Genomic DNA, 144,179 nt, shown 5'->3' with positions numbered 1-144,179 from the left:
AAGTTACAAAGCCTCGATCATAATATCATCGCCGACGAGTTACATGTCTATCGGTGTTCTATCGGATATATCCTAGGGAGTGCGCAAAAGAATGTGTTATTCCCACTAGTTACCACCAAGTTCTTACCAGTGGTAACTACTGGGCATTTTTTCCCACCTTTTACCACTGGTAAAAAAAATCCCACTAGTTACCACCAACTCGGCTTGGTGGTAACTACTGGGAATTTTTATTCCCAGTAGTTACCACCAAAATATTGTTAGAATTCAATACTAATAAAAACAGTATAAATAGTTTAGTATAAATGTAGCGTGCTGAAATAAATAATTATGTGTCGCTTAGTGATTCAGTAAACTGCTTTAAATGTGATCAAAAATATTAAAACAGTTTTACCGGTATAAGTTTAAAAACTAAAATAGAAGAGTCTCATTCTAGTTAACTAGAAATTAACTTATTATCCGAATAAAATGTATCTTATTAACTGTAAATTGAATTACATATTTATACAAACGAACAAACCAATCAGTCAAAAACGGACAGAACTGATTTCGTTTTATTATTTAGAGCTACTTCATTTCGTTCTATTATAAGTATTATAACACGACGCAGAGCTGGAATATGTAGGTATTCATAATTTGTAGTCAGGCTAAATAAAAGGGCATGGTTGTTATTAAAACCGCTTAGGGCGCGCTTCGGATGGGCTGACGGCTGACTGCTCGGACTAACCAGCGTAGGTTCGCATTCCAATTACGCTCGGGTACATCGCTCGGTCATGTTACGCTGGTTGGCTCGATTGCTTTTAAACACCCACGCTAGCGGGACGGTAATAACACTCTACCAGTGGGGCATCAGTAGTCAGAGGGTACACTTCTTTTTTTTTATTTAACTTTTATTCTTTTGGAAAATATGTTTATCGGAAGACCGTGTAAGTAATTAAAATCGCATAAAACAACCTTAAATTGAGTTTTGAGAATTGTACGTTTGTATAAATATGTAATTCAATTTACAGCTAATAAGATAAATTTAATCCGGATAATAAGTTAATTTCTTCTTAACTAGAATGAGACTCTTCTACTTGAGTGTTTACGCTTATACCGGTAAAACTGGTTTAATATGTTTGATCACTTTTAAAGCAGTTTACTGAATCACTAACTGATGTATAATTATTTATTACAGCACGCTACATTTATCCTTTAGTATTTATACTGTTTTTATTAGTATTGCATTCTAGCAATATTTTGGTGGTAACTACTGGGAAAAAAATTCCCACCTTTTACCAGTGGTAACTAGTGGGAATAAAAATTCCCAGTAGTTACCAGTGGTTTACCACAGGTGGGGAAAAAAATCCCAGTAGTTACCACCCGTAAGAACTTGGTGTTAACTAGTGGGAATAACCCAAAAGAATTGCACGACCTGATCCCACCTTTCCCTTTTCATCATCGGACGTCATAGAGGTACAATAATACACCGTGTTTTTTTTTATTTCCGTTAATTTCAAGGGTGCATTCCTGAGCTTAAATCAAATTACTTTCTCAAAGACACCAATATTCTAATTAACTCAATTTCGGAGATAATCAATAATTTATTTTTTTCCTATAAGGCCTCTACAAGCGTGTACACTTGCCTTAGTGCCGGTTTACATATTGATAAGTGTTTAAGAATGAGTTCATACATCTGCTATTAAACTTAAGTACAATCTCGGTCGATTTATGTTCAAAATAACATTGACATGTCACAGATTTCAATTGTTTGGTTGAGTTAAATGTAATGCCCGTGTTACTACAACGCTATGTGCTACATTTAATTACTTTTTAAAACTTAATATTTCTACAAAAAAAGGAAAAAAAGATTTTTTTTTAATTATCTACGCCATTTAGTTCTCTTAAGGTGGCCACTGACGAGCCTTCCAACAGTCCAAATAGCGTGGCTGCAATCCAAAATCGGTCCGTGAATGTCAAACACGTACAATGTTTAATATTAGGATGCCTTCCATTTGGATGAATCCATTGTAACGGCATCCATTTGGAAGGCTCGTCAGTGGCCTGCTTTAAACGTACTTATCCATACCCCGAAGGTAACGGAATTCAATAAAAACACGGTGTATAGAGATGACACGGGGGTGGGGCTAAACGACCGAACCAGATGCACTTATGGCAATTTCAGTAGGAGTAGCAGAGAAAGCGGTATTATTGCTTGTCCTTGTCACAGTCTCACTTTTTGTTTGTTCCCCACCAAAATTTATTTATATGGTTTATGGTGGGCAACAAATAACCCGACCGAATTACGTAGATTGTTTTTGGTATGTTGTCAGGAATGTTAAAACGTGTTTTTAATATTGTCGCTTTGCGAATGTTTTATCCCTCACGGAGGCACGCGTATAGCTCATCTATGTACCTACTAGGTCTATGTGAATGTCGGACGTCCAGGCGGGAGGAGCAAAGCGACTGCACCCGTTCGTTGTTAATATTCTATAGTTGGTCAAGCAGATCTTGTCAGTAGAAAAAGGCGGCAAATTTGAAAAATGTAGGCACGAAGGGATATCGTCTCATAGAAAATTTGAATTTCGCGCCTTTTTCTACTGACAAGATTTGCTTGACCATCTATATTTGTCCGCACAAAACGATTTGCCTCATCTTTTTTGTAAGGACGATTAAGGAATGGAATGCGCTCCCGTCATCTGTGTTTCCTGGGAAATTTGACCTCGGTGCAGTGGCGTAACTAGTGGGGGGTTGGAGGGGGCACGTGCCCCGGGCGCCGTCCAAAGGGGGGCGCAAAAATGGGCAAAAGACTACCTCTCCGCCTTGCCAAAAGCACAGCAGCAGGGATACTTTCGTCAGTCGTATTTACCACCACTGTGAAGTGTGAAATGTGGATGGTAATCTGGCCCACAGCTCAAAAGAGAAAGCCGATCTTTTAGGTACTCCTATCAAGCAGAGGGATATTCGGCGGGAGTTACTATGCTTTCATTTTATAAGGCGAGCGGGCTGAGTGCTTCAGAGCTGTGTCCCATGTTAGCGCGTCTTTTCCGTCAGGGGTCTCCTGTCGGGAAGTTACCATCTTATGGACTGTCCAAGAGACTACCTATGCAAATGGATCGCTAGCCCTTTGTCCGGCAAGCACATATATGCCGTAGTAGACGGAACCTGCTCCAATAGCAGCTGCTGCTGCGTATCTGTCGGACGACAGTAGGTACTGGGGATTCCTATACAGGGTGGCTAAAAATAACTACACTCCCGTTGCTAGGGAGGTTTTGGGATTTTACTGAGCAACTTTTACTACGGGACCAACCCCGATCTCGCGAAAAAAAAGTTTGCCTTATAAAGAAAAAAAAAGGTAAAGTACAATGAGCTGTTGTCTGAAAAATTGTTTAACATGCTGTCTAACTAGGCAACTGCCATCGGTTACAGCTTGCCATCACTGCACCGCTCGCCGTAGGCAGAGTGTTTATCCTCACACCCTAGAATCTAAATGGTCGCGCTCTGTGCGGTTTAAGAGGAATTCCCTTCACAGCGGGCGGGAGGAAATTCGTCGAGAAAAGGGAGCTCATTCACAATAAGTTAAATAAGATTCCCTTTTCTCGAGAGGCTACAGGCTATGGTGACCTCCAAAAAAGAAGTGTATACGTTTTAAAATGGTCGGCAACGCGCATGTAATATAACACCCCTGGAGTGTAGGCGTCCATATGATGCGGTGACCGCTTACCATCAGGTGGGTCGTAAGCTTGTTAGCCACCGATGTACCAAAAAAACACATACAGGGCGTCCCAAGACTATGGGATGGGACATCAAGGGAAAGTACCTTAAATATCGTAGATAGGATATTTTGCTGAAAGAAGACATTATTTTAATTTCAAAAACAATTTAAACTGCATTCATAGATTTTTAAATAATTACATGGTTGAACCGGGAATCGAACTCGCTGCACGAGAAAAAAATCACCTGTAGTTTTATCATACCGATCGAAAGGATTCATGATAAGGATTATTATTGGATGATTTTTTTTCTCGTGTAGCGGGTTCGATTCCCGGTTCAACCATGTAATTATTTAAAAATCTATGAATGCAGTTTAAATTGTTTTTTAAATTAAAATAATGTCTTCTTTCAGCAAAATATCCTATCTACGATATTTAAGGTACTTTCCCTTGATGTCCCATCCCATAGTCTTGGGACGCCCTGTATACACTGTATTTGTCTAAGTTATATGTAAGTAAACTTTAATAATAATAAGTAACAAAGTGACCCTTTCGTTAGTTCATTTAGTTTGGGGGGGGGGGGCGCAAATTTGGTGCCCCGGGCGCCATATCCTCTAGCTACGCCACTGCCTCGGTGTCTTTAAAGCAAGAGTGAATAGGCTATTATTACTTACTGAGCCGGTAAGCTCCATCATCTTAGGCTCTGTTTTCACTTTCCATCAGGTGTGACTAGAGCCAATCCCCGTTTAGTTTATTATAAAAAATATATATATACAAAGAGTACTATTGTATTATTTCAGTAGTTAGTGCCTATACCCAAAGTGCGACATAAAATAGTAGAAATTAAATAAACTGGAACTAAAAATCTTCGATACTAAATTGATGCCATTTTTTTAAGCATTTTACGTCAAAAAAGAGAGACAGTAACGTAGAAAGTGGCGCCCTTATTTATATTCTACTGGTTTTTGTCACACTGTAATTTGAGGCAGGAAATAGGCAATATTACGCAAAACCCTGCGTTAATAGCACATCCCAGGGCCTACCGCGAAACACGTAAATCGAAATATCGTTTTCTGCCTCTATCACTCATGGCCATTCGATCGACAGAGAGGCAGATAACGAAATTTCGATTATCACGTTTTGCGGTAGCCTATCTGTAAACATAGGCACTGTAAGCAAATCACCTTGATGCATCAATGTCATAGTGAAAATTGTCAAGAAACTCGGGGGGATCAGGGCTTTGCACATAGCAAGACCGAGCCGGGCCCGCACCGTGCCATTCCCGAGCCCTGGTGATGACATAAAGGTGGCCACTGACGAACCTTCCAACAGTCCAAATAGCGTGGCTACATTCCAAAATCGGTCCGTGAATGTCAAAAACGTACAATGTTTAGTATTAGGATGCCGTCCATTTGGATGAATCCATTGTAACGGCATCCATTTGGAAGGCTGGTCAGTAGCCTGCTTAACGCTTTGCATAGAAAAGGAAGCTCCGGTAGCTCCGGCGGCCCGGCCACAGCCCGGTCTAACGTGAGTCATCCTAAACTGGAAAAAAACCGGAAAAAACGAAATTTTGTGTTGTTTTTTGTGTGTGCGATAAGCATTTGTTTTTTTCCGGGATTTTCATCCCTAATTCCACCCAGTAATAAAAACTGACTTTTCTAAATATGGTTTAATTACAACTTGCGTGAATAGGCATTTTTGAGCGTTCATAGGTGAATGTGTGGAGCGAGCATTATTTGACGTGTAGGTGTGGGTTCAACAAAAAGAGCGCTTGTCAATAAGGCGTTCGTGTTGTTAAAATTCAATTAATAATAGCCTTTATCGACCATCAACAGTGTAGTCCCCTTTTGATTGATGGAAATTGTCACATATAGTTCCACTACTCGCCGCCGCACCATGAATAGCGCTTTAGTTCATCTATCGCTCACAAGATGTCATTAATTCCTGTAAACGTATATATTGAAAAAAAAAAGCTTTACTCTATGCTATAAAATACCCTTTCGCACGTCAAAAACTCCAAGATGGTGCCCAAGCCCATGGACAAAAAAGTCTAGCGATAGTATCCATGCCTGTCAAAATTTGACATTAGCAATCCACAGTTAGGTGACAACCGAACCAAACCGACTTAACCGACCTACCCCGAGTTCAAAGTCATTATAAACCGTATAGTAGTAATAAAACAAAGTTGATTTTTTCTTACTTATTTTTCGATCACAAGTTTGCGATAGAACGCGATTCCATTGAACAATGCGATACAATCATCTGTTGATGTGATGTTGATTTGAAATGTCAGTTTTGCACAAGTGGAATAAGGCCCCTGTTTGTGTTCAAAAAGTCATTAAGCCAGAGTTAATTAACTCCTAAGACTTACTCAAACCAATGACCCGGCACATTGTTACTTGTTAGTAGGATTGGTGGCGGCAGGGCACAGACTACATAATAATGGTATTATTGTACCCATACCATTCGCCTCTCGCAACAAATGTAATATCTCCGGCCAAAAAATAATTTAGGTAAAATTACCTTTTTATTTAAGTGTCTTTTATTGCTATATTACCTAAATGGTAGTGAAGTAGTTGCGGTGCGGGCAACCATGCCAGTTTTCCGTGAAATTTAAAGATCTCGAGGCCCCACGCGCCAGTATTTCAGGTTATAAGATTGGTGTATAATTAAAGGGTTCTTTCAGGCAGTGGTGCTGGCGGCGACTGTAGCGAATTGCGTGCAGACGGCGTCGAACATACGGGTCACGAGGTCCCGCGTGCGGGCCAGCTATTCTAGTAACATGATTAGCGTTTAGTGAACGGGTTGTTGCGGGCGGTAGTGCGGGCAGCGGCCGCGGCGGTTTGTGTGCAGTTGCAGAGGGCGTCGAACATACGAAGGACGAGGCCCCGCGCGCGTCCCAACCGCCGTTTCAGGTTACCTGCAACAAAAACACAAAACGCTTAGGAAAGTTACTTAACAATGAACTGTAGATAGCCACAATGAGTTTTTTCTTGGGAAATCTTCGTAGCAGTGTTGCCAACTTGGCATAAATGATCCCAGATCTGGCATATTTTCACTCGCTTTGGCACCAAAATATTCCATTTAGCATCTGGCATATTTTTTAGCATAATTTAGTCTAAGCCAAGTTTGCACCAACTTGGCAGCAACAATATGCGCCATCGCCTTATGTGGTTCATATTTATCATGTGGTTCATATATCATATTTTCATATGAATTTTGACTTTAGTGGACGGATGGACGTCGACGGACTATATAAAATTGGTCAAGCAGATCTTGTCAGTAGAAGAAGTAAGCAAATTTTAAAAATGTATGTGTTTTATATAAGTGTCTAATTTCAAATGATATTTAAGTATTTTTTTAGCATAGGTATTTCAAAAAACTTTGGCATAATCTAGACATTTGTCTAGCATTTTTTCAAAATCCGAGTAGGCAACACTGCTTAGTAGTCCTACATAATATCAGCCTGACTATAAAAACGTCGACTTACACATACATTTTATTACAAGTAAGTACAGTTGACGTAAAAAGGAACGATTTGATGTTATAGAGCTCAGCCTCAGCGTATAGTTAACTATACATAGGCAATTATTGTTGCATAAATGATTACGTGTAGTAATTAAGTATCGAAAGTTACGAATTAACCGTCAAATCGTTTCCATGTTTTTATGGTTTCTTTTTCGTTATTTTTCTATGGGAGCAGGCACAACTGGTTGATTGAAATAAATTATTTTCTTCCGCTTTCAATTAGGTTACGTTAATGGTAGGGTTTGGTCTATCAATTCGCCTGATGAATACCGTTGTATGTAACATGTATTGTATATTAGGTATTGACAAGGGAGCTGAGAGAGCTACATTTTGTTAAGTGATGAGGCCTAGCCACAGGCTTTAACATAGTTTTTTTTTAAGATTACAATTTTTCTATTACTTATAAGTCCTGGTAATAAATTTTTTCATCTAAAATGATAGGGTTCCTATGATATATATAATATTGCGGCACAAAAATATGTAAACGACACTAGGTATAATTCAGTAAATTATATTATGTCAATAGAAAGACCAATTAAAATTTTTAAGAAACCGGCCAAAGAGAGTCGGACTGGCGCACAAAGGGATCCGAACCATTAGGTACGCAAAAAATGGCAAAACAAATAACGTTTGTTGTATGGGAGCCCCACTTAAATATTTATTTTATTTTGTTTTTAGTATAATGTTGTAGGTATCGCGGCAACAAAAATACATCATCTGTGAAAATTTCAACTGTCTAGCTATCACGGTTCGTGAGCTACAGCCTGGTGACAGACAGACGGATAGACTGACGGACAGTGGAGTCTTAGTAATAGGGTCCCGTTTTTACCCTTTGGGTACGGAACAAAGCATTCGTGTGGACATGTAAGTAAGTAATAACTCCACGGTCGACTTCGGCCACGGCGACAGCCAGAGTAAAATAAGAACCTATATAAAAATGTACCTAAGTGTACCTGTTAATTATAAGATGTAATAATGTTTTGAAAAGATGTGTCCCGCCGAGTTTGTTGCCGATCCCATATTGGGATACCCTCCTCCAATGGAGGGGGGATTTAAGTCTTCTCGGGGCAGAGGTGTACGGTTGTAGCCGGTAAAGGTTTATTTGACGTTCATAAGCGCATTGTAATATGCCTACTTGAATAAACTATTTTTTATCTTTATCTTTGTAGCGACTGCTGTCAACTCTGTTGCTGTCGCTGGTGTGCTCGGAAGTGGCTGATGTAATAGCCGATCTCGTTATACTGCAAAACGTAATTCAAGACCAAAAAAAGTAAGAAAATGTTGCCACTGCAATAATTTGTTTGTAAAATAGTAAATTCATTTGATAAATAATCACGCTAAGATAATTTATTCATTAGTAATTTTACTCCTACTATTTATAAAAGTACTTTTATTTACTTATTTGTACATAAATACAAGACGCGCTAGTATAAAAGTGGCAACATTTCTTACTTTTTTAACCGACGAAAAAAACGGAGGAGGTTCTTTTGGTCTTGAATTACGTTTTGCAGTTTAGTAAAAGTTCGCGAACTTTGCGGGCATGTGAGCACACAGTAGTTTACATAGTTATAGGGTATTACCGCACGTGGTCTGCCTTTTATTCTATCACTCTTGGCATCAAGCATCATGTAAGTGATGTAGTAGACGAAGTCGCTTACGAGCAAGTTTCGTGTGTGCCTGCAGTAGCTTTGTCCTCATTTCATCACCCATTACACGTTTTCGTGTTCCATTTCGGTTAGAGTTAGGGCTCAGACAATAGGTTAGGGTTAGGGTTACCAGAATATCCAGAAATGAAAAATAAATATTGGTTTTGTACAAGGATTTCTAATATATTATATAGAAATACTAATACATTTTCTGTTTACCAAATTTCATATACATAATTATGTAGAATGGCGTCAGATCGCACAGGGCAGGAGCGCATGGCGAAATCTATAATAGTGTCGGAGGCCAAGATCCACTTTGGGTGGCTGAGCCAGCAAAATTTGTAAGTACATACGTACTTATGTAGAAAGAATTGAAAGCAGGTTTATATTTTGTTATAATTTATTATATTGTACGAAATTCCCACATATTTATAACCAGAAGAAATGAATAAAAAAACTTGAATAATGTGTACCTACACAGTTTTCGAGTTGCAAATGTTTTAATTGAATCTAATTATTTTTTATCGAATTTAAACAGTCGTCACGTTCCCAAACATTTACAAGTGACATTAAATTATCTCGCTATGTTTCCGGTCATAGAGGCTCAATAGGTCAAAAGCGCAATGAAAAATAGACACTAAGGTTGGTATTCCATCTGTCCAATTTCTTGCTCCAATGTGCATTGCGTCTCACTCTCTCACTGAGCAAAATATGAGACGCAAATACACATTGGACAAAGAAATTGCACACGTCGAATACCACCCTTACCTAATTATTTACTGCCTTAGCATGTAGAACCAGCCATTTCTGTTGTTAAAATTGTATGCACATTAGTAAGCTTCACAGTTGGCAACCCTAGCTTTTCAGTGTCTGTAGGTAAGTTATAGGTATAGCAACCCCCACAACCCTCAACTTACCTTCTTTTGACGCGGGGCGTTTAGAAGTCAGCCCGACAAGTATTGATCAGTAGCAGTGATATTACGGTTTTAAGTAGGTACCTATATAATATTTGATATTCAGGGAAGAATAACTGGAATCTTTTCGATTCGTCTAAATATATCTAAGTAAGTGTTCCACGCCAGTTTTTTAGCTGTTGGTATAGTTGGTATTAATTTCACTACACATGCATATTACTAGCTTTATCAGCCCATCTAGCATTTGTTGTTATGGAGTCTAGAGAAGAGTCGTGAAATGTAGGGGAGCCCATACATTCTACGACTCTTCTCTGAATCACAGACCCTAAAAGTCTCCCCCAAAAGGTATTAATTGTTGTAATTTATCGTGTAAGTGAATATTACAGAAATTCCGCCAATATTGATCTGTAGAAGTGCTGTTAAAATATTATGTCAAAATCAAACGACGGTTTTAAGTACATTGTACGGTTCAGCCTTCGAGCAACACGGAAGGGAGGCGGCATTCGCACTATTTCCCCTCTGCCGAGGTACAAGATTAGCGCGTCTATCTAATCTAGCGCGGGTAATAAAACTAGTTGCACTTGGATTTTTCACTAGACCGAGTCCAGACGCGCGCGTGAACACTGCTGCACAAAAATGCCTTTTTGCTCGGTTTTTTGTTATAAAAAGAGGTCGGGGACATCAAATTTACAAAAAGAAAGTGTTACTTTTCACATGTAATTTTTTTTTTACATATCATACGTTAAATTACATTTAAATACAATTATTATATTTTAGTCTCAAGTAATTGTTGGATTTATCGATTTTGCTCGCTCAGTACAAATTGCGGATCGGTCGAGCGACAAATCCGACTTCTCATCTCTCAGAATACAATGACATACTTCAACGAAAATGTGTTAGTGTGCGTGTTGTGACACTAGTCACTCGTCCGTACACAAAAAGAGATCGAGGTTTGCAAGATTTGTCTTTGACGTGTGTCATTTTCTATGTATTTGTGTCGTCATTACAGATTGGATTTTGTATGTAAGTGTGTGAGAAATGCGACTGTGTGCACCTTTCCCCCCGCGAAAAATGGCAGAAAGATTTGTACGGCGAGATATCGCTTGGGCCCCTCCCTTCCGACGTGTCGGAAGCCGGTGTTGCTCGAAGGGTTCAGCGGACATAACTGACAGACTGAAGTAATCAAAACTTTGTCAGGATTCAAGATTAGAAATACGTTTACGTAGTACCCATTGACGTAGATATCCGTATTGACTGACCTTACGGGCAATAAGAATGGTGCATGACTGGGGCCAGTACAGCGGTGTGACACCGCTGCAACGCGATTGGTTGATGAGTTCGCATCACGCGCGCGATTGGTCGCAACTAGTTGCGTTAGACTGCACGATTGGCTCGAATTCGTGAGTGACACCGCTGAATTAGTACCATTTTTAGTGCCCGTAAGGACAGTCCTTAGATATATATCACTGCCTATATGTTTTGGTCGCCGGCGACTAGTCGACAGTGCGTTACATTCTTAGTGTACCTAAGTAAATAGCACCTACGTCGTGCTAAAGCTACATCTAAAATGAGGTTTCTTTTTTATATGAAGTATATAAGTTATAGATAGGTTTATGTACCGCAATGTGCAATATCTTTACTTATAAAGCAATTAGTTCCAATACCCGCCGCCGTTCCATTCCTTTTGTATCGGACACGTAGTCGCACGTGACCACGTGCGATATAGTGAGCACAGTGTAAGTATCCTTATACTTACAGGGCAGAGACGAGTAAATAATAAAGATTAACACCCTAAAGAATTCCATCCAACATCATTGTTGTAGGATATTATTAGGACGCTTCTATTCATTATTTTTTCGAATTTATATTCGAACGATTTATATTCATTATTTTGGAAACTCCTAATTTTTGTATATAGGTATGGGGAATGAAATTCTCCGTTGGCAAAGTAGAGATTTTTTTGAATTTTTCTTAAAAAAATATCCTGAATTTTTCTTGTTTTTCAGGTACCTTTTTATAGTTTCCGCACTGGCACATCTGTCGCTAATAGTATAAGTATGTCATCTACGCCTTTGTCCCGTAATCAGTGTCAAGTCAAGCCAGCCTCTGATAAGCGTAGATCGTTATCGCCGTCTCGGCAGCTATTAGTAGGTATGCAAATTAGCTCTATATAAGGATGTTTTGTTACATTTCTAAAGATAGTTCGTCATAAACATTTTTCAAAGAGAGTCATCAGTCATCACTACACCTTATAAAAGAAAGTCCCCCACCGCGTCTGTCTGTTTGTGTGTTTGTTTGTATGTTTGCGATAAACTCAAAAATTACTGAACGGATTTTCATGCGGTTTTCACCTATCAATAGAGTGATTCTTGAGGAAGGTTTAGGTGTAAAATTTGTTAAACCGTGCGAAGCCGGGGCGGGTCGCTAGAATATTATATGTGCAGCGTCGTTAACTATCATTTTATTGTCCACAGAAGTGATTTTTTTCTCATTGATTCACACGATCTCCTTTTATCATGCACTTACAGTAAACTAAAATCTCATCAGATTTTACATTTATTTCACGTCAAAATATGCCTGTGAAAAACAAAAAGCCAGCGTGAATCAATAAGCTCTCAAACAAAACCAATAAAATGTTTTCAGCGAAAAACCTATTTTAAGCCTCTCTGAAAAGCTGTTAGGGATTGCCGGAATTGTCGGAAACAGTTCGACGCATTCCCGGGAGCGGAATTGTAAATTGATTTTGATATTGGTTTGTAATTTTTTAACCCCCGACGCAAACAGAGGGTTTGACGCCAATGTCTGCCTGTCTGTGGCATCGTAGCTCTCCAACGGATCGGCCGATTTCGATGCGGTTTTTTTACGTGAAAGTGAGTTTTCTTGTGGTGGTTTTCTTAGCTTTATTTCATCGAAATCGATTCAACAATTTGAGGAGTACCAGCTCTTTCCAAAAATGATGAGCCATTTTTGGCAGTGAACTTTGTTGGCATATAGCGTCGAGGGTCTTTTTTTAATTTATTAGTTATATGCAGTGAGATATTTACAAATCTATTGTTATGTTGACAATCATTTATTTTGTTCTTATCTGTCATTTTGATATTTCTTAGAAGCGCCAAAATTTAACACCCCTTTGCTAAGTTTTATGGAAAAGGGGTTTAGTATGTGATGCTTATTGATTGGATCACCTAGGTAAAGGTACTTAGCATTAGAACAGGTAACAAGGTCTGAAAATGAGATTTTCCACTGGGTAACGTAAACTTTTATTATCGTATGCTAAGCTTCATCGTAGACGCTTAGGTATCCACTCAAGGTACTCTATTATCACAATACAATAGCTCAGCTATTCTTAAGTAACTGTCTATTCTTTCGTTACAAAACAAAAGAGAAGATCAGATGACAACTCCGCTAGTATAGCTAAATGCTTACGTGAATAAGATACCCCCCGTTCACCTTGTTGTTTTAATAAAAGCGGGTATATTAGGTATGCACCTATGCATAGGGATACAAATTAGCATTGACTGGTTTTCCTAAAGAAAAATTGTCAGAAGTCGTCGAAAGATCCTTCACTACTTACTTAAATACATGAGGAGGCTTTAGGTACTAAAATTTTACTTATACTTAGATTGGTTTTCTTTTAAATGATATTTTTATTTGGCATCATGTAGTCTTTCTTATGTCGATAGTTATGCTAAGATACATTATTTTATGCTCCTCTGTTATCTCTTGGTTATTTCTGTACGGCTATCATGAGTTGACATTTGACGTTTACGCTAGCAAGTGCACTCGATCGCAGTCCATTTGGACTGGTGTATTCGCTAGCGTAAATGTCAAATGCCAACTCATGGTAGCCGTACTTGTATCAAAAGCCATTTTCGAGACAGAGACTACATTAAATCACCTTCTAAATTACAGCACTGTACGCTAAACGCGCATTTGCATGAACGCGACACTAAGTGAAATGAGGCGCGTGGCGGACAAACGACCTGTCATTTACAGGGATATTAGGATTTACAGTTAAAAGGGACATTAAATAATAAAGACAGATAATCTGTATACAAGTCGCATTTGCTGTATCTGTAGCGAGTGGAAAAATACATTATTTTATTGTGCTACACGCTACGAACCTCGCACCACTGACGGAGTGATGAAATCATGATAAAAATTTATATCTGAGGAACCGAAAAGGTAACCTTAATAATGAATTCGTAGGTAGTTAAAGTTGTAAAAAATGGCAGCCATTTTGAATTTCTTTATTTCTGGTATCACTTCACGTTAAAGTCCGAAAACATCTTTTCACGTGTCTGAGGGCCTACCGCGAACCACGTTCGACGTCTTGCCTCTCTGTCGCACTTGTAAATACGTACGTAAGTGTGACAGGGAGGCCACACGTCGAACGTGGTTCGCGGTAGACCCTCAGATCCACCAAACCTTGCGAGTGCTGCGCGATTAAAATTGATAGTGAGTTCCTTCTACATCGAGTGGTTTCGCAATCCAAGGAAATATATCTCCCAAGGCACCCAAAATGTATGAATGTAAGAATGTCCTTATTAAAATTTCAAGTATGTAATTTAAAAGCCTTTATTTTGATTTATAACTCTTTTTAATTAATTCAGACTGTTTTCCCATAAATATTGAAACACCTGAACGGGCTTGGGTGTAATCTCAGAATCCAATGAATACCCAATGAGACGCCGAGGTTAAAATCGATACATCGGGAAAAACTCAAGAGACTTTTCATTAATCCGGGCGGTGTGCCGAGGACATATTAAAAATGAAAATTAAAAGTATCATCGGTTTTTTCACTTCAATTGGGTAGGTAAAGTTTTTTGAAGATAGGCAAATTATATTTTTTCCCGATAGTATTCATTATAGCGATCACGGAAATGCAGCTCTTTTATTTTTATATCATTTTATTGATTAAATATAATTTTTTAAATGATCGATATGACGTTTGTGAGGTGAAATGGCAGATTCCAGTAATTAATTCCTTGGCGCGTAGTAAATGGGACGGGATAGAAAAAAAAACCATGTCAACTGTCAGTGTCACTTAGCTCTCATTCCCGAAAAATAACGGACAAGCCTCATGTTACCTTGCGAATTGCTATTAATGTTATCATTGAGATTTTCGGCGACCTCAGCACGACCCACGGACTTCTGATTCCCCACGACATCTGCGCGTATTTGGACAAAGATTGAATTTACTTTCGATAACTTGGCACTGCATAAATTATTGGACAACGTTTTCTTCCCCACCCCTACACGACGGCCCCTACGCTGACCCTTGGACAGAGTTTTGCAAGAAAAATAAGCGAGTTCATACGAGATTGCGAGCAGATTCTACAAATTTGAAATTATTATCATAACAGTGATAGGCACAATGCCGTTGAATTAGAGGAGCAATGGCCGTACAGGAGTACGTATCCGTGAAATACATAGGTACATAAAACTTTCTTCACTTGTGTTTTGATTTTTATTATAAATTGCCATGAGCTGTTAAGTTCGTAAACAAGAAATCGGTCTAATTTTTTCTAACAATTTCAACCATCTGTTAGTTTTGTGTGGTTATCCTCATTTTATGAATGTTGTTCTTATTTTCAGGTGGATGTAAACATTCATTGGCGGTATTATACTGATGGCTAATTAGAACCATTGAGCCATGACATACTTCCTTGCAGTGTTATTCGGCTAAGCCTCTCCGAGCATCCTGTGAATCTGAAGGATATAATTATTTCCATAAAAAAGAGCAATCGAATTAGGACCAAGATATCCCGAGAATCTAAAGACATTTTATAAAAAATGCAATAAAATGAAAATGGGAGACTCTCTTATTTTAACAATGTTACAAGATCATGACAATGTTATGGTCTATACTTATTAAAATTTTAAAACCAACATGTCTTTATCTTTGACTTGAAAATGTACAAATGATTTGGGTTTTATGAAATGCAACTTATGCTAAAAATCTATTATTATTATATGTCAAATTATCGTGAACTCGATGTTGCTTAAGGCGTATCCAGATTAGTCAATTTTTCGCCAATCTGATTAAATTGCCCGATCGAATCGGGACGTATGGACGCAAACGCCAATTTGGCTCGCCAAATTCAACCGCCGATAATGACCAATAAAATGAGGTGCGGACACAAGAACACCAATTTGTGAGGCTAGTATTTTCGTTATGGGGCATTTTTTCAACTTAAATGGGTCTAATATCACCATAAATCTAAAATTGGAGATTGACGCCAATTTCATTTCTGATCAGATCGACCGATTTGATCAGTCCCGTCTGGATACCGCTTTAGCACCGCGAAAGGGCGCTGCGCGGTGCGCGCGGATTGACGCATGCGCGTACCGTATGCTTTGTATCTATGGTAATATAATTTTAAAAAATATGCAAATAAAAGGCGGCAAAGTTTATTCGTTGTGCAATACTGAATAAGTTACCGCTTGTTATTTTAATACTCGTAATAAACAAAATGAGTTCAAGTGACGAAAACGACCTGGAATAGACGGCATGCACCGCCTCATTTGAAAGCAGAAGCAAACTTAATAATGAATAACTAGCTTCCTGCTAAGTCCTGGGACAAATACAACAGGACTTACGACATGCTCATGCTGTGGAAGGACACAAGAAGGACAGCCAAAACGCAAGAAACACCTACTCTGAATGTGGTTTTTAGCGTATTTCTGTGACCAAGTGAAAACTAAAAAGCCATCTACATTTAATATAAACTAAGAATATGCGTTGTTTTTTTAATTGTATTCGCGTCACTTTACCCCTATTAAATACGCTTTACTAAATTGAATTTGTTTTATTTCCTCACATAATTTGAGAATAGTGCTTACTATGTATACCTCAATGGAAGCAAAAATGTAGTATTTTTGCGAGTTGATACACTTGCTACTTGTGTATAGTGGCAAATGTATTAAACCCGCAATCAACACTAATCAATATGTAAACAGGCCCCAACGTGAAGCACATTTACCCTACAGACATACTTATCCATATTGACCATATTTGAACCGCTCAACTCTCTTCAAGGGCACGCCACACAGCGTGATTCTATATACTGTTGTAATGTTAATGCTTAAGGATAATAATTTGTGGATTTTAAAATAAAACGAAACGAAATTTACTGGATTTATATTATATTATTTTGGATTTATTTTATTTTATTTTATTTTGTAAGGAGTACCAACAGCTGCAAAAACATTATATAGATTTAGGTAACAATACAAAGCCAATTACAGGTACTCACAGATAGAAGAATTTATATTATAAGTTTTCTAAAGTACAGTCGCCATCAGATATATTGGTGCAGCTAGGGTGCTCATAAATATCTGAACACGCCTCTATTATCAGGGCGTGCGTGTTCAGATATTGTGAACACCTTGCCGAGCCCATATATAATAGCCAATAACGACCTAGTTATAAGACTATTACAATCTTAATCATAATGTATGTATAATACAACAATCACGTTTATATAGTCCTCACAAACGTATAAGTTACCATTTTGGCCAATATATCTTCAAAGCTTGGCACCGAATCGCTGTTAAAGACTTTGGTGTGCTCAAATACGCTGAATTTGGAAAGTAACGTATCTGTACTTCCTACAAGACGGTACGACGCACTTTGAGTTCATCTCTGTAATATTCTATTTCCATTCGAACGTTTCCGGGATCGTCTCCATCTATTGTGTTGATACTGAGATCCAAAATGACTCGTGTAGCAGTCCAAGAGTCGTGGTGAAGGCGTTAATGAAAATGTTCTCCAAGAAGCAGTGCCAAGTAGTCGAAAGCAATCGTTATCATTATCAAAATATCCGTGTTAATCGTGCTAGGGACGTTAAAAATACTTATTCTAGAAATCACACCGACATCCAATTACAAGAAAACACAAATGTTTCGTCCGACCATTATTTTCCAATTATTTGCAAGTTATTTTCCAAGAATGACACTGACAGTTGACATCGATTTTTTTTCTATCTCGTCCCATTTACTACGCGCCAAGGAATTAATTAGTGGAATCTGCCATTTCACCTCACAAACGTCATATCGATCATTTAAAAAATTATATTTAATCAATAAAATGATATAAAAATAAAAGAGCTGCATTTCCGTGATCGCTATAATGAATACTATCGGGAAAAAATATAATTTGCCTATCTTCAAAAAACTTTACCTACCCAATTATGAAAGAGTGATAGAGGTGGAGACAGCGGATATTAGGTACTCGAATTTCGATGTTTGTGGTAAGCCCCTTTGAAGTGCAAGTTGTGAAAAGTTTATAATAAAAAAATTTAAATGTACCTACTTAGAAATATCAAAAATATTTCATAGGAGACTAAGAAAACTTTCATTCCGGAAACTAAATATTTCGATATTCATACAAAACGGCGGCACATCCAGTACATATAAATTCTGATCGTTCTAAAATATATGTAGTATTTTTCATTAGAACGAGTTTTTTCGATCCTTGTGTGTGTAACGATTCTCACTGCACTTTTGTTTAGAACGTCCTTGTTCTAGACGTTACCTAAAAACTTGTAGCCTATGCCTATCAATATCGCCAACGGGCCATAAAGATAAATTGATGGGCAGTTCTTTCATAAAATCGGAAACGTGCCTAAGATTATGTTAGGGATAAATGTTGATGGACGGGGAGCGGATGGTATCTAGACCCAAAAAACGATGGATGGATTGTGTGAAAGAGGATATTAGAAAGAAAGGAGTGAGTGCTGAGGTGACGGCAGATAGAGGAGAATGGAAAAGGAATAGTATCAGTGAAACCTGGTTAATTGGCACCTGGATAAATGGAAAACCTCAATAATTGCAACCAAAAGTCCGGTCCCGGTCCCTTGAGACCAAAAGGCCTCTATAATTGAAATTTTGGAGCCTCTATAATTGCAATCTAGATTTTAGTGCTTTTCGTAATATTGCCTCTGTAATTGACCACATCACAACTTAAGACCTCTATAATTGACACTGTTCTAAAAAAATCCGTTATTTTTGCTCTTGTTTTTACCTCTATTATTGAAACGAGTCTTACTTATTACCTCTGTAATTAATAATGTAGTTATAGACAGCAGAAACAATATTTTAATAGCAATGATCATTTTATTTATATCTCCATCCAGAATTCAATTTATTTATTGGGTATCTATCACAGCCTGCAGTAGGTGAAATAGTTTTGATCAATAAAAAACAAAGTATGCTTTTTACATTTTGATAAAACTTTCTTCTTCAATTCAAGGGAATTTATAAACCCAAATGATAAGAAAATAAAGTGGTAATTAATGTAGTGTAAAAGTGCAAGTATAGACAGAAGCAATATATAGACCAGAAACCCAGAACGTAAGCGTGTAAATCTACTTTAAATGGTTATTTGCACCTCCATAAAAGAAATTTGTCAGAACGTAACCTCTATTAATGAAAACCTCTATAATTGACACAACGATTTTTTGAACCTCGTTAATTGACACGACCTGCTTAAATGAAAAACCTGGTTAATTGACAAAAACTGGCCGGTCCCTTGAGATTGCAATTATCCAGGTTCCACTGTTTTGTTTTACAAGGGGGCAAAGTTGTTGTTTGACCGCTCGTGCTAATATTGATACCCGAGCAAGCGAAAGATTCCAAAATTGAACCACGAGCGTAGCGAGTGGTTCGAAAAATGGAATCTTGAGCGTTGCGAGGGTTTCAAAGCACGAGGGTTAAACAAAATTTGCCCCCGAGTGAAACACAACATTTTTCACCACACCAACCCGAAGCAAATATTAAATGTAAAATATCAAACAAAATCACACCAAATCAAATCCAAATGAATGTTATTAAATATTTATCATCCAAAATCATCATTTAAAAGTCAATTCTACCGGCAAACATAAGAAAACAACTCAAAATTTGCATTTGATTACTTTGCCTCACATGTGGATAAAATGCAACTTTGCTATTCGTTTTTGAAGTGCAAAGTCATTCTTTCCGAGCTGGTGTGGTGAAAAATATGTTGTGCCGTGGACATTCTCGTAAGGTGGGATAAGGGCAAGAAGAAGAAGAAGACTGCTAACTACATATAATACAAAAATCATACCCTTTCCTTTGTGTCTTTCCCACTTATCTTACATGCCATGCTACAGAGAACACGGCAAATAATCACTAAAGCCAAGTAAAAACCCTTTGTTCAGTAAAACAACACAAGCTTGCAAAAAAAACTATGCTTTATTTTACCTGAAATGCCCGTACAGATAACAAACAATGCATAAAAACATTCGAGAGCGAACTCTCATATGGAAATGGAAACAAAATCACATTTGTGGAAAATATTGTTGTACGGGACTGACATGACCCGTACTACGGGTCATGCTCTCTTTATGGAATGAAAGCGGAAATGTGTTTGATTTATTTTATTTTGTCGTTTATTTAACAACGTTTTCGTACATTAAAAGTAAAGCTTGTTCGGAAAGAAATTAATTTTTTTTCGTCCTTATATAAGGCAACTTCAACTTGTATAAGGGCCCACTTGCACCATCCCACTAAACCGGGGTTAAGCGGTTAAACCGTTAACCTAGTGTCAATTTTTACTGGTAACTATAGTAACTCCAGGTTTAACCGGTTAACCCCGGGTTAGTGGGTAGGTGCAAGTGGCACTAAGTCAGCTTGTGTTGTTGTCGTGTTGTGTTTTTGTTTTTGTGCATGTATGAAATTGTACTTATGCCATGTTTCTTGGTAGATATGAGAATTGAGACCATATTTTGAGTTAAAAACTCGAAAACATGGCTATGTTTATAAGCAATTGCGAAATGGTATAAACAGTACGGTATGCAATAAAAGGAAATAATACGATTTAAACTATATTTAAATTTTAAGTTATATTTTAAGATTTGTCACGCCCTAGCAGGGTCCATGCTGTACCTTATTATAATAATGATATAAAATATGTAAACACCTTGTAATACCATCTTCGAGCAACACGGAAGGGAGGCGGCATTCGCACTATTTCCCCTCTGCCGAGGTACAAGATTAGCGCGTCAATCTAATCTAGCGCTATTACCCGCGCATTATTATTATTAAACTAGTTGCACTTGGATTTTTCACTAGACCGAGTCCAGACGCGCGCGTGAACACTGCTGCACAAAAATGCCTGTTTGCTCGGCTTTTTGTCATAAAAAGAGGTCGGGGACATCAAATTTACAAAAAGAAAGTGTTATATTTCACATGTAATATTTTTTTTACATAACATACGTTAAATTACAATTATTATATTTTAGTCTCAAGTAATTGTTGGATTTATCGATTTTGCTCGCTCAGTACAAATTGCGGATCGGTCGAGCGACAAATCCGACTTCTCATCTCTCAGAATACAATGACATACTTCAACGAAAATGTGTTAGTGTGCGTGTTGTCACACTAGTCACTCGTCCGTACACAAAAAGAGATCGAGGTTTGCAAGATTTGTCTTTGACGTGTGTCATTTTCTATGTATTTGTGTCGTCATTACAGATTGGATTTTGTATGTAAGTGTGTGAGAAATGCGACTGTGTGCACCTTTCCCCCCGCGAAAAATGGCAGAAAGATTTGTACGGCGAGATATCGCTTGGGCCCCTCTCCCTTCCGACGTGTCGGATGCCGGTGTTGCTCGAAGAATACCATGGTTGGCATTGGCATTCAATAAATGATATGATATGATATGAACCCTATTCACACAACGCCAAAATCTAGTACACATTAATAGAACAGCCGTCCCGTTCTTACACATTTAATAGAGCGTGTGTTAGACTAAGAGCTTTTACCAATCTAATTCAAATTCGATTGTAGCTTTAGAATATAGTCCTTTCAGGGGAGATGGACTGTTTCCGCCAGTACGACGTATAATCTCCTGCGTGAGTTATTAATACCAGAGACATGTTAAAATAAAGACGTACGTAGCAGGTACAAAGTTGCACGTTATTGTTGACGTGGTGGTAATCGATGAACACCGGTAGCATGCACGAGAAAGTGTCACGTTGTGGACAAATCTCCATGATAACGTTACGTAATGTACTTTGGTAATATAGTAATGTTTTCTTATGACGTTATCACGCAAAATTATCGTCCATAAACGATATTGACAAGGACTTTTCATTAAAAAAAAAATGAAAATGTCATATAGGTATAAAAAAAAAGTGATCGAGCCTGGAGAGCTGGAGGCTTCTTCAACTTATGCGTTATCGTAAATAAATTTACTTATCAATTTTATTAAAATAGTGTTGTATACTGAAAACAAAGGTTATTAGATCGCGTTGCGATGGTCACATAACAATGCGATTGTTGTATGAGTAAACTACAACTGTTGCGAACGCAAGCTTTTATTTGTATAAACTCTTAATACATGCAGTAGCTAAACGCACTGCGTTTAACGCAGCCGTCAGGCTCGGCTAGTATTTGGAAGGTTTTTTTAAAGCACCAATAGGAGCGCTCCACGTACTCTGTATCGCGGCCAATTAGAGGCACCCAAGTTTAAATCACCTTTTGTACTGATCAAATATTGCAAATCACTTTCTCATCAGCCTCCATACAATAACCACAACTTCTGCATTGAACCGTTTAGTTAAGAACCCTTGTAAACGAGTACTTTGAGAAATTATATCAGTTCACTAAGAACTGAAGCTTTTATTTGAGTCGTGGACATCCTGACCTGTACGGCGGTTACAACAACCAACTATGAACATGCATTTGTATGGTAATAGACAGTCTTTTATATTTATGTATCTCTGCCTGATTTTTCTGTGTAGACAATAGAGGTTTACCCCCTAGGGGTTTTAAATAAAAGGGGGAGTAAGTTGTCTCTTGTCTACGATTCTTTAGCGAGTTTTTACCCTGTCTAGACGATCTAATACGAGTACATAAGTATAAAGACAAATAGAAAGAAGAAAATAATATAAAGACAAATGATAATGTTTTATTTATTGATTTGTTTTATTCTAAACAAAGTACCTAAAGACAAATATTGCATTCCGAGGTAAGTCTGCAACGATTTTGATAGCACACGCAGTGCAAGTGTTATTTTAAACGTCATAATTCTATGAAATTATGACGTATAAAAAACAAAGTGTGCTGTCAAAATCATTGCAGACTTACCTCGGTCTGACTCTCTGGTAGATACGGTCAGCCAAGAAAGTGGTCTACTTTTCGACTCTACCAATCAGATGATAGACTTTCACATTCTTCGTATATTCTACAGTCCCATGAAAAGATTTCCACGTAAAAACCTTTACAATGGGCATTAAAGGCTTCCGTACCGAAGCATTTTTCAATCAGCATAATACCTTGAAAGGATCGAGCTTTGAAAAGGGTTAAGTGGGGCTACAAGTCGCATACTGACGCTAGGATTATCTGCTTCAAAGGAACCCGTACCCTTACCATCAGTGCATCTCACACTGATATACCTATTGGGGTGAACTGCGAGTGAGTTTGCGTAAACTCATCGCTGGCGAATATGACCGTGTTAGAGCGTTTTCACTCTGATATATTTTATTTATTTAAAATTTAAATCAGGCAACAAGGCCTATATTACAAATACCTTATAGACTAACATGGGTCTCTATTGTTTCCCAAATAGTTTTAAGTCATAATGTATTGTTTGTCCGAATTTTCTTTAGTCATAATTGGTTTTTCTCAGAAACGCGTAACTTTTCAGGATAAACAAACCTAACCTAACCTAACCTATCTATAGAATCACTTTACCAAAATCCTGAAAACTTAACCGTTTTAGTTTTATGGCTAACGATAACATGACAAACAATACATTATGACTTAAAACTTTATGGGAAACAAAGGGACACTAGACTAACATAAGTACATAAATATGTAGGTATTTTATCAACTTAAAAAGAAAAACTATTTATGCGATAAAACGGCGTGGCTCCGTTGAATCGGCTGCTCTTGCCTACTTATTTTTAGGTACCTTTTGTGCAAAATTTATTATATTTTTTTAAAGTGCGTTTTAGACCTACGATCGTGATTTTTATCTATCGAGCGAAAGTCGAAAACTCAAAGGGGCCACTGATTAACAGTCCGCCGGACGGTATCGGCCTGTCAGTTAGAACAAAATTTTGACAGTTCCGAACAACTGACAGGCCGATACCGTCCGGCGGACTGTTAATCAGTAGGCCCCTTCAGGATTCGAATCGTCGAAGTCCCTAGAGAAAGGCCTCAAGATTGCTAATTAAATGGCAGCCGTATTGTGATCCAAAAAAGCTCTATGACTTTTAAAAATTCCGTTTTAATATGCACCTTAAAGTACAATATTAAAATTATAACTTGTACAGCTTGTACTCACAGACTTCAAAATATTCAAACCAGTTTAAGATTTAAATGAATCAGGAAGTTAATTCAGCAGTCTCTAAGAAATAAGGAAATATTATTAGAGACATCTAAGTGAAAGTTGAACGAAACTCGAGCGGAAAATATCAAAGGAAATTGTTTGAGGAAAATGATATTTAGGTCATGGTTTTATACAAGTACCTTCTGAAAGGTAAAATTAACGAGAATATCGACCCGATTCGAACTTTAAGATACCTACATAAAAAAGTATAAAAGTAGAAAGTGACCTAGATACGTCACTTTCTACTTTTATAATATGATGTCCTGATGTCACATAATCTGACTATTTAGAAATAAGTAGAATATATGAGTGCCGTAAGAAAACCTTTAACTTTGAGTCATTTTTAACTTTTTTATTCCAGTCCATAAAATACATAATTATGATCCTTACAAAAATACGGCCAACATATATGTGACCGTACAAAAAATGTGACACAGATTAAAGAAACCTTTGTAAAGTTACCTATTATACAAAACACCCTCTATAATACAATAAAATTATACTAGGTACCCCCTCTTGTGTCAAGCGGACTTTAAGATGGATGACTTCCTTCACATCTAAGAATTTCCAAAATGTTTAACTTTAAGTCCCAAACGCTCGACCCGAGACTCTCGGGCCGAGAGTTCTCAACTACTCAGCAGCAAACTGTTGCTTCTTGCACTGAACAGGGATGTTGCGAATATTCGCATCCGCATCCGCAACCGGGGAACTTCCGCATTATTTTCAACATCCGCATCTGCATTCGCATCCGGATATAATCGATGCGGAGCTTGATGCGGATGCGGAACAGGTCGGTACAGGAACGTCTTAGTAGTGGCGTACGTGCTAGGTAATTTCGTCATTACCTATAACGAAATCGTTTAGATTCAGAAAAGTCAGCCAAGTCACTGTTTATTAAATTTAACGCAGCTAAGTAGATTCTTACCCAAATACTAAACGATTTTTTTTTATAAAAATTACTAAAATTTAATATTTAAGTAAGTACCTAATCTTGACATCCGCATCAGCGGATGTGAGCTTTTAAATATCCGCATCCGCAACATCCCTGGCACTGAACTACACACAGATTAAATAATACATAGCAGATATGCCACGCTTAACACTGGCCGATTTAAATATAACCTTTAGTAGAGCTAACCGAAATACACTCTCTGAATGTTAAGAGTAGCGCCTTACCAGGACTGCTTTACCAGTGTCAAACTGACACATTTGATAACGTCTGCGTAATTTATTTTGTATACCTACATCTCGCTCGCTCTAATATGCGGGTACAAGCGAGATGCATAAAACGTAGCGCTAGTGTAAATGTCAGTGTTAAATTGGTGGTAGCGGTAGAGGACTTAATAACGAGGATCTTCATTTCTAAGGATTTATAAAAAATTACTTTGAGACCCAAACGCTCGGCCCCGAGAGCCACTTCAGCAAACTGTTAGAAACTGGTAGAGCACGACAAAAATGCTACAAACTTTGGAGAAACAAATTTCCACGATTTTAATTTAAGCTAAAGAAGTTTATCGTCGGTAGATTTGCCGGTTTATCAGCCCTTTTATGGCTCCGAATGAGGTGTGTGACGAACACGCGAAATCACAACCTATGTTTTCTTAAGTGGGGTATCTGCTTCTGTATTTAGTCTGTGGCTTAGGGAAAACTCTTAAAGTTGGACAACTTAGGCAACTCTTCAACAACTAATTTAAACCTCAAAGAGAGTAAATTGTTAGGCTAGTAAAGGCTTTATAGCCATTTCGGTAGTGCCCCTGCCTGAGGCTCCACCGAAGTTGTCGAATTGAGAGCATCTTTCTCTGTCACTCTAATTACGGCTTAATTGGAGGAAAAGAGACTTCTCTTTGGACTGAGTTCCGAACCAACGTCTCAATTCTTGAGGAGCTTTGGCATTGAAGAGCGTTTACTTACGCGGCCCGGAAGACTTAATTATGTAAGTACTAGCTGTTGCCCGCGACTTCGTCCGCGTGGACTCTTGAACATTTTACATCTTGAGTACCTATAATTTTCATCCATGCAAACTTTATAATACAAACTTTTGATATAATGTTAATGCCCTTTTACCAAGTTTGAAGTTCCTAGGTTGAAAGCTTCAAAAAATGTTTGATATTCATACAAACTTTCAACCCCTTTTTCACCACCTTAGGGGATGAATTTTCAATAACGCTGAAATTAGTTTTCTTGTATTTTAATTTAATACCTTTATGCAAACTTTCAAGTTCCTAGCTTAAAATAAAATTTGCACCCCAACGCGAACTTTCATTCCCTTTTTAACCTCCTTAGGGGTTGAATTTCCAAAAACGTTGCAATGACTTTTTTTGTAATCAGCCATTACGCCTTTCTAAGAAGTTTCAAAGCATTTGTAATGGATTCAAACTTTCAACCCCTTTTTAGCCCTGTTAGGGGATGAATTTTACAAAACGCTGAAATTACTTTTCCTGTCTTTTAATAATATCCTCAAATACAAAGATTCAAGTCCCGCAATCGACATTTTTTTTGATATCCATATAAACTTTCAACCCCTGTTTCACCACCTTAGGGGATGAATTTTCAATAACGCTGAAATTAGTTTTCTTGTATTTTAATTCAATACCTTTATGCAAACTTTCAAGTTCCTAGCTTAAAATAAAATTTGCACCCCAAGACGAACTTTGATCCCCTTTTTAACTCCCTTAGGGGTTGAATTTCCAAAAACGTTGCGATTACTTTTTTTTGTAATCAGCTATTGCGCCTTTCTAAGAAGTTTCAAAACATCTGTAATGGATTCAAACTTTCAACCCCTTTTTAACCCTGTTAGGGGATGAATTTTACAAAACGCTGAAATTACTTTTCCTGTCTTCTAATAATATCCCCAAATACAAAGATTCAAGTCCCGCGCTCGAAAAAAAGTTTGATATCCATACAAACTTTCAACCCCTTTTTCACCACCTTAGGGGATGAATTTTCAAAAACGCTGAAATTAATTTTCTTGTATTTTAATTTATTAACTGTTTGCAAAGTTACAAGTTCCTAGCTTAAAATAATATTTGCACCCAATGTCGAAATTTCATCCCCCTTTTAACCCCCTTAGGGGTTGAATTTCGAAAAACCTTGCAATTACGTTTATTTGTAATCGGCTATTATGCCTTTCTAAGAAGTTTCAAAGCATTTGTAATGGATTCAAACTTTCAACCCCTTTTTAACCCTGTTAGGGGATGAATTCTACAAAACGCTGCAATTACTTTTCCTGTCTTCTAACAATATCCCCAAATACAAAGATTGAAGTCCCGCGCTCGAAAAACTCTCTTGTACACTTTATAAATGTAATCTGGTGTGCAAATTTCAACTTTATAGCTTTTGTAGTTTCGGCTCTGCGTTGATGAATCAGTCAGTCAGTCAGTCAGGACACTTGCATTTATATATATAGAATATCTATATATCGGCGGCCGATCGTAAGATCAGGCAGATCGTAATGTTCCTGTGTAATTCAATTCAATACATTTATTTCAGACTGCATAGGTCCATAAAATGGTTAGTATTACAAGTGCCTACATGCTAAACATACATTAAAATAATTAATAAATATATAATAATTCCCACGGCACAAAACTAATTAACATGTAATAAAAAATATTAATATTACTATTTGTTTGTCCTTTCCACATCTCGGGACCATGGGATCCCGGACTTTTGGGAGGCGTGCGTGGGGCCGAAGCCAACAGCGCAGAGGCCCTTTAAGACAATTTAATCTAAAGGCAAGGGATACACGTGGCGGATACTATCCCCGAACGCACAATGTGATACATCCGGAGATGGTCTCCGCCAGGTGCAAAGACTATTGGAGTGCAGCACTTTTGTGCTGCGATGGGAACTAAGGTCATGGGCTATAGATTTGAAAGTTGGATGGACTGGATAATGGGCTATGGGAGAGACTAGCGGACACCTGCCGTGACAATCAGTCTCAAAATTGTGTAAGACAGGTGGTGACTCGCCTACTCATTTAGTGGGCCCTACAACGGCCGCACGCACAGTGCGACAATAGGGCAACACTTCGGAGCGGCTGTAAGGTTGTCGAGAGGTGAGTCTGCGGTAGCCAGATCCCGGTGATCCGTTCAGCAGGCCGCCGGCGTTATGACATTTTACACTTCCAACCTGGAGCATAGGTCCCGCTCTTGCGACTCCACTCTGGCCGGCCAATCAAGGCAAGCACAGAGGCGAGGGCCAGATGACAGGGCCCTCTGGAATAGGGGTCCGCGGTGTCGCCACTCACCGTCAGCTCGCCACAAGCTGCCCCCGCGGGGATATTAATCCAATATACAGTATGTGTCTGACCATGGGGCTTTAATTCCAGAGCTTGATTTTACTCGCTAAACTGAGCTACTTTTACTATGGGACCAACCCTAAAATCGGAGAAAAATTTTTGACTTTTCCAAAGAAAACGTCGACATCTAACCAGCCAAAATGTATGAAAAAGTAAAAAAAAAATCGGGATTTCGGGGTTGGTGCCATAATAAAAGTAGCTCAGTTTAGCGAGTAGAATCGAGCCCTGGATTTAAAGCCCCATGGTCAGTAACACCTTGTATAGGTAGGATAGGTTCGTAAGGTGGCTTCAGATGCCCGAAGGGCAAACTGCCCAGAAAAAGTAGCGGGGCTCTCGACTCAGGAAACGAGTCAAAAATGTTCACGTTTCACGATATGCCGAATTTCACGATATGCCGGATTTTACGATCGGCCGCCGACATATATAAGGATAGATTTTATCAACATCATTGCTCGCAAAAGCTAGAAAATTAAATAATTATTTATTTTAACATTTTTAACGATAAAATAAGAAATACTTACCAGATTCCGTGTCTTGTGATTCCTGAAACAAAAGGAGAAACATTTAAGTGTGATATTTAAAGTTGAATTACTACATTTAAATTTGAATGCGTAAGCTGGCAATTTATAATTGTAATAAAAATAGTGAAATGATTGTAAAATGCCAATTGATTTGGTGCGATACAAAGTTATAAAAAAATACGGAATAATAAATTATTAGCACGGGAAAAAAATTATTTTGAAGCAATTTTATTTTAAGTTATAAGCATAAAATTCCCCGTATGCGTTAAAATAAAAAATCAAACAAAGTGACATTAATGGTAACATTCCATTTCTGACCGCAGCTGCACTACCGGTACTGAAAGCGTCGCTGTCATTGTCAATTTCCATAGTAAAATGAACAATATTGCAGCTGCAGTTGGAAATGGACTGTCACCTTAAGTAACTAACTTTGAAATACCAATACTCGTACCATGAGTCACTGACAGTGTCAAAACTGACATAATATATATAGGCCAAGCAATAAGAAGTTATAGAGGGAAATGCTAGGAACACAATTTTTTACTACGTAACTTTGTTTGGACTAGTTAGGAGGTGAACATATCAAAAGTCCCCGGCCGTAGCCCCGGTGCTGGGGGGTAGAGGGGGGAAAGAAGGTCTCATTTTTCGGTTTTTCACTTATATCTTAGAAATTTTGCGTCTTAGCGACATGACTACTAAGACAAACCAAAAGCTGATAAAATTTGTTACAAGTTTTATTCATTCAAGTTTTTCGATATCTTGAATAGTTTTTGAGATATCCGCTCTTGAAAGTTTATTTAGGGCTTTCAATTTTATCTTAATATCTACATTAGTGACGCTGCTAGACCGTGTTTGGTATCATTTTCGTATAAATCGGGGGTGCTGAATTCAGTTTTGGTATCACATTGACACCATTCCTAAGAAAAAACATATAAACTTTAAACAAATACCTTTTTTTTTAAATTCCTCTTCACGCCTAAACCGCTCAACCGATTTAATTGAAATTTGGTATACAGATATTTCGAGTCCCAAGACAGGACATAAGATACTTTTTATCTCAATATTCATCCTTTAAAGTTGTGAAATGGAGTATGGGGGGAATTCAACTTCGTCGACGAAACTGAATTCCTGAGGTTAATACTGCTCAAGGTAAGGTTTGAAGTGATGTTTGGTATCACTTTCATCTAAATCACAGATGTATTCCGTCCTAAATTTCATCTAAACCGGTTCAGCGGTTATTGACTCCCCATACAAACTTCCACCCCACTTTTCACACCCTCAAAAGATGCTTTTGGTTATAAAAACTATCCTATGTCGTGTGTCGAGATTTAAACTATATCTATACCAAATTTCAACGAAATTGGTTCTGCGGTTTAAGCGTGAAGAGGGATTTAAAAAATATTTATTTTTAAATTTTGGTTTTACTTCGGAATGGTGTCAATGTGATACCATAAATGAATTCAGCACCCCCGATTTATACGAAAATGATACCAAACATGGCCTAACAGCTTCACTGACGTAGATATCAAGATAAAATTAAAATCCCTAAATAAACTTTCAAGAGCGGGTATCTCAAAAACTATTCATGATATCGAAAAACTTGACAGGATAAAACTTGTGACTAATTTTATCAGCTTTCGGTTTGTCTTAGTAGTCATGTCGCTAAGACGCAAAGTTTCCAAGATATCAATGAAAAACCGAAAAATTCGACCTTCTTACCCCCCTCTACCCCCCAGCAGCGGGGCTACAGCCGGGGACTTTTGATATGTTCACCTCCTAACTAGTCCAAACAAAGTTACGGAGTGAAAAATTGTGTTCCTAGCATTTCCCTCTACGACGTTTTTTGAGCATTCATTTCTTGACCTAATACCTACGCTAACGTCTACGTAATTTACTTTTTAGACATCTCGCTCACACTAATACGCGAGTGCGAGCGAGATGCATAGAAAGTAAGTTACGTTCTCAATAACGTTTATGTCAGTGCCAAACTGGTGGTAGTCACACTGTAGGACTGCAGAGTTAGACCAAAAATAGTCTGCAGCGATTTTGATAGCCCACGCAGTGCAAGTGTTACTTATACGTCATAGTTTCATAGACGTTTGACGTTTAAAATAACACTTGCACTGCGTGGGTTATCAAAATCGCTGCAGACTTGTCTTGGTCTAACTCTAGGTATCTTTGTAAAAATATGAAAAACTATTCAAAAGATAAGTGTTCCAAGAAACGTTTCAAAACTGAATCCTGTGTAAACTAGTTAAATGCAAATGTGGTTGTTTCAATTATAAGTATATAATGAGAACAATCGTGAAGAGTAATTGCTGCTATTTCTGTGCTTCGAGCATAGATTATATCCCATAGATTACGCATTAACGACGACTTAAGGCCGAGCCACACCGGCTTGCGTGTGCGTGACGTGCGCGTGTGCGTGCGCTAAAATGTTGGAGCCGCACACGCACACGTCACGCAAGCGGTGTGCCGTATCTCAAGGATCTGTATACTACAACGCCGCACGCGCACGTGCACGTCACGCATACGCAGCCGGTGTGCACAGGCCTTTAAACCAAAGAAATTGTTGTAATACAGGTATCGAATTGTAGCTGGCCTCGAACGTCTAATCCTTTGTCTATTGTTAAGTAAAACCGCACTACCTGCAAAAAAGTATCGTATAATTCTAATTGGCACCTGAGCGCGGGCCAGTCCAACGCTCCAAAAACCAGTGTATATTTACAGCCTGGCAAAAAATAGTAGAACACTGTACAACACTGTAGTGTCGTCCCGTTCTCTTATATAAATTGATTTTGAAAGGGAGGACACTACAGTGTTGTCACTTTTTAATTTCTACTCTTTCTTGCCAGGCTGTACACTGCGCTCTCCTATAAGTCCTATAACGGGCCTTTGTTACGCATCTCGTTGACACATTTTAGACTGGTTCTGTAGCGATCGACTCGCCCGCACTCAGTAACCGTAGAGGGACGACATAAGAAATAGCAAATTATTTTTCCATTTGTTCATTTTGAATCTTATTGCAATTTCCATAGGAGTTGTAATTTAATGACCGGTTAAAATTACCGAACCATTTTTATGCAGTTAGTAGGACGTGCCGTTTTACTTAACAATAGACAAAGGATTAGCCGTTCGGGGCTAGCTACAAATCGAACGACTATAAATAAGATAAGATAAGATAAGATAAAATATGATAATTTATTGACCATGTAATATACATTACATTTAGCACGTCATACATTACATTAGATTTAAATATTATATTAAAATTATATGTATTAATAATATGTCAGACACTTCTTTTTCAAAATGAATTCACTAAACTCTTTTATAGAGTACACAGGGTTTATATAACAATAAATGGGTATAAACTCTACCTATATTCCATCTGGTGGGTGAGATCTGGGAATGCTAGGCAACAACAGGTAATTGCGATGTAGTAGGTACTAGGTAGTTAACAGCACGTCATGTCAACTGCTATTATATGTGAACTAGGCACCATTTTAAACCTATTTACAATACCTCTGCACTGACGTATGTAATATCCTTGATACAGCCGAATTTAATCATTTTAATGGATATTAAACGGTATAATCGGCACATTTTCTTTGTTTTTGAAAATACCGGGATTCCGGTATTGCATTAAAAAATATCGGTATTTAAAATGCCTTTAAATAGACGGGATCCCGGGATCCCGGTATTGGAAGCCCTACTCTGCACGCATATCATGGTCGCATTTATATCACTTGTTATATCATGCGTTACTTTCGCACTTGTTAGAACGTGATAGGCTTGGTGACAAATGATAAAAAGGCGACCATATTAGCCTAGCTGATGGTGCTGTATTACGACACTTTGTGCTATAATAAGCATATTACGTAACTAAATTTAAGGCACTGGTCCCACCGCGAGCTAGTAAGCTATGAGCTATCGGCTATAAACACGAACAAAAGATAAGCACTCCCGTGTAAATAAAAGAGACACGGCGATATTTATAGCTCACCGCTGGGCGAGTAACTATAAATATCGCCGTGTCTCTTTTATTTACACGGTAGTGCTTATCTTTTGTTCGTGTTTATAGCCGATAGCTCATAGCTTACTAGCTCGCGGTGGGACCAGTGCCTAAAGGGCCATAATACAGTATGTGTGACCAGGGGCTTTAATTCCAGGGCTTGATTTTACTCGCTAAACTGAGCTAAACTGTACCATTACCATGAGTTGCTATCGAGAACTTACATTACGTTACTACAATCGCTAGCGCCTAAACGCGGTTCGTGTAGATTTCGAAACAACTGGTACCATGAGTCAATTACTCGTTTACTATACTCGCTAACGTAAGCTCGATTCATCGTGTAGTTAACGTTACGATAGCGAATTACCTTGGAGTGACGTGCCTAACTTCACAGCAAAGAAAGCTATCTCTTTTTGACTATACTGAAACGACAGAGTAGGACGATATTGGGCAAAAAGCTAAGTATCCAAGCATTCGTTTAAAAAATATAAACATAACCGTGCTAATTTAAAGCGTCATGGCACAGTATTATTATGTAAAGTGTTAGTGGGGGTCTTGTATTTGTGTTGGTTACTTTGTCAATGTGACAGTTCTCTACTTAAGTTTGAGTCGACTGGCATGACGTAAATTGTGTTACTGTGTATAAAAAAGTGACTAGCGCCGCTAAAGAAGTTTTCTCTTCAAAATTAACTGATTTGCAAGACCGAAGTGATCCCATAAGTGTTCCGTAAACAAAGTTTTGTACGGAACACTAAAAAATGCGTACTAGTACGTCGCAATTTCAACTTCTAGTTGACTACATGCAAAAGTAAGTATCTATGTACTTTAACTTTAATTTGAGTTATACAGTCTCCCTAGTTTATAATAATATGATGAAATATTTTAGTTTCAAGTGGTTAGCAAAGTATTTTAAGGTCCCTCTCATCTCATGTGTTAACAGGCATGGTGACCTTAGCAAACCCAGCGATGGGTCACATGGGAAGGAGCTCAATACCCGACGGTGGGCCGAGCTGACACAACTTTTGAACGCGGATGCGACAGGCGTCACCAAAAATACAGATAAGTGGAGAAAGGTATGTGTATAACATATTAAATATATTAAAAACGGGTCACTAATATCGGGTTTGGAGTAATGTCAGGTTTTTAATATATTTAATATGTCTGTCTCTCACGGAAGTTTTGTGTGTATAACCCATTAGCTTTATATTTATAATGTTTTCATTTACCTATTCATTCATCACATTTTTTTCTTTGCATGTACATTTGGTTCGCTCTTCACTGATTTTGTGTGTGTGTGTGTGTGTGCGTGTTGGGTGTGAAGGTGTGGAGTGACCTGAAGAACAATACGAAGAAAAAGGCTGCTCGGATATTCAGAGCTGGAGCAGGAACTGGTGGTGGTCCTGCTTGTACATTAAAATTAAGTGACCTAGAGCAGAGGGTGCTGGCTATAACAGGGACACGGGCAGCTACAGGCATTGTAGAAATTCCGGAGGTTGGCCTGGAGGTAGGGTAATGGGTACTTCATGCTTAATAACAATTTCGGCGGGGTGTGCAGCGTGGCGTCGGGCTCACAAGTAATTTGAGCAGCGTGTACTAAGGCTGCTCCTATACGCTTCCATTTGTTTACTTAACATGGAATCCGCACACCCCGCCCCGCTGCACGCCCCACTCGAGCGTCCACTCAGGCCTTACACTTAAGGTGACAGTCCATTTCCAACCGCAGCTGCACTACTGTTCATTTTACTATGGAAATTGACAGTAACAGCGACGCATTAAGTACCAGTAGTGCAGCTGCGGTCAGAAATGGAATGTTACCCTAAGGATAAAATAAAAAGTAAGAACTCCCATACTTAATCCCCTACACAGAGAATGCTGTCCTATGGGAGTTTGTTATGCTTTATTTAGGGCCAGTTGCACCAACCACATTTGACAGACTGATCAAAGTCAGCCGGCGCGCCCAGGCGCTTTACTATGAAACTTTCCATACATAAAAATTTAGCAAACTCTTTAACGATACGAACAGTTTGGTGGAACCGACCCTTAATCTTACTCTATGGTCATACCTAAATTAAAATATTTTACAGGAAGAAGTAACTGAACTGGCTGTACTACCGACACTTGATAATGATGACAGCCCATCTATTTTTATACTACATGATGAGTTTGCTCAACAAACTTGTTCCAGTGAGTTTCCGTATCATTGTTGCTATAAAAATAAGATCAATGGAATTAATTTAATGCATGTCCTGAGAAAAATTCTAACAACATACATAGTTAAGAGTCACCATAGCCTAGCTGGTATTGATTCTGCCTAGAAAGCTGGTTGTCCCGACTCGGTATCCTGGAAAGGGTAGCGGCACAAATATATTTTCATCATTTATGATGACAATGATTTTATGTGTAACAATTATTGGATTTATATTTTTGTATGAATATTATTGCCCAGTATCAATGTACAGTCAGCAATACTATTAGCTTAGCAGTTTTCACCTTTTCATACAAATTTCTATGCAGGGGTGGTACCTTTTCTCTGCAGCTGACTGTACAGACCAATCTCTCTTTGGTTGTAATTTTGTTACCAAGTATTTATTTTATTGTTTTTATTTTTTATTGCAGATGTTGAAGATTGGAATCGGCCAGGGACATCGGCTCAACCCCCAGTTTTTCCACCCTTACCTGTGGACAGGAATAACCAAGACTTGGCAGGCAGAGAGGAGCCTGAAATAGTTAACAGCCCAGGTAGAGTTTTATTTACTAAACCTCATTTAGAAGCAGATAATAAATTTTGCATTTATTGACACATTTTATAGGTGTAAGTACTGCTCAGTAATATTATAGCCCATTGCCCACAACACACTTAAACTCTAATCTTGCAGAGGTGTTCTTTTAACCTGCAATTTATAATAGGTATGAATGTATGTATGTGCAATAAATACTGATTTATCATTACTTTGTATCCTCTAGACAGGAGTGAGGCCGGCATGACACAGACGCAGGAGCCTGCGGCTCGGGCCGCGCGGATGCTAGACAGGAGTGAGGCCGGCATGACACAGGCGCAGGAGTCTGCGACTCGGGCCGCGCGGATGCTAGACAGGAGTGAGGCCGGCATGACACAGGCGCAGGAGCCTGCGACTCGGGCCGCGCGGATGGCTGCTGGAGGCAGGCAGCACGCGCCGCAGAGTCCTACGCCCTTACCACTTACGCCACGGCGGCGGCGAACACGTCCGACGCCAACATTCTCCTCTCGTACTCGTACCCAGACACAGTCCGATTTGGCAACTGTCGCCAGTTCCTTTTTCGTTGAACTTGGCTGGACACGCTACCGCATGTCTAGACTAATATATGTTTGTCTTACTTACCCCACATGACTGACATGACCTTACTGATGTACCAAATTGTACCTAAAGCTTATCAAATTGCAATTGATTAAGCTGACCCCACTGGCATGCGGCTAATTGGCACAAAGACCACTCCACTGCTCTTTGATGCTATTTGCAATCTAGTTATTGGGTTAATACGACAACTATTAATAAAAACCGGACAAGTACGAGTCCGACTCGCCCACCGAGGGTTCCGTACTTTTTAGTGTTTGTTGTTTTAGCGGCAACAGAAATACATCATCTGTGAAAATTTCAACTGTCTAGTCTTTCAACTATCACGGTTCGTGAGATACAGCCTGGTGACAGACGGACGGCCGGACGGACAGCGGAGTCTTAGTAATAGGGTCCCGTTTTACCCTTTGGGTACGGACCCCTGAAAAACAAGAGCCAAAGTGAAGTTAAAATCGGTTCGGGGATTTTAAAGAGCCTCGCAGTTTGTTTTAAAGATGACTCACGCTAGACCGGACCGGGGTCGGGATGGAGCTTCCGTTTTCTATGGAAAGTACCACGTGATCACCGATCAGCCGTCATAGAAAATGACATGTCGGACGCCTCGGCTCGGGCCCGGCCCGGTCTAGCGTGTGTCATCCTTTAGTCTGTACGGATGGAGTACCTACATAAAAATAAGTTATTTTACTGATTCATATATAATATTGTATACCCGATATGGGTTGCGGTTGTGACTGTATGTGTATAACATTGTATTCCACCTTATTGTACACGGTAAACAATAAATGACTTCTATTCTATTCTATTCTATTCATACCATAAGATTTTTATCATTTTAATCTGTTATTTACGAGTATATAATATGTCGGCGGCCGATCGTAAGATCAGGCAGATCGTAATGTTCCTGTGTAATGTTTTAACGATTGTCAGATTAATCCAATATAGGTAGGATAGGTTCGAAAAAAAAAATTTTTTAATAAATAAGTGTAATAACAAAGAAAGTGTAAAAATAACAAAAACGCATTAAATAAAGGCTATTACTATTACTAGGTTCGTTAAGTTGCTTCAGATGCTCGAAGGGCAAACTGTCCAGAAATAGGAGCCCCGCGTAGCGGGGCTCCGTCGACTCAGGGAACGAGTCAAAGATTTTCAATTTTGAATTTCACGATATGCCTGATTTTACGATCGGCCGCCGACATATATACATATTACCTATTGTAACAGCAGTGAGATTTGTTGATACTCTGTCACACGTGCTAGAGCAGCATTCTTTGGTCATTTATGAGTTTTACAAGGCAAATCCCGACCTAAATAGCCAATATGGCACTAAATCTCACATTAACGCAAACAAACAGTGAAATACTTACGTGAAATTGCTTCATAAAACTGTTTTTAGTCTACTCTTTGGGCGCCAAGTACGAAATGTTCATTAATGTAAGGTCAGGGCCCCCATCTTCAGGGGGCCCCGAAGGACAGACAGTAACAATATATTTGATTACCCATAATAAATAGAACATCATAGTAGAAAAATGTTAGTTAAGTTAGCTTTCTTTACTTTCCAAAAGGGCCCCAAATTCTTATTTTCCCAAGGGCCCCAGCATAGTTCAACAGTCACAGATGATGTATTTCTGTTGCCGCTATAACAACAAATACTAAAAACAGAATAAAATAAAGATTTAAATGGGGCTCCCATACAACAAACGTGATTTTTGACCAAAGTTAAGCAACGTCGGGAGGGGCCAGTACTTGGATGGGTGACCGTTTTTTGTTTTGCTTTTTTTTTTGTTTTTTTTTTGCATTATGGTACGGAACCCTTCGTGCGCGAGTCCGACTCGCACTTGCCCGGTTTTTTTGCTTTTTTTTTGCATTATAGTACGGAACCCTTCGTGCGCGAGTCCGACTTTTATTTGATTGATTACCAATAATAAATAGAAGATCATAGTAGAAAAATGTTAGTTTAGTTAGCTTTCTTTACTTTCCAAAAGGGCCCCAAATTCTTATGTGCCCAGGGGCCCCAGCATAGTTCAAGACGGCCCTGCTTGTAACATATAAGTACCTACTAGTGGCCACAGTCATAGGTAATAACTTAGAGGATATAACCAATGGAGACGCCATGTCTAAAATTTTCGGTACAAAATAGTCTGCCGTTTTTTGCGGGGTAGGGGCACATCAAATGTATAGGTACGTCATGTCAGATAAACGTCAGTCCATACATATGGATGACATGTGGTTGACCATTGGCCACCTCTTTTCGACAGAGGGGAACGCCTGTTAATGTCGGCTCCATTGTTAATTACTCCGAGGGTAATAACGATAACACACCTACGTTCATTAAAAAGTATGTGAACTAAATAAGAGTCATCCGGTTTATTCTGTGCATCACATATCTTCCTAAATATTTAAACAGTATCCTATAGAAAGCGTGTTCGCATTTAAAAAATATGATACTAACATATAATTTCATAGAAGTTTGACATTTAAAATAGGTAACGCTAGCACTGCGTGGGCTATTAAAATCGCTGCAGGCTTTTCTTGGTATAACTCTATCAATTTCTGTTCGTTCCTCTGGCTCATATATCGGAGATATAATCAGAGATCAGAGAGATATCTATAAGATTACAAAGGACCACAGCATTAAACATGGCTCAATATTCTCTGTACTAAATCATGTACAGAGAATATAATATCTGCTTAAAACACTTATTTAACCCAACGAAAAACTTGTTAGTTTATTTTCATACAACAAATTTAAAATCCAAACGGCTACGCCACAGATGCTATCAGCTTTCGTAGGTATGAAATGAACTAAATTAATATGCGTAATTTAATTTCGAAATATAACTCTTTAGCTACGTAGTTACGTTCTTTCGTAGCACGTAGCTCGTAGCATGTTAAGTCAAGGTAAGAATATATAATAAAAAAACATTCGCCGTAGCAGTTTTTCGTGATGCCATGTCAGCCATGTCATATCATGTTACTGTGAAAAAGCTGTTGAGGTTGTAGGTACCATATGCCTATACTAAAATATGGCGATAGTTTGTTTTGGTCCATATGGGTAAAAATAAAAAATCTGACTAACAGCCGTATTCGAACAATGAGATACGTCAAATACTAGATATGGAATAGATATGTCAGTGTCAAACAAGTGTCAAAAGTGACGTTTTTGTTTGAAGAAATGTAAATTTTGACATTTGAATACTTTACTTTAACGTAAATTGATATAAGTAAGTACATATGTACCTACATTATTCGTATATTTCCCTGTGTACCTACTATAAAACAGCCAGCCAGTGCGTGCGTGACTGACCTGAAAACTCCCATGCAGCCATTAGGCATACTGCAATTACTATTACTATAGGCAAACAAGTTTTAAATTGTTTACAGGCAATCAATGATGTAATGATTTCCACAGTGCCTCTACCATCAGTGCCTCTACTATCAGTTGGCAGAGTATTTTTCACTTACTTTCAGTGAATAAACGTGCCGTGAGTCACATTTTACGTTTCTTTACGGTCTTATGTACCTAACTTCACTCCACTCCAAACGATGCTGTCCCTTTCTAAGTATACTAAAAAACAGAGCAAGAGTTATATCGGAGTTTTATACAGCGCCTCTAGGATTCACTTAAAGAACTAAATAACAAAATTGACACATTTTCTCACGTCTATACTGCAAAACGTAATTCAAGACCAAAAAAAGTAAGGCAATGTTGCCATTGCAATAATTTGTTTGTAAAATTATAAATTCCTTTTGATAAATAATCACGCTAAGATAATTTAATCATTATTAATTTTACTCCTACTATTTAAAAAAGTACTTTTATTTATTTATTTGTACATAAATACAAGACACGATAGTAAAAAAGTGGCAACATTTCTTACTTTTTTTAGTCTTGAATTACGTTTTGCAGTATACGTAATTTACTATCAATGCATCTCGCTCTCGCATATTAGTGCAAGTGAGATGCACAGAAAGTAATGTTACATATACTGATGGTAGCCGTGCAGGTGACGTTTAAGTTTGATTCACTTTCAACGGTTATATTATTATATGAACTCGTGAAAAAACTCGTATAAATGATGCTGGGAAACTGATCAACCAATAAAATAGTAGATACTTACGCCAGTTTTTTTATTAGCAATACGTACACTCTGCTGCAAAAGTGGATAACCCGCTTTATGAATGAATTCCTTTCTAAATGGGTAATGTAGCTACTTTTACCGCTCACTTTACAAATACTTAGTATTAACACGTAACGTCCAGTAGGGTGTTTCACATTTGTATGGGAAAAAAATATTGTGATATTTTTTCTGACTTCGCTCGGTTTCCGGGTCCAGCTTATCTTAACAGCATATATACCAAATTTTAAGTGAATCGGACATTGTTTAGAGGTTGCGCTAGATGACCAGATACAAAAAAAGTCACAAAAAAGTAATGTAACTCAATATTATTACGAAATAGAACAATACAGTAGTTGAAACTTATTTGAAAGTAAAACTAAACTTAAAATACAACAGTGTTTACATGCATCCATAACAAAATAAGTAATCATTTAGCTACATAAGCTGAAACCTCTTCTATTGTTCGCTTAATAACGCATTTTCTGTGATGCTCGACGACTCTCAGCAAGAACTGTTTTTGCCCTTCATCTTTGACAGAGTCATTAAACTTTTTTATTAAAGCTATACCCCTCTCTGCAGTATCGTTGACTACTTTCAGACTATCGACCAAGTCTCTGGTGTTAGGGCTACAATAATGGCTTACATCTTGAACACCAAATAATTCGAAGAACGACCTTGTTTTGGTAGTAACAAAATCGCCAAAAGATTTTTCTTCCAATTTCAGACACTTACCATCCAACCTTTTCATTTCTTTTTTATTTAAATTCTTGAACATCTTCTGTTTTTCATCTTCTGTGATACGTTCATCTAAAAAAGCTAGTCCTATGTTTATTTCTGACAAATACCAAAGATGTCTCTTGGCCGCCGCAAAAGCACTTTTTTTTACATGTTTATCGGGATAACTGTTTAAAAGCTGTAGCATATCCCAATCATTCTTAAGAGCCCATCGACCTACCACTGCTTCATGCCAAAATCGGACATATATGAGACTGACAAAAAATCGTACTTGTTTCATACCATTCAGCTCTTTTTTTTGAAATTGAAATTTACAGTCTTTGTATGCCGGCTCGAATATTTACCTCCGTCTTAACAGGTAAATTGGCCCTCTTCCACACTTCTTGCAGTTTAATAATAATAATAAAGTGTATCTTTATTTTCTATGTGATGGTACAAAAAAACCAACAAAACTTGTTCCTTAGAAGGAAGTCGAGCGCCCAAAAAATTATCACAAGGAACTTTGTCAAGTAACCAAATTCCACGTCTATTACTCATTTTTAAATTAAAAACTTGCTTCAATATAAAAACTACTTATTCAAATCACTTTTACACCACCTACTACAAAAAGTTACATAGGTTTGTTTCTACCCTCTACTGCACCTATATTAACTTCTATAGACAAAAGTTGCCACAGAGCGCAACCTCTAAATATTGTCCGATTTCCCTGATTTTTGGTATATGGGCTCTGTATAGGTGTAGAACCAAGAAGAAAAGCGAAGTCAAAGAAAAATAAAAAAATTGGAAAAATGAAACACCCTAACGTCCAGGGCCAAAAACCCGACTGTCGGGTACACTGTTCATACGGCGAAACTGTAGCTACGCGCTACGAGCGTAGTCCGAAGCAACTAACAGAGATGCAATTTTCGTTCCAGTCGCGCAAACTCGTTCACCAAAACAAACGAGTGGCTTATCAGATAACCCGGAGGTTGTTGAATGGACATCGATCACCAAAACACGCTGATACGGCCTAATAACGATCAACTTGTCCAATATATCTATCATATCTCTTGATAAGAACTCATCTCATGTTTGTAATTTTGCAGTGCGCGTAAAGACAATATGTTAATCAGAATATGCTTGCATAGTAAATAGAATAAATAAGATAACGTATGAAATCCTCGTATCATTAGACGAAAGAGTTGATATGAGGTTTTCAGGCTTCTAAAACAGGGAAAAGTTTTTGTAAACCAACAGAACTCCTCAAATACAGCAGACAGGGCGATTTTATACATATAGAGGTAGGTAGAGTTTCAATAATTAATATTTATCATGCATATACTTTTCATCAATCATTTTAGAGTTAAACTAAGAAAATTCTGCAACGATTTTGATAGCCCACGCAGTGACAGTGTTATTTTATTTTAAACGTGAAACTTCTATGAAATTTTGACGTATAAATAACACTTACACTGCGTGGGCTATCAAAATCGCTCCAGACTTTTCTTGGTCTAACTGTACCACATATTTTGAAAGAATACCTACTTACTTTATGCTGCAGACTGTATCTTTACACTTTTCTCTTAAATTACTTACCATCAGAAATGAGAGATAGATTAACAATTATTTAATTGAAATTGTGAATGTGACTGTGTATTACTCGTACTATGTGACTGAAATACTATTGTGATCGAAATGTGTAAGTATAGAGATGATGCATGCGTAGTCAGAGATCCTACCGCAAAACGAAAATCAAAATTTGTTTATCTGCCTCTATCGCTCTTGCATATTCGAGCGATAGTGACACAGATAAAGAAATGTCGATATCCTTTTTTCGCAATAGAGCCTTAGAAGTCTAGATTCAGTGTAGTGACAAAATAAGCCGCTATTTGACGAAGCCGAGCATTCTCCGGCCGCTACTCACACTTACCCCCTCTCCTTACGTGGTTAAATATACATTGATACTTACGAATTTACTTCGCTCTTTCTGTTTTTGTTTAAGCTCTGCCTCTTTTTTAGCTTGCTGTATTAGTTGGTCTACAAACTCATTGGCCTGTCGTAGTTTTTCAGGATCGGCCTTGAACTGGGCTATCCTTTCAGGGAGATCGTCGTTTTGTCTCATCTTCACAAGTTTTAACAATCGAATCAAGTCTTTATTATTCTCACACACTATAAATATATATTTTTAGTTATAAAAATATCCATAGCGGGGTTTAGACCCTTGGTTTAGGGGCGTCGCGGCGTTGCATGGGTGCGCGGTGCGGCGTGCGTGTCGACTGCAAGCGACGCTTGGACTGGCCGGGCTGATCATGCGCTGTGACTATCTGCGTCCTCAACGTACATTTCAATAACCACCTATAACCAGTATATATTGACCGTCTGTAATATGTAGTTCTTGAGATAATGGAGGTCAGAATATCACTGGATATTCTGTGTCGACTCGAGTGTGGAATAAAGTCCCTCCGCCTGACTTATTGCCCATAATCGTGCTCAGCTGCCTACTGCACTGTGGGATTAAACTTTATGACAACGCGTTACTTTGACGGGGAGGATATGTTTTATTAAATGCTTATACATATATTTACACGTAGAGAGTGATATAACGATTAATTGAAAAAAGTTGTTCGAAAATTGTGGTACAGGTGTGGAAAGTGGTATCGTCTTGGGTCGTCCCATTCGTTTTTCGTCAAGTTCTTAAATTAGTCCTATTCTGCTTTCATCACCCATTCTACATTCGTCACAATCGTCGAAGGCTTTCAATGTAGAATGCGTGACGAAAGCAAAATAGGACTAATTTAAGAACTTGACGAAAAACGAATGGGACGACGACCCAAGACGATACCTGGAAAATAACCAATTCGAAAGGAGTGTCGAGTTTTTTTTTTACAATGATGAGTTATACAGTTTTTTTTACCCGACTACGGCAACGCAAAAGGAGGGTTATGATTTTGACCGGTATGTATGTGGGTATGTATGTATGTATGTTCATTTGTTCCCTCAGAACTCCTAAAGTACGCATTATAATTTGACAAACGATATGTCATTCGAATCGTCTTAAGCGTCCGCTGGTTATAGGCTATATGACGTCACAAAAAAAGGAACACGGCGCCCTCTAGAGGCCATAAAGGCACGAACCAAAAAAATAAAAATAAGTAATGATGGCGTGTTGTATATCATTTGAAAGAGCTCAATTAGCACATTTCAAATATATACATATTGTTAGCTTTTGCACCCGGCTTTGCTTACATGAACTCTATAAAACATTAATTTATCGGGTAGGTAATTCGAACTACGAATCTATTAAGCGCTTTGAATTCTATCCGCGTATTACCCGATTAAGGCGATACAAGAAGGTTTTTGCAAAAGAAATTTGTTTGGCCACTTATATACATGGTGTTTTTTTAATGATCTGCAATATTTTATAAAGTGAATAGGTATAGAAGCCCAGATCAGCCAAAATGTAGGAAACAGCCCTACATTCCCTACAAGAGACGTACGAGGCACGCTGTACGTACGAGGCTCGCTGTACGCGGCAAAGCGGCGCCCTCATACTAAAAGAGTCGGGCGTAGCCCGACGAACGCGTTCCAAAGCCGGGCGCCGAAGGCGGCCTCATACTAAAAGAGTCGGGCGCAGCCCGACGTACGAGGTTCGCTGTACGCGTTCCAAAGCCGCGCGCCCCGTGCGCCCTCATACTAAAAGAGTCGGGCGTAGCCCGACGAACGCGTTCCAAAGCCGGGCGCCAAAGGCGCCCTCATACTAAAAGAGTCGGGCGCAGCCCGATGTACGAGGCTCGCTGTACGCGTCCCAATGCCGGGCGCCTTCGGCGCCCTCATACTAAAAGGGTCGGGCGTAGCCCGACGTACGCGTTCCAAAGCCGGGCGCCGAAGGCGCCCTCATACTAAGAGTCGGGCTACGCCCGACGAACGGGTTCCAAAGCCGGGCGCCGAAGGCGCCCTCATACTAAAAGAGTCGGGTGCAGCCCGACGTACGATGCTTGCTGTACGCGTTGCAAAGCAGGGCGCTGAAGGCGCCCTCATACTAAAAGAGTCGTGCGCAGCCCGACGTACGAGGCTCGCTGTACGCGTTCCAAAGCCGGGCGCCATCGGCGCCCTCATACTAAAAGAGTCGGGCGTAGCCCGACGCACGCGTTCCAAAGCCGGGCGCCGAAGGCGCCCTCACACTAAGAGTCGGGCTACGCCCGACGAACGGGTTCCAAAGCCGGGCGCCGAAGGCGCCCTCATACTAAAAGAGTTGGGCGCAGCCCGACGTACGAGGCTCGCTGTACGCGTTCCAAAGCCGGGCGCCCTCGGCGCCCTCATACTAAAAGAGTCGGGCGCAGCCCGACGTACGAGGGTCGCTGTACGCGTTCCAAAGCCGGGCGCCTTCGGCGCCCTCACACTAAAAGAGTCGGGTGCAGCCCGACGTACGAGGCTCGCTGTACGCGTTCTAAAGCCGGGCGCCTTCGGTGCCCTCATACTAAAAGAGTCGGGCGTAGCCCGACGTACGCGTTCCAAAGCCGGGCGCCGAAGGCGCCCTCAAACTAAAAGAGTCGGGCGCAGCCCGACGTACGAGGCTCGCTGTACGCGTTCCAAAGCTGGGCGCCTTCGGCGCCCTCACACTAAAAGAGTCGGGCGTAGCCCGACGTACGCGTTCCAAAACCGGGCGCCGAAGGCGCCCTCATACTAAAAGAGTCGGGCGCAGCCCGACGTACGAGGCTCGCTGTACGCGTTCCAAAGCCGGGCGCCTTCGGTGCCCTCATACTAAAAGAGTCGGGCGTAGCCCGACGTACGCCTTCCAAAGCCGGGCGCCCTCATACTAAAAATGTCGGGCGCAGCTCGACATACTAGGCTCGCTGTACTCGTTCTAAAGCATATATATAAAAAAATAGTAAATTATATTACGTTGTATTTTTTTATTGAAAAAATGGTAACATTTATAATATTCCCTGTTCGATAATTTTTAGATAAAAATTCTATCTTGTTTCATACTTTTTAGAGCGCGATTTGCAGTAGTCGGGTTTTAGTTTTTGAACTTATTTTTTATTATATAAAGATTTTTTACTGTACTTAACTAGTAGGTATTTATTGCATTTATAATAAACTAGCGACCTGCCCCGGCATCGCACGGGTAACAAATTATACACCTAAACCTCCAGGGGCCCGGGCCCGTGGCATTTTATCTGCTTTGCCATCCTATTGTTTTTCTTTGAAGTCATCATCACCTGAGGCATTACAGCCGCGGGTGGGCCTTAGCCTGGTCAAGCAAGTCTCTCCAGTCCGATCTGTTTGTGGCCTTTCTTCTCCAACTTTTCACTCCTAAGATCCTGATGTCCTGGTATACGCCATCCAACCATCTGAACTTGGGCCTGCCTTACCTTTGAAGTAGGTACCTCTATATATCTTTCAAGAGGACGTGAATTATTTGGTGTCAATATGCTCCAAAACATATAAGCGCCCTTGAAAATGAGGATAAAAACAAAAGAAAAATCAGTCGGGAATACAAATGAAAAGAATATTGCGAAATTATGCCGTCGGTGGAGGCTGGAGGTCGCGATTACCATTGCAAAGAGTCGCCTCGGGCCACAGATTACATATTAACGGGCACTCTAGGCAGATATAGCACTTTTCTACGAGAACTGGATTTTTTTATTGTTCTTAAGAGCAAAAAATATACATAAATATGTAGGATTAAAAAAATATCAGAACAACAATAAATGATTATAGGTACTTTTCCAAATAGAAAAATATTTCTACAGTTTGCGTTCAAAAGTATCTGTCACAATATTAGTATTTTATAGTTAATTGATTTAATTGATTTATGTTTCAATGCCGGAATTTCATTTGTCCAATTTGCGAACTATAAAAATTTAGCTAATGATTAATTAACTTTTAATGAAACATCTTAACGGTACAGGAGCATACTTTTTTTCGAAAGTCTGCCATGGTTAGTATTATCAAAGACATATGTAACTTCGTATAAGATGAATAAAGTCTAAGGAAAAAACGGTGCCTCAGAAATCAAGAAAAAGTCATTCTTGGATAGATGCCGCACACACCTTTAGCCTATTCTCGGCTAGATGGCGTGACGACACCTTTTCATATTTAACAATTTTAACACATAGATATCAGTGAATGAACATGGATCAAAATGATATAAAAATAACAAAATAATTTATCCATATATAATACATTTTCTTGATAATTTAATACGTTTTGTTTTTGAGATTTAGTCGTGTGTCGATAGATGGCAGTAAATTTACTGTGACTACAAAATTTACTATGACAGGACCCCTCTATACTATCTATCCTTTTTGGTATTATGTAGTCTGTGCTCCGGCCGTATGCTGATCACGGTTAACACGATGTCGCCAGTCTATTTGCGAACCTTTTCATAACCTGTAAACCAGTTCCAGTATAACGTGACCTGTGATTTGTAGACATATGTGTAATATTGGAGGTCAACTGATACTGGTCTAATGGTCTGGCCATCCGTGAACACATCCCTTGTCAAAAGTGAACCCCATCCGGGGTGTTTTCTATTTTTGGTTATGTTTAATGGAAATAAATATGTAGGCCAAACAAAAAAACCGGGCAAGTGCGAGTCGGACTCGCGCACGAAGGGTTACGTACCATAAAGCAAAAAAAAAACCGGGCAAGTGCGAGTCGGACTCGCGCACGAAGGGTTCCGTACCATAAAGCAAAAAAAAAAAACGGAAAAAATGCAAAAAGAAAACGGTCACCCATCCAAGTACTGACCACGCCCGACGTTGCTTAACTTTGGTCAAAAATCACGTTTGCTGTATGGGAGCCCCACTTAAATCTTTATTTTATTCTGTTTTTAGTATTTGTTGTTATAGCGGCAACAGAAATACATCATCTGTGAAAATTTCAACTGTCTAGCTATCACGGTTCGTGAGATACAGCCTGGTGACAGACGGACGGACGGACGGACGGACGGACAGCGAAGTCTTAGTAATAGGGTCCCGTTTTACCCTTTGGGTACGGAACCCTAAAAATACAGGATGAGGAGGAGGATGAGGAGGAGTAAATCGACCTATTATTTCCTAAGTCGTTGCGTTGTGGTGGATGGGAAGGCGGGGTAGAATGTTCGCGATGCCAGCAGGATGCCTACCAAAACGCCATATTGTGGGAAAAGCCGGTGTGGGTTTAGTGGGTAGGCTCCTCCCCCTCTTTTCCAATGGCAGGCGTGGCTCACTCTGCGATTTCGTCGCTTTGCTACAGGTAGCTAAAAGTACATCCGTTCGACCCCAATTTTGGGGTTTGCCATAAGCCGCGCGTGGCGCTGTCGCCAGCTAGTGGCCATATCTGTGCTGATCGTGACAGACGCGTTTTGTTAGAGAGTGAGTCTTCTGTACCTAGTACTATTATTTATTCTGTGCCAAAGAGCCGAGAGGTGACAGACGGACGGACAGACAGACGCATGACTCATGAGTGATCCTATAAGGGTGCCGTTTTTCCTTTTGAAGTACGGAACCCTAAAAATGCTGAGTATGGCTGTGTTAATCCTTGTTAAGTGCCCTAAATAGCTGATGATAAGTAGCTGACCTTCATAAACGTGACTAAAAGTGACACAAATAATTACTACACATTTATTAACCTTGTTAGCGACACTCCCAAAATGAGCGCACAATAATGTCTCATAGGATTTGACGTGACCAATTCATTACTTTCAGCCAGTATTTACAGAAGGTTTTAAACATATTTACTGGCAGCGACTCGCTATAGTTCGTTTTTTTTAGGATTAGAAATAAGGTAAACAAGTTTAACTGAAAAACACATTTTAAAAATAAGTTACGGCAAATATGTAACAATTATGAATCTGATACGATCATTTATATTCTTCTGCTTTCATAAGAACTAGTTTTTGATTTTTAAAAAGCGTTTTTCAGTTAAAAGACCTGTCAAGAGTGTCAAAATCGCTTACCTTCTTGCAAATTCTTTCTAATGCTAAAAAAAACGAACTATAGTTGGATTCCCTGTTTGTAATCGCTTTTCGCTACATACGGTTTTTCCCGTGTCATCGGCTACACTCGTAACGCGTAGCTCGCGCTGACAGTGGACGAGCTAATACGTAATGGCTCCTCTACTCGATGGGCCAGCGCCGGCGGACGCTTTTTAGGGTTCCGTACCCAAAGGGTAAAACGGGACCCTATTACTAAGACTTCGCTGTCCGTCCGTCCGTCCGTCTGTCACCAGGCTGTATCTCACGAACCGTGATAGCTAGACAGTTGAAATTTTCACAGATGATGTATTTCTGTTGCCGCTATAACAACAAATACTAAAAACAGAATAAAATAAAGATTTAAATGGGGCTCCCATACAACAAACGTGATTTTTGACCAAAGTTAAGCAACGTCGGGCGGGGTCAGTACTTGGATGGGTGACCGTTTTTTTTTTTTGCTTTTTTTTGCATTATGGTACGGAACCCTTCGTGCGCGAGTCCGACTCGCACTTGCCCGATTTTTATGCATTAGAGGAAGCAAGTGATATTGCTATCTGATTCTACCGCATGGCTGCGTCCCTTGGAGTGGCCGGTGCTGGCCCATCGTGTAGAGGAGAGCCATAAATTCAGCATCAAATAGCGTCGGATATGCCAATTGCAATGCCAACATGTTGCAATGTCATCATAAACGTATTTTTTTTAATGAAAATATGAAGTATTAATGACATTCCTCATTTTATTCCATTAAATAGTTGCAAAGTTAATTAAGACGGACTGGAGCGAAGGCCAAAGTAGGTAGGTATCGTTCTTCACCAATTCTCATCTAAAGGTTAACTGGAAGAAATCCCTGAAAGGGATAAGTTCGCCTTTGTACTATCTATCCTGCGCCATAAATGTGTGTTTTGTACAATAAAGAGTTTATACACTTTGATCGTCACTTCTAGGTACTAAACATAAGACGCGAGAGGTCTAATATGATATCAACAAATTATAAATTTATTAGTAAGTATAGGCACTTGATATACTACAATACATCGTACCTAAACGTTAACACTTTGGAGTCTTAGGACACTGGTCGGGAGGTGGATCACATTTGACAGCTTTCTTGGGTGGCTTCTCCGGTGTAGACTCGTAGTAGCAGTGCCCGTCCCACCACCATGGCGTGCCGGGGGTCGGGGGGCAGGCGAAATTCACCTGACACAAGGAAGACATTAGGCAACCTAGGAAAAGGCCTTAAGTCTGAGAAACCAGCTTGGAAATACAAGTTTTTGACTTGAGGCTGAAGTCGTATGTAATGAGGTCAAATGACTATGGTTGTAACGGCTTGGCTTAAAGGAAAAGGGTACAATAACAACATAGTACCTAACCATAGTAGGTACGTATAAATATACCTCTGTTGGTTTTACGGTGGTAATTCGAGGAGTCTTCGTACAATCCAACGGATACGAGGGACCCTCACCTAAGGGTCCCACAATTGGCGGCTTGACTCCATCTTTAGCGCTCCTGTCCATGTACCACTGATCATAGTATTTATTAATGTAGTCCGGCCCACGAGGAATGCTGGGAGTTGGGATGGACCTTGGGGATATCCGGGGTGGGAAACGAACGTGGAGATTGGGAATGTCATGCCTTCTTCCTAATAGAAACTGACGGAATTTTCGTAGTATCCAAGAAACATCTCTGAAGTCCCATTTTGACATGCCTTAAGTTTTATATTTGATGATTTATTTTGATTATAACATGTATTTTTGTCGATGAATAAAGTAGACACTCGTATTTAATGTAAATAAATATTTTGAAATTTTGACAATAGTTTGACAGCCGAGAGTTAAAAGCTTTGATCCAAAGAGTCTTTAAATAACACTAAATTAAGATTATAATATTTATAATCCAAGTAATCCAATGATCCAAATATTTCATAGAGAATCTATAACAATTTGATTTGTTCCCAAAGTTGTACAGTAGGTAAGATTTTTATTTTCACGGTAAGACATCTGGTCTGAGAAAGAGGTTCAATGGATTTCAAACCTCGAGCGCTGCACTTCTAAGCCAAAGAGTACAAAAGGAATACACAGTAAGTAAAGGAGATTACCTACATATTCGCAAGCCAAACTACATTTTGAACTCAAACATTGCCTGCAAAAATACGAATGAGTTTGCTTGCGTAATACGGCTAGGCGTTATTATTCTAGTTTAGGCGTTTGACACATTTGCTCACCACCCTCACCACAGTATTATTATATTCTTTGCTCACCACTCGCAAATAGTGCGGAACGTACAGTAGGATAGTCCTACAGACGGATACGCTGGTTAGTGAATAGATAAATTCGTTCTAAAACCAAAGCATTTTCTTAAATCCCATTCGGTTACAAAGTGTCTAAAAATATTTTTAAGTACATTTTATAAGTTATAATTAACAAAATGTTAAACAATTTTTTTTTAGAGTCTGTGCGGAAAGAGAAGAGTCGTGGGATTTGAGGGCGCGCCAGTGCTATTTTATGGTTTTTGCTATGCTGACAACACTGGTCACGGGATTATAGTACGACACTAAAGGTCATGATACTTGAATCCCTTTTGTTCCGGTTTTTTACCACGGCTTACTAAACGGAGCCTGGTGGTGGTGTCGGCTCGTCAACTCAATCCTCTGATTTAGCGCAGGCACTAGTTTTCTTTTTAAAACACACTTGTTTTTATATCTCAGATACTAAAAAGTGACTGCGATTGACAAAACTGCTAAAACTATTTAAGAATCTGCCCAATACAACTGTAATTTTAGTACCAAACAAGATACGAGTCTCATTTATGTACTGTCTAATCTGTGCAGTCCAACAGTTATTAAAACCGGGTAGATCGGGTAGAAATTGGGCAATAGAACTGTAATTTTGTCTGGGATATATTTCACCCATTGTAAACTTGACTTGTAATGTATGTGTACATTATTAATAATAAATATGAATATGAATAAAAATAGTGCATAAGTAGGTAGGCCTTATTGGGATATGTCCGGTTTTCTCATCTCACGATATTTTACTTCGCCGAAAAGTCACTGCTAAATATGAAATATAATTTCGTAACTAACAGAACCTACAAATAAAGAAATATTTTATTAGAAAAAGTTTTATTCTTTGTAATCGAAGTCTGAATTAAAATATTCAATGTCACTTATGTTTGAACTAGCTTCAAAACAACCAGGGACACTCATAGAACTATCTTCATCTGAACTGGATGTGCTTGAATCCGGCACGTAGATTACGAATTCTTGCATATCACCTACTTATCGGTCTCTTATTCGAGATACCGTAGGTACTTTTACACAATCCTGAAAAAGAAATTACATATAAATATGCATAAAATGGCAAGTATCAAGACTATTTGTCAGTTATTTTAAAGATCATGAATGACCTGCAGATTTATGAAAATTAATATATTTTGAATGAATATACTTACCGATTATGTACCGGAGACAAGTTACTTAGGGGGCTTATTAAATAGGTAATTATTTAATATTAAATACAACATCAATACCCGCGAATAGCGGAAACACGTTCCGCGACTTTTTGTAAGTCGATAGTCGGCTTTTAGCCGTTTTCTTCCCGCTGACAAAACCGAACAATGTTAAATATAATTTTCCTTGTGGTTTTATGTACGGTTTTATCGTGTTTTGAAAATATTTTATACATAAAACTTGCGGTTTTTGTTAATAAAAATATACATTGACAGAAGTTTGTTTACTTTTTACAAGACAGGTGTCAAAGGTTTGATTGCCATATAAAATTTAAAATGTTAGTTCCCGTTTCTGCCACGACTCTTCTCTTTCCGCACAGACTCTACATATTTTTAACATAAAATTGTCTTATCAATTATTATGGTGTGTCATGAATACGCAATTACTAATGTGATATCAGAACGTTTCCTGAACTCCCGCGTTTTCCGACTATCTGTCAAACAGTTTTCATTCATCGTGTGTTGAAATGATCACAACTTGAAAGTATTGTTTGTTACCTATTGAATTACTGTTATTTCTGATAATATCTGCGCAGTGTGTGTCGTACTGTGCAGGAGACATCAGTTGCTATACCGCGCTATGAAAACGAACAAAGCGGTTGAGAATGTGGAGATCACGCCATCTAAAAAGAAACTGACACAGGCTCGCTTGCCTTTCAAGCTTATTAGCGAAGATGCTTCAACCCCGGTGGCTCCTCCGACGAGGAAGAGGAAGCTATCAGTCGACGGAACCGAACCAGCCCCTAAGGGTAAGATTTGCAAGGAAAATAACGAAATTGACGAGATGGTAGTTATTAGTGATGACGAGTGTAAAGACAAGCAGAAAATGGAAAAGGAGGCGAAGGTGATGAATCCGTTCGTTAAGCTCGTCGATACCGCTTGGAAAAAGAAGTTACAGAAAGCAAAGTCGCCTAAAAAACGTAAGAGTAGGAAAAGTACTTCAAAACTGATTGAATCTACTGAAAACAAAAGCGAAACGGAACAAGGTGATGCTGAGGATGTTGAAATGGACGTAGATATTGAGGAGCAAAGTGGAAACAAACAGAAATCTCCTAAGGCAAGTCCTAAATCTAAAAAAACGGTAAACAAAGCTTCTAATGATGGTCCGAATGATGTTGTGGAACTTGAGGACTCAAATGACTGTTCTGACGTTCGAAAACCAAATGAAACAGAAAAAGAATCTGATACCAACACTGAAGTCAAAGAAACATCTCCGGTAACTCCTAGATCTTCAAGAAAATCAAAGTCCAACACAGACACAGAAAGATCAAATGAATCTGAAGCTCCAAAGACTCCCGTCCGTAAAGCTAAGGACAGTCAAGACAAGGCCAACACATCATTACCGGCAAAGTTGAATGAGTCTGTCTCCAGTCCGTCGACCCCGAAACGCAACAGTAGGAGTTCTTCTGTCACAAACAGCCTCAATGATTCAGTAAGCGAGTCCACCAGCACACCAGCGGCCAACTTAACTCCAAAACAGGTAATTAATTTATTTCATGTGTTAAATGTGTCTATTATATTTAATGTGTATGTTGAGTTTATACCTAGTTGCCCAACTTCTTGATTTAAACTAATTTCATTTCATACTAAGTGACCTGATTTTCTCATTGAGCTGCTCTGATTATAGAACTTTAAAACACAAAACAGATTATTAAAAAACTGGGCTTTGTTTAATGATTTTATTTCAAACTCTTTCATGACGCGACCCCCTTAGTATGAACAAAATGTTTTGCTTATGTATTGTTTTAAGGTGGCAAAGACGACCCACAGTTTGAAAAACACTGATCTAGACAAAATACTACATCCTAATTATTCTATGCACACCTCTCTACATCTAGGGTGGCATGACTGGCATGCATACTTGTTAAGAATATTTATAAGTATGTTATTAAAACAATATTATTATGATAAATAATAATATAGCCTTTATTTCCATGACTTTACATTGTTTTACATAAAAATAAAGTTAAAAACCGGGCAAGTGCGAGTCGGACTCGCGCACGAAGGGTTCCGTACCACAGTGCAAAAAAAAAAACAAAAAAATGCAAAAAGAACGGTCACCCATCCAAGTACTGACCACTGCCGACGTTGCTTAACTTTGGTCAAAAATCACGTTTGTTGTATGGGAGCCCCATTTAAATCTTAATTTTATTCTGTTTTTAGTATTTGTTGTTATAGCGGCAACAGAAATACATCATTCTGTGAAAATTTCAACTGTCTAGCCATCACGGTTCGTGAGATACAGCCTGGTGACAGACAGACGAACGGACGGACGGATGGACGGACGGACAGCGAAGTCTTAGTAATAGGGTCCCGTTTTACCCTTTGGGTACGGAACCCTAAAAACAAACAGTTTTAATTAAGACATGGCCCCTTTTTGGGTATAGGCCTCCTCCAACTGTCTCCAATCGTCCTGGTATTTTGCCTTCTCCATCCAGTCTGTACGCGCTATGCTTTGGATGTCATTAACCCAACGGTCTTTTGGTTTTCCGGATCTCTTTTTGCCACTTGGCCCCATCCATTTAGTGACGCGTGTTGTCCATCTATTATCTGTGGACCTGGCAAGATGTCCTGCCCATTTCCATTTTAGCCTTTGTGTGTGTTGTACTGTGTCTATTATTTTAGTTTTCATACGTATGCTTTCACTTTTTTGTTTGTCTCTAAGTTTTATTCCTAGGATGCTCCGTTCCATAGCACGCTGACAGGAGCGTATTTTGTTTTTTGTTTTATATGAAAAAGACCCAGTCTATTATTATGAATATGAATCAAATTAAATATATAAATAAACAATAGCAATATGTCCATAGTGCCCATTCCACTTCTGTCTTGCCATATATCCAGTGAATATAATTTTTAGACTATACAGCACAAAACATCTGTAGCAAAGGCTAATCATAATAATTAAAACCATTTCTTATTGCTCATGGAGTAAATTATTCATTTTGTGTAAAATAATTTTTCATTCCATGTATTTCAGAAGCAAAAGAAATTAGAATCAGCTAAGAAACGGGAAGAGCGGGAAAAAGAAAAGCAGGAACGTGAAAAGAAGCGACAGGAGGAAAAGGAAGAAAAGGCCAGACAGAGACAGGAGAAGGAAGATGCCAAGAAGAGGGAGAGAGAGGAAAAGGAGGAGCAGAAGCGAAAGGAAAAAGAAGAGAAAGAGAAACAGAAGGAGCTGGAAAAAAGTAAGTCAGAAAAAAAAAAGATAAATACAAATAAAACTGTCAGACTTAAAGCATTCAAAATATAGTTGACCTAATAACAGGTGAACTTTCTTTTCCACTAGCCCAAAAGATCTGACGTTAGCTCTACTATAGGCACCATTAGAATATACAAGTACATGCCTTCCTCCTGTAGGCTGAGTTTCCAGGTTGAAAGCATGACCAGCGCTCAAATTGTTATGCTATTTAATAAAATCATATTATATTGATTTCAGAACTGAGAGAAGAAAAGGAAGAACAAAAGAAAAAAGAACGGGAAGAAAAAGAAGAACAAAGACGCAAAGAGAAGGAGGAGAAAGAAGAACAGAAACGCAAAGAAAAGGAGGCCAGAGAGGAAGAAAAACGCAAGAAACAGGAAGCGCTAGAACTTGAGAAACAGGAACAGGAGCTTAAGAAGAAAAAAGCAGCAGAGGCGTTTGTTAACTTCTTTGTACCAAAACAGAAGGAAAAAGAACCTAAAGCTGTAGTTAGCCAGAACAGTATTCTATCTAGTTTCACTATAAAAGCCGATATGCGATTAGCTCCATTGATTCGAGTGGAACTCTCTGATATGCAGAAAAAAGATATGGATGAGTTAATGAGTGATCAAAAGTCGGGTGAAAAGGATCTTTACTTGAAGAATTTGAAGAAGGAAGGTGTTAAAACAGGGTGTAGCGGGAAGACTTGGCCGCTGACCGATAAAGAAGATGATGATGTTATGATTGTTGGTGAGTGTTTACTTTATTCGACTTTCTTTTTAGGGTTCCACACCCAAAGTGTGAAAACGGGACCCTATTACTACAGTTCGTTTTTTTAGCATTAGAAATAAGGTAAACAATCTAGATATGTCTTTTAATTGAAAAACACATTTTAAAATTAAGTTACGGCAAATATGTAACAATTATGAATCTAATACGATCATTTATATTCTTATGCTTTCATAAGTAATAGTTACTTAAAAAAGCGTTTTTCAATTAAAAGTCATGTCAAGATTGCTTACCTTCTTGCAAGTTCTTTCTAATAATGCTAAAAAAAAACGAACTATAAGACTACGCTGTCTGTCTGTCTGATTGAAAATGATCTTCATTGAAATCTGTCGAACAAAACAACATTCTAGCATTTAACACAATCACCCAGTTTTAATTATTTGTTGACTTTGTTCTAATTCATAACCTTCAAGGTTCATGCACCTCAAATTATTGGACTAACATATTCTTGGACTAAAGGTGCTAAGTGTTACTCTAATTGTATATATATAGCATCATAAATTATCATCTTTAGGCAGACACTCATATTGGCAGGTCTGTGCATATTGAGTGATCAGCCTATCGCATCAGGCACTGGTGAAAAACCGGGCAAGTGCGAGTCGGACTCGCGCACGAAGGGTTCCGTACCATAATGCAAAAAACAAAAACAAAAAAAAGCAAAAAAAACGGTCACCCATCCAAGTACTGACCCCTCCCGACGTTGCTTAACTTTGGTCAAAAATCACGTTTGTTTTATAGGAGCCCCATTTAAATCTTTATTTTATTCTGTTTTTAGTATTTGTTGTTATAGCGACAACAGAAATACATCATCTGTGAAAATTTCAACTGTCTAGCTATCACGGTTCGTGAGATACAGCCTGGTGACAGACGGACGGACGGACGGACGGACGGACGGACAGCGAAGTCTTAGTAATAGGGTCCCGTTTTACCCTTTGGGTACGGAACCCTAAAAATGGCGAATCAATGCCTAATAAATTTAAAATTTAGCATTCTGTTCAAGGAAAATTGCTTAAATAACTACATAGTTACTAACAGTGCAAAGAAAAGTACGGTCAAGTCAACAATAAAAGATGGTATTTAAAATTGACAGACACTTATTAGTTTTACGGAACTTACGTACGAAATATCTTTGAATATTTACCACTAGCTTTTCGGTGAAGGAAAACATCGTGAGGAAACCTGCATACATCTGCAAAGAAATTTAAAGGTGTATGTGAGACTCCCAATCCGCATTGGGGTAGATGTAGATAGATGTAGATGTAGTGTAGGGACGCCCGGCCGGAAGCAGGCGGGCTGTCGATCGCTTGTCGCGTTCATTCAGCCCGGTTCCCTGGAGTTGGAGCTGCAGGTTACTGTCCCGGCGGCATTCCCACACTATTCTCCTCAAATCTTCTTGTTTTCCTGCAGAACAGAAGGACATCTTTGAGTTCGACGTCCTTTAGTTCGCTTTCTTCTAGTGTGTCTCTACCGAATGTATTATATCGCGGTGCCGCGTACATAGTACATTCTGCTAGTAAGTGTAAGCTGGTCTCCTCCTTACCACAATGTGGACAGGAGGCGTCTCTACTAATTTCCATTATCTTAAGGTGTCTGTTGAGAGTATTGTGACCTGTAATGATACCTGTCAGTAGTCTCAGACTGCTCTTACCTAGTTTCAAAAGATACCTGGTTCTCCTGTGGTCTATACCTTTGATCATCATCTTCGACTGTCTGCATCCAGTCTCTTCTACCCATTCTCTCTGTGCTACCATCTCTTTTACCTTCTCTATGACTCCCTTCGTGACATCAGCTGACATAGGCAGAGCCGGTTCCGGACCTATGTATTCCGTCTCCGCCCCTATCCTCGCCAGCTCGTCTGCTTTCTCGTTTCCCGTTACTCCCTGGTGTCCTGGTACCCATGCCACCGTGACACTTCTTTGCTTGCCTATCAAGTTGAGCTCCTCTCGACATTCTCTCACGAGCGAGGAGGTAACTGATATTTTCTTTAGTGCCTTTAGTGCTGCCTAGCTGTCTGTATATATTACAACAGCTCCCTCTTGGTTCGCGCTCTTTTTGATTATGCTTGCGCAGCGTGTTATAGCACATACCTCGGCTTGGAACACGCTAGCATATCTACCCAGTGGTACTGATACCTTCTCTCCCAGTTTGGGATCACTATGCCCGCTCCTGCTAGTTTCGTCGAGCTTCTTCTTGAGCCATCCGTGAAGCAGATGGTCGTCGGGTGTCCGACTTCCACCTTCCAGTTGTCTCTTTCTCCTATGTGTATTCTATATTTCTTGTCAAAAATCTCCTGCCTGCCTCTTTATAAGGTCATTATTAGCCATCAACATTTCAAGTTTTGATAGTGCCTCTCTTTGTATCAGCGCGTGTCTCTTGTCCACGCTGCTTCCTCTCCATTCCTTGCATGCTTTCATTCTATACCACTGTTCCGTGGCTCTTTTCTCCACCTCAATCCAGAGTGGTTTCAAGCCTAGCATTACCTCCATTGCGTGTGTCGGGGTCGTTCTCATAGCCCCCGTCATCATGAGGCACGCTAGTCTCTGGACTTTGGTTAGTTCTCTTTGGTTTTCTTTAATATGTGCTCTATGCCACCATGTCACTGCTCCATATAGCACCCTGGGTAGTATTATCGCCTTGTAGATCCAGTGGATCATTCCTGGCTTCAGTCCCCAGTTCTTTCCTACTGCCCTTTTGCATTGGAACAGTGTTCTTATAGCTTTAGCCGTCTGCTCCTTGATGTGAGTTTTGTACCTGAGTTTACTGTCTAAAGTAACGCCCAGATATTTCAACTCCTCCACCATGTCTAGTTCTATTCCTTGTATCTTTATGGGTTTCATCTCCTTTATTCTTCTATTAGTGAATAGCACTAGTTTCGTTTTCGATGGATTGAGATCCAACCCCCTCTCTCTGCACCACCTCAGTACCTGTCTGAGACCTCTTATCATTATATCTCTTATCACGGTGAGAACCATTCCTCTCACTAGCAGCACTCCATCATCAGAGTAAGCCTGCATGTACATGCCTCCTCTGTTGAGCTCTTTTACCATAGAGTCCAGAAGTAGGCACCACATCAGGGGGGACAGGCATCCCCCTTGTGGGAACCCTCTTCTTGGACTAATTGTCTTTGTTACTCCTCCCAGCTCCGCCGTAATGGATCTACCTTTTAGCATTCTACCTATCCATTGCGCTATTGTCGGTCGGATGCCCTCTCTCTTCAGACTTTCTTCTACGGCCTCGAAGGTTGCTTTGTCAAAAGCCCCCTCAACGTTGAAGAAGCAGCCTAGTGCGTACTGTTTCGTTTCTAGTGCCCTTTCCACCCTTAAAGTTAGGTTGTGTAGGGCTGTCTCCGTTGACTTTCCTGCCATGTAAGCATGTTGATTCCCATGTAGCGGGTCTCCACTGCTTTCCACATTTTCTCTTATATGTTTGTCTATCACTTTCTCTAAGGTCTTTAGTACGAACGACGACAGACTTATGCTTCTGAATGACTTCGCTTCTTGGTATGATTTCTTACCCGGTTTCGGCAGGAAAACCGCCCTCACCTCTCTCCACACCCTTGGAATGTATTTTAGTGCAATACTTGCCCTGTATAATTCCACTAAGTCCTCTTTTATGTATCTATATCCTTTCTGCAGTAGTGCCGGCAGGACTCCGTCAGGACCCGCAGCCTTGAAGGGCGCAAAGGAGCAGATCGCCCATTCTACCCTCTCCTCCTCCACCACCTCCAATGCCGCTGCCCAGTCTGACTCCTCCCGACCTTCCTGCTCCTCCATTTCTGTCATCTCTTTGCAGTCCGGAAAGTGTGATTTCAGCATTACGCTTAATATCTCCTCTGGTTCCGTAACTAAGTCTCCATTTACTCTCAGACTACCCAGTTGGCACGATCGATCCCCTGCCAGCAGTTTCACTATTCGTGCCCCCTCTGAATAGCTGTTTAAATCTCCCGTGAACCTCCTCCAGCCCTCTAGTCTAGCTTTCTCTCTTAGTCTGGTGTACTTATTCCTGACTTCTCTATACGTGTCCCAGCTCTGAGAGTCGTCCCTCTTTGTCGCCACCCTCATTGCCCTTCGCACTTTCTTCCTTACCTTTTGTAGTTCTCTGTTCCACCATGGCTGCCCTTTGCCTGTTTGTAGCAGCTTCTCCGGGCAGGCCTTGTGGTATGCTCCTAATATGATCTCTTTCAGTCTGCGAGCCCCATTTTCTAGGTCACTCACATTCTCATACCTGACTCCCGAGACAGCCAATTCCCTTAGCTCCTCTTCGTACTTCGTCCAGTCGGTTTTGCGTGGATTTCTTACCTTCATCTTCTCTACGCGACTATCGATGCTGTAGAGTAATCTGCGGTGGTCAGACATGCTGTCCTCCACATCCACCCTCCAGCCCTTTACCTTGTCGCTCACCTCTTTCGTTGCCATGGTAATGTCAAGCACTTCTTTCCTGGCCCTCGTTACAAACGTTGGTGTATTACCTATGTTCATAATTTCTAGGTCATTGCTAATTATAAATTCTATCAATGATTCTCCCCTTTCATTGGTGTCGGTGCTACCCCACACCTCGTGGTGTGCGTTAGCATCGCAACCAACAATCAGTGGAATCCCCTTACCTCTGTACCACAGTACCGTTTCTTCTAGTTCCTTCGTGGGTGCCACTCCATCGCCCGGCAGATAGCAGGACGCTAGCGCCACCTTGTATCTCTTGCCATCTTCTTTCATGAAGTAGGTCTCCACCACAACAAGGTCTCTGTAACATAAGGTCATGACACAACCCATGTTTCTTATTTTGTTGCTCACATAAATGCATGCTCTAGGAGGCAGCTCACCATTCCCTTCGTAGTAGAGAGCTCCCCCCAGATGTCCCAGGCCTGCCACCCGATTTTTCCATGCATAAGGTTCTTGCAGCAGTGCTATGTCAACTTCGGCCCTCCTAACATATTGTCCCAGCTCGGACATGGCATCCTTCCGCATTGGGGTAGCGTGGAGAATATAGCCTAAGCCCTCTCGCGCATGAAAGGAGGCCTGTGCCCAGCAGTGGAACGTATATAGGCCGAATTATTATTATTATTTATTAGTTTGTTTAATTTTCAGAGGACGAGTTGCCGCCAATAGAGGGCGCTGACGAAATACTGGCTTGCGAGGAAGCTACGAGGGAAAAGCTTCGTCCGAAGCTGTTCAGCTTCCATGAGAATAAGAGACCGCCTTATTGGGGCACTTGGAGAAAGAAGAGCGCCTTCGTCACAGCTAGGAGACCTTTCGGACAGGAGGTAAGTTCAATTATCAAGCAAAGTATTCGCGAATCACCGTAAAATTGGGTTATGTAATTATGTAGACCAGCGGTCGGCAACCGGCGGCCCGCGAACCTCTCGCTTGTGGCCCGCGAGCCTCCCTGGCTATTTTGTATGTAATATTGACAAACGACAATGTCTGCTAAAGTCACAAATATTACCAAAGCGCGGCCCGCGTCAACTTCGTTAACTACTATGTGGCCCTTGGCTCCTAAAAGGTTGCCGACCGCTGATGTAGACCCTTCATAAGCCTTTCCTTACCTTTCGTAAGTCAAATAAAATTGCACCATTTGTTTCATTGCTTTATCATTTTCTCAAAAAAACGAAATTCATCCCAATTCACAATATACTATTGTTTAAAATTAAAATACGAACATTTTGTACGTGAAGCTGTAAAGGCCTTCACGGCATTGACATGTTTCTATTGGGATGGTTTTTTATCTGTAATTGACAAGTATGCTGGGTGGAGAACATTATTTCTGCATATTATAACATAAGAATTCGTCTAATTCCAGAAACAACTAGACTATGACGTAGACAGCGACGAAGATTGGGAGGAGGAGCAGGAAGGCGAGAGCCTCGACGGCAGCGTGGCCGGCGACGACGAGGAGCCTGATGACGACTACGAGGTCGACAACGAGGTGTTCGTGCCGCATGGATACCTCAGCGACGAGGTATGTTCCGTCTCTCTCTAGATTAGGAGGAAGAACAAGGCGAGAGCCTCGACGGCAGCGTGGCCGGCGACGACGAGGAGCCTGATGACGACTACGAGGTCGACAACGAGGTGTTCGTGCCCCATGGATACCTCAGCGACGAGGTGTGTTCCGTCTCTCTCTAGATTGGGAGGAAGAACAAGGCGAGAGCCTCGACGGCAGCGTGGCCGGCGACGACGAGGAGCCTGATGACGACTACGAGGTCGACAACGAGGTGTTCGTGCCGCATGGATACCTCAGCGACGAGGTGTGTTCCGTCTCTCTCTAGATTGGGAGGAAGAACAAGGCGAGAGCCTCGACGGCAGCGTGGCCGGCGACGACGAGGAGCCTGATGACGACTACGAGGTCGACAACGAGGTGTTCGTGCCCCATGGATACCTCAGCGACGAAGTATGTTCCGTCTCTCTCTAGATTAGGAGGAAGAACAAGGCGAGAGCCTCGACGGCAGCGTGGCCGGCGACGACGAGGAGCCTGATGACGACTACGAGGTCGACAACGAGGTGTTCGTGCCGCATGGATACCTCAGCGACGAGGTGTGTTCCGTCTCTCTCTAGATTGGGAGGAAGAACAAGGCGAGAGCCTCGACGGCAGCGTGGCCGGCGACGACGAGGAGCCTGATGACGACTACGAGGTCGACAACGAGGTGTTCGTGCCGCATGGATACCTCAGCGACGAGGTATGTTCTGTCTCTCTAGATTGGGAGGAAGAACAAGAAGGCAAGTGCCTCGATGGAGTGCTTTAGACTTTCTTTTCCGTTTCTACATAAAATTTTCGTCCTAATTGTTAATAACGTAACAACGGTTTTGGCATAATAATATAAATTCGTATAGATTAGTGAAAAATAATTTATATTGTAATTTCATATTATGAAATAAATAAATCTAAATCTAAATCATATCCGGCTGTATAATAACATCATTCATTCTTTTTCAGGAAGCTACAATGGACGAGGAAGAAGACAAAGACAACGTCCTATCCCTTTCCCCCGAAACGCAAAAGGCGCGGCTCAAAAACCTAGAAGACGAATTCGAGAACGAAATGAAAAAACCTACAGAAAAACTCAAACCTCGACTCTATGGTCTCATATGGGAAGCTAAAGATGGCGGCAAACCAGAAAAATGCATCGACGCTCTATGGAATTACTTCGGAAAATTGTCTATGATCATGGATGATGCAGCTATTGACAGTTTGTTGCAGCCACCGTCAGAGCCACAGGAGCCAGAAAAGAAAAAAGTTAAAAAGAAAAAATTAGCCGAAGGAGAGCAACAGAGCCCTAAGAGTGATAAAAAGAAAAAGGCCAAACCAGAAAGCAAAGAAACTAAGAAAGCTAAGGCCGAGCCGAAGCAGGAGAATAAGAAAAATCAGCCCGGTATTAACTCGTTTTTAACTAAATTAAAATCTACGTAAAATTTCAGAGTGGATTTGTGAATGTGACCAGAGATCAGTGAATAAAGACTGCTATTCATTGCACACAGTGACATTCATATTTAAGATAAGATAAAAGATTTTTATTCGTGACGATCACAAAACATGTACGAACATGTACAGACAACAACAGCAAGAAAAGACTAGAACAATAGGTGTAATAGATATTTAATTTGGAATAAATATTTAGATGGTGTTTAAAAGTTAGGTATTACATATGTAGTTTCATATAAATTGGATGGCGCTAGGAGTTCGCTTGCCTATAACGCCATCTAGTGAAGTGAGAGGTTACTAGGTGACAGTTTGAAATGTATTATAATTTATGGAACTGGTATTCCACCTCACATTTTATTTGCGTCTCACATTTCGCTAAATAAGAGAGTGAGACGCAATGCACATTGGACAAAGAAATTGGATAGGACAGATGGAATACCACCCTGCGACAAAGCTCTCCATCATCATCACCATCATCATTTCAGCCTATATACGTCCCACTGCTGGGCACAGGCCTCCTCTCATGCGCGAGAGGGCTTGGGCTATAGTCCCCACGCTAGCCCAATGCGGATTGGGGACTTCACATACACCTATGAATTTCTTCGCAGATGTATGCAGGTCCATCAGTAACGATCTTCTTCTTTTCTTCTTCTTATTTTCTTCTCTTTTTTTTCGTTTGGTCGATCGTAGATATAGGTAGGTCGCAGGTGTAAGCTCTCCATGAGTAGGATTTTATTATTAATTGATGAAACTGTGTGATGATTAGCAATCTTCGTTATTTACTGATCTGATGTGTCTATTTATAATTTATATTATTGAGACAAGCAAGATATTGTGAACAGCATTTATATTACGGAATTATTATAGCTTAGTTTTATATTCATTTAATTCATCCGTTAAGTAGAAAATAGATAAATATGTAATAATGTGCATAGTTATTGTTACTATGTATCTCTGTATATTTTTGTTAACTGTTATACAGAGAACTAATCTAATAGGCGTGCGAAATTAATAAAAAATCTTAATATAAATTAGCATAGGATTTAGCAAACTTCTTGGGTACGGTGACAGATGCCATCTCCATACAATTTACAAACTTATTGTATTGTACTTGTATTGAGATGACATCTGTCACCGTACCCAAGATGTTTTAAATTATTATTACTATACAACATATGGAGTGTAGAAGTAAAGGAGAGCTATCTTTTATGATAAGACGGTTGTAAAAGTGTCCAGCTGTCAGTTGAAAGAATAGTTCGAAATCTCTCCGGTGGCGCTAGGGTAGTGCCGGGAACTAACATGAATTTAGACCTTATTGACTGAGTGAAGTGCGCTGTCAATTTTTTGAAATTTTATTTAAAATTTTCATAAATTGATTTATTAAATTTAGGATTTCCTTGTGCAGTAAACCTAGCCGCCCCTGTCTCAGTACGCATCATATAGACTGCCACCTCTGTTATCTAGCCACCTCGGGCCTGGGCTTACCAGGCCTTAAGCCCCACATTCACACTCCTACCTTGTAGGCCGCCTCGTAGTCCGCCTCGTTGGGTAGGATTGTGTATGGGGGTTGCGGACTACGAGCCGTCCTACCGTTTAGCCGTTTGTAGGAATCCTACCCAACGAGGCGGACTACGAGGCGGCCTACAAGGTAGGAGTGTGAATGTGGGGCTTTAGGGCAAATCCACCGCTATAGGATATATTTTCTATAGTAAAAATGGGAAAAGTTTGCATCGTAAACAGTTGCCAAAGTGGGCGTAAGAGGAAAAAACAGAAAAATGTTACGAAATCCGTATCTTTTTTCCAACCAACGGTCAGTATGTAATTTTCACTACACCTTATAAAACAAAGTCCCCCGCCGCGACTGTCTGTTCGTGGGTTTGAATGTATCTTTGCGATAAACAAACTACTGGACGGTTTCAGTTCGATTTTCATGCGGTTTTCACCTATCAATAGAGTGATTCTTGAAGAAGGTTTACGTATATAATTTGTTGACTAGTGCGAAGCCGGGGCGGGTCGCTAGTTATTTAATAAAATATTATATTGTGATTTTTATATTTTTCTTATAAAATTCACAATTTCACTTCAACAATTCTTCATTTTTCTATTAATTCTCAGACTCCGGCACGGTTAGAAAGTTGGAAAAAGTCGTTAGGAATTGCATTAAAAGCAAATGATTATATTTGCCATCTTCATTTTAAAGAAGAAAATATAAATATGTACGAAAAGTTAACTATTAAAGGAGAGCTCAAATATATTCCTACACAAAGAAAAACGCTTAAGGAAGAAGCTTTGCCCACGATTGAGCATCAGTTTATTCCCATTCCCGAACATGAACTCCAAGCCAATACTATTCACGTAGAGGAATCTTTCGAACCAAACATGAAGATTGTTTTCCTCATCTCTACCTTCCATAATACAACAGCTCACATTTCATTGATCATAGGTAAAAATTATTCATAGAACTTGACATGCCTCAAATTAGTTAATTTAATTTTTTAGCATTTGAAATAAGGTAAACAATCTTGATGTGTCTTTTAATTGAAAAACACATTTGAAAAATAAGTTACGTCAAATATGTAACAATTATGAATCTAATACGATCATTTATACTCTTCTGCTTTCATAAGTAATACTTTTTGGTTTTTAAAAAGCGTTTTCCAATTATAAGACATGTCGAGATCGCTTACCTTCTTGCAAGTTCTTTCTAATTAAAATAACGAACAATAGGACAAACAATTTTAACTAATTGGGGCTTGTAGCGCATTTATGTATATCGCCATGTCTTTAGCGGCTCTTAGGTTGGTATTCCATCTATCCAATTTCTTTGTGCAATCATATTGCGTCTCACTCTCTCATAAACCAAAATACACATTGGACAATGAAATTGCATAGGTGGAATAAATAAAAATACAAAAGCCTTTCATTTCTTGCTTGCACATGAAGATTATAGTTTTCATAGATTATATTAGATGATTTATTTCATGAAAGACAATTACATAATAAGTTTGCATTAATGTCAAAAATTTAAGAATTTCTATCATGATCGTCAAAATAATCATATTCGTCATATTAACCTAAGTATTACTATTTCCTAATGTTAGTATATTTTTTTGTGGAATGGTGGAATACCACCCTTAAATTGGCGTTGTGCAAATGTGCACCATGAACAAATTATGACATAATAGATATAATCTTCCTCGCCTTAGCACGTCTATTAGATTACTTGTCTGTACTTTTGTATGAGATTTGCACTGACTTAAGATCCGTTTTCCTAGGATAGCGGTGCCGTCATATGGCGGCCGTCTCCATACTAAATAATATGGATGTCGTAGTATTTGTATGGAGACGGCCGCTATATGACGGCACCGCTATCCTAGGAAAATAGAGCATTACGAGTATATGACAGAGTTATTAATTAATGCATGTTACTACAGTTCTGAACATCCTACACTTAAAACACGGCAGGCACGATTAAAGTTGTAAATACTATTCATTTTATTATCATTAAAGTCTCGTTTACATAATAATTGTAGCATATTTTGAAATATATGATAATTTTTATATGATGCATTTTCCTTTACACCAGACATTTATTACACTTTATACGTACGAATTCGGGGTTGTGCACAAATCACGTGAGGTGTTTTCGGCTACTTTTTGACCCACCCTCCCCCTTGGTGATATTTGGTGAGGTTTTTGGCTACCCCCCTCCCCCACAAAACCTCACGTGTATTTATTTTTTTCATTTGACCTAATTTTAAGGTAGATTCTATTGTATATAGAAAATCTTGTTTATATTTTCTATTTTATTTAAATAGACTCGCTATTTAGAAAGTGCGGAGTGAAGATTTATGTATAACGAAACCGAGAAAAAGTATCTACTCTTGTGGTACATACCTCGGGGTTGTTTTTTTGTTTCGTTCACTGTAGAAAAATGCAAGTGAGGTCTCCTTATTCCGGATTCGAAAAAATGGTCTATCTCCCATCCCTAGGAGTGACAGAGATGGAGATAAACAAAATATCGATATTCACGGCCCCCTGCTCTCACGCACTCTAATGGCGCCACATGCACAGCTGACGTGGCCCGTAATTTGATTATTCTACTCACTGCGAAATTTGTGCCTTATTCTCTACAAAATAGGGTTTATATTACTCTGTAGGTATTCTTATTCTATTCGGTGCCTGTAAATATGGACCTTATGTACAATCGCATAAGGTTTAAAATATTCTGTAGGTACTAAACAATTTAACCAAACTTAACTAGACAGGCTGATGACGTCGGCTATCAACAGTTGCTTAATTAATCTTACCTCTATGCGTGATGTTAACAAGCCCATATAAATAATTATAGTAATAGTTAAGGGTGGTGAAATGAGATTATAATCGTCGGCAGTAAATGAAATTGGTATAATACCTTTAATGAAAAAACAATAATTAATTAATTTACGTTACAGACAGATTAGGTAATTTTAAATATAGCCATTTTACATACAATGTTTTTTTATGTTATACTTAAGTAAGTAACTATGTACCTACAGTCAACTGTAAAAATATGGGTGCACAAATCATCTCAAAAATATGTCCCATAGCCCTTATGTCAGCGAATTAAGAACTATGTGACATATTTTTGAATATTACATACCTACCCATATTTTTACAGTTGACTGTACCAGCGTGACGTTCAAACCCACGGGCAATGCCATTTTGAAAAAAAAAATCCTTAAACTAAATCCACTCAAAAAATCTATATAATTAATTATGGAACCGCGGCAACTATACAAAAATAGCATGAGAAATGCGACCGGTAGAGGCACAAGGCACAAACCCGGATTTACGAAATATTTTTTGCCAAGCGGAGACCTTAGTTTCGCTCGGTCAATTATTTACTCCAATTTTTATTCTTTAAAAATTAATCCTATAAGGGGCAGAGGGTAATTTATCGTATCAAATGTGCAAATACCAGTAATGGCGGGGCATGGGCTAGGGGTCTGGATCCCTTTGTGCAGATAATATCGAAGGGGTTAATTTTATGGTTTAACAGTTTAAACAAACAACTTTTAATATTTAGGACTATCCGATTTTATGGGAGCGGCGTATGTATAAGTGAATCAGATTAAAAAATTTAAAGTTCTTTTAGGGTTCCGTAGCAAACTAGGAACCCTTATTGTTTCGCCATGTCCGTCTGTCTGTCTGTCCGTAATAAAGCTCATTGATCTTTAATAGTACCGCCTACTAGAAAGTTTTGACCGGAAGTAAGGATTCATTAAAGCTTTAATTGAAAATATTGTAAACGTCTAAAGGTGACTGTCCATTTACAACGACAGCTGCATTACTGTTCATTTTAGTATGGAAATTGACAATGACAGCGACGCGTTCAGTACCGGAAGTACAGCTGCGGTTAGAAATGGAATGTTACCATAAGTCGTTTTTTAGTTTTCCCAAAAACGTATCCTTTCAACCCCTGTTAAAACTGCCGCGATGATTTAATGGTTTGTTTTCTATAAAAGTATTAAGTATCTCTTTTAAATCCGCCTCTGCGTGGAACCCTACATTGAGAATGACTCATCATGCCCTTGACCACTGAAGTAAATATCATATTGACATCACCACGTAGTTCTGTGGACATCAGTGACATCACTACAGTGCAACCGCGCTCATAGATGTAAAAACCGGACGAGTGCGAGTCGGACTCGCGCACGAAGGGTTCCGTACCATAATGCAAAAAAGGTAAAAAAAAACGGTCACCCATCCAAGTACTGACCCCGCCCGTTGCTTAACTTCGGTCAAAAATCACGTTTGTTGTATGGGAGCCCCACTTAAATTTTTATTTTATTCTGTTTTTAGTATTTGTTGTTATAGCGGCAACAGAAATACATCATCTGTGAAAATTTCAACTGTCTAGCTATCACGGTTCGTGAGATACAGCCTGGTGACAGACGGACGGACGGACAGCAGTCTTAGTACTTAATAGGGTCCCGTTTTACCCTTTTGGTACGGAACCCTAAAAATCGATGAAAAACCAAAAATACTTTTTTAATACAGTTGCTCAAAAAGTGCTACTTTACGTAGCTGTTTAGCGTGCGGAAAGTTGGTTATCTCGAACTAGTGCTTTTTACTTTTCCAATTTTTTTAAATTTATACTTGTTCCAATTCACGACTACTAATTGATGAGTGTTAATATTAGTTTCCTTTAAACGTCGTAATCAGCATAAAAACCTACCGTTAATGTAAGAATACGAAAAATATTACATATTTCATATTTAATTACTTACCTCTTCATCATTATAACACGTTTATTTTTTAATATTCAATATTGAAAATTCCGTTCTTAATAAGTTGACTGAATGGAACGGAATAGCTGCCAAACGCCCATAGATATAATATACTTAAAGACGACGTCTAACCGAGCTGTCACTGTTACCACTTTTGTTTAGTGTACGATTAACAATGTTTTTCTTATTTTTTCGCAACTGTATTAAAAAACGTCGTTCGATACACGTGCGGAAATGTCATTCTTCACTCGTCCCGAGTCTTGCCACTCGCCTGCGGCTCGTGGCAAGATATCTCGGTGCTCGTGAAGTAATGACATACCTTCCGCACTAGCATCGAAATGTACTATTTTAATACAGTTGCTCAAAAAGTGCTACTTTACGTAGCTGTTTAGCGTGCGGAAAGTTGGTTATCTCGAACTAGTGCTTTTTACTTTTCCAATTTTTTTAAATTTATACTTGTTCCAATTCACGACTACTTATTGATGAGTGTTAATATTAGTTTCCTTTAAACGTCATAATCAGCATAAAAACCTACCGTTAATGTAAGAATACGAAAAATATTACATATTTCATATTTAATTACTTACCTCTTCATCATTATAACACGTTTAATTTTTAATATTCAATATTGAAAATTCCGTTCTTAATAAGTTGACTGAATGGAACGGAATAGCTGTCAAACGCCCATAGATATAATATACTTAAAGACGACGTCTAACCGAGCTGTCACTGTTACCACTTTTGTTTAGTGTACGATTAACAATGTTTTTCTTATTTTTTCGCAACTGTATTAAAAAACGTCGTTCGATACACGTGCGGAAATGTCATTCTTCACTCGTCCCGAGTCTTGCCACTCGCCTGCGGCTCGTGGCAAGATATCTCGGTACTCGTGAAGTAATGACATACCTTCCGCACTAGCATCGAAATGTACTATTTATTAGATTAAATCATCCCCATAGCAATACGGCCACATCTCAAAAAGTATGATTATTGGAGATTCAATGTTAAAAAAAAAAGTTAAGTTCCCTTTAAAAATGTTGGTGCCCAATTGACCGTATTGCAATAAGCCAGCTTTTTCAGTCGTAGCTTCACAAGCCATCGTAGAGTCGTAGAATCCAAACTTGGCGCTTGGTTCGTAGCCCGTAGCACGATCAAACTATTGACTGATTGGTTCAGTAGCGCGCGAGCACGCGATCTGACTGCTTGCGTATGTGCGTGCGCATGTTGCGTGGCTGATACGATACGTGCGTAAAAGTAACTTTTTAATAAACACTGTAGTGCTGTGAGAAAGTAGTGGTGGATACGGTGCTTTCAGGATTGCTCGCAGGTAGGTTTTGGTCTTTATAAGGAGCTAAAAACTTCAAGAAATAATACACAAAAGAGCAATAAAAATCAGTCGATGTAAATTAAAACGAAATAAGTATTAAAGTTGCTCTTCTTTTATTGCTCTTAAGTGTAATATAAGAATACCAAATATGTATTAACTTAACATAAGAATATAAGGTATTAGTTAATCGCTAAGCCTTTAGATAAATATGTTAATTATTTACCTACTTGGTTGTGTGTTATTAAAAGGTGCATAATCAACATAATATTATTGATATTATATTTAAATTTTAAATAGTAGTAGTTCCCACAATCCTGTAGGTATAGATTTCTAACATCTATCAAAAATAAAAATAATATGATTTGTCAAAACTACGAGTAGGTAAGGCAATTTTAAATTTAAAAATAAAAACGACCTTCCGAAATCGCATTAGTTAATTTGAGATTTAATTTTTATTGGCTGTTTGGCACCGTCTCATATTGTTCAATAATAAATAGCTTTCGTAAGCTTCGATTACCTATATGTACCTATATGTTGTTTATTTGTATATGTATACGTAGCTATAGTGGGTATAGGTACCTATATGTTGTTTATTTGTATATGTATACGTAGCTATAGTGGGTTCGGTGCCCTGCTTAAGTTAACACTTTACTTATATAAAGGTAGTGTGATATCAGCCGCCGTTAGTTTCACTCGTCCGCTGTCACATACTGAACAGTGGCGACGTGTGAAACTAACGGCGGCTGATATCACACTGTATAGCCAGGCGTGGCTCACTCCGCGATTTTGTCGCTTTGCTACAGGTAGCTAAAAGTACATCCGTTCGACCCCAATTTTGGGGTTTGCCATAAGCTGCGCGTGGTGCTGTCGTCACCTAGCGGCCATATCTGTGCTGATCGTGACAGACGCGTTTTGTTAGAGAGTGAGTCTTCTGTACCTAGTACTATTATTTATTCTGTGGTATAGCTGAGCTGTATGGCACCAAGGGATGAAAATCACTAATTTCTGCCGAAGTAGTTTGGCGCTCGAACGCAGTGAGAATTACTATGTAGTGGCCAATAAATATAGCAGTTACCCTATCGAATGGACACATGTGTGTTCAGCGAAACAAGGCGCGGGAAAAGTCACAAAAAATGGTTGATATGTATGTCGTTTTCTAGGTTCTCGGGGTTCGCTTTACCAAGTTAGTAGTAAAATTTCGTTGGTTTGTCCGTAACTCTGTTTCTAGGTAAACATAAAAGAGGGATTCGTTAGTTTCGTCGGCACTTTATTATGTACCTACTCGTTCCTATTGTTTTACTCGTAGTGAGACTAGGGGCCCGATTCGGATTTTGAAATAGACATCTATTAGATATCTTTTAGACATCACCAAGATACGATAACGATATGTTTAAGATCTAACCTGTCAAATTTGACATTTGCGCGATTCTGGAGATACTCTTGAACGATTTCCACAGGATATGACTTAGAGATCCAATTCACATCTAATAGATATCTTACTCTATCTAACGTAAAAGTGACATTGGTTGCCCGAATTGCGCTGCAAAAGAGAACTAGTTGATATCTAAACTATAACGTATCTAGTATGTGTCGTCTCTTGTGAAGATCTTGAAGTTCGAATACGGCCGAATCATATCGTAGTACAGATGTAGGTAGTGCATAATTACTTTCACGGAAATGTATGAACATGTCTTGCTTTTTATGTCAGTCTTGGTACAAAAAGTACTACTTAAGGTTGACTGAAGTAGCATGACAAATACGAACGTTTCCGAGAAAATACGATGGAAAACAATTATGCACTTATTATCACTATTATATTATACTTTTTGATACTTATGTTCCCCATGTGTAAAGTTACTAAAGCCGAAATTGATTTATCGCCCACTTCGATGCACATGCACCCATTGACCTCTCATAATTATAGTATTGATACGTTATCTTCATATAATAAATCAACTCTAACGTCGTTCGTTCTTGAAAAATAATTATGTGTATGATTAGGAATTGAAATTACGTGGATAAAATGAATTGACGAATATTACTGCCTTTATAGTCAATATGGAAAACCTAATAGGTACCTACATATTTATTTACCTAAGTATGCTTACGTATACCTACCTATTTATATAAATAAGTATATCTACCTATTATATAAATAGCTAGTAAATAGTAGTGTCGCCAAGACTCAGAAGCTTATAGATTAAACCATAAATATATATGTAAAAGCACGTATTTTTCACAGTTTCATTCTGACAATGTAGTCTTTGACACAGCAATAGAACTTACCTACGGCATACCAGCATGCATTCTGCGTCTAAACTTGGGCATACAGAGCACAGAGCTTCCACCTCGGCGAATGACTGTTTTACCTTTATTGGATTCCAATCGCTGAATGCGTCGATTTATTTCTATCAAAGTTGGAATTCCTGCGCCCTACGCCAGATGTTGCGGACTGAAAACGAAGGAGTAAACGAGCTATAGCGAATTCATTTTCTTTACATACTTATTATTGAGAGATTGATCAATTAATCAATCGGTATCGGTGGAAAGTTTATTGTCTACGGTGAAATCGTAATATTTTTTAGTCGTAGTGCCTTCATGTCTTCACTAACTTGGTCACCGGACAAAGACAATTTCTTGTACAAACAGCAAAACTCCTAACTGTACATCGGTGGACGTTATTACAATGATTAAGGTCCACCGATGTACAGTTAACAGTGTGGCCAGTGTGGGCGATGGTACGGGTACGACTAGGTACATATGTAAAATTAATTGTCAGTTATAGCGTGGTAAATCTTCTGTATTGAGCGCCTACCGCGAACTATGTTCGATGTGTTGTCTCGTGGAGGCAACACGTCAAACGTGGTTCGCGGTAGGCCCTCTGGACTTTACAATCACTACGCGGTGGGAACAACGCGGATCGTGCCTAAGTAATGCCAAGAATGCTGGCTTTCTTGGCTTGTTTTCTAGCTATTAACGTTGTTCTATTCCCGGCGCTCTAGCTGGTTTATTTGGACACCGATAACATTGGCCACGTGCCTGTGGATTCCCCGTCCACGCGCTCCGGATATAGCGCTGTGACGTCGCACTACTTCGGCAACTTCCGCGGTCCTGATCGAAACGGGGCAATTATCTGGGGCCGTTGGTTGGCTCATCGCGTGACATGTGAAGAGACATCTTGAGGGACTTGTTGAGCAACTTCTTGCGTCATGTGGAGAGACAACGATTTCAAACGTTTTTAATGAGTTCTGAAAAAGCTTTTTATATAAAATCAGTGGAAATCGGTCAGGACCTTGTCTGACTAGTTGGCTGAATGAGAATAAAAGCATGAGCTAAGCTGCACGGTTTCTGCTTGGGCAAAAATATGAACCTGCTTTAAAAGAACCGGTCTTTCCGATGTGTTCTAAGTTACAGCTCAAGCGATTCTCGTGAAATTTTGTTCACATTTACCCATAGTTAAAGTAGGTACGAGAGGAGTAGGAGGAGAGTATTTAGTAGGTAGAGTAGGTTCGATATAGATTACATTTATTCAGTTCTAGTCTATGCATAATAAGGGATGACTCACGCTAGACCGAACCGTGCCCGAGCCGGGGCTTCCGATATGTCATTTTCTATGACGGTTGATCGGTGATCACGTGGTGCTTTCCATAGAAAACGAAGCTCCATAAGCTCCGGCCCGGCCACGTTCCGGTTTAACGTGAGTCATCCTAAGTAGGTCTACCCAAAAGCTTTTTTAGTAACATTGCCGCCTGCCGGCGATTACCCAAAACCTTTTTTAAGTAGTACATTTTAAAATGAAGCTCATAAATTTAAGTGTCAATCTGCAGCCAGAGTGACAGATCATGAGTACAGGGCGGTATTTAAAGTGACACTTAAATTTAATCGCACCCGAGACACTTGCCACGGCCATGTGCCCCCTGTTCCCACACGACTGTACACGCATTCTGGGAAGCCATTTTTACTCATTATTTATATAGCTTTGTTTGGACTTTATTACTGTTTATCGGATTTGGCGACCTAAATGGGGGAGGCTCACTTCAAAGTGGTTTGATCACTTATTTAGACTTGGTGTTGCAAACATCCGTTGTTGAGCAAACAGGGATATGGAGTCACATTGGTGTCTGTGTGGCCGTCTGCATATTTTATTTTGCTATTGTTGATTGAGATGGCATATATGCTTTAGGATATTTACGGATCAGGAAATCGATACTCTAAAATTTCGAGAACAATCAAAATCTAAATATAAAACTCTTGTTTTTGAGTTTCTCTTACACTACACCCCTGGGGCCAAATTCGACATGTACAACTGTCAAATTTCGCATCCACGTCAAATCAACAGTTGATTTTATTGCATACTGAGTGTTGATTCCATCAACGGTGGATAATATCATTTGGTACAATCAAAACTCAACTCTAAACTAAGGGTGGTTCGGTTTGGTTTGCTTGTCACCCTAACTGTGGATTGTTAATGTCAAATTTTGACATTGTAAGTATTCGAGAACTTATGATTTTTCCCACATCAACGGGAGATCAACACGATACGTCAAACGTCGCTTGTCGAATAGGGGTCCTGTTTTATCCTTTACAAGTTTACAGTATTCAAAGAAATAGAAAGTCACAATGATTCCACAGCAAATATACTTAAATAATCGATACGAATATAATTTGTGTACGTAACGAAGGGGAATAATCGGGCGGTGTAGGATCTGGCGGCCTAGCCAAGGTGACAATCGCTATCGCTTCGCCATCGAATCGCTTTGTGTCTCTCTATTACTCTTCCGTATTAGTGTGACAGTGACAGTTGCGTTTCGTTCGTTACGGAGCGTGAGCGATTGGCATGTTGTCTACGGGGCCAGTGCGGGCGCATCAACCCCCCCAGCGGGAAAATAATATTCACCAAGCTTAACGACCATTGGTACCTACTTGGACACCGAAGTGGTCGCTTTTTACATATACTTACATGGATTAACTGTGTAATTTTCGTACCTAGTATGACACAAAGGTTGAATGCAGCAGAATCTAATTTTGTAACTTACGAATCTTAAAGTAAAATTATAGTACAGCCAAGCATAAGTATTCAAAATTACTTAAAAATTAAACATTTGAATAGATAGCCCATAAGCCCATTCAAATTCTGAAATATGATACTAATTTGATATTAGCAGAGACTAATTATAAATCTGCTCTACGAAACTCTATGTGGTAAGTATTTTTTCTATACCTGAACTTCAGGTACAGAAAAGACACTTGAAGTTTATATTTATTTTAATGCGTCTTGCTCGCACTTATATAGTATGTCTCTGACAATGGGGCTTTAAATCCAGGGCTTGATTTTACTCGCTAAACTGAGCTACTTTTACTATGGGACCAACACTAAAATCGGGGAAAATTTTTTGGCTTTTCCAAAATTTTCTTCCAAAGTCGACATCTGATCAGCCAAAATGTATGAAAAAGTAAAACATTTTTTCGGGCGTTTTTCGGGGTTGGTGCCATAATAAAAGTAGCTCAGTTCAGCGAGTAGAATCGAGCCCTGGATTTAAAGCCCCATGGTCAGAGACACCCTGTACATATTAAAATATTCAATTATTTTAATATCTAAATGCGCTCCTAGCTGCATGCACCGCAGGGCGCTAATTAAACTCGACCCGCGCCCACGCCTGTCATCCACCCCGTATTTATTTTTTCTTGACCACCATCCTGTTTAACTTTTAAATTAATTTATAGAAATGAGAATTGGTCGAATTGCCTGATTTACGATGGTCGGTCACAACCTATTATAATGTTAATTTTTCGATGGTGCTGATAAATCATAGATTACTATCGTTTATTTTTCGTTGTTGTTATATGTAATTATTGTTCCATTGTCAGCAGTCGATATTTATCGGGATGTTCGTCATAATATTTATTGTTCTTTCATTTACGTTTAAATCTTATGTCTGAGGGTCGTGACCACAATGGATCACCCTAAATGTATTTATTGTAGGTTTGTAATATAAATTAATATTAAATATGTGCCTTGCCAGCTCTCCACTGGTAGAGCTATTATCCAACTGCAATTGTCGCTAAGGCTGTGTGTGTGTGTTAGTATTTTAAAGTTGTGCAGTTTCGCCCTGTCCCAGAGGTGAGTGATTTGTGTAGCGTACACTCAATAAATATTACAAACACAGTATCTATAGTCGAATGGAAAAAGAAGGGACAAAACCGCACACGGACAAGACATCTATAAATAATAAGAGCTCAAAATCTCGAAGACTGTAGTTGTAGTACCTAATTACTCGTACTTTAATCAATGTCTCAAAAATCTACCTATAATTACGTTATTTGTTACAGATAACCAAATACTGCGGTAATGGCACATCGGTCGGCTGGTCGTAAGCCGTGCGTGGTTACCGTGTGAGGTGCGCTCGGTGTGTACCGTGCGCGGTCGTACCGTGCGTGGTGTGTGTACCGTGCGCGGCCGTACCGTGCGTGGTGTGTGTACCGTGCGCGCCCGTACCGTGCGTGGTGTATGTACCGTGCGCGATGTGCGCGTGGAGGCTGCTGCTGCTTGCTGCGCTGCCGGCGCTCGTCGGTAAGTGCCTCCTCCTTTTGTAGATTACTAAACCTAAAACGATGGTATGTATAGGTATGTATGCGAGTTCTGGACCCCATACCCATTTTATATACCTGTCGGAGAATGGCTGAAATGTGACATCTATCGCCTTCAAGAGGCGTCTTATCATGCAAACCTTGACAAATAGAGCAAACTAGGGTGTGTGCTGCTTAACTTAATGTGCTGTACATACTTAGCTTTAATCTATTACACAATAAATTACAATTACAATTACAATTCATTATTAAATCAAGTTGCATATTTGAAACTAGGGTGTTACCTACACCTGAGTGGCGTTCGACGCAGTTCTGCCAAGACATCATAGAATGCGCTATAAAAACAATTGAAGTCCAGAAAAATTTAAGTTATGCTGTCAATCAATCTTCAGAAAAAGCACGATGAGAACAGATGGGAGAAGCAGACGTCTGTGGCGGTTCTTGGGTCAAATCCACTGGTTTGCTTAAGATGAGAAACGTATCGCGTGCTGTGATTTGTAATGAATCTTGTGCAGTAAAGATTGTGAGTTAAACATCGTATTTCATTGAAGGCCCTCGTCATCCACGATTGAAGGTTCTGCTGTACTGCCGATAGTATGATACGCCCACAATTCCCGACATGCCTAACAAATAACAATTCTACATTTTGATAAGTGATAACATAGGTATGCTCGACCAATATTAAGTACATTTTCGAAAAGGTTTGTAACCTGTAATTGCTATTTGCTTCTCAATTATCCAAGTAAGTTTAGTTAGTAGCATGATTTTTATGTATGGTTGTATTGATTGTCCATCAGAAAGAAAGTCAAACAATGCAACCCTGTTGGCAGGTTATAAGCTTTTTATAAAACGCAACCTTGTCGGTATGTGTGTATGTACAGTCAACAACAGAGCTATGAATACAGGCAAAGTGCCAAAAATATGTATACACGACCTTAATGTACAGGCAATAAAGTACTGTATACATATTTTTGACACTTTGCCTGTATTCATAGCTCTGTTGTTGACTGTACTTACTCTTTTGATATGTTTTGTTCGGCTGTCGAAAAGACAAAGGGGAAGTGCCGAGGCCGCACGCCCGGAGCGAACAGATGCGCATTCCGCGGTCCGCGCATATGCGTCCGCGCAACGCAAAGCACCGCAGTTCACATAAGCTAAAGGGTTGGCGACTTAAAATGATGTGGTTTTGTTACTAGTAGAGTCTGTGCGGAAAAAGAAGTGTAGAATATGTATTGGATCCCATACATTTCACGACTCTTCTATTTCCGCACAGACTCCAGAAGAGTGGGATTAACCAATACGCAAATGGTTAGGGTGCCAATATCTCAGGAATCAATAATCGTATAGGAAATATTACGCGAAACTCTGAGTGGGGGGCGCCACTACCACTTTCCTTCACAATCTGGGGGTCTACCGCGAAACAAGAAAATCAAAATTTCGTTATCTAACCTGTCTATAACTCATGCATATTCGAGCGATAAAGAGGCAGATAATTAAATCTCCATTTTCGCGTTTCCCAGCAGGCCCTTGTTAACAAACCGCCTTGATGCATCAATGTTATACATATTACTTACCTATTTTATTGTATGTGAAAGCTTGCCAGAAACCTAGGAACTTAGTATAATTATGGTCATACCGAACAACTTATTGGACCATCTCCGAAATCACGTAACCAAGGGAAGTCTATGACTATGAGCGCTTACACATATACCGGGTGTGGCCGAGCAACAAATTTAACTTTAGGCTGTACTCCTCCTACTGATCAACATTTGTTCAACAACTTTAAAAAATAACTTGTGGTTTGATTTTTAATACACTTTAAAGTTTATTCTAAGACGCAATGTATTGCGAATTTTGTTATGTTTAAGGCGTGACAAGCAATGTCAATCACAATGATATGGCTTGGCGATGGCGTCCATTGAAGATTGTATTTATTTTGTATGAAAAATAGGGACTCTAAATAATTCATAATTTTTAAAAGTTGTTGAACAAAAGTGTCACCGTTTGAGGAGTACAATCTATGTTTTAATTATTTGCTCGTGTTACAGGCCACACCCGCCGGTATATAGCCCCCTCCAGACTATGCGCGTGAATCGCGGGCAAAGCCGCGAACGCGAGTATGGAGTCGATTTCGCTGTCTGCGAAAATCGACGCCACACTCACGTTCGCGGCTTTGCGCCGCGATTCGCGCACGAGTGTGGAGAGCCCCTATGACGAAATTTAATTTTGAGCCTCCATGAGCTTAGTATTTAGGTACCTAACAAGATGTTTTTTTCAAATAACAATTAGCATCGCCTAATCTCTAAGATGAATATGTACCTAGGTATGTATATAATTATGGTCATGCAGCTTTGGACCATCTCCTAAATCATGTATGACCAAGCGAAGTTTATGTGCGCTTACACGTATATGTACTTTGTTTATAGTTTGTTTTTTTAGCATTAGAAAGAACTTTCAATAAGGCAAGCGATCTTGACATGTCTTTTAATTCAAAAACGCGTTATAAAAATATAAAACGATTACTTATGAAAGGGCTTCCCTTTATCTTGCATAATATCGATTGTCCGAAATACACTTCGCATAGCAGGTTTCGCAGAAACATTTTTAACCGAATGATACTTTTGCATAATTGTATAATTAGCATAACTGTCATGTCGCATAACATTCATTTGGCAGAATTTTGAATAGCAGAATACTACTATCGTCGATTTTACATACGCAGAATTGTATGTAGCATAAATTACATTCCACCGAATTTCTTATGGCATATTGCTCATATTGTAGACTTGAATTTCGCAGAATGTTATGCAGCAGAATAAAAGTTCTGCCGAAATTGTTACCGCATAATACTCATGTCGCTGACTGAATCTACACAAAAGGAATTGCTGCCAGAACTACAGGTTAAGTTAGGTTAGAACTGCGATCCCTACATAAAAGGAATTGTTGCCAGAACTGTAGGTTAGGTTAGGTTAGAACTGCGACCCCTACTCAAAAGAGGGTGCGTAACGGTCCATATAACAACTTTTGATATATTTTTAGTCGATATAACGATTGAGGGACCTAATGCACTTTTGCTATAACAATACATGGTATATTCTTAAAGAGTCTAACTATCGTCAAGTATAATGAACTTGTAATATAACAACTTCTAATCTAACATTAACAGCGTATATAATTAAGTTCGATATAACGCTCAGTTGGCATAATGTAGTACTGGTATAATTTGTAATATTTACTACTATTATAACAACCTACGTATTCGAACTTAAGGCAGGTCTCAGTTAGGTACGACGACGAGCGAAGCGAGGAGGAGTGTTAGGTAGAACTGCGACCCTACAGCGCGCGAGCCGAGCGAGCGAAGCGAGCGTGCCGCGGTAGCGGCCGGCGAAGCGCCAGAACCGACTTTTTTATTATAACCTCAACTTATTATTATACATTTGAATACATTATACCATAAATACTTATAACAAATATTCATTATATCCAGTAAACGTTATATCCAGTAGCTTTTATATCGATTAAACATTATATCCCATGAAAATAGTTATTTTGGCGAGAAACTAACTATCCATCAAAATATTATTCTCATCAACAGTATGCCAATGAATTATTCTGCCTAAGGAAATTGTGCGAAAAGACAGTATGCCAAGTACATATTATGCGACGCAATTTTCGGCAAAACAATTATTCGATTATAGTATTATTCTTCAAATTGAGATTATGCCATTGCATTATTCTGCTTTACAAAATTGTGCGAAACAACAGTATGCCATGAAACTTATGCAAAAAGTAATTCTGCGAAATGATGATTCTGCCAAGGGTTGCTATGCGAAAGTAAAATATGACAGTAAATTTTATGCAACATATTAGTAATCCGTGTTTTTGAATTAAAAGACACATCAAGATTGTTTACCTAATTTCTAATGCTAAAAAAAACGAAGTATAAATCGAAACTATTTTATAGTAACGTATGAAAAAGGTACATATAACTCATTCATTTATAATCAAATTTGAAAGCTTAAAAATAGATTAGGTACGTAGTGAAGGGATTTTCATTAAAAACTTCTCCGCATGGGGTCTTCCGAATTTTGAATATCAAATTACTAAACATTAAAGTAATTGTATGGATTTGCAAGTGGGCAAGCCCGCATGCTCGGCGCATATTACCATAATGGGAAAGCTTTTATTCGTGCTTAACGCATACGCAGTGGTTAGGGAGGCGAGGTAGCTAAATGGCGTATTTCAACGGCGCCGTCGAGACCTATCAAAATCGAAAGATAAAATAATTTCGAAAAGAAAAGCTCGTATGGCAAAAACCATTTTAGCGGTGGGTTTGGCGTGTACGGTTTTTCAAAAATGTTAATAAAAACAGTTACTTGGGCATTCTCGAGCGCGTTAGATATTCATACTACGTATGCCCCGAGTGCCTCTGATAACAACGGTATACTAATCTGCCGGTTTGCGTGGTGGGGGTAGGCATATAAAGTAGTCAAAAATGCAAAAAAAAAAAATTTACTCGGGCGCGTCAGATTTTCATAGGGGAGGTTTATCTCGGTATCCTGAAAGCATATTTTTTTAATCTGACAAAAATGTTGGTGGGTTCTCTTAATCTGACCGATTTTATGATGCTTCAAGTCAAAAAGTTTTAACTTTGGACAAAAATGTAAAGAGACCTTTTTTGTGTAAAATAAAATTACCTTTTTTGTTTATTTAAACTTTTTCTTTGTAAAATGTATCGTTCGCGACTTATATGCCGCAACGCGTTCTTAGGAAGACGAAATGGCTCCTCCACACTTCCGGTCATGCGGAAACCGGCAGATTTTGTATTTTTAGTAAGTTTTAGATTATATTCTTCAAAATAAAAAATAAAAAAATCGCGCTCGAGAATACCGGATTAACGTTTTTTTTTTACAAGTTCGCTACCCTATAACTCGGCGGCGTCAAGGACTTATCGTCAGATTAGTTAAATTTAGTCTTTAAACACTAAAATCAACCCCCAATATCTTAATCTGACGCGCTCGAGTATTTCAGACTATCCATTTTTTTTTACTAATCTGATCGTCTATCCTAGGCGCGCGTCACTACATATAGAGCTAAATACTTTACAAGGTTGTTCTATTAGGTCTAAGGTATCTCTCATATCTTAAACTGCCACGCTCGAGTATTGCAAAAAATTCCCCTATTCGCCTCCCTAACTACAGCGCATGTGCGCGCTAGGCAATAACAATAAGTGATGTCATGCTTTTCATTCTTGAGGTGAAGGAAATCACTTCAAGCAATAGGGTTGTTTCCTATACCTAAATTAAATTGTTTATCAGCGGACTTGATTTCATATTTACAGAAATAAACTAAAAAAGAGCTGAAACATGTTTCGCTTACAATTTTCTTTAAAACAGCAAAACTCAATGAAATTTGGTGGATTCATTGTAGGTAACGTCACAGAATGAAATACATAGTTATTTACGATACAAGTGCGAAAGAGGAAGTTTGAAAAGAGTGCCGATAAATTAAAACACGACCGAAGGGAGTGTTTTAAATCGACACGAGTTGCGAATTACCTATTCGCACGTGTATCGTACAACGTTTTACAGTGGGTACATATGGCGCTTTAAACTTTTTAAATACGCACGAAAAGTGTAATTTCCCGCACTAGTGCGGGAAAATAGGACCATGTGTACTGTAAAAATATTAATTCGTGTCAACAGCTAGTTTAATGTTCGCTCTCCGGCTTGGTTATAAACGACTTACGGATATGAGTCAGAGGACTTCCACTGGCTATTACGAATCTGCACATGGTGGCCACACGGCCACCACCATCATAAGCTGGCTTGTGTTTAGCGACAATAGTCGAGATTCCTGCGTGAGTCAACGCTGCCCGGGGCACATACGGCGCCGGTTGGCCGAGTTCATAAAGTTTTATGGCTCCTTTACACGATGGCCCAGCGCCGGCCACTCCAAGGGACGCAGCCATGCGGTAGAATGAAATAACAATATCACTTGCTCCCTCTAACGCACAAATGCGTCCCTTGGAGTAGCCGGCGCTGGGCCATCGTGTAGAAGAGCCATTAGCTCCGTTTGTACTACCAATGGACCAACATAATTTTGGTATAGGTACATTTACGTTGATTAACGTAAGGCCAATGTGGCTAATTCCGTCATAGGGACTATTCCGTCCACTATTATCTCGAACATATTTGATAATTAAGTACATCGACAAAGCAGCGATTGCATTTTGTTTCAGCAATCAAAAGCAAATAGTTTTTTTCCTACGATTGAAAATAAAAAAAATATACGCTCGTGGACGGAATAGTCCCTATCATGGAATTAGCCACATTTGACCTTACAATTATGTTGGTATTATGATTATGTTGGTCCATTATTTACGTATCAATCTTAATTTTCCTCTCTTCCCCTTTCCTCATAAGTAAGAATTGATAGAAAATAAACACACATTCCCTAATATAGGAGCGGAAATTCAAAATACAACATATTGACCAGTATAATGAATCGCAGAATAGAATAGAAGATACTTTATTCATAAACGCTTAATTTAAACTTAATTAATTACACTAACATAGATTGGTCATAAAGCTTTCCTGAAATGGTCTCCAATCTGGTAAAGCTTACTAAAAGGTTAAGAAATTACAGCTCAAATTGAACATAGAAATAACACACAAACGAGCATAAAATGTTTATTTATCGATAGATAGGGCGACGACCTCGAGCCGATCGGCGACTAAGCGACCTGCTGCCAGATGCTCCCATTCGTAACGTAGTCGATGTGACATATAAGATGGTACCTAATTATACACATCTATTCGAAGCACACCTGAATGCACGACGTAAATTTACTCGTATGTACGCAACTGACGGCCTGATTCGAACTTTGAGATACGTCAAATGTTACGACTCGATACGATATGAATTAGATACCTGTGTCAGTGTCAAAACGGACGTTTTTGTTTGACGAAACGTCAATTTTGACACTGATATATATTATCTAATCCATATCGTATCTAGTTGTAATATTTGACTTATCCTAAACTTCGAATCGGGCCGTATACGTGAATCAGTGGCGTAGCGTGAACCAATTTAGCCGTGGGCGAAAACCAAAACTGCGAGGCCCTTTTCAATGTGTTTTCCCAAGGTAAAAAAAAGTTTGGCTTTGCGAGGGCCCCCTAAGTGCGAGGCCGTGGGCGAAGGCCCCATTCGCCCACGCCTAGCTACCAGTGGCGGCGCGTCTAGATAGTTCGTAGGCAAGCCGTAGCTGAGTTGCCCTTCCTTTTCTTCATAAATTTAATGAAAATGGCCCAAGGGCCTGAATATCAGACAATCCGATGGGAATCCAGTTTTATGGACGCTCCGCCACTGCTAGCTACGCCACTGCGTAGATTTGTCAATCTCCATTCATATAGCGCCCCGTGCCAAGCCCGCGACTAATTAGCGTTGTACTTATGACAACTGTCATCTTAATGCTATTTTTAAAACTTCAAAGCGTTAATTGGATTTCACTGATTTTAGGCATGGGTATGGTAAGTACAAATACAGAAATAACCCTTTCAGATATATGTATAATGCATATACCGGCGCTGTACCGACTTTAATTTCCTTATACTTACCCCTTTTACATTGTCTTAATATTTTTATCCATCATAGTTTTATGCCTATTGACAGCGGGTTTTACCTAAGTTTTAAAAATTGTAAAAAGCAAACAGCAAGATGAACCAAAAACTGCCAACGTAATAGCGCCATCTACAACAATAAACCCGCGGTATTGTATGGAAGATTTATGGAGTTTAAACTCTTTAACCCTACTACTGATGCGACATATAAGTAGGCACCTAATTATACACCTATTCGGAGCACACCTGAAAATAACTAGTTTAAAATAGTAAAAGAACCCGGGGCACCTGCCCGCCCATTTCTCGCCCAACAATCGTAAAATTAACATAAATTCGTTAGTTAATTCTATTGTTGTCGCAGCGGGCACGTGGAGGTTAAGCCAAAGGGAGCTTTTTTTGGGCCGCTGACAGCGATGGAGCTAGTTAATCTGTTTGTCAACCGACACTAAAGATGTTGAGTAAAAGTGATTTGTGACGGGGAAATTTCATCTCGCTCAAATTAGGAGATGCTGACTAGGGGTGCAAGGTAGCAATATAAAAACCACAGCCAATTTTAATGTACGGATATGATGGTCGTTCTTGTCTACATGACAGCGTGATAAAACGGTGTCCGTCACTTTCTATCCCGCGGTGTTAAAAAGCGACAGTTATTTTATCACGTGGATAAAACTATCCCTAAATTCCATAATACGCCTGCGAGCTCTCTATCCCATATAGCAAAGTGAAAGTTCAATTAGACCTTACTATACTACACAATTTGTCATGGTTTTGTATTAAAATTACAGTTTTATATTATGCAGGTTTGGTACACGAAGTAGGCTTGACAAACAAAAAAAATATCAAGGGTATAATCGAGATAAGGTCAGAGTTTATTAGTTCCTTAGAATGTGCTGTGTCAATGATGAGGGAATTATGCCCCTTAAGAAATCGTAGTTGACCCGCACTTTGTCTAAAATTTAACACTGCAAGTACTGCAAGTTGCAACACTGGTCAAAAGGCCTCCCACACGCCGCTGACTCTGACCATACTAACTTTGCACAAACTTGGCAGTAAGTTAACAGTAAAACTTAGCGTGGGCTGACATTAGTGTCAATCGCATTCATGTTGCAAACTTTAAAAGTGGCAACTTGCAGCCTTACAAAGAGAAGATTTTTGCTTAACCATCTTGGATCAAATTCAAATCACGTGACAGGTGGCGCTAACCCAGCAACCGTCCATCGTCACACTGCGTTAAATTAGTTTCTAATTCGGGAGCATACTTATAAACAGCTGTTGGGCTTTTAACATTCTACAAATGAATGCCGCCGGCGTCGCTTTGTTTGAGTTTGCGCGCTTTGATTTGTGGCCACCGGCTGAAGCGTTGCAGTACTTCATTATACTGTCCGCGGGCTTGTTAGATCTAAATTGCTTTAAACGTTGCTCATTATCCTATTTGGTTGGTATTATGTACATTCATTGCGTAAGTGATGTGGTGTGTTGAGGAAGAGATTTATTTCTGTAGGTAGAAAGATGAAACGAACTAGTCTCAAGTCTCAATACATGACCATTGACCACGAGCGGGCATGCTCGTAGGTCCAAGATAACCTCCAATTTCGGCAACTGATGAGAAATATACGACAAGCGACATCTGTCCCTGATTACCAACTACTAGTTGGCCATGGCCACATCAGTTTGCAAGAGTTCAGAAGAACACAGATAGCGATGAGAATCAAGTCCACTCTGTACAAGAAGCATCCGACAATATCACACGTACTTAATTATGATATTGAAGTGACCAGGTCAGGAACCCCGTGCCAAAACTGGCACAAAACTAATTTCAAGATTATTAATGACCCAGGGAAATAGAAGAGCGAGAATGTGATTATTTTTACATTTAATGTGGGTCGCGCGTGGCGATAGAGCTGCCAAGTCCGCTGAATGAGTGTAACTTCGTATTATTAGCGGCGCACGCGCACGTGGTAAGATTTTGGTGTTTTGCGCGGAAACGGGCGCGGGCGGCCCGCATCCGGCCCGCAGCTGGGAGGACCACCGTAATGTTTACGCGCAACACTGTGTATATACAATGTGTATGAGGAATGCAGTAGCTAAGCGCCGGCACGAGATCTGTTCTAGGAACGCGCTATTTCGCTCTCGGGGATTAACTTAATTTGCTTAAAGATATTATACCTTTCTACAGCTGAATTCAGCTCCACAGTTATGAAACGGATATAAGATTCTTCAATTTAGGCATATTATAAAAACTACCACCGGGTGTAACCTAAATTACAGCTCCGCGAAGATACCGGCGCAAGAAACTGGGCGGCACCTAACTCATGTTTTCGTACCGTAAAATGGGGTGAGTATTACGAGGGCAGTCGGGTTATGAATGGGGCGAGGCGGGATGACAGAGGGGTAAGTTGGTTTTTACAGGCTACTGCTACGTACATTTTATATTCTAATAACAAATCAAGCTATTATTATGTTCATAACCCCAAAGCGTGGATCCAACAATTTTTAAAACTCACCTTAGTTTAGTAGGAAATCTCTCGTCACTCCAACTACGGGGTGAGCTGGGATTTTCTACTATTTTGTGTTGATCTCTAAAGTGAATGATGAAACAACAAATTGTCATTGACAAACTAAAATTCATTCATCCGTAACACTTTTTTGTATATGTGCAATGTGCCACATATAAAAATAAACTTTTATCCAGGTTTGAACTTCGATTTCGTCCCTACTCACCCCATTTTACGGTACTTCAAATGTATGTATGTAAATCGGCTCGCTCGCCGTGGAAAACATATAAGTACACCTGTTTGAATCAACTTGAGAGCGAACAGGTGTTTGGCGTGAGCTAGAACAACTTCAGTCAGGAACACAATTAATGAAACATTTGTAAACTTTATGGCTACGAGATAAGGTCGATGTTCAATCACGTGCAGTACGTAATTACGATAAATGTGGTTTAGCGCCGGCGCCACGAGATTTTCTAGGAACATGTTAAGCGCTATTCCTCTATACAGGGTGATTCGGGAGACGTGAACAGGACTAACACTGCGCATTTCGTAAATTATAAGCAACTGTTTCGTATCAGTATTAGTGAGGTTAACGTAAATTTTCAAAAGTTATTAATTTATTTACCACATGCATGGTCACGTCATCACCTTAAATTAGATTACTAAACTACCGATATTCTGTGTCAAATTGAATGTCATCACTGTCCACGGTCTGGTTACTTTTGAAAACTCGTATCTCACTCAAGTTTAATATTTTCTTCGTAATCAAAATGCTGTCATTACGGTTAAAGAAGTTTTATGTTTATTAATTAGGTCTTGTAGGATGACCATGATTGTAGAGATTTAAATTTGCTCTCACCAAAAAGTTACAAAATAGTGAAAAGTGTTGTTGTTTCACCTAAATACGACGGGTATCGATAAATTTTCAGTTACTGAGTGTGCAGGATCAGTCCTCCTCGCGTCTCATGAATCACCCTGTATAAGCTTGTGATCTCGATCTTTAGTCTTTAGGAAAACATCCTTTAATCTTCTTATTAGACCGCAGCGATGAATGCAGGATTCTATCGAACACGAACTAAAGGGTGCATCAAACTTGTCCATCGGCTGGTTACAAAAGTGCTAGCTGTTTGCTATGATGGCTGTCAATTACTGGTACACATTATGGCAGTGGGCGATGGGCCGTATCGGTGGGCGCCGCTCTGCCGGACTGATCCGTTGCCAAGTGTCAGTGTTGAAATGATTTGTGCCAACCGAGATAAGAGACCGCAAGATATTGCAAAATGCTTGTTAGGAGGTAATGCCGACGTGTTCTCATTAAGGTGCCTGACTGGTACCGTTGGCGAGCGGCAAATATTAATAGGAGTGCAGTGGAGGAGGGGAGTGCTATCTCTTAGTTTTAATAACTATAATATATAAAATAGCTTACGTTTTGTAAACAATCAATGCTAAATTAGATGACCTCGTTTACTTTTGGATTGGTTTAAATAATTGTTCAAAACCGCTTCCTGGACTAAATCGCTGGGATACTGATTAACAGTCCGCCGGACAGTATCGGCCTGTCAGTTAGAACAAAACTTTGACAGTTCCGAACAACTGACAGGCCGGCCGTCCGGCGGACTGTTAATCAGTGGGCCCCTTTATCGACCACTTCGTTTTTATCGGGCCTGGCGTGTATAAAGAAAAATATGCACGCAATTTGTGAACTTCGGGGTATTACTCCCTTTGTGGTATGCAGAGGTATTATTGTACCTAATATCGTTCGTGATAACTTCGGCCATACCATATGTTATGGTATCGATATATGATAACGAATTGCATGATAGACAAACGACACGTTCTGACACCATTCTATAGACGGTCGCTTTATCCTATCCTTATCGCGTCGATAACTGACTATAATCCCAGTATTCATGAGTTTTATGACAGATGAGATCAAGGCCGAGTCATCGTAAAATGCACGCGCTCTGTGGTTCAATGCCAAGCGTACTTACATAAACCATTTAAAATGTCCAATGTATTTTCGGCTCACTTGTAGCAACCGTTTTAGATCATTGTTCTTTCGCTGAGCTAGATTTTATATTTATATATTTTGTATCCGGGTTATTCAGCGCGTAGTCGTCGTAAGCACCAGCTGAGGGTCATAGTCATAGTAGCTCTTTTCTTTATTATAAAAACATATCGGCCATTACTTGCGCACATTTTAGAGTTTCCTTTAGCTAGGTTATTAGATTTGACTATACCTATATGTAGTTACAATTTGATTGAAGACTACCTATACCTTCTATGACAACCATATATAGGGCGAAGCGAAATACGCACCCAAACTCGGCGCAAAACGAACGAAACTTGACCACTTGCTACTTTGAGTTTTCGTGCTAGGTGCTAAAAGTTTTACTATTTATGATTGTCACGCTAGTCATGCTTATGTAACATTCCATTTCTAACCGCAGCTGCACTCCTAGTACTGAACGCGTCGCTGTTATTGTCAATTTCCATAGTAAAATGAACAGTAATGCAGCTGTCGTTGGAAATGGACTGTCACCTGTACCTCGTTCTCTGGGAATTAATTTATTTAGGTACCTACTAATACATACTGATTTTTTTAAATGTTCCGACATGTCGATGATGTAACCTGTCGTATGTTTGCAGGTGTAGGTGCCGGCGAGGTGGTGGAAGCGGGACCTGCCTTCCTACCGACGAGAAGATCACTCAATGTGGCGCCGGGCGAAGAAGCGGTGCTGGCCTGCCGCATCGCGCGACTCGGAGACAAGGCGGTGAGTAACTTCTGCAACTTATAGACTCCTTAGGCCCAATTGCAACATCCCACTAGCCCGGGGTTAAACCGTTAACCCAGTGTCAAATTGTACTGATAATCATGGTAACTCTGGGTTTAACCGGTTAACCCCGGGTTACTGAATGGTGCAAGTGGCCCTTAAACTGATGAATACAGTAGCGATGACTAGATACATAATGGTCCGCCGCTGGGACAAGTCAGTACAAAACCAACAACAACAAAAGTAACAACTTCTGCAACTTATTACAACCTGGTACTGATGATGCGTCTTATATCATGCTAAGAAAACATGCCTCGTCTGAAGGTAAATATGGACCACCCAACACTTATAGTTCGTTTTTTTTAGCATTAGAAAGAACTCCACAGAAGTAAGCGTACAGTTTTTATTAGGCTCTTTAATTGTTAATAATTATTGAATTATCTAATGTAGCACGGTCAATACATATAATTTACTTCAAATTATTACCGCTAAAAGTACCGGATTTGGAACCACAAGCTTACTTCTGCGAAGTTCTTTCTAATGCTAAAAAAAACGAACTATAGAGGCGTTATGCGATGCATAATATTGCCAACCTGAAAGGTTGGAAGATTTGCTGTAAGCTTATAGTGACCATTTGTTGGATAAATACGTAAAAGTCATCAATATAGTAGAGATTATGGTGGGTAGAGGTAGTTGAGATCAAAGAGAGTAACTTACTGGTTGAGATGTGTAATGGCTCCTCTACACGATGGCCCAGCGCCGGCCACTCCAAGGGACGCATTTATGCGTTAGAGGGAGCAAGTGATATTGCTATCTCATTCCACCGTATGGTTGTGTCCCTTGGAGTGGCCGGCGCTGGGCCATCGTGAAGAGGAGCGATAAAGTTGACATTGAACGGTCCTTCGACTGTAAACAAACATGAACTACCTAAGATTACCATAGCATTTGTGATCGTTAATAGCACGCAAAGGCATTCCTGCGGCCTTCAGTCATTTATAAACCATTTTTCAGTTCCAACGCTTGCCAAACAACTTGTAAATAAACCGTCATGTCACGATCGTGGAATGTTTGTGTCATCGCATATTCGGCAGTGCTATTAGTCACGATGGGCGTCGATCGAAGCTGGCGCCTGGAATCAAAATAACTTTTTAAAACATATGCCATTGCCAATTCACAATTTGGTTTATGGAACGAGGTTTTATTGGCTATTTACGAAGTTAAGAGGGAGATGTGACAAGGGGCTGGGAAAATGTGGACTTTCATGTGTTTATCTCCATATTATTGGACAGCTTTCAACAGTCACGTAACATAATACCGGCTAGGGTGGTGCCTCAGTCAAGTAGGTACAGAGCGAATAAAGATCCCAGATACGGTGGTAGGTATAGCACTGCACATTGGATAACGCTGGACATCGCTATTTTATACGTGTGCATCGCTGACTCGCTCATACGGCGACCGGATCAGGGTCGGTATATTAACCGTCTAAGATTTTAAAAGACTAAGCAGGGAACATCCATGTTTCGCCTATTATAGTTAGTTACTCGGGGCGCAAAACAAAGTGCCACACGCACCAAGTGATCTTTAAGCTAAAAAGCTTGTTACCCCACCCCACCCCTACAAAGATAAAATAGGCGATACAGTAGAACATGCGCGGGCGCCGCGTGGGAACGGTAGCCGCTGTTATGATTTGTTTATTTACTTATATCAGCGTGCGTTACATTTATCATTATTTAAGGAGACGTGTGATTCTTTTTGTAACATCTTGTTGTTACTTATAATATCGGAAAAACAGCTTGGTCGGCAAACTTCAAATTTTGAAAAACATGTCCCATACATATATTAGATGGTCCTCTTGGACCCTGTGCTAGGTCTCCAATAAACAAATTTTATTGTTGTATTTTGTTGTATTAGCGAAAATATAACTTGACCCTTATCTTAAAACAGGATCCGCGCCCTTACGTCTAAATACAGTAATAAATATGGTCTGGAATGGTAATATATTCGTCAATCTTGATGGCTTGTCGTTTAAGAGAGTATATTGTTAACGAGAGATGATCGTCAGAGTTAACTTATTACCTAATATGGCTTAAAAGTTTAAATGCTAATATCGATACTGAGTCTAATTTGATCACATTTTTTACGAGTTGTCCTTCCGTTTCAGTATCCGAGAAAGGACAATTACCAGCGATAAAAACGCCCGAACAGACGCCCAACGCTCTGTGTTTACTTAGAACTTTAGATGAATCCTAAAGTTTCAGCCTCACAACAAGTCTCACAAACCGAACCTAAAGGCCAACCTCCAATATTTAAATATTTAAATGGCTATTTCCCTCTCTATCGCTCTAGTATATTCGAGACTTTGCGATGTTATCGGTAGGCCCTCTGGACTACTCACTTATAACGGGGAATAGCTATTAGTGCGATAGAGCCAAATAGCGTTTCCTTTCTCTGCGAATGATTGTCATCTCGGCATTCTTGGCTAGCGATAGAGAGGCAGCCAACTAAATTCCGACTTCGAGGTTCACGTAAACCCTCTGATATATATGCATCATATTCTAGTGAATGAAGTGCAGTTTTACGCACACTGTCAAGCGTGAAGAATCAGTGAACCCGTGGCCTTGCGTACGCGCCGGTTTTAGCCGCTTCCGGGAAACGGGGGCGTGCGCGCGCGCCTAGGACTTTGACAAATACTAATTGATCCGGGCGGCGCCAAGAGGCATAGTTCAAAGAAATATGAAGTTTCTTCGATCGTTTAGGAGTTATTTTTGACATGTAGAGTTAGTTGAGTATATGCTCCAAAGAAAAATCGTGCCATGAAAATAGACTAAAACTGATAGCACGGTCTTATTCCAATACAGCCTAATTTTCCCCCAAAGTTTCATATATTGGCATAGGTATAAATTTATCAATTTGACATGGTGCTATGGTCGCCCTACATATCCTAGTCCCATTTTGTTAACTGTAGACAACTGTAGCTCGTCACTGTTCTTTATCATCTCATCTTTGAAGTCAACATTGTCATTAGAGATGATATCAGGGTGTCATCTATTGAGCATTACCATGTCAAGCACTAGTACGTTTACCTGACTCATATTTAAGCCTCTAGCCGCCCAGACATCAGAATTGGCCAAAACAATTGCAATTTTGATTTCTCTAAATACATATTCAAATTAGAATGGAATGGGTATGGGAGCTTAAAACTGTGAAATTCTAAAACAATTGAGTTCAATTTCTTTCTCTATGCACTGGGAAATACCTCTACGTAGAGAGATACTCGCTGCGCGTCTGATTTACGCACGAAGCTCTGAACTTTGGCTTTGATGTGACGTGCAACGCTCATTACGCGCTGTATCGTGCACGACACAATAAATCTGCGCTTTAGATTGCGGTGGAGTTCAGCCATAAATATAAGCTGCGCATAGTTTCAGGAGAAGTGCCAAAACAACACACACTTCGAAAGGAATTTACCAAGTATAATGTAACCTGTTTCGAAATCTTCGTCCCAATAAAGTGATCAAAGTGCCTTTCTTAAAAAGTGAAGTTCCCTGATATTAGGACCAAACCCCGTGGTTTAAAAAAAACCCTCCCTCCAGAATGGGATTCTGCAAAAAAGAAGAAGAACGTACTTATAGTGAGTGAGCAATTAAGCATGGACACAACAAGCTTTTCGCTTTCCCGCAAAGTGCGGTTGTTTGCCACCGACGCGATATAAAAATATGTGTAAGGAACATTTCGACTGCTTATTGCAGGGTTGGTCGACTATTGGAATATATTCGACAAGTTATAGGCCAGAATTAGCATCTAGCAAAATGTAAATCGAGCGCTAACACATAAACGTCACCACCTAAGCATGAACACGCCAACGATCTCAACAACCCGTGCGAATATGGTTCACGAACGTGTCTAATATCCAGAATCTATTCATAGTGCTGGAGTGCGCATCGGTGCAAGTTTACGGCGCGCAATAAAATGAAGTGAGCATGAAACTGGCGGAGTTAGTCGTAAAACTCGGAGGCGCTCGCCATCTGCTAAGCTCCGTCAACAATGCCGGAAGGCCACTGCAGTTTCTACAAGCGACCTATTATAGGTACTGTCTAGATCCTGTTCGAAATTTGTGGGTTCAGACTACTTACGTAACAGCTCACATGAAACTGGCGTCGGTCGTAAAACTCGGAGCTGCTCGCCATCTGCTGACTCAACCCTATCCTATCCGTCAACAATGGCTGAAGGCTAATACTACTACATCGTCTACTTCTTCTTTGTCAATCCCTCATGACACAGGATAGTGTGACCACTTGGTTTTGCAGTTTCTGTGATTTGTCTCCCGTAGCCCTCACCGCTACATCAATTTCTAAGTCTGATAGGTTGGCCGTGATATCGCCACTTAAAAAGTAACCATGCTAGTCTCTTACGTTCTTACTTTCTACGGCTTAAAGGGCCCCGTGTGAAGAGCTAACGTGTGTGTGTAAGGTACATTATAATTACTTGCAGCATTTTTTATTCATATTTGTATATTGTGTCCTCAGGTCTCATGGGTGCGGGCAAGGGATCTCCAAATCCTCGCACACGACGGCGCTGTGTTCTCAGCAGATCCACGGGTCGCGGTGGGAGTGCGGACGGAGCGAGGCGTCGTGACGCACACGCTGCGCCTTGCGCGCTTGAGAGAGTCCGACGCGGGCCGATACGAGTGCCAGCTGAATACGGATCCTAAGCTCAGTCAGATTTATAATCTCACTGTCACAGGTTGGTTTGATTCTATTGTTTTTACACATAAAAGTAATGAAATCTCTGACAAGTGTAGTTATTGGCACCACTACTGGAGACTAGAGACCATCTTCTTGGTCAGTCGTTTCCAAATGAGATGAAGAAATATATTCGAGGCAGTAGTGGCAGTACCCTTAGACACCATAGGAATCATAGTATATGCCATAATTTCTAGGCCACAACAGCCCTCTCGATTTCCTGGAGATATTCAACATTGATGTGATAAACTTTGCCATATTCTGAAGGGCATTCAATTGTGGTGTTCCTACATTTTTCAAATAAGTTGGTACTTAGATTGTTCTATATTAACCTTTGTAGTAAATAGGTACGAATGACGATTATAAAATTTATAAATTATGGATTATTGGTTGTAGACCGGGCATGGCGTGGCATCGAGGTAGAACCTCTAGGGGCAACTCGAGTCCTAGCAGCCACGGGGAGCACAGCCACTCTTGGCTGTTCAGCGCGTCTGAGACCGGCTGAGGCACCTGATCCGCCGGCATTGAGGGTTGTCTGGTACCAGGACGGACAACCGTTGCTACCTCAGGTAGGTTTATTTGTTTTACACAGACCACTGAAGCATATATAATATGTACTAGTAAAACCGCTTAAAGTCACCAGCGTCGAGAGTCGTTTGGTAAAGTTGACGAAATATAAACTGAGCTGATCTTGTTCAAAAGATTGGCTCACTTTATATTTCGTCAGCCTTACCAAGACAGCCGCCGTTACTACCTCAGATTTAACCGCTTTATACAAACCATGCACAACATAAGTGTGAAGAAATTATTTCTTTTAACCTCTTGTGCCGATAAGGATTGGCACTGCAAACAATATAATATATATAATTATATTTACAACAAAGAGACTGTTGCCGTTCCTTATTGAATATAAGGTGGTTCTAGTGCTCGACATGCTAATGCTAGTAATGCCCAATAGATGACACCCTGCTGTTGCCTCTATTGGCAATGACATTTCAAGATGACATGTAATGGGACCGCGCTCGAGCACCAATACCACCACCTTATATGAACGAAAAAATTCTGGATCAGTTTACCTAATTCCAGATGTTACATCAAAGTGTGGAGTTTACTATGTTTAGTTTAACACTGATTACCCATACGTTTAGCAGGGTGGAGTTTCGCTCGACACGGAGCGCGCGGCGGGCCTCGTGACGTCACGGCTCACGCTCGGCGCTCTCATGCCGACCCACAGCGGTCGGTACATCTGCCGTGTCACAGCGGACTTAGAAGATATAGACCCCTTCACAGAAGACAACTTGCAGGGAGAGATGGTGTTTACGCTCGTTGTCACAGACAGTAAGTTGATTAATATAAATAAGTATTTGCAACTGGCTTATTGATAGATAGTCCAACGCCCCTTAGACGGTTTGTGGTGTCACGGCTTACTCTTGGAGCTCTGATGTCGATTCACAGTGGTCAATACTTCTGCCGTGTTACAGTTGACTCAGAAGAAGATAGACCCCTTCATAGAGCAGAACTCCTTGCAGGGAAAGATATTGCGATTTTTGTCACAGACAGTAAATTGTTCAAAAAACATTGCATGTTGTGTAAAAGGCGTATTGGAGGTATTTACCTACTGTAGCTCTCTTCGAACAATTTATTATGAGAACCACAAAATCGCGGCTGACACTAAGATCCCTTGAATATGGGATCCTATCTCATCGCATAATAATTGATTGTCATAATGTAATGTTACGCATAAATCTCTTTTCGCATATTTTTTCTCCAGCTGAAACAGAAAGTATTTTCGAAAATATTTTGCATAGGTTGTGTAGAATAGGGTAGGTTAGGTTAGGTTTGTGTTATAATTTTTCAGAAATGTTAATATTTCCAGCACAATAACAATTATGCGAAATGAGTTTTATGCGTAACACTACATTAGGACAATCAATTATTATGCGACCCAATATGGACCCCTTGAATGTGTATAGGTATCGCTTTCGACCGCGGGATCGAAACCATTCCATTTAGATTTTAGACACCTTAGCCTGCAGTGTATTATTTATTAATCGTGATATACTTCCACAGGTGTGGGTGAGATGGAAGCGATGCAACGCGACCAATCGCCCGCGCCGTCCGCTGCCGGCATCCTTCGCTCTGTGCCAGCTGTTGCGGCTCTTGCGGTGTTGTTCGCACTGGCTATGCGCTGCTAACCTTCGCAGCAGAGACAACGATCGTTCTTGTCTAACTAGCCGACAACTCGGCCCGGATTTAGGCCCCTCTTTTCCATCTCAAAACTTGGTCGGTTACACTAAGGCCTTGTGTAAAAACTAGGGCCTAGGCAGAAATCCGGCCCTGCTGTCAACTCCTATGCTCCGTCCTCAGTGCCCAGCTCCTATATTTCGGAGCGGAGAACCGTCGATACTACTTTGAATGGTGGTTTGCCTTAGTTTGCAGTTCGTAGCAAGATGTCAAGCGGAGCGCAAAATATCTTACAGATAAAAAAGAGGAGGCATGAAAACATTGTACTGGGGCAGGCACGACTCAAAAGAAGTCGAGAACCCCTGTATATTCAATGGGCGACTGGTAGCCAGTTCACAAAACAAGGCTACTAATTTTATGCAGTGTTAATGAAACTTTAATTTGATAAAAGACACAGTGAAACATTACGAATACAAAAGTGCAGTGGTTTACTGAGTAGGTAGACACGGACCTATGGACCCTGCCTCCGTAAATATAAGGAATGTCTCGATACTAAAAGAAATAATTTGACCATTTAATTTATTGGAGGCTTCATTATCTTCTTCGATCCTACTTCATTTTATTTTAAGTCCCTTATCCTTCCAACAAGTCCCTACCTAAAACCGAGTAAAATTAAATTGTCTCTGGTATTTTGAATAGTTGGAATAAGTATTTCCACTGAACTGTCAGTATTTTCTTAGGTACACGACCTACATTTAAACTATTAGACAGAATATATTCCCGAGCTCATGGGGCTCACCTTGTAAATATTGTAAATAGCAAATAAATGAATAACTTCAAACCGCTGTTTCTATTCCTGTATTTATAGATTGGCACGCGCCGCTATATTTAAAGGAGATCGCTGTCCCTCTGCGGTACCGAAATATCACTATTAAGCAAGCTCCACATCAGTACCACAAGAAGGAACATTTTTGTTTTATAATTGTGATGTTTTACTCTTAAGGGAAGGAGGTTCCCTGAGCAAAACTTCACAATTTGATAAATAAACTGATATTATGAATATAAATTTTCGGCCTTTCAACGGTGGCGTTGTCGTGGCCGATATGTTCTAATCCCAACAAAAACATTACATGTAAAAAGATGCAAGTCTCGCAAAGCAGTTCTTCTACTGCTAAAAAGTTTTTAGATGTAATGTAAAACCAAGTGTGCTATTTTAATCAGTAGGTACCTACCGGCGGGGGTGTCAACAGAACTCGATTTCTACTGACTTGCCTATTTCAAAACCGTATCAATATTAGATATCTTTATACATATAAGTACATATAATGACTTCTGGAAATGTCACGGTGTATAAAGGCAAGAATATTCATCATATGCGTCAACTTCCTAAAAAATATAACAATTGCTTCACCACTTTGTCAAATCAAAAATTAATTTAGACATATTTCACATCAGGACAGAATGTGGAGCCAGCTTTACAAAGCGGCTAATAGCGCGTGCCGCATAAACAACATATAATGTCTCTAGCTATATAACTCTGACTCTTAATTACGGAATAGAACTAATTCCAATTTTATTGCGGAACATCTACAAATACACCGAAATAGATAATTTCTTTAGAGATGTTAAATGCCAACCACACGGGGAGCTGCATATCATAAATAATTGTCATAATATTATTATTGAGATCTTCGAATATAATTACATTCTTACAAAACTTATACGATAAAATTTCATAGTTTGTCATTTAAAACACTTCCACACTACTAAGAAGCAGGAATCAGTGTGCTACAGATGGCATTTCAGAAGTCTAATGGCTCCTCTACACGATGGGCCAACGCCGGTCACTCCAAGGGACGCATTTATGCGTTAGAGGGAGCAATTGATATTGCTATCTCATTCTACCGCATGGCTGCGTCCCTTGGAGTGGCCGGCGTTGGCCCATCGTGTAGAGGAGCCATAAGATTAGTGCAATGGCATAATCGCATAGAAAGTAAGTATAAGTAGGTCACCATGTAGTACATACGTATACCTAGTACCAACTAGTACATATTTGGAAGAACAATAATTGTAGATTGTTAACCAAGGGTAGGCGTGGGGCTCACTCCGCGATTTTGGTCACTTTGCTACAGGTAGCTAAAAGTACGTCCGTTCCACACCAATTTTGGTGGCTAGCCATAGGCCGCGCTTCTGTACCTAGTACTATTATTTATTCTGTGCCAAGGGACAAAAGTGAACCATTTCACTTAAAGATATTCGACATATACATATATATATATATATATTATATATATATATATATATATTATATATATATATATATATATATATATATAAATGCAAGTGTCCTGACTGACTGACTGACTGATTCATCAACGCAGAGCCGAAACTACAAAAGCCAGAAAGTTGAAATTTGCACACCAGATTGCATTTATAAAGTGTACAAGAGATAAGAAGCGATTTTGAGAAATTCAACCCCTAAGGGGGTTAAAAAGGGGATGAAAGTTTGTATGGGGTTAAAGTTTTCTTTTAAGCTAGGAATTTGAAACTTCGTAAAAAGATATATTATTAAAATACAAAAAAACTAATTTCAGCGTTTTTGAAAATTCATCCCGTAAAATGGTGAAAAAGGGGTTGAAAGTTTGTATGGATATCAAAAAAAATTTCAAGTGGTGGACATAAATCTTTGTATTTAGGGACATTATTAGAAGACAGGAAAAGTAATTTCAGCGTTTTGTAAAATTCATCCCCTAACAGGGTTAAAAAGGGGTTGAAAATTTTAATCCATTACAAATGCTTTGAAACTTCGTAGAAAGGCATAATAGCCGATTACAAAAAAAGTGATTGCAACGTTTTTGGAAATTCAACCCCTAAGGGGGTTAAAAAGGGGATGAAAGTTCGTCTTCGGGTGCAAATTTTATTTTAAGTTAGGAACCTGAAACTTTGTAAAAAAGTATCAAATTCAAATACAAGAAAACTAATTTCAGCGTTTTAGAAAATTCATATCCCAAGGTGGTGAAAAAGGGGTTGAAAGTTTGTATGTATATCAAAAAAATTTTCGAGCGCGGGACTTGAATCTTTGTATTTGGGGATATTATTAGAAGACAATAAAAGTAATTTCAGCATTTTGTAAAATTCATCCCCTAACAGGGTTAAAAAGGGGATGAAAGTTTGTATGGGGTTAAAGTTTTCTTTTGAGCTACGAATTTGAAACTTCGTTAAAAGATATATTATTAAAATACAAGAAAACTAATTTCAGCGTTTTTGAAAATTCAACCTCTAAGGTGGTGAAAAAGGGGTTGAAAGTTTGTATGGATATCAAACATTTTTTTGAGTGTGGGACTTGAATCTTTGTATTTAGGGATATTATTAGAAGACAGAAAAAGTAATTTCAGCGTTTTGTAAAATTCATCCCCTAACAGGGTTAAAAAGGGGTTGAACGTTGGAATCCATTACAAATGGTTTTGAAACTTCTTAGAAAGGCATAATAGCCGATTACAAAAAAAAGTGATTGCAACGTTTTTGGAATTTCAACCCCTAAGGGGGGTTAAAAAGGGGATGGAAGTTCGTCTGCGGGTGCAAATTTTATTTTAAGCAAGGGACTTGAAACTTTGTAAAAATGTTTTAAATTAAAATACAAGAAAACTCATTTCAGCGTTTTTGAAAATTCATCCCTTAAGGTGGTGAAAACGGGGTTTAAAGTTTGTATGGATATCATGCATTTTTTCGAGCGCGGGATTTGAATCTTTGTATTTGGGCATATTATTAAAAGACAATAAAAGTGATTTCAGCGATTTGTAAAATTCATCCCCTAACAGGGTTAAAATGGGGTTCAAAGTTTGAATCCATTACAAATGCTTTGAAACTTCTTAGAAAGACATAATAGCCGATTACAAAAAAAAGTAATTGCAACGTTTTTGGAAATTCAATCCCTAAGGGGGCTAAAAAGGGGATGAAAATTCGTCTTGGGGTGTAAATTTAATTTTAAGCTAGGAACTTTAACTTTTTGGAAAAAAAAGGTAATAAATTAAAAAAACTAAAAAAAAAAAACTAATTTAAGCATTTTTGAAAATCATCCCCCAAGGTGGTGAGAAAGGGGTTGAAAGTTTGTATGGAGATCAGGTATTTTGTGAGTGCGGAATGCGGAACTTGAATCTTTGTATAAGGGCATAGGTGCCTATTATGAGAATACAAGAAAAGTAATTTCAGCAACCAACATCAAAATCCACTTGACTTAAAACTTCATACAACTTGCTAAAAAAGAAAAGTACTTAATTTCAACATTGCTTGGATATGAAAATTATAGGTACTAAAGATGTAAAATGTTGAAGATAAGATTCCACGCGGACGAAGTCGCGGGCAACAGCTAGTATATAATATATATGGCAATTGCCAAGTGACTTGGGTCATAGCCGCAATTCCAAAACCACTAAGGGCCACTTGAACCATCCCACTAACCCGAGGTTAAGCGGTTAAACCGTTAACCCAGTATCAAATTGTATTGGTAACCATGGTATCTCCAGGTTTAACCGGTTAACCCTGGGTTAGTGGGATGGTGCAAGTGGTTTTAGATCAACTAGAGCCTGCGGCAAAATATTTCACGCAGTCAATTTGAAAGTCTTGCTACTAAAATAACTGTAGGCACTTGTAATATTGTAACAACGAAATATTAGCCGTCAAATAACAATAGACGCAAAACATTTAGAAACGTTTTAGATTTATAAAATAGAATGGGAGAAAGGCTAGATGGTTGATCATAATTAATAGTCACTCGATCTCGAGATGTCAAGTTATATCAAGTTCGTGTCGTGTCAACAATCAATAACAAATTGCTCAAAGGTTGACTGTAAGAGATCCCTTCTAGGGATAAGTTCACCTTTGTACATTATATATATTTTGTTTCATTGTAGTAATTTACCCTGGCTTATGTACAATAAAGTGTTTACATACATACATACATACATACATACATACATACAAATCAAATTCAGAAGTTAAAGTTCTAATAGAAACTGAATTGGGGCAAAATCTCGCTGTCTAGCTTTTGGCTGTAAGTTATAGAGTCTTTCACCTGTGCCACTGACCGTCAAACCGGTTTGAAGACGTGTGATATTGAACATCGCTGATCGTCGTCCAACAATTTTTTATTTTATTTTTATTTTATTTTATTTTATTAATAATATCTTTATTTATATCAATAATAACTTTATTTATAAGAGCACTATATTGGAACGATTTCATTAAAACCACTAGATGGATGACAATCGTTGATAGAAACGTTAATCGCAACATAATGTATGGAAATAGTCACAATTGTCATCTTAGGCTCATCGAGACAATACTAAAAACCCCTAAGATAGATAGATAGATAGATAATTTCTTTATTCATACCCACAACATACACGGCATTGAAAAAGTACAAGACAAGAACATGCAAAACAACTTAATTACTATAAAAACTATTAACTATTACACTAAAAAATTATGAAGCCATGTGTCGTGGCACAGAAAAGGCGAACCTAACACAATTAGGTTGCGTTTTTTTATCACAGAGTTCCTAAGGCCACCTCCTGTCTCCATCATTAGATCAGCTCGATGGTACCATAATATTGCATTGTTAGCCGACTTACATACTGTATGCAAATTTTCAGCTTCATCGGAACTCGGGACGTGGGTCAAATTTAAACTTGCAAGATCTAATTACAGACAGAAAACGGGATTTATAAAAGCGCCTTAAATTAAGACTTGTTTAGATTGGCCTGGTTTTCTTGTGATGTTTTACTTTTATTAATGATGTGTAAGTATCAAACCCGTGGTCGCGGCAAACCTCAAAGGCGTTGGCGAGATGACCTTTGATAGGAACTGGTGGGAGACGGGTAAAAACCGACGGGTGGAAAGGGAGGGGGGAGGCATTTGCCCAGCAGTGGGACACTCTAGGCTCATATATATAAATAAAAATAAAAATAAATAAAAGTATCAAAGACTGGTTCAAGAAAGAAATGATTGGCATTACTCCACCGACAAGAGCAAAGCTCTTAAGATATGATGATGATGAAGATGAAGTATCAAAGGACAAAAATTCCACAAGTCCAAACCCACAAACTTTGTTCATTGGGATAACTTCGATAATATTGAAAAATTCAAGTATCTGGCGGAGGCATTTCATACTTTAGCAAAACTTCCGCTGCTGCAATACTTACCTAGTTTTGCTTTCTGTTCTAACAGTACTAACAGTAGAAACTGCTTCTACTTTAGTAGATTGCACCTCATACTATTTTGTATTCGTCCACTATTGTAATCATATCCCGAAAATTTTGTTAATCTGGTATAATCCAAACCCAAGTTGTGAGGGTTCAAAAAAACGGTGAAGCGCTTCGAGAAAAGGTAGGTAGTGCCCTTGCGCTTCGCTTTGCTCGTCTTAACGGTGGCACTACCGTGCCCTCAGATATATCATGAAGATGAGAAACTGGACCCCTATTCGACAAGCGACGTTTGACGTATCGTGTTGATCTCCCGTTGATGTGGGAAAAATCATAAGTTCTCGAATACGTACAATGTCAACATTTGACATTAACAATTCACAGTTAGGGTGACAAGCATGGGCATTATTAACGCGGCGGCTGCCATCACTGCAAGGAAGGTAGTAGGATCCTCCATCCGCATACTCTCCGACAGTAGAGCAGTCTTAATGGCCCTAAAAAGCCATATAATCACATCCAAACTTATACACGAATGCCACGAACGACTAATGGAGGTATGTCAGAACAATAAGATCACCTTACAATGGATCAAAGGACACAGTGGATCCCGAGGCAACGACGCCGCGGACGAGCTCGCCAGACAAGGATCGGGTGCGGGGGCTATTGGCCCGGAACCGATCCTCCCGATACCGTTTAGTAAGGTACGCTCAATGCTGCTGGCACGTACAGTACAAACTACACACAGAACACTGGCTGAACCAAGCTGGATGCAGACAGGCCAAGCAAGCCATGCCTAGCATGAACGGTAAGCTCACAAGGACGCTCCTTCAACTAGGAAAGGTTCGACTGAGTATGGTAACCAGTGTCATAACAGGTCATGGACTTTTTAACAAACATCTTTTTATAACAGGTGTCACAGACAGTCCCCTATGCCGTGGGTGCATGGAGAAAGAAGAAACAGCCTCTCACGTGGTGCTGGAGTGCAGCGGATTGGCCCCATACAGGGCAAAACATCTCGGATCCCCGAGAGACCTCCCCGAGGTCCTACTCAACATCAAAGGTTTGATAGGATTCCTCGAGGAGCTGGGCTGGCAAGACTAGCCCACCCCCTATCACGCAAAATAGGCGCAAGACGTCGAGTTGCGGAAAATCGCCCGCACTACAATACAATACAATAGGGTGACAAGCAAACCAAACCGAACCGCCCTTAGTTTAGAGTTGAGTTTTGGTTGTACCAAATGATATTATCCACCGTTGATGAAATCAACACTCAGTATGCAATAAAATCAACTGTTGATTTGACGTGGATGCGAAATCTGACAGTTGTACGTGTCGAATTTGGCCCCTGATCATAAATTTAGATTTAACCTATAACCTCCAGATTGACAATTGCAGCCTCACCGTTTTGCTTCCGGCTATAGTGCGTCAAGCAAATCTTGTCAGTAGCAATGTAAAGCAAACTAAAGTAGGGCAACACTCAAAGAGTATAGTATTGCGCTAAGAAAAGCAGCAATGTACAATGTACATCGAACCTAAACTTTTTTTCCGCTGAGCGCGCCCTGTTACGTACGTCAATTCAAATTGTCACTCGTGGATTCTCTATTGAAAATGTTTGAAATTGTTATTAAATGGTATGGACGGACAATTTAAAAGCGATGTGTGGTGAATTTGAAGATCTCACAATAAAATTAGAAGTGGAATATGCCGTTAAACAAGAATGTAATGAATAAAATCATTGCTTCAGCAGATAGATGTCCTATTGGATTTTAATCATCATCATCATCATCATTGTTCTTAAGAGCCTAGCTCTTGTCGGTGGAGTATTCGCCATTCCGTTCTCTTCTCTGCTACTGTTTTGAGTTCCTGATACGTCACTACATTAATTATGGATTTTAATATTTTAATAGATTTATCAGTTGGAACTGTAGGCATTGTAGGCACCTTAGCTTTGATTAAGCACAATTTTATTTAATATATTGGTATTTAATGGTGACACAGCAGAAATATCTCTTGAAATAGAATCGATTCAGAATGTAAACAAAGATGATGGCTGTCATTCGCGATCCACATTCCACAGATAAAACACAGATGACACGCGATTTTCGAATTATTCGGACACAGTGTTGCTAACCCGCGATTTTTCAAATTTGCCGCCGTTTGCTACTGACAAGATTTGCTTGACCCAGTATATATTTGCAATTTAGCTTTAAGTTTTTTGTGCCGTTAAATTGGTCAATTTCTGCGTCGAAATTTTGACTGCTACCAGATCCCTTGTTTAGAGGTGGTCCAAGTCATAGAATTAAAGAATTATTTATCACAAAAAAATATGGCACGAGGTCACATTACAAAATATAATTATAAAAAATAAAATTAAACGATTAGCATGCGTTGATAAAAGGAACGGGCTCAGCATAGGTAAGCTGCGTTAGCCATTTCAGTACAATATGGCCGTGCAGCATTGATTTTTAGTCCGTGCCTTCACTGAGCCACATTGATATTAAGAATATTTTTAAATAACAATTTTACTAATTTAACAGAAAAATGAAAAATAAAAATCTCTAGTTTTAGCTATTCGGTAGGATACAGGAACTTGCCAACATAGGATTTAGCCGACCACATTTTTTTTACTGTCCTGCTATCCATTTGCACAAGTTTCATTCTATTTTTCGATGAGGTTTTCATTTTTTTTACCACTTTTTTGCCATTTGCACAACCGACCAAGAGGAGTTGAAGCTATTAAACGTCAGCAACCCCTACCGATTAGGTTTTTTTTTGTCTAGTGGGTTTCATGCACCCGCTACCGCTGCGCTATTACTTATTTTACTATGCCCACAAGTCATGCCCCGCTACCGCCTATACCTTGCGCCTGTACAGTCACTGACCGTTCGCTAGACTACATTCGGAGGCTCGAACCGGCGCGCGCGCACGCTTCCCCACCATTACCACTACCAATTTAATTATTACTTACGACTACCGTATAATATAAGTGTCTGTGAAAAAATCAATGTATTATTACCGTGTCAGTATTACACAGTAATAATAATTACTAGTGTCTGTGAATTTCAATCAGTCTGACGTTAATTTCCTAATTTTAAAGGGAAACTGTGTTGAAACTATAGGACTGCAGATTTGAAAGGCGATAATGGTTTATGGGCCATTGTGACCGTTGGTGTTCGGATTTGGAATAAAGTGAGTTTCCTTTCATTTTGGTGCACTTAGAGCCAGCCCACACTAGCGTCTTCCCAGCGTCGGCGTCTAGTAAACTCTATGGCTCTGCCCTGCTTATCGTATACGTGCAGTACTTGCATGAAAATCATCGTTTAAATAAAGAACTTATTCAAAGAGAACAAGATAAACAATTGCATGACTTTTCAACTGCGATTACTGCATATGTTGTTAGCACGGCAGGGCTGCTGCTCGACGCAACTTTGGCGCAGCTGCGCAAAGACGCCATTTTCCATAGCGCTGACTACGTCGACGCTCAAAAGACGCTAGTGTGGGATGGCTTCCATAAAGTCGGATATGAACATCCGACTAAAATGATACTGAGAGGTGTGTATCAGTGGATACAACGTTTTGCCTACTTATAAACTTAGTAACAATACTCCTCTAAAAATTCCCACCCTTCGTCTCTCACAAGGAAGAGTACCCAACTGTCCGGCTCCGATTTGATTTATTTTTATATATGTTATAGAGTAATTCAAAATAACAGCCACGTATTTTATTAAGCTGCCCATACTCAACCTATTAGGAGAAATTGGCCTCCAAAGTACTGAAAAGTGACAAAACCCTCTAATTTCTGTAGAGAGTTTTGTTCTAGCAAATTGCTAGTTAATTACTGGTTTGAATATATGTTGGAGAACATGAAAAAATAATGGACACGTGTTTTATTTTGGCTCAAATTCATATTTTACAAAAAAGGCTCACTTCAAAGTTTAATACTTGTCATCGTTTCACTCGCTTCACTTTTATTCAGGACCAGTTCTTTGTAGGCCAATTTATTCCCAGTATGTTGAGTTAAACGCTAAAACAATACGTGTCTGTTATTGTTATTTTAGACTACTTTATAACATAGCTACTTATTTAAAAATAAATCAAATCGGAGCCGGACAATTGGGTACCCTTCCTTGTCAGGCAATAATTGCGGTTTACAATACACATCGAGTTATGGCACACGAAAATTATGTATGCCATCGATAATCATCATCTCAAAATGGTTCTGCGGTAGGTACACTTTCTCTTCATTACGTCCTCGGTAGGTACTTACCAACATTCGGCTGTCTACACTCTTCATACTTACACACCTGTACAGTCAGTATCAGTAAGTACATAGAGTTAGGACCAAGAAAAGTCTGCACAGATTTTGACAGCACACGCAGTGCCAGTGTTATTTATAGAATTTCATAGAAGTTTGATGTTTAAAATAACACTTGCACTGCGTGTGCTGTCAAAATCTCTGCAGCTGACTTGTCTTCGTCTGACTCTATTGGATGAGATACTTTTGAACATGAAATCTAGAGTCCAACCTAAATTTCGACAAGTACCTATATACCTACCTAAATGAAGTAATTTTGCTATCATTACGAATGCGAACAAAAAAAACAAAATTATATCAACATAAGCAAGTTATAATTAGTCTCCTAGAGATATATATATAGTTTGTCAAACCAAATTAGTCAGTAAATAAGAACAATAAAAGCTATATTCATCCCATCCTTTTCTTTTGGGTGCTAGTACTAGTGTAAAGCAGGCCACTGACGAGCCTTCCAAATGGATGCCGTTACAATGGATTCATCCAAATGGACGGCATCCTAATATTAAACATTGTACGTTTTTGACATTCACGGACCGATTTTGGATTGCAGCCACGCTATTTGGACTGTTGGAAGGCTCGTCAGTGGCCACTTTAAGACAAAAATAGTATGATTCTCTCTGTCTGTTTGAAATGAGACAGTCCTTTGACAAACTATATCTCTACTTGGAAAAGTATTAAGTAAGTTTCAGAGGGTGGCAGTTATTATTTCTGCCTGCCTTTTATACGCTACTATTTTTGCTGCCTGTACGATTACCTACTGCATAAACAAACAGTTTCTCTCGGAAAAAGTGCGGTTATGTTTACTAACATATCATCATACTGTATGTTAATACACGTACTAATTACATTTAAACTATCGTGAGTCATACTGACGTTAAAAACCGTTAATCCGAGAAGACAGTAGCTACGTTTTAAGATTAGTATAATTACAAATTAAAACAAAAAAAAAGCTGATTTGTCAATAAAGTCTATTTTAATCATACGTCATATTTACAACCATCATTTCCGTCAAATGACACACTCACAGGATATTTTTATAAGTACCTATCTGTATTTTTTTAATGTTCTGACTTTAAAGGCAAATTTTCTAACTATTTTAGCGTGAAAGTTCGGCACTTTCGGCAGCTGTACGATGAAAACATTAGTAGGTACGATGAAAGCATTACTAAAATGTATCCAAATTATTAACCATAGGAAATAGGCCCGTTTTCCAGACCGTTTTGTGGTAAAATAAGTAGGGGCCCGATTCGGAATATGAAATAGATATTTATTAGACATCTTTTAGACATCACCAAGATAAGTTTAAGATTTAACCCGTCCAATTTGACATTTGCGCGATTCTGGAGATACTCTTGAACGATTTCCATAGGATATGACTTAGAGATCTAATTCACATCTAATAGATATCTTACTCTATCTAACGTAAAAGTGACATTGGTTGCCCGAATTGCGCTGCAAAAGAGAACTAGTTGATATCTAAACTATAACCTATCTAGAATGGATCTAGTACGTGTCGTCTCTTGTGAATATCTTGAAGTTCGAATACGGCATTAGGTATCGCTCTCACTGCAGCGGTTACAATAGAAGTCATGGCCGATCGTTATTGGCACAGACACGACAATTGTAAATGATTATTGTCTATTATTTGTAATGATTTACTTGAGATGCATTCTAGTTATGATAAAATAAATGTTTAACACTGATTTAATAATTCATGATTCGCGACCTTACTAATAAAAGACTGTTATCGTTGAACGATTAATTAAGGTCATGCCAAATTTAGCTACCAAAGTGAGTATTCCGACTTTGGTGATATAGTAACAACTTTCGAAGCATTGGGGTCTCGGAATCAAGTTTTGGTGATTGAAAGTAGGGTGCCACTAAGGCGAGTTTCCGAGAGAAATTTTGTAGCCGCCGTATTATATATTTTTTTAGCTTTTATTGAATTTTACCTATGAAACAGGTATTTCCTGGTTCGAATCCCGGTGAGAGCATTTAAGGATGACTCACGTTAGACCGGGCCTTGCCCGAGCCGGAGCTTTCCATAGAAAACTTTTAACTGCCTAACTATGTCAACTACACTGAGAGAAAAGACTAACAAAAACACACTTAGAATTACAAAAATAAACTTAATCCGGGGACAAGGAGAGTCAACTAATAGGAACAAATTGACTTTTGCAATTTCTATTAGTTCTTGCAATTTCTATTATCTGTTTGTTGAAATTAGATTTGGGATTACTGAGCTGTTTGTAGAAATAAATAAACGTTACAGAAATAGTGAAACGTCTATAATTATTACTAAACTTCATTTTTTCCCCCAGTACAGAACTGTTTTTTAATTCCTGGTTTAGTTTACTAATGATTTTTCTCTCAGTGTACTAGAGTTTTTTTTACAATTAATTGCTAAACGTAATTATAAGAGTTAGCAATAGCTTTTACGAAAGAGACTGACCTTATAATCCTGAGAGGAAACCTTGTTCAGGCCAGTTTCGTCCCCATATTTTCCTTCAACGATAAATCATAAATAAATAATTAAGTATAAAATTATATTTTCGCACGTTATTCAGAAAAGAACGGGAATTAAAGCCACGAAACAAAGTTAGCAACCACATTATCATTTAAGTTTAGGTGCTACTTAAAAACCTGTTTCTTAGAGAGGAAGTGGTCACTCTAGTATGTAAAAAACAACACATAGGTACGTACTTATTATGATAAAATTAGAATTTTATTTTATTTTTTTATATTTAAGTAGATAAAAAATATTTTGTATTTGTCAATAAATACAATTTATCCATTCAATCAAATCGAACTGCTTTCTCTTTTAATAATTATACCTACATAATATAACTTGGATTACAACTTCGTTTAAAGAAAATATGAAGTTGCCAAAGAAATATACACCTAGACCAAGGGGTCTCTACTCCCAGCAATTCACTTCGTGATTTGCTATCGGGTTAGAACGAAGCTTTATCTGCAAAGTTAGGTTATTAAAGCTAACATTGCCCCGACTTGAAAAAAGCTAAGTGAGAGAGTATCTTAATAAAAATCATATTTTCATGGAAATTCGACATTTGTGATGACATTTCCACACGTTGTCATGCAGAGTTAATTTAACTAGATCCGACTCTCTTGTTCAAACTAGTGTTTTCCCGGCCGACCTCCCTTACCTTGACTATACACTACCTAGTCTACCTTATTTAAATGTAAATATTTCCTCAACTTAAACGCAAGAGAACAAACAAATCAAGTGAGTCGTCGGATAACGTCAATAGCAAAAAAAACTGTGTCACTGCGTGGCTTGGCTTGGCTCGCGAAGTGTTTATGCAAATGTCCATTATGCTGTGATGGGCCACTGATGATAGGCAATACTAATCGCCGCGTCACCTGCGCCGGCGCCGTGCCGGCATTATCAACTATTTTCCGACGGTTGGTATTGTCAGGCGTGGCTCACTCCGGGATTTCGTGGCTTTGCTACAGGTAGCTAAAAGTACACCCGTTTCACACCAATTTTGGTGGCTAGCGTGGCGTTGTCGTCACCTAGCGGCCATATCTGTCCTGATCGTAACCGACACGTTTTGTTAGAGGATGAGTCTTCTGTACCTAGAACTATTATTTATTCTGTGGTATTGTGAAAAAGTAAAATATTTTATTAATTATATATGACACTATTAGCGACCCGCCCCGACCTAACCTTTTCCTCTTCCTGACCTAAACCTTTGTCAATAATAAACATAAATAAATACTACTATAGATATACACAAATTGACTAAGTCCCACGGTAATCTCAAGAAGGCTCGTGTTGTCTCGTTTTAATAGGTAATGATCACGGATATGATGATCGCGCGTAGGTACTCAGTAATCGTAGGTAATAATGATCACGGATATGATGATCGCGCGTAGGTACTCAGTAATCGTAGGTAATAATGATCACGGATATGATGATCGCGCGTAGGTACTCAGTAATCGTAGGTAATAATGATCACGGATATGATGATCGCGCGTAGGTACTCAGTAATCGTAGGTAATAATGATCACGGATATGATGATCGCGCGTAGGTACTCAGTAATCGTAGGTAATAATGATCACGGATATGATGATCGCGCGTAGGTACTCAGTAATCGTAGGTAATAATGATCACGGATATGATGATCGCGCGTAGGTACTCAGTAATCGTAGGTAATAATGATCACGGATATGATGACCGCGCGTAGGTACTCAGTAATCGTAGGTAATAATGATCACGGATATGATGATCGCGCGTAGGTACTCAGTAATCGTAGGTAATAATGATCACGGATATGATGATCGCGCGTAGGTACTCAGTAATCGTAGGTAGGTTGTGTTCCAATCAATTTTTATCGCGTGGATAACTCCATCAGTACGCCCACAGATAAAACCAACACAAAGAAGTTTGCTAGATCTAATACAATCATATCAAAGGCCATAATTTCATTAAGTCAATAATTTAAAGAAATAACAGACAAATTTTAACATGACGACTGAAAACATTGCAAACTAATAAAGAAAAAGTGAAAGAAAGTGCTAATGGTGCTCTAATCGACTGTTTCTATTTAATCAATAATGTAATCCATAGAGATTCTAATTGTTGGTGCAAGCATAGATACTTAAACCGTTATGAATTTGTCTTTCTGGTGAAATCAACTCAAGTTTTTTTTCTATTAAAGTCTAGCCAGAGTTATATTGATTAATTGATTGATTTATTTATTGGTACTGATCATACCTACACTGTCAACATGGGTATTAACCCATTTAAATATTAATTTACAATTTACAATGAGATTCAAGTGAATTACAATTAATGATTTCATAGTAGGTATATAAAAATAAAAATAAAAATACAAGAGATATATAGTGTGAAAAGCTTATTCTTGCCAGGACAAACCATTGAAATATTATAATTATATTAATTTTATCAAGTGTGATGGGCACCTTTGCACCCGGACCACCCGGTACAACTCGCGGAGGTCTTTTAGATTAAAATATTTTAATATTTAGATCTATTTAAGATATTTTTGTATGATGTAATATACCATTAACCTTTTGTACAAATAAATTATTTTTGTTAATTTTATTACAATAAACAAAGTTTAGGTAGGTATATATAACTGCAGACAGTGCCAACAAGTCTATGTATGTGTGTCTTTAGGTAAAGATAGACTAGTGATCCAAAAGACTCGAGCCTTTGGAGCTCTTTTTTTAGTGCTCGCCTCATCTCTTGACGCCTAAAAGGCTAAAAGCCTATTTAGCTCTTTAGCCCCCGAGCCTAGTTCTATTTAAGATCCTAGACTCTTGGGGCTAATAACCTTATTAAGCCCGGCCAAAGGATCACTAAGAAAGACTAATGTAACATTCTAGATTTAAGGCAAATAGCCGAGATAAATTGTAAGTAGGCAAGTACTTGTTTGCGTTTCTTCACGTTTTCAGGGTTGTCACGTTGCAATCTGAGCAAAGATTTATCTTTGATCAAAATAAGCTGAGGCCACATTTAAACGTGCAAACAAGAATGTTGAAAGCAGTTCAGCGTGTTTTGATTAAATTTATTTAAATATACTTGCATAGGAATAATTAATAATTATTAATTATACTACTTGACCTACTCGTAGTTATGTGTCGACCTGTGAAAAATTAATTACCTACGAAAACAGGCATATTTTTTAAAGGCCGCTATAACGCAATTTAAGGATTGCTCACGCTAGACCAAGCCGTGCCCGGGCCGAGGCGTCCGACATTTTCTATGACGGATGATACCGATCACGTGGTGTTTTCAAGTGATCGAGCTCCGGCCCGGCCCCGGCTCAGTCTAGCTTGAATCATCTTTTATTCAGGGACGGCGATTGGACTCATAAAAGTGACAAAATGTATGTCGGCGGCCGATCGTAAAATCAGTAAAGTTCCTGTACCTTTGAAGTAGACACAGTAAATGATTAACCAATAGATAGGTTGGATTAGCTTCGTTAAGTTGCTTCAGATGCCCGAAGAGTTAAACTGTCTAGAAATAGGAGCCCCGCTTAGCGGGGCTTCGTCGACTCAGGGAACCAGACAATGACTTTCATAATCTGCCTGATTTTACGATCAGCCGCCGACAATTATGAGGCCAGGGGGCCTAGTCCAGTGGTAATCGTTTATAAGAAACGCCATAGTGGACGTTTTGATTGTGTTAGTGTGTTTCGGCTGAAAATGTTGTGTAGGTACTTACTTTTGTGTAAATTAGCACAGCATCGAATGCCTATATTGCCTATGTGGCCATTAGCCCCAGATATTGCAAATGCAATCATCATTATAGCATGGTCCATTGCTCCTGCGACACACTTGTGCAATTGTGATCGATATCACAGTAAGTATAAGGGCGAACAGTAAACTATCTTCGAAAGTTTTAGTTCACGTTCGACTGTCGGTTCGAATTTCGGACGAAACATCCCGATAATAAGGGACGCGAAGAAGTCATTTATGGGTAGAAAACAACAGATGCTTTCCATAGAAAACGATGCACCGGAAACTCCGGCCCGGACACGGCCCGGTCTAACGTGAGTCATCCTTAAATTGACTTTTACCATTTGCTTGCCTGGTTTGCACTTTGGTCTCCACTTATTGGCTCCTCTACACGATGGGCCAACGCCGGCCACTCCAAGGGACGCAGCCATGCGGTAGAATGAGATAGCAATATCACTTGCTCCCTCTAACGCAGCGGTCGGCAACCTTTTAGCAGCCAAGGGCCACATAGTACTTAACGAAGAGGACGCGGGCCGCACTTTGGTAATATTTGTGACTTTAGCAGACATGTCGATCGTCAGTACTACATACAAAATAGCCAGGGAGGCTCGCGGGCCGCAAGCGAGAGGTTGGCGGCCCGTATGCGGCCCGCGGGCCGCTGGTTGCCGACCGCTGCTCTAACGCATAAATGCGTCCCTTGGAGTGACCGGCGTTGGCCCATCGTGTAGAGGAGCCATATGATAACTGCCAAACCCCCGGATAACTTTTATGTCTCATTCATTTGTCGCTTCAAAAAGAAATCGAATTTACCATTCATTGGTCGATTTTGCTGTAAGAACGTAGTAACGCTAGTCGTCTTCTTTTTTATCACTTCAATGACGATGTTGACATTAGCTAAGTATTTACTTATACCTACTCACTCAGTAACGGTCAATAGTCAATACACACGTTGAGACAACCGTGTAAGGTCAGAACAGTGTCACTTTAGAACGGGGCCCTATTCGATTCGAACATAATAGGTAACGTAGCTACTTTTGGATAAGTGGAGACATTGTCATATTTGTCATGTTACAAATGTCAAATTGCAAAGTTAGTTCGGCCGTTACATCGCCCCTCATCACATCCTCACAATCACAAATTTAGCCAGCCATCGCAGCATATTTATGTACTTACGGTTAAAGAAATTTCAGTAGGAGTAGCAGAGAAAGCGGTATTTTTATTGTTCTTATCAATTATCATAGTTTCTTTTCATTCCTGTCTACTTCGAAAAAGTTCTAAGTGACACGTCAATAAGGTAGACGTATTATTGTTTCTTACCAAAGCTTTGTGGGCAATAATGAACGCGACTATAACGGAAGTGTATGGAGCCTTAGTGCCAAACCAGAAAACATAGGTACTAAATCTAGCCTCCATAAAAAGTTCCTTAGTTATAAAAAACCTCGGCTAAGCTAACAGGTACTCGTAAGTCTTGTGTCAATGCTAAAAGGACGATAGCAAACTTTGGTTGCTGTATCTACACGAATACATACCTACTTATTTTAATCTATACTCGGACACTTTGTCACTAGAAAAAGGCGGCAAATTTAAAAAAATGTAGGCGCGTCGACCGACAAAATCGAAACTCATCCACGAAATTGCCCTTTCCTCTGCAATAATGTAGTAAGACTATTTCGCGTTTTAGATCTACGAGAAAAGTTTGTCAGTGTGATCATCTTCATCACTTTCATTCCGAGCCATAACCTCGGAATCACCCGGTTGATGTTTACAAATTTGTTGCAAACATAATTATAAAACAGCTTAATCATCAGATAAGGTCATTCTGCTCATTACGCTATGTATCTACTGATGATTGAGAACCACCCGCCATTAGATTCGTTATTACTTAAGTGCTGTTTTTTCGTTCGTCTTATGTAAGAACTATGCACCTTGACGATACAATCATCCCGTAGTCATACTTTTCATTCAAGTAATTTTAACGAACTATATACTTAGTTACTTTAAATTTGAAAGGTATAGTTTGGTTCGACGATCCGATATAGTATGTCGGATGATCCTTGGAGAAAAGAAGCCATAGCAGGTTCCCAAAGTTAACCTAACCTAACCTAACAAAAACTGTCAAATTCAGGACCCACCTCTTGGTCGTCTTAAAAGGGAGTATAAAATATTTCAGGGCCCACTCAAATTTCACTCGCGACCCTATAGTTTAGGGAATTCTGCGCTACAGAGTTGCCTACGGCTTTTGGTTTAACGTTATCTTTTGGATTAATAAGCATTTAAACAATGAATAAATAAATGCTATTTGGCACCGGATCAGACAATGTGAAAACGCTTTAATTCCAATAGCTGACAACTTGTTTTTCAAATATATTCATAGGAATTAAAATTGAGTCGCTTAACTTCAAACTCGGGTAAATCCATCTGTCGTCAGATTATGCGATTTTGGTACTAAGAAAACGTAATAGGGTAGATATTTGCTGAGAGGGTCCAATGGATTAACCCGAGTTTGAAGTTAAGCGACACAATTGTAAGTGGCATAGCTAATATTAGCGCAGATATATGTGCATTATTTGTTGGATGATTGATGTTTGAAAGTCACCTAGTTCTTGCATAAGACTGCCGAAAATACGACTTATTTATGGACCAAAGAGTGACCTCACACTATCGCCGACGCTAACGTCGCCCGAGCGTCGGCGTCTGTCTAGTCAAGTCAAAAAAAGGCTGCTCCTCGACGCACCATATTCTATAGCACTGACTAGACGCCAACGCTCAAAAGACGCTAATAATATGGGAGGGTTCTTACGCTACGTCTTACGTAGGCGAACAACGCGCGAACGCGGCGCGGCGCGGCGCGGCGAAAGCGGCCGCCGCCGCGCCGCGCCGCGCCGCGCCGCCTGACATTCGCGTGCAAATCGCGCCGCACCGCGTTCGCAACGAGATCGCTTACGTAGGACACTTCTATGGGCATCAAAGGATTGATTTCGCCGCGCCGCGCCGCGCCGCGTTCGCGCGTTGTTCGCCTACGTAAGACGTAGCGTTAGACTTCTTAGAGATACCCTACACTAGCGTCACTCGATCGTCGGCGTCCGTCTAACCAATTCTATGGCTGCTGCTTGACGCAACGTTGGCGCAACTGCGCAGCCACACCATATTCCATAGCGCTGACGATTTCGATGCTCTAATATAAAGACGCTGTGGGGTCTCTATTAGAGATGCACCGGATATCCGGTTACTATCCGGTATCAAGCCTATCCGGCCATTATTTTACAATCCGGCCGGATACCGGATAGTGACCTACTATCCGGCCGGATACCGGATAGTAACATTGCTTGATTTCGGAGTAAACAAATTGGATTTAAGAAACAGACACGGTCATAATCGTACTTGTTTATTATTTTAAAACATTTTAATCCATAGATATATATGTCCATGTTTTAATCATTCTACTGACTTGCACGCGCACTCATTTCGAACCTAAAAATGAGTCCGCGCGAACGTTTACTAGGAAACAGGTCAAACCTGCAGAATACGCACCTGAAAAACCGAAATGTAGGTATAGTTCCGCTGGCCGAATATTCGGTGGCCGGATACCGGATATTCGGCCGATGGTCAGGCCGAGTATCCGGTATCCGGCCAAACAACTATCCGTTGCATCTCTAGTCTCTATACTCTCTATTAGGTCCAAAGCAGCCATTTTTTCGCCGTCTTACGCAATGAACTGTGCACCGTGACGACAACGGCAGTCCGCTGCAATTACCAACTCATTACCGTTTGTCACTCGCTTTTGTATTTATACAAACGGTTTGGCGACGTTATGAGCCACTTGCCACTGCATTTAAAAACGTGAAACTTTAAGTACCGTAAAACGGTGTGAGTAGGTTTCGCGGGGAGAGTTGGGTTATGAATGAGGAGAGAAGATTTGAAAGAGGGTGAGAAGGAATTTTAAGGCTACTGCTACAAAAATAATGTATTCCAATTTAAAATGGGGCTATAGTAATACGCATAATAAAAAAAAACGATCCAACAATTTCCCAAAATCATCTTTGTATGAAAAACCCTCTCACCCCAAATACGAAGCAATACGGGGTGAGGTGGATTTTCCTCTTTATCGTCAAAGTACTAAAATACAAACGTCCGAACCACAAATTATATACACCATTCAGTTTTCACACGTAAAAATAAAATTTTATCGAGGTTTGAAAGTCAAATTTCACACAACTCACCCCATTTTACGGTACACTCCGTCTAAGCTAACTTTGCAGCGAGTTGTCTTGAACAGGACAAAGTGTGAGGGCGTCGTTAAGTCATTATAAACGTCAGGTAAACGTAGGTATTTCTTTCAGCACGCACGATTTTTGACCACGACATGTCGCGACGCTCATACAAAAGGTTAAAATTTCTACTTCTAATTTCTTTAAAAACATTTTAAGTATTTACCCAAACGGAAACAGCTGCCAAACGGTCAAAAATATCATAAAAATATAAAGGCACTTTATCTAGAATATTTTTCCATTAAAGGAATTAGGCTTTCAAAACGGCCGTGATATTGACCTAAAATAAACTAACGGTATTTGATTACCTACTTACATAGTTAAAATAAACGTTAACAAGCTTGTAATAAAAATAGTCAAACATTGTTTCATAGAGAAACATGGTCAGAATAGAGTGCTCACTCCGTATCAGTTTTGATACCAAAACGATTATTATTTTTCCAGTCGACATCTAGCATCGAGTAGCGGAATTATCAGTACCGCTTGATACTAGAACTCTCTTGTGTCGCGACTCACGACAATTGTGACTCACTTGACTTAAGATCCTATGTCCCCTGGATGGGGCAGAGAGCGTCCACAGTGACTCTCCATGTAGATCGATCTTGAGCTTCTCGCTTCATTTCGCTCCTAGACTTCCCTATCTATATACTCACTGAGTATAATTTATGTACTCACTGAGTATAATTGCATGAATTCTATAGTAACTTAAATTGTATTAATTACTCGTAATGCATGTTAATTATAAGATGTAATAATGTTTTGAAAAGATGTGTCCCGCCGAGTTTGTTGCCGGTCCCATATTGGGATACCCTCCTCCAATTGAGGGGGGATTTAAATCTTCTCGGGGCAGAGGTGTACGGTTGGAGCCGGTAAATTTATTTGACGTTTTGCCGGTTTTTTTTTATTGTGTGATCTGAAACCTTAATGCGTAAAGTTTGTTTACCTGTTTTTATTTTTGTTATAAGTTAGTTATAAGCCTAGTAATGTCGTCTCAGAGTTTAGTACAAAAGGTACCTTATGGAAAAAAGGTTGAAAATTCCCAAAAAAAACTAGTCAATACGGGTAAAGAAGTTTGGTAGAGAACTGTATTAGCATTCCGCAAAACTAATTTGATAATTTCAGTTCTGGTTGGGGCGCCTAGCAAATATTATAACCGTACATCGACCGACATTACAAATCCAAGTAGCCTGCTATTATACCAAAGTTACTCTCGTCAAGTCTTTCTTAACTAGAATAATCTTCATTTGGTTTGGTCGCATGCAATAAATCAGCCATTAGTTTGCTGAAAAATGCCAATACCCGACGCATTACCTTACGCTACGTCTTACGTAGGCGAACAACGCGCGAACGCGGCGCGGCGCGGCGTGGCGAAAGCGGCCGCCGCCGCGCCGCGCCGCGCCGCGCCGCCTGACATTCGCGTGCAAATCGCGCCGCACCGCGTTCGCAACGAGATCGCTTACGTAGGACACTTCTATGGGCATCAAAGGATTGATTTCGCCGCGCCGCGCCGCGCCGCGTTCGCGCGTTGTTCGCCTACGTAAGACGTAGCGTTATGGAATATCTGAGGTCATTGAACCTCAATGCCGCTTGTCTTCAATGGCAACCAAAATATATTATTGATAAGAAATAGACGATTTATACCATCTTTACCCCAAAATATTATTAGTTTATCCTAACTGTTCCATCATCATCATGCCTCCTCATGTAACTTAACCACAAGGTACCTTTTCATTACATACAAATTATTGGTCTTTTTTAAGATTATTATGACGAAGAACTAATTAAATTTGTGGCAGTTTAATGTAAATTAATATTTTCTATTCATAAAAGATAAACTTCAATGTGATTGATGTTTTGTAGTGATGTATTATGGGATTTATTTCCATAAGGTACCTTTTCGTAAATGTATGGAGCAAATACTGTTATTGTTATGTAAGTTTAAAGTGGCATAAGGGGTTAAATATAGTATTTAGTTGGGGTTTTAGGATTTATTTAATTTGAATGACAGAATTTCTTTCATATGAGCTCAGAAAAATTGATTGTGTGTTACATTAAAAGTAAAAATTTTCAATTTTCTGATTTTATATGAAAAAGTTAAAAAATAAATTTTTACCTCTAAATAGGTATTGTTTTTTGCTTAAACTGTCTCTCAGTGTCGTTTTCTAATAGATAAAATTTAAATCTTGAGAGCTCATTGCAATCAATCGTGAAAATGAAATAAAACTTTATTTTCAAGAGATTGGTTAGTATACATATAAATCAGTCGATATCAAAGGTTTCTATTTGCATTACAGAACAAGTCGCAACATTTTTTTAATCTCAGATATATAAGGTATTATTATTTGTAGTCAACTATGTAACTTACTTCAGGAACATAGTTTTTTAGGCGGCTAAACTTAAAACTTCTCTATCGTAAAGTTGCTCAATTCACAACATTATTTTCAAAAAATCATATCTCTGTAACTACGTAACTTAGGAGGTTGATCTTTTGTGTTATCGATAGCTTATTTATTGTAGATTACTGGGGTATGCATAACTCCATACCCGCCATAAGGTACCTTTGACCGTGGGACGTCACATATGCCTACTTGAATAAACTATTTTTTATCTTTTATCTTATCTTTATCTATCTTCTTCGCCTCGTCTAACACCGCACGCCGCCAGGTTTGTTTGGGACGGCCACGCTTTCTCTTTCCTTGGGGGTTCCAATCTAAGGCCTGTTTAGGTATATGGTCGGGCCCCCTCCGGAGTGTGTGTCCAATCCAGTTCCACTTACGGCGCTTGATCTGTTGGTCGATCGGGATTTCGTGGCAACGTTCTCGGAGGTTCTCATACGAAAATTGTATTGAACAACAATTTACAACTATTATTAGAAGCAGGAGTTGAAAATAGAGTTCCGGTTGATCGGGTTAATATATTAGATGGAAATTGTTGAGCATTAAACTTTGCGGTCGTTGCAACATCTATTGTCAAGTAACACAGTACTGATAATTTCGCTACTCGATGCTAGATGTCGACTGCGAAAATAATAGTCGTTTTATGTATGGAGTGAGCACTCTATGTATTTTTTTCTCTATGGTTGTACCGAAATTATAATAGTTAAGCAATAAAGTTGCCCTTCGGTGGCTTCGATTCATGTGCGCCATATACATTAGGTACTTATTATTACTTAATTTAAGTACAAGTGAAGGGCTAGTGAATGTTAACTTGTAACTTGTAAATACTATTGACGCCGGCGGTTCTACTCGTTTGTTAAGGACAGATCAGAAAATTGAGCAACATAGGCCTGTTTTCACTTAATTTTATTTTAAGCTTATGACAAAATAACTAACCTAAAAATGAATTGCTTTAATTGCCGAAAAAGTAACTACCTATTACATGTTACGTGCTAAATACTAATTTTAATCCAAATTAGGTCCTGGTAAAAACTTTTCTAACTATGCAAGTTGTTATTTCAACGTCCGGCTATAAGTACATACTTTATGAACAGATTTTGTACCTACTAGATATGTACAGGTGCAGGTTAAATAAGAATTTTACTAAGAGATTTCATCCCAAAATGGCAACAAATGCCGTTAATTAAAACTACATAGGTATACGAGCATAAATAAATGTATGCCCGTGTGATTAATTTGTTGCAGGGTGCAATAAATCATTAGATTAGATTTACGATTAGCTTTATAGTGGCTTTATAATAGCAATTGCAGGTAATAGACCTAATACAATTCCAAACGTTCGCCGAACACTAATCTTAATCCACCACCACCAGCGGCAACTGATCTTCAGTTAAGTAAGTTACTGTTATGTGTGAAGATAGTCATAATTTTACATTGGTTTTTCCAGTTAAACACAGATTTGCACCTAAATATTATGAGCAATGCGAGTATAAAGTACATGGTAGGTGTTTAATCTACGAGTAAATGGTGTTATGAGAAAATCAATTCAGAAACCATGACATAACCAGGAGATCGTTTGTGCCCGTGATACCGAATTTGGAGATTGAAAAACTACAACGAACAGGTAGGTGGGTAAGTACTAATAAAAACGAAATGATTGACATGTATGTAGCTGTAATACTACCTATACTATCTGGGTTATTTGTAAATCCGTGGTATGATTAGAATAAAAAAAAGGAAAACAATACATACCTACTTACTAATCATTATAACAGATAGGTACCTAATCAGCAGAAGCGATTACAATCCATTACAGGATTTGTACAATATCACAAATATCATAATCCACTATTTTGTTATTTTTAACTTTATTGCTTATGTACTAAGGGTGGTTTTTGCCACCAGAAACTATTGATAACGCCTGATAGATTATGTGTTGCAACGGCGGCTTCCTACAGCTATAAAGCGATTTAGGATGTTGGTCAATTCAGATCTATCAGTTCTAACAAATTACTTTGGTTTATGCAACTTGTACAATGTACATACATAGTTTACCTATACATCTTGTATGTCCATAATGCATATAAGGACTAATGACTATAATCATCTTCGTTCATTTAGGAATGCATGTCCAATGTAAGTACGGTTAGTTTTGATTTGTAAATACCTATAGGTAGGCACATAATAAAGGTGACATTCGGATAGCAACTGCAGCTGATTTAGTTTTGCGACATTTGCGCTTGACATAAAATGAGCGACGTTCGCCGCTGCTTTACTGCCACGATTATATGGCGTCATTGCGGCGGCGAATAGATATGGCGGCATCAGGGTGGATTTCAAAATCAGGCGAAAAGTTATGGTTCGGTCTTTATAAAAAAAACTAGTGGGTTGTGCGAGTTGCAACTTTTTTATATGTTTTTAAGAACTATTATCTTAATGTTCCTTCAGTTACCATCTTCAATAACTTAATAGTTTTTTTTATATAAAATGTTTCATGTGTCTAAAATCATCACCGTCTACCGGAAAAATCTAAACCTTTTTGTTTGCAGTGAAAATTATAGCATACCTATCGTACGATTGCGATTTTTCTTTTAGTTATATCTTTTCCATGTTGTTGTTTAACACATGAATAAATATGCAATAATTCCTTCACCGAGAAAGTACATTTAAAAATATTTAAAATTTTGTCACGAATATTCGTCAACACCGTCATGGTTATGTCAATGTGAGCTTATCTCCGTGTATAAACAACAAAATACCGCTAAAGGTCCTTGCCCTATTTTTCACTTTAGTATAAAATGCAAAAAATGATTTCACTATAAATTCACATCATTGAATCGTAAGAAATATGACGAACAAATTTGTAAACCGTAGTTTGTCACAACCGAGCATCATCACCGTTATGCTTTGGTTTAAAGAAGTTACGAATGATATATTAGAAATAATTATCGAAATGAATGGAAAACTACATGAAATTTATTGTGTGGCAAAGACATTAACTACTATTATTCCCATTCTAGAAATAAAAACAAGAAACTCTCAAATCGTCAACACCATACCCATCATCACCGGGAAAAAATGACGACCGGTGATGATTTCATGTGTATGGTGATGACGGTTCTCAGAAACTTTTCTAGTTATTTTGGTATAATTCACTATGATATTAAGCTGTATGTTGAAAAAACGTTTTCTATGTCTTCTAACACTATATAATGTTTACCTTATAAATGTAGAATAAATGTAGAAAAAGATATAACTATTTCTTTCACACTAGAGGGATGGTTAGGTTTTATATAAAATGTTGACTAAGTAGGCAAAATTTAGGTCACTTAGAACTTAGAACATTTTTTTTTGTTTTTTATAGTCTAATACATGTAAATCGTGCAACTTAGAGCTGTAATTGCATGTTAGTCGTGTTAAAACATTGTATTTAAACAAACAACATCTATTATGTTTTAAGCGACCATAGGCTACGGTACTGGCTCACTATCCAGATGGCCTTATGTTTTTTGATGATATTACATTAATTGATGTCTATAATTACAGCAATTAATAATTATACCATTTGTTAGTCACCCGACCCATTTGGCCCAATACCTAACATTTTGTAACTTATGACATGCATTAAAAGTAGGGATCTTGCAACTTATAAAACACTGATTATATAAAAATGTTTAGCTATTAAACAAACTATATATGCATTTGAATCATTACAACTATTTTTAAAGTTACTTTATAAAACAACAAAAATACAAACATTACAAACTTAGGTAATGAATCAAATTATCAAATAAAAACGTAATATACCATAACAATTACGCTCATTGGTAAGCCAGCAATTTTCTAATATGATATAAATACCAAGTTATGCAGTAGATAAAAGAAGATGCGGGTTAAAACTGATAATAAGAGTACAATATTGATACTATAATTTAACATTGAAAAAACCCAAAAAAATAAAATACATTAATTGCATATTTCTGAATATAAATTATTTAAAATTATGCAATACAAATAATTGTTATATATTTATTTATTATACGAAAAAAATGTATTTTTTATAATTTACTGAAAATAATTTATGAAGCTAGTCTTACGTTCAAAAACATGTTATTTGTAATGTTTATTGAAGTTCTAAATCCTTACAATTAAAAAAAGTTTATATATTTTTTTATACGTTTTGAAGACATATATAATTTAGTTCCCAAATCGTCATTACCGTACATGCAGTGTCATCACCGTCCATAAAAGAGTCATTACCATAGCATGGTTGTCATCACCATCTTGCGTTTTTATTTTCCGAAAGCGATAACTTCAAATATAAGCCACAAATGATTATATAAATACCATAAATATCCTCAATATACAGCCCTCTATTACTTTACACAGCTAGAATCGTGTTAAATTAAACATTTAAAAAAATAAAATTTTTGTATGGTGAAATTTTTAGTGATGAAATCCACCCATCAACGCCGCAGCAGTATTTTTTTTTCTTTTGCCTTCATTTCATTTAAAAAAAAATCCCATTAGCCGTGGAAAAATGCCGGGATAACCGGAGGAAAAAGAAGATTTGCATTTTTTATACTATTTTTTCTTTTCTGTATGACACCGATCGAGGTTTGAAAGATTCTTAACGTCCAAAGTTTGACGTCCAAACATGCCCACGCACCCACGCAGCCATTTCAAAATCAATATGTATTTAATTCTTTCACCAGGACACCATAATGCCGTTCCGATGGGAGGAGATCGCGTACCAGGCGGAGTGCGACCGCCACGAGAGCCCCGAGTTCGACGAGGAAGCCTGGAACCTGTGCGCCGAGGACCCGGACAGCAGAGCGCGCAAGATACAGGAGCTGCGTGACATGATATACGGTAACGTGACATTTGTGGCTAAATGCTCCGGTGGAAGATCGTGTACCAGGCGGAGTGCGACCGCCACGAGAGCCCCGAGTTCGACGAGGAGGCCTGGAGCCTGTGCGCCGAGGACCCGGACAGCAGAGCGCGCAAGATACAGGAGCTGCGGGACATGATATACGGTAACGTGGCATTTGTGGCTAAATGCTCCGGTGGGAGATCGCATACCAGGAGGAGTGCGACCGCCACGAGAGCCCCGAGTTCGACGAGGAGGCCTGGAGCCTGTGCGCCGAGGACCCGGAGAGCAGAGCGCGCAAGATACAGGAGCTGCGGGACTTGATATACGGTAACGTCACATTTGTGGCTGGAGAGGTGACCCATAGTGTCATTCCGGTGGAAGATGTCTAAGGCTTGTCATCATTCTCTTGCCCTTATCCCATTCATTTGGGGTCGGCGCAGCATGTTTTCTTCCATACCTCTCTCTCGCCCATCATCTCATCATTCACTTGCGTTCGTTTCATATCATCTCTCACACATCAGTCCATCCACCTTTTTCTCGGTTTTCCTCTCCCGTTACTTTTAGCAGCAGATGTCTCGGCCAGTGGTTAGACGATGTCCCTGTCACTGACCTGTTAAACCTAATCCAAATGGTATTATGATGACGGGTATGATGAATGATGAGAACATTTCCGTTTTATAACTAATTTTAAAATAGATGAATATATAAAAGTAAGTAAGGATAAAATTCATATTTCTTCTTATTTTCATTGCTTTATGGTGTTTATTTATTTACAAATTAATTGTGGCAATCTAAGAATTCTAAAATAGTCAAAAGCAAGCAGTTTTAGCCAAAGCCAAATATCGAAATGAACGTACTCATTATAAGTACCAACCAACGTTCACCAACATAAAATAGGCTAATGGCACAGTGCTAATGGTGTGACGTCTTAACTTAACTCTGCAGCTCGGCACACCACATAACCTTGATTACAACACTATAATAACAATTGATTAGGCTTACCAAATCATTTACTTGGTCTTAATAAAGTGCCCAAAAAAGAGAAAAACAATTGAACGAAGGAAAGGCTGAATGAAAGTGAAAACATCTAAATTACGAAACAAGTTTGGTAAACGAAAGCAGAATGAAATAGAAAAGTAAAACAAAGTTAAAGTACTCAGTCCATCGTGATAACAATCTAGATGTACGTCTCAACAGAAAATAACAGTTCGAATATGGTTCGATTTGTTCTTTTTTCTGTGCTCTCCGAGCTCGCTCGCTGTGAGAGATAACGTTTGTCGTGCCAGAGAGACGCCCTCTGATCTGAGATCACAGATCTACAATGACGGTTATATGATATTTACGGTTACCTTTAATCATAAAATTTAAAAATTCGGAGACGCCTTGATCTTTCAAACTTTTAATCAGATAGAGACGCTAGAGCCGCGATGAACACATAATATCACTTACAAAGGTTTATTTTTTACCTTTGTCACTTTTTCTTGTATCTCACGAAAACGAGTGAATTTAACAAAATTAGACTTTAATTCGATAGCCATAAGAGTCACATCACATAAACTACAAAAACGCAGAATGTGAATCAGCCAATGGAAATCAGCCAACCAAACCACCACCAATCTCATCAATTTGATTTTCATTTGCCAATAAATTGTTACGTTATGAAAGATTTTATTCGGTACCAGGCTCCCATAACCCTCAAAGAATAACATCAACGCCTTTTCGTTCACAGAGCGCGGAGAATGCCAGCCGCCGCAGATGGACGACGCTTTTCTGTTGCGGTTTTTGCGCGCCAGGCGCTCCGTGCCCGCGCGAGCGCACCGCCTGGTGAGTTATGTTGCCCTAGTACTTATAAATAGATGGAAGCCGTATAACGGTGTCGTAAAAAGCTAATTTGGTTGGGCGTTTGAAATTATTGTTACTTGCTTCATAAAACAATTAGGTAGGTAAACAACCTAATAAGTCCAGGGCTCCAGGGGTCGGACAAAAAGTGCGGATGACGTAAAAATGACGTAATCTTGCCCTATGTGCATGATGATGATGTGATGTTTGAGTTTGTATTTAAACTTCCGTGTCACGTACCTCCAAAAACGGAAAATTGCCACAATATTCGAGAAAAGATGACATTTTAGAGCGTTTTCTTATACATACTGGAATCAGTTATGTAACGCTGCCATACATGACCCAAAAATTTTTTATTAAGCTATGAGCTTCATCACATCTGATATTTGAGTAATTCTAAGCATTTCTAGCCTGGGGCGGGGGGGAGGGTGGGGTACAAAGACGGCCGCCACCCGTCATCTTAAAAAAAAAATCTATTCTGTTCCTGGTGGGTACTAGGGCAAGTTTGGTATCATTTTCGTATAAACCAAAGACGTAGAATTCATTGCTGATATTTGTTTTTTTCAGTTTCATAGTAATTTTACAAGAAAAACGTAAAAAGGTGAAAAATTTGGTTGGAGATTTTTGCTACGCGGAGCCGAAACTACAAAAGATAGGAAATTGAAATTTGCACACTAGATTACATTTATAAAGTGTACAAGAGATAAGAAGCGATTTTGAGAAATTCAACCCCTAAGGGGGTTAAAAAGGGGATGAAAGTTTGTATGGGGTTCAAGTTTTATTTTAAGCTAGGAATTTGAAACTTCGTAAAACGATATATTATTAAAATACAAGAAATCTGATTTCAGCGTTTTTGAAAATTCATCCCCTAAGGTGGTGAAAAAGGGGTTGAAAGTTTGTATGGATATCAAAAAATTTTTCGAACGCGGGACTTGAATCTTTGTATTTGGGGATATTATTAAAAGACAGGAAAAGTAATTTCAGCGTTTTGTAAAATTCATCCCCTAACAGGGTTAAAAAGGGGTTGAAAGTTTGAATCCATTACAAACCCATTTCAAATCCATTACAAAAACATTTCTTATTGCCTCCCAGGCTTGAAATGCTTAGAATTACTCAAGGAACATATGTGATGAAGCTCATAGCTTAATAAAAATTTTTTGGGTCAACTTTATAACTGCTTCCGCTATACATTAGTAAATATAAATTTTAGCTAAATATAATCGTGAAGATACAATAGCTAAACAATAACGAAGTCAATTTATTGTTCATCTGATTGACAATGTGTCAGTCAAAAACGTACTTACTCATTTCAAGTGGAGATATCGTTTAATAAAGAGGTTGATAAATGATAAGTGATAATTGTTTATGAAAATCAAAAATACTATTTGAAATCATCCTATAAGTGGTTTGACGTTATCCGCACTTTTTGTCCGACCCCTGCAGTAATAACGAAGGGATTGAGTAGTTAAAAGTATAAAATAAGTTTTAATTATTGTTTTTTGAACCATTTTAGATGATGTTATCAAAAAAAAAAATAGATGAAAGGTATGGAAATAGTTTAAATGCCCGCGAAAGAACATAAGATATCAAACAACACATCATCATTCCACGCAGACGAAGTTATACATAAAACGAAAGTTGCTTTGCAATTCAAAAAAGCACATGATGGTTTTCCAGATGGTCCGCTACTGCAAGTTCCGAGAACAGAACCCGCACCTCTGGCGCGGGGTCGACTGGTTCGGCATGCGACGGCTCGGCAACGTGTTCGAGGGCGTGCTGTATGACCGGCCTGACGTCGGCAGACTCATATTGTGCCGACTTGGTAAGGACACGTTGTATTAGCCTATGTCAGTCCACTGTCCAGATGGTCCGCTACTGCAAGTTCCGAGAACAGAACCCGCACCTCTGGCGCGGGGTCGACTGGTTCGGCATGCGACGGCTCGGCAACGTGTTCGAGGGCGTGCTGTATGACCGGCCTGACGTAGGCAGACTCATATTGTGCCGACTTAGTAAGAATTATTAGTTAATGATGTTGTTGATGTCGCCCTATAGGTACCCCATTGGTACAGAGAGCCTTCGTGAGACGTCGCCATCCGCTCCTGTTCTTCCAACTCAGTCCAGCTGCCCGCAGCTCGGCGTCGACAGTACGCTGCCACGTGTGCGCCGGCCGGCCTCCTCAGCTGCTCCCGTGCGGCTTCCACCTGAAAGCGATCCTGACCGTGTTGTCTTCTGTTCTTCGAAGGGTGTGCCCTGTGTATTAATAGCCTTTATGGTATCCCACTGCTGGGCAAAAGCTGCCATCCACAATCTCCATCCGTCTCGGTTTTCAGCAATCTCCGGCCAGTCGTTGGGATACACCAGGTCATCCCACCAACTCCATCGGGGTCTGCCAGCTCCTCGCCTATCTTTCGGCACCCACACGTATACGTTATACGGCAATGGAACTGCTGCCGCATGATGAGTTTTTGATCAGCGTCGGTAGCATGGTCGCATTTTTTATCGCTTGTCACCATGCCTGTCACGTTCTAACAAGTATGTAAGTGCGAAAGCCGATAAAAATGGAACCATGCCGCGCCCGCAGAATGCACGTGAATTGCCTTATTTTACGTTAACTGACAAATTAACTGCATTAAATATCTTCAATTTCCAGGTCTCTGGGACCCAGACACGACTCCAGTCGAGGATCTCGTCCGTGGCACCCTGCTCCTCCTTGAAGTTGGGATCATGCAGCCAAAGCTCCAAGTCTTAGGTGGAGTGGCCATGGTGGACTGCGCGGGAATCACCATGAAACATATGAGGCATTTGACTCCGACGATCGCGTTACAAGCTATGAACGTTTTAGGAGTAAGTAAAGAACTCTTCCATATTTCCGCATCCTTGCATATTTTGGCCACCTCTCACGACGTTCTCCTGATAGCTTAGAAATGACGACTATGACGGGCAAAGTTGAGGGCCAGAGGACTCACGGCAGACCATCATCTGCTAGATGGAGCGCACAAATTACTACACCGTTGCATCGACATCTGCAGGAAGCCGTACATATGGCGGGTGACAGAAGCCTATGGAAGAGACTGGTCAGCAATATTAGGACATGATGTCACGATCCTCAGCATTGAGGGAACGACTGATGATGATGATGATGAAAGAGCTCTTGAAGACCTACATAATATACCAATCACCCTTGCTACTAAAAAAAATTGCTAGAGTGGTAAATAAAGTAATGCACCTACTCGTACCTAAATTCGGAAAAAGAACAGACAAGGTTTCGTGTTTTAGGTTTGTGTACAACTCTAATTTAAACATTTTGTCAATATCGATGCTAATATATCCTTAAAATGTCATGATTGTTCTCCTCCAGTACGCATTCCCGCTTCACCAACGCGGTGTCCACGTGGTCAACTGCTCCCGTGTCTTTGAGACTCTGTTCTACTTCTTTAGAAGGCTGGCTCCAGCCGACGAGCTCTGGAAGAAAGTCTACTTCCACAACGACTTAGCTTCTCTTCATAGGTTTGTCTATTTTGTATATTTGTCCAAAGCGGCGTCCACAGAAATAAGAATAATATGTTCTGTGGCGGCGTCCATATCAATAACTTACTTACTTCGAAAACTTTTTTCTAATTCTTCAGAAGGTCTTCTTTTACAAGGATCTACTTAGCTTTTATTCATAAGTTTTCTTTGTTTTGTATTATTTGTCCACAGCTGCCACGTAGGCTAGAACAAGAACTCCTTCACTAAATGTGTAGAAAAAGGCACAAATGAGAGAAAATTTTACTCTGGCAGTATACGATTATATACAGATTTACATCTACGTCTGCATGTTTATTGTGTAATGCGAGCGTTTCTTTAGAAATCATTACAATTGAGTCGGGAGCCCATAGTACCTAAAAAGTATGCAATTATATGCAGTTTGGTATACGAAGTTTCAGTTCAAGTATTAAAATCAACGAGTAGAAAGAAATACTTGTAGAATCGGTTTAACAAAAATCACGGTTTAACAAAAAAAAACCGGGCAAGTGCGAGTCGGACCCGCGCACGAAGGGTTCCGTACCATAAACCAAAAAAAAAAACGAAAAAAATGCAAAAAGAAAACGGTCACCCATCCAAGTACTGACCACGCCAGACGTTGCTTAACTTTGGTCAAAAATCACGTTTGCTGTATGGGAGCCCCACTTAAATCTTTATTTTATTCTGTTTTTAGTATTTGTTGTTATAGCGGCAACAGAAATACATCATCTGTGAAAATTTCAACTGTCTAGCTATCACGGTTCGTGAGATACAGCCTGGTGACAGACGGACGGACGGACGGACAGCGAAGTCTTAGTAATAGGGTCCCGTTTTACCCTTTGGGTACGGAACCCTAAAAAACGACGTCTGATTTAATAGACCCTATCCCTACTATTTGATATGAGCCCTAAAGCCCCTAAACTAAAAAAAGATTATCTGTCAGGGATTAGGGATATCGCAATTATGATGCCACTCACTGTCTATAATTTAGGTTTCGCTGGCGATAAAATAAGGGAAGTCCTTTTGTGTTTTTTTTTTTGTTTTTACTTTATATTCTGTTTCTATTCTCCAGGTACATCGATCCAGAGTGTCTGCCAATACGATACGGAGGGAAGCGAAAAGAAACCTCTCTTTACACATGGCTGACGAAGATCAAGCATTATAGAAACAAGAGCTTCGATGACGACATCTGCAAGTTAGGGTACACAGCCGATTATGAAGATATTTAAATAAATCCTTTTGATCAAAAGCTAGTAAACCTACTTAACCTACTAAAGTCGGACCAAGAAAAGTCTGCAGCGGTTTTGATAGCCCACGCAGTGCAAGTGTTATTTAAACGTCATAATTTCATAGACGTATGACGTTTAAAATAACACTTGAACTGCGCGGGCTAACAAAATCGCTGCAGACTTCTCTTGGACTAACTCTAGTTACTATTTAAATCGTTGGGAGTAAGAACATGAAATGTAGCTACCTAATGTACCTACATACAGGGTGGCTAAAACAACTATTATTATCTATGGCGGACCGTTTTGCTTTTTTGGCTAATTGGTATCCGTTTTGAATAGGTACTACGCCTCTCATTGCGGCATAGTCATGAGGCCAATTTTGCCATTTTTGAAGGGCTCTAGCGCCTTAAAAAATAAAAATATCAAAAAAGCAAAACCGTCCGACACAGATATTGACAATATTAATCTGTGTTGAAAAAATCATTGCTCTATCATCAAACCCAAGGAGGAAACAGTCGAGTACGTTTGTATGGAGAAATGACCACTCCTGTTGGCTCTTAACATTTATGACTTAATTTAAAATAAATATAAGAACCTAATAAAATACAAATAAATTGATATATTAATTATTTAAGAGTAATATTGTAAAAATAGTGCAGACGTCTGTGATAATATCTTCCGTCCATTTTACATCAGTTTCGTACAGTTTGGTAGTGTATAAATTAATAAAATTGTATTAAGAAACACTTGAAGAACTTTTCGTTAAATGCACTATTTTCATATTTATGTACTGTAGGTACTGACAGTTTATATATACACGGTGTAACATGAGGAAACCGAATAATTTTAACAGCGTATTCCTGATCATATTTAGAGACAAAAATGTCCTATAAACTTTTTTTAAATTCGCCTAGTTTCAGAGATAACATTAATTTAAAAAAAACAAGTTTTTATTGTTACATAGTGTAAAAGGCCTTTTTGATGGTGATGTATGTAGGCCTTTTTGTATCTCAATGCCGTAAATATAAATTGAATAGGTACTTCTATATGTTAATGTTATGTGAATGTTATATTCAATCAAATATTTAATGAAATACATTAATACAGTTTAAAATACTTCTATTGTAATTATTATAAACTTATAACTCATTGGAATTGTATCCGTATAACGCATGGTGCTCAATACTATACCGGGTGTGGCCTGTAATATGAGCAAAAAATTTAACTGTAGGCTGTACTCCTCATACTGATCAACATTTGTTCAGCGACTTTTGAAAATAACTTGTAGTTCGATTTTTAATACACACATTTTTAATACACTCTAAAGGTTATTCAAAAACCCAATTTATTGTTATGTTTAAGGCTTGACATGCAACGTCAGTCACAATGACGTGTCGTTGGCGTCCATTGAATATAATATTTATTTTGTACGAAAAATAGGGAGTCTAAATAGGTACTTCATAATTTTTAAAAGTTGTTGAACAAAAGTGTCACCGTTTGAGGAGTACAATCTATGTTTTAATTATTTGCTCGTGTTACAGGCCACACCCGGTATAAACTAGAGTAAACATTAGTGCACTAATCTTCAATACATTTAATAATAGTGTACCTACTTATGTTTACTTCAGTGTATGTTAATGTTAAACTGACATTTAATTTAATTGACATGTCGATTAGTGGAAGAGCGTTATTTTTTTAATTGGTTTAATTTAAGCAAATTTAAGATTTCATAAGAGTTAAGTTTTACGTCGGTATTTTATTTTGATATGGTTGATGTCAATTATTCAATATGTCCTTATGACCAATTATTTTTAAGTTATGAATGTACCTATGATACTTTTTTTACTTTTTTACTAAATTTAAGCAATTTTCAGGTACTTATTTTATTGATTATTAATAAAGAAACCTTACATTGTACCTACTGAAATTAAATACGTGATACTTACAAAAAAAGAAGTTTTATTTTCTGAAAAACAACATAATTTTTCTAACTTTTGTTTATGTTTAATAAATAAAACCGTCCCACATTTAAAATGTGGACAATGGAGGTACTAGGTAACTTACATTACAAATATTTTCAATGATGATCAGATTTTCAGTGGAATATACAGGGTGTTTGGTACATCGTTTGCCAAATTAAAACGGCAGATAGGTTGAGTCATTTGCTATCTTCTTTTGCATAGAAAAACAAAATTAGCCATAGTTTTTTATTACTACTACGCAAGTAAAAATTTGAAATTTACGAAAAACTGGCATAGAAGTGAATTTTTTTTTTGCACCAAATTAAAAATTTCTAGGCCTGAGAAGAAAGCATATGACTCAACCTATCTGCCGTTTTAATTTGGCAAACGATGTACCAAACACCCTGTATATATATATTTTTTAATCTGACATTTCCGATAACAATTTTACCACTCTCTTTTTTACTTAAAAGACACAGTTCTTTTTTTTGTCACATTATTCTCATGTATCGTTAGTTAATTTTAGTGTAACGCCATCTATATTCTGTATATTCAAAACTGCAGTAAAAAATAAAACAAAGAACCGAGTGTAAGTAACTCGTACAGTATGCATGATTCACTTGAAACACAGATGTATCTACTAGATGTAGCATTAAGATTAACCAGTGATCCCGGTAATACGACTATAAGAGACATAGGCGCATGCTGCCCTTGGATACATAAGAATTTGGGTCCCTTTTGAAAAGTAAAGAAAACTAATTAAATTAATTTTTTTCTACTATGACTTTCTATTTGGGTATTCCAATATACTGTTACTGTCTGTCCTTCGGGACCCCCTAAGGGTGGGGGCCCTGGGCATGGGCTCCGTGTGCTCTTATGGTAAAGACGGTACTGGGCGTACCCCTCGCTCTCGTCTCTCTCATGGCTCCTCTACACGATGGGCCAACGCCGGCCACTCCAAGGGCCGCAGCCATGCGGTAGAATGAGATAGCAATATCACTTGCTCCCTCTAACGCATAAATGCGTCACTTGGAGTGGCCGGCGTTGGCCCATCGTGTAGAGGAGCCATCAGCGAAGGCTTGCCCTGGCAAGCAGTTACGACTTGAAAGCAAATTATTCACAACTTGTCCTCGTAAAACCCAAGCCAATTTATGCGCTTTTGAATTTGGAACTGTCTTTTATTTCTATCCTCGTAAGTACTTGTACAAGTACAAATTAAATTCGAGTTATGAACTCTTAAAGAAATAAAAGAAAGTTCCAAATTCAAAAGCGCATAATTTAGCTTGGGTCTTACGAGGCTGTAATTTTGTTCATAACTCGAATTTAATTTGCACTTGTACAACAAGTACGCTGGGACTTACGAGGATAGGTGAAGCCTGAATTTGCTAGTATATTCATACGCATAACCTGTCAGAGCGTCCTTATGGTAAGCGACAAAGTGGTACCTTTTACTTGAAAACGACACATATCTATTATGGCTTCTCTACACGATGGGCCAACGCCGGCCACTCCAAGGAACGCAGCCATGCGGTAGAATGAGATAGCAATATCACTTGCTCCCTCTAACGCTGCGTCCCTTGGATTAGCCGGCGATGGCCCATCGTGTAGAGGAGCCATTAGACCTAAAAATCGTGTCGGGTCTCCATTTTCTATAAGTACTTATAGTAACTTGAAAGCATCGCTAAGGGTCACGCGGAAGGCATACCTACTGATAAGCCTTATGCACTAGACTTAGGCCATGCAGTTACTGTTGTCAGGCGTGGCTCACTCCGCGATTTCGTCGCTTTGCTACAGGTAGCTAAAAGTACATCCGTTCCACACCAATTTTGATGGCTAGCCATAAGCCGCGCGTGGCGCTATCGCCACCTAGCGGACATATCTGGTCTGATCGTAACAGACGCGCTTTGTTAGAGAGTGAGTCTTCGGTATCTAGTACTATTATTTATTCTGTGCTGTTGTCAACTGATGTAATTGTCGATCACATTGAACGAAATGTTCTTGGTCAACAGAGCGACTGGCTCTGTTGACCAAGAACATTATGCGATGTCTATTTGAGGTAGTCAACTTGAAAGAATCGCCAAGGGTCATCACGCGGAAGGCATACTGATAACCCTTATCCACTAGGCCATGCAGTCACTGTTGTCAGTAATGGTCGATCGCACTGGAAGACTGTCGCGAGTTATGCGAGCCTGGTCTAATTATTTAATTAAAATTAAAATTTTACTTTAAATTAATTGTATTTATATACATAAAAATACAATGTCTGTGGCGATGAAATAATACGTACTCGTATTAGATTGGTTGGTTTCGGAGCGGAATGAAGTTTTTTTTTAAACACATGTGGATTTTTGGTATAAACATAAAGTTTGTTTGATATAAAGGTAAGTAAATACTTGACTGTCTAACGCTACGTCTTACGTAGGCGAACAACGCGCGAACGCGGCGCGGCGCGGCGCGGCGAAAGCGGCCGCCGCCGCGCCGCGCCGCGCCGCGCCGCCTGACATTCGCGTGCAAATCGCGCCGCACCGCGTTCGCAACGAGATCGCTTACGTAGGACACTTCTATGGGCATCAAAGGATTGATTTCGCCGCGCCGCGCCGCGCCGCGTTCGCGCGTTGTTCGCCTACGTAAGACGTAGCGTAAGTAAATAATTAAATTTAAAAAAAATTAGAAAAAGTTTGTACTTTGACTTAATATTCCTTATCGCAGACTTAATTAAACATCAAACAAAATGAAATCCAAATGAACATTATTAGATATTTAAATATCATTCAAAATCATAATTCAAAAGTCAATTCTACCAGCAAACAAGAAAGTAACTCAAAATTTACATTTGCCTCACATGTGGATAAAATGCAACCTTCTTATCAGTTTTTGAAAAATCAAGAGAGCCTTTACCAGTTGGTGTTGCGAAAAATTTGTTTAACCAATGTTAAACCATTGAAAGTACGCAACGCTCAAGATTCCACTTTTCGAGTCGATCGCTAAATACGCACGTTGATAAGTTTTGTTATTTTCGCTTGTTCGGGACAACAGTGCCCCCTAGGAAAACAAATTGTGAGTGAGAGAAGAATCTGAACCTACGGGGCTAGCGCCAAATTCTCGCTTTTATATTAAGTAATCTACAGGGTTTAATCGTTAAGTGTATTAGCCAGGCGATAAATTTCCGTAAATATAACAGATATCAGAAAACTTCAAATTGATATCGAAAGTGCGTTACCCAATGAGTAAAATTATATTAATAACTTTTTTTAATAAAAGCAGAAATATCCCAAATATTATCTTCAAACCCTCCCATACATTTAGTACGACAACTCATCCCTCAAAGAACGTCGGTGACGTAAGAGATAAAACTGCTTGAGATTCATTATTTGCGATAATAAACTGTAATAAAATAATAAAACAATTTGAAGTTTCCTGATATCTGTTATATTTACGAAATTATCGCCTGGCTACACTTAACGATTACACCCTGTATAGCGACCCATCCCGGCTTCGCAGGATTTCCACAAGCCCAAGAGCGGGGCGCGCCGCTTTTACATATAAAACGCTCACGCGCCGCTCACGCCCCGCCCGCAAAACGCGCCTTTGTGACGGAACCTTTAACAAATTATACACTTGAACCTTCCTTAGAAATCACTTTATTGAAAGGTGGAAACAGCTTGAAAATCCGTTCAGTAGTTTTTGAGTTTATCGCGAACATACTAGGTCACGCGAAACCCTAAAAAGGACATGTATGTCTCTGATTAACACGTGTGTTAGTCATGCTACATGTCTTTGTTTTATGCCCTTACTTTATTGAGTCATTGCCTTTAACATATGCATTTATTAACATGTTTTTTTTTCTCATATCCGTCCACGAGTAATAAATATGTATTTTTAACTAGTATCACTATGACTTCACCTTATAAAACAAAGTCACCCGCCGCGTCTGTCTGTTTGTGTTTGTATGTACGCGACAAACTCGAAAACCACTGAACGTCACCTATCAATAGAGTGATTCTTGAGGACGGTTTAGGTTAGAGATGCAACGGATAGTTGTTTGGCCCGATACCGGATATTCGGCCTGACCATCAGCCGAATATTATCCGGCGGCCGAATATTCGGCCAGCGGAACTATACCTACATTTCGGTTTTTTAGGTGCGCATTCTGCTGGTTTTGACCTGTTTCCCAGTGAACATTCGCGCGGACTCTTTTCTAGTTTCGGAATCAAGCAATCAAAGGTTCGAAAAGTACGCGTGCTAGTCAGTGGAATGATTAAATTGTTTTAATATAATAAACAAGTACGATTATGACAGTGTCTGTTTCTTAAATCCAATTTGTTTACTCCGAAATCAAGCAATGTTACTATCCGGTATCCGGCCGAATAGTACGTCACTATCCGGTATCCGGCCGGTTAATATAATATTGGCCGGATAGGCCGGATACCGGATAGTAACCGAATATCCGGTGCATCTCTAGTTTAGGTGTATAATTTGGTAACTCGTACGAAGCCGGGGCGGGTCGCTAGTACTACTACAAATAATCTTAAATCAAAAAATACTTATTAGTACAAACCGGTGTTGATAAGAAACGTATTGTTCCAAATTAAATGTAACGTACTAAATACAAGTTCGCTAGTTTATTTATATTTAATGACGATATCACAAAACTCGTTTGAGAACGATTAAATTGATAACTAGTCATGCGCAACATGTTTTTGTCGATAGCAAAACTGACCCGAGTATTTATTTGTCTATATATATAAATGTCTATACAGGGTGATTCATGAGACATGAGCAGGACTAATCCTGCACACTCAGTAACTGATAATTGATCGATCACCGTCGTATTTAGGTGAAACAACCACACTTTATCCTATTTTGCAACTTTTTGGTGAGGGCAAATTTAATTCTCTACAATCAGGGTCACCCTACCAGACCTGATTAATAAACATAAAACCTCTTTGTCAGATACGAGTTTTCAAAAGTAACCAGACCGTGATGACATTCAATTTGACACAGAATATCGGTAGTTTAGTATTCTAATGTTAGGGTGACCATCCATGTTGTAAATAAATTAATATCTTTTTTTTTCAACACGACTAGAAAATTAACGTTAACCTCACTAATACTGATAGGAAACAGATGCTTATAATTTACGAAATTCGCAATGTTAGTCCTGTTCACGTCTCCTGAATCACCCTGTATATAACTTTATTTTGGTATCGTTTCCTTATCATTGTTATTTCACAACAAGTATCAGATGTTAAATGGAGCTCGAGAGAAACAGAGGTTTTAAGACTTTTAAGTTGTTGGGTTTTAAGTTTAACGTGTGTGACAGTGCTTTTCTGTGCATATATGAGGGAAATGAGCATATTATTACTTACCCTCTAGTCTGTGTATTAGGATCCACGCCGAATTTTTTGTAATTTTTGTTCGATGATGGTTTTCGATTAATACTCAAGCTTTTATTAATTAATTTAACTTACAATCTATGTAAGTATTTATTAATTTGACTGTACCGTTATTCGAAGCTTATTAATTGAGATAGGCACGTCGTTTCCCGCCATTATATTGCTATCTCTTTCTAACTTATGGCTATATTTCGCTCTTTTTCCCCCCACCATTAGTGGACCACCACCTGGCAGTGGGGATGAGTTTCTACTTAAACGAAATTCCAGAATGGCTCGTCATTGGCGTCTCGTTTCCCGCCGCGATAGGTCGTGCTAGCAAAAAGTACGGCTTTGATAAAATCCGTTATAAAACTATTAGCTCGTTCCAAGTGCGAGCATAATACGATTAAAATTTTATAGTTCGTTTTCAGTACTAGCAAATACAGTAAAAGGTTATTTGTGACAACATACTCACGTAAGTAATCTTCGAGTAGCTATTCATTCTTTTCTAGTACTGGTGCAAAGGGTTTCGAATCTACCCTCCATTTTTATTGGAAAATTAATAATTATTTAAACGGTTTTTGCCGTTCGATTCTAATTGTAGTTTTTATTGTAGAATTATGGATGATGTAGAAGGAAAGCCTGAAGACAAACCAGATGTCTCTAAAACAAGGCGTAAGCATGTGTCTAGCGAGTCAAGCAGTAGTGACAGTGACTGCTCCAGTTCCTCAGATTCGTCGAATTCAGATTCGAAACGCAAGTGCCGTTATCGCAGCAAGAAAAGGGGGGGCCGAAAAACATCCCGTCGCAGGCTCCATACATTAACCAAACAAGTAAACGAGCTGCGAGCACTTGTTAATCCTGATAACTATTACGCTCGTGTCGATGATTGTGTTGCATATTCTGTGGTTTCGGATAATGTCAGTCGAGAACTTTATACCGAGGCGGAACCTCAGCCTGGCCCATCTAAACCTTTTGTTTTGGGCCTCGGAACCAAATTAAAGGAACCAACAATACCCGACGCTACGGAGGAGCAAATAAAACTTTTGCGTGAAGTGCAACGCCTCGATGATAATGGCTGGAATGACATTCGCTATTCCGAAACTCAGAAAATCTACAGTAGGTCTCCGGGCTACACTGATTTGGAGGTTAACGAAGAGGTTAAACAGTATGACACATATCCACATTTAGTGCATTCTGACAAAGCGTATGGCGCCCTTACGTTTTGTTTGATAAAACAGCAAGAAGCCCTGCACGCTGCAGTGGCAGAAATACTTGACTATACTAAATCTGGTGGAGAGTTTTCGTACGATAGCTTTCGTGAAAAGGTAAATAGCGTCCTGTTAGGTGGTGACCTTTTCAAAGTCTCTGAAGACATGTTACAACTGGTTTGCGGACACAGAGCCGAGGTGATAAACATGAGACGAAATGGAATCACGAAGCATATCAAAGAGCCTTTGCTTAAGGCGGCCATACGCAAGATACCGCCATCTAGTTCGTCGCTGTTTAACGCCGAAGCATTCACAGCCAAGATTGAGCACCATGGTGGAGTTCGTAAGTGTTTCTGGCCTCTAAAAAAGACCACTGTTTCGCAAACAGATGAGTTTAAGGGCACTACAGGCGTTCCCTCGCAGGGAACAGCGCCTCACAAAGCGCCCTCGCAGGGCTATTGCAATCACGCACATGCAAGCAACACTTTCACATGTAATGCTCAGGCATGCCAGGAAAATGCTGCCGCGCAGCCGTATATGCCCCAGCGGGGTAATTACAATTATAACCATCCTTCGCAAGGATATAATAACAGTGGATTTAAAGCTGGGCCCAGCGGTTCCTTTCGCGGACGTCGGTCAAGACAATATCAACAAAGGCCACAAAATCAGCCTAGAATTGCTCGAAAACGAGGAGCTTCCCCCGCGGGGTACAGGTACAATAAGAGAGGTAAATATTGACATGAGGTTCAGGGCAGGCCGGCTGGCACAGTTTTACAGCATATGGGAGTATATGAACGCACCGGACCACGTGCTACAGATGTTAAAGGGGTATCGCATACCCTTCTTACAAAAGCCACCTCTGGTTTACCCGAACCGTTTCGACAACAACCTAAAATGTCCACAGTCAGACGAGATGTCGCATATCATAAATCAGATGAAAGAACAGGGTGTGCTAGAGGTAGTGGATCCGTCTCCCAGCTTCATATCAACGATGTTTATAGTGCCCAAAAGCGACGGCTCGCCCCGGCCTATTTTCAATTTAAAGGCTTTAAACCGGTATGTAATGACCGAAAATTTTGGATTGATAAACGTGCACCGCGTGCCAAATTTCATTCAGCCGAAAGACTGGCTATGCAAGATAGATCTGTCCCAAGCGTACTTCCATCTGCCAATAAGCCCATCGCACAGACGATTTCTACGCCTTATCTATGGCCAAGAGCTCATGCAGATGACCTGTTTACCATTCGGGCTCAGTACTGCGCCAAAGACCTTTGCGACTTTTACCAATTGGATAGCACAGGTTCTAAGGGACATGAATATAAGAATAATAGTATACCTCGACGATTTCCTTATTGCCCACCAAGACAAGAACATGCTCGCCAGGCATGTCGAGGTGGTCGTAAAGAAATTAGAAACACTAGGGTGGTTAATCAATTATCAAAAATCTCAATTGACCCCCCAGAAAGCACTGGTATACTTAGGCGTCTGGTGGGATGCCTGGAGAAACCAGAAAAGACTTCCGGACGAAAAGATCCCTATTTTGATTGGCAAAATTCAACAAATGCTTTCCGCTGCGAGAACCAACCGGAAAAATTTAGAGAGGTTAGTGGGACTTTTGAACTTCGCAAGTTTTACGGTTCCAAGGGGAAGATTGAACTACCGTGCCCTGCTAAACCTTCTAAACTCTGTGCCGCGATTTTCGAGCGAGACTTTTGCCATCCCCGACAGGGTGAAGGCGGACTTGATTTGGTGGTTGCACCATTGTCGCACGCCTTCACCAATCCACCTGCCTCCACCGTCCCACTTCTTAACAACGGATGCGTCAGACCTGGCCTGGGGTGCACAGTTGGACGATCAAGCTCTGACTGGATTTTGGACAAAATCGGAGCAGATGTTGCACTGCAATCAGAAAGAGATGCTAGCTGTTCAAAGGGTATTAGAAGGTCACTGTCAGTACCTGAGCAACTCTACAGTACTTGTGCAATGCGACAACAAAACTGTGCTAGCCTACTTGCGCAACCAGGGCGGAACAAAATCGAATCCACTCCTGGAATTAAATAAACTGTGATGATAACAATAATGTTTGCTCATTTGAATTGGCAATAAATGATTTATAACTGAATCCAAGGTTTTATACATTTCTGTCCTGCCGATTTATCATCACATTATAAGGTCACATTGGCGTCTTCTTTTTCACCACCACCAGGCGATAACAAACAGGTCTCAATTAATAAGCTTCGAATAACGGTACAGTCAAATTAATAGACGCGTTTTACCTACCAATAAAACGCATATTAATTTACTTACCTTATTCGAAGCTTATGAGTAAACTCTGCCTGGTGGCATTAAATAATTTCGAGCCAATGACGAGCCATTCTGGAATTTCGTTTAAGTAGAAACTCATCCCCACTGCCAGGTGGTGGTCCACTAATGGTGGGGGGAAAAAGAGCGAAATATAGCCATAAGTTAGAAAGAGATAGCAATATAATGGCGGGAAACGACGTGCCTATCTCAATTAATAAGCTTCGAATAAGGTAAGTAAATTAATATGCGTTTTATTGGTAGGTAAAACGCGTCTATAGTGCGTCAAGCAAATCTTGTCAGTAGCAATGTAAAGCAAACTAAAGTAGGGCAACACTCAAAGAGTAGTATTGCGCTAAGAAAAGCAGCAATGTACAATGTACATCGAAACAAAACCTTTTTTTTCCGCTGAGCGCGCCTTGTCACGTACGTCAATTCAAATTGTCACTCGCGGATTCTCTATTGAAAATGTTTGAAAT

General features: G+C 39.2%; 6 protein-coding genes across 7 annotated transcripts; 4 read left to right on the top strand and 2 right to left on the bottom strand.

Annotated features, from left to right (window-relative positions):
* Positions 1-5,385: 5,385 nt before the first annotated feature.
* On the bottom strand, positions 5,386-43,425 carry LOC134669487 (uncharacterized). Its single transcript, XM_063527074.1, has 3 exons — positions 43,115-43,425; positions 28,967-28,988; positions 5,386-6,612 (listed from the first exon to the last, which is right to left on the bottom strand). The coding sequence occupies exons 1-3, from the start codon at positions 43,265-43,267 to the stop codon at positions 6,479-6,481; spliced, it is 309 nt and encodes a 102-aa protein (XP_063383144.1). The 5' UTR covers positions 43,268-43,425; the 3' UTR covers positions 5,386-6,478.
* On the top strand, positions 33,148-42,169 carry LOC134669283 (uncharacterized). The gene is made up of 6 exons (XM_063526787.1): positions 33,148-33,789; positions 33,922-34,054; positions 35,066-35,165; positions 35,598-35,720; positions 35,946-36,140; positions 42,081-42,169. The coding sequence occupies exons 1-6, from the start codon at positions 33,740-33,742 to the stop codon at positions 42,167-42,169; spliced, it is 690 nt and encodes a 229-aa protein (XP_063382857.1). The 5' UTR covers positions 33,148-33,739.
* A 6,715-nt stretch (positions 43,426-50,140) lies between the features above and the next one.
* Positions 50,141-50,911, bottom strand: LOC134669216 (uncharacterized). Its single transcript, XM_063526730.1, has 2 exons — positions 50,500-50,911; positions 50,141-50,302 (listed from the first exon to the last, which is right to left on the bottom strand). Exons 1-2 carry the CDS (start codon positions 50,806-50,808, stop codon positions 50,156-50,158), a joined length of 456 nt encoding a protein of 151 aa, XP_063382800.1. The 5' UTR covers positions 50,809-50,911; the 3' UTR covers positions 50,141-50,155.
* A 2,123-nt stretch (positions 50,912-53,034) lies between these two features.
* Positions 53,035-64,207, top strand: LOC134669489 (chromatin assembly factor 1 subunit A-like). The gene is made up of 6 exons (XM_063527076.1): positions 53,035-54,092; positions 55,590-55,797; positions 56,049-56,540; positions 61,664-61,839; positions 62,376-62,534; positions 63,507-64,207. The coding sequence occupies exons 1-6, from the start codon at positions 53,193-53,195 to the stop codon at positions 63,978-63,980; spliced, it is 2,409 nt and encodes an 802-aa protein (XP_063383146.1). The 5' UTR covers positions 53,035-53,192; the 3' UTR covers positions 63,981-64,207.
* A 7,172-nt stretch (positions 64,208-71,379) lies between these two features.
* On the top strand, positions 71,380-98,837 carry LOC134669483 (uncharacterized). 2 transcript variants are annotated; one of them, XM_063527069.1, is made up of 7 exons: positions 71,380-71,591; positions 77,922-78,162; positions 90,946-91,070; positions 95,597-95,813; positions 96,209-96,381; positions 96,964-97,150; positions 97,883-98,837. In XM_063527069.1, the coding sequence occupies exons 2-7, from the start codon at positions 78,114-78,116 to the stop codon at positions 98,005-98,007; spliced, it is 876 nt and encodes a 291-aa protein (XP_063383139.1). In that variant the 5' UTR covers positions 71,380-71,591; positions 77,922-78,113; the 3' UTR covers positions 98,008-98,837. The 2 variants fall into 2 exon arrangements, with proteins under 2 accessions (XP_063383139.1, XP_063383138.1); XM_063527068.1 differs by having other exon boundaries at positions 96,961-97,150.
* Positions 98,838-107,373: 8,536 nt separating this feature from the next.
* On the top strand, positions 107,374-132,852 carry LOC134669215 (clavesin-2-like). The gene is made up of 7 exons (XM_063526729.1): positions 107,374-107,385; positions 126,123-126,279; positions 128,010-128,104; positions 129,797-129,941; positions 130,770-130,963; positions 131,478-131,626; positions 132,696-132,852. Exons 2-7 carry the CDS (start codon positions 126,132-126,134, stop codon positions 132,850-132,852), a joined length of 888 nt encoding a protein of 295 aa, XP_063382799.1. The 5' UTR covers positions 107,374-107,385; positions 126,123-126,131.
* Positions 132,853-144,179: the final 11,327 nt, after the last annotated feature.

The sequence above is a fragment of the Cydia fagiglandana genome, chromosome 12, assembly GCF_963556715.1.
Source record: "Cydia fagiglandana chromosome 12, ilCydFagi1.1, whole genome shotgun sequence".
NCBI lineage: Eukaryota > Metazoa > Arthropoda > Insecta > Lepidoptera > Tortricidae > Cydia > Cydia fagiglandana.
The sequence above is the reverse complement of the archived record's forward strand: the minus strand, read 5'-3'. Positions and strand labels throughout refer to the sequence as shown.

Coding starts and splice junctions, on each gene's coding strand:
- LOC134669283 (XM_063526787.1), top strand. CDS start 33,740: ATGCGTACTAGTACGTCGCAATTTCAACTTCTAGTTGACTACATGCAA. Junction 34,055..35,065: donor ATACAGATAAGTGGAGAAAG/GTATGTGTATAA, acceptor AATATTTTACAG/GAAGAAGTAACTGAACTGGC. Junction 35,166..35,597: donor TGCTCAACAAACTTGTTCCA/GTGAGTTTCCGT, acceptor TTTTTATTGCAG/ATGTTGAAGATTGGAATCGG.
- LOC134669483 (XM_063527068.1), top strand. CDS start 78,114: ATGTGCGCGTGGAGGCTGCTGCTGCTTGCTGCGCTGCCGGCGCTCGTC. Junction 95,814..96,208: donor TTATAATCTCACTGTCACAG/GTTGGTTTGATT, acceptor TATTGGTTGTAG/ACCGGGCATGGCGTGGCATC. Junction 97,151..97,882: donor TACGCTCGTTGTCACAGACA/GTAAGTTGATTA, acceptor ATACTTCCACAG/GTGTGGGTGAGATGGAAGCG.
- LOC134669215 (XM_063526729.1), top strand. CDS start 126,132: ATGCCGTTCCGATGGGAGGAGATCGCGTACCAGGCGGAGTGCGACCGC. Junction 130,964..131,477: donor AAGCTATGAACGTTTTAGGA/GTAAGTAAAGAA, acceptor GTTCTCCTCCAG/TACGCATTCCCGCTTCACCA. Junction 131,627..132,695: donor GACTTAGCTTCTCTTCATAG/GTTTGTCTATTT, acceptor TCTATTCTCCAG/GTACATCGATCCAGAGTGTC.
- LOC134669216 (XM_063526730.1), bottom strand. CDS start 50,808: ATGTCAAAATGGGACTTCAGAGATGTTTCTTGGATACTACGAAAATTC. Junction 50,303..50,499: donor CCACCGTAAAACCAACAGAG/GTATATTTATAC, acceptor TCCTTGTGTCAG/GTGAATTTCGCCTGCCCCCC.
- LOC134669487 (XM_063527074.1), bottom strand. CDS start 43,267: ATGAGACAAAACGACGATCTCCCTGAAAGGATAGCCCAGTTCAAGGCC. Junction 28,989..43,114: donor AGAAAGAGCGAAGTAAATTC/GTAAGTATCAAT, acceptor CTTTTGTTTCAG/GAATCACAAGACACGGAATC. Junction 6,613..28,966: donor ATCACAAGACACGGAATCTG/GTAAGTATTTCT, acceptor TTTTTGTTGCAG/GTAACCTGAAACGGCGGTTG.
- LOC134669489 (XM_063527076.1), top strand. CDS start 53,193: ATGAAAACGAACAAAGCGGTTGAGAATGTGGAGATCACGCCATCTAAA. Junction 54,093..55,589: donor CCAACTTAACTCCAAAACAG/GTAATTAATTTA, acceptor CATGTATTTCAG/AAGCAAAAGAAATTAGAATC. Junction 62,535..63,506: donor ATGGATACCTCAGCGACGAG/GTATGTTCCGTC, acceptor ATTCTTTTTCAG/GAAGCTACAATGGACGAGGA.